General features: G+C 33.4%; 9 protein-coding genes across 12 annotated transcripts; 4 read left to right on the top strand and 5 right to left on the bottom strand.

Annotated features, from left to right (window-relative positions):
- Positions 1 to 9,515: 9,515 nt before the first annotated feature.
- On the bottom strand, positions 9,516 to 22,212 carry LOC108328906 (protein HUA2-LIKE 2). Of its 2 annotated transcripts, XM_017562806.2 has the most exons (11): positions 21,742 to 22,211; positions 20,986 to 21,062; positions 15,296 to 17,272; positions 13,938 to 14,391; positions 12,066 to 12,174; positions 11,806 to 11,918; positions 11,504 to 11,688; positions 10,922 to 11,429; positions 10,373 to 10,808; positions 10,081 to 10,248; positions 9,516 to 9,945 (listed from the first exon to the last, which is right to left on the bottom strand). In XM_017562806.2, exons 1-11 carry the CDS (start codon positions 21,862 to 21,864, stop codon positions 9,920 to 9,922), a joined length of 4,176 nt encoding a protein of 1,391 aa, XP_017418295.1. In that variant the 5' UTR covers positions 21,865 to 22,211; the 3' UTR covers positions 9,516 to 9,919. The 2 variants fall into 2 exon arrangements, with proteins under 2 accessions (XP_017418295.1, XP_052728194.1); XM_052872234.1 differs by lacking the exons at positions 9,516 to 9,945; positions 10,081 to 10,248 and having other exon boundaries at positions 10,434 to 10,523; positions 10,616 to 10,808; positions 21,742 to 22,212.
- Positions 22,213 to 35,841: 13,629 nt separating this feature from the next.
- Positions 35,842 to 45,379, top strand: LOC108327561 (CSC1-like protein At4g02900). The gene is made up of 12 exons (XM_052872233.1): positions 35,842 to 35,947; positions 36,441 to 36,772; positions 36,917 to 37,072; positions 37,368 to 37,503; positions 38,483 to 38,584; positions 39,525 to 39,644; positions 39,800 to 39,880; positions 41,372 to 41,712; positions 43,408 to 43,653; positions 43,724 to 44,048; positions 44,236 to 44,469; positions 44,883 to 45,379. Exons 2-12 carry the CDS (start codon positions 36,462 to 36,464, stop codon positions 45,093 to 45,095), a joined length of 2,265 nt encoding a protein of 754 aa, XP_052728193.1. The 5' UTR covers positions 35,842 to 35,947; positions 36,441 to 36,461; the 3' UTR covers positions 45,096 to 45,379.
- Positions 45,380 to 45,529: 150 nt separating this feature from the next.
- LOC108329135 (mediator of RNA polymerase II transcription subunit 33B) lies at positions 45,530 to 61,739 on the bottom strand. 2 transcript variants are annotated; one of them, XM_017563193.2, is made up of 13 exons: positions 61,352 to 61,739; positions 60,825 to 60,935; positions 59,506 to 59,853; positions 59,073 to 59,392; positions 58,078 to 58,193; positions 57,463 to 57,820; positions 56,841 to 57,051; positions 55,915 to 56,029; positions 55,635 to 55,796; positions 54,754 to 55,402; positions 53,074 to 53,274; positions 50,749 to 51,870; positions 45,530 to 45,835 (listed from the first exon to the last, which is right to left on the bottom strand). In XM_017563193.2, exons 1-12 carry the CDS (start codon positions 61,633 to 61,635, stop codon positions 50,753 to 50,755), a joined length of 3,993 nt encoding a protein of 1,330 aa, XP_017418682.1. In that variant the 5' UTR covers positions 61,636 to 61,739; the 3' UTR covers positions 45,530 to 45,835; positions 50,749 to 50,752. The 2 variants fall into 2 exon arrangements, with proteins under 2 accessions (XP_017418682.1, XP_017418683.1); XM_017563194.2 differs by lacking the exon at positions 45,530 to 45,835 and adding an exon at positions 46,229 to 50,365.
- On the top strand, positions 46,153 to 49,062 carry LOC108329136 (isoamylase 2, chloroplastic). The gene has a single exon (XM_017563195.2). It carries the CDS (start codon positions 46,189 to 46,191, stop codon positions 48,856 to 48,858), a length of 2,670 nt encoding a protein of 889 aa, XP_017418684.1. The 5' UTR covers positions 46,153 to 46,188; the 3' UTR covers positions 48,859 to 49,062.
- Positions 61,740 to 66,785: 5,046 nt separating the features above from the next.
- LOC128193325 (sm-like protein LSM2) lies at positions 66,786 to 69,073 on the bottom strand. The gene is made up of 3 exons (XM_017563060.2): positions 68,947 to 69,073; positions 68,704 to 68,862; positions 66,786 to 67,103 (listed from the first exon to the last, which is right to left on the bottom strand). The coding sequence occupies exons 1-3, from the start codon at positions 68,947 to 68,949 to the stop codon at positions 66,984 to 66,986; spliced, it is 282 nt and encodes a 93-aa protein (XP_017418549.1). The 5' UTR covers positions 68,950 to 69,073; the 3' UTR covers positions 66,786 to 66,983.
- Positions 69,074 to 72,749: 3,676 nt separating this feature from the next.
- LOC108329067 (BTB/POZ and MATH domain-containing protein 2) lies at positions 72,750 to 77,682 on the bottom strand. The gene is made up of 4 exons (XM_017563061.2): positions 76,957 to 77,682; positions 75,226 to 75,574; positions 73,790 to 74,066; positions 72,750 to 73,192 (listed from the first exon to the last, which is right to left on the bottom strand). The coding sequence occupies exons 1-4, from the start codon at positions 77,385 to 77,387 to the stop codon at positions 73,014 to 73,016; spliced, it is 1,236 nt and encodes a 411-aa protein (XP_017418550.2). The 5' UTR covers positions 77,388 to 77,682; the 3' UTR covers positions 72,750 to 73,013.
- A 6,357-nt stretch (positions 77,683 to 84,039) lies between these two features.
- LOC108329721 (uncharacterized) lies at positions 84,040 to 89,932 on the top strand. Of its 2 annotated transcripts, none has more exons than XM_017564069.2 (6): positions 84,040 to 84,158; positions 84,281 to 84,482; positions 85,048 to 85,228; positions 85,934 to 86,348; positions 87,779 to 87,856; positions 89,163 to 89,932. In XM_017564069.2, exons 2-6 carry the CDS (start codon positions 84,390 to 84,392, stop codon positions 89,653 to 89,655), a joined length of 1,260 nt encoding a protein of 419 aa, XP_017419558.1. In that variant the 5' UTR covers positions 84,040 to 84,158; positions 84,281 to 84,389; the 3' UTR covers positions 89,656 to 89,932. The 2 variants fall into 2 exon arrangements, with proteins under 2 accessions (XP_017419558.1, XP_017419557.1); XM_017564068.2 differs by having other exon boundaries at positions 84,065 to 84,158; positions 84,262 to 84,482.
- A 1,427-nt stretch (positions 89,933 to 91,359) lies between these two features.
- Positions 91,360 to 95,905, bottom strand: LOC108326788 (elongation factor Tu, mitochondrial). Its single transcript, XM_017560350.2, has 12 exons — positions 95,518 to 95,905; positions 95,329 to 95,404; positions 95,160 to 95,252; positions 95,000 to 95,074; positions 94,457 to 94,561; positions 94,253 to 94,343; positions 93,928 to 94,133; positions 92,766 to 92,849; positions 92,471 to 92,536; positions 92,319 to 92,381; positions 91,914 to 92,154; positions 91,360 to 91,774 (listed from the first exon to the last, which is right to left on the bottom strand). Exons 1-12 carry the CDS (start codon positions 95,697 to 95,699, stop codon positions 91,704 to 91,706), a joined length of 1,353 nt encoding a protein of 450 aa, XP_017415839.1. The 5' UTR covers positions 95,700 to 95,905; the 3' UTR covers positions 91,360 to 91,703.
- Positions 95,906 to 100,122: 4,217 nt separating this feature from the next.
- Positions 100,123 to 103,054, top strand: LOC108327911 (uncharacterized). Its single transcript, XM_017561643.2, has 7 exons — positions 100,123 to 100,443; positions 100,782 to 100,878; positions 100,952 to 101,067; positions 101,535 to 101,576; positions 101,933 to 101,958; positions 102,144 to 102,279; positions 102,632 to 103,054. The coding sequence occupies exons 1-7, from the start codon at positions 100,128 to 100,130 to the stop codon at positions 102,751 to 102,753; spliced, it is 855 nt and encodes a 284-aa protein (XP_017417132.1). The 5' UTR covers positions 100,123 to 100,127; the 3' UTR covers positions 102,754 to 103,054.
- Positions 103,055 to 109,511: the final 6,457 nt, after the last annotated feature.

Genomic DNA, 109,511 nt, shown 5'->3' with positions numbered 1-109,511 from the left:
GTTCCTTGAATGACCCCTCAAAATCTTTTGCCCTTGTTTTTAGGGGTTCTGACCACAAAAGCAACTGGGTTTTACACCCAACCTGCTCCCATTGGCAGAACTATGTTGAAAGCCCCAACCCGTGCATTTGCAAGAAAAAGAAGAACCAGACATTTCGTCACTTCAACAGTGCTTCCAGAACTCTTCCTAACAAAAACGGAGATGTTAAACACTTTGGAAATCAAGGTTGTTCTAAATATTAAGTTTTAGGGCTAACAACATCACACGTGGCAATCTATTCACACAACACAACATCAATCAAATTTAATAAACAATGTCTCGTCAACTAAAACAAATTACAACTCAGCACAGGCAAACGACGTTACTGATAAATTAACGAAGAGGGCTTAATTGGTTCATTTTAACAAGTTTAAGAACCCGATTGAGACCGAAAAAAAAAACAATGACCCACTTGAGATTGACACACAAATACAAAGAGCAAATCAGGATTTAAACCTTCCTTTAAAAAGAGAACTTACTTAAAAACCGTTCATTTATAGAAGTAAAGTAACATACCACTTTATTCATCATTGTCACTTTTCACAAGATAAACCTCAAACTCAAACCTGTAAAGTGATCTTACATATTGAATTATAACACGACCTTCTAATTCTAGGTGAAGAAGAGGATGAGAGAGATGGAAGGAATAATTTCCATACTCACTTTTATCTGGTAAATGGTTAGTCATAATTACTCTTCTTTAAAGTGTTGTTCAATTCTTAATTTTGAGATGACGTTTAGAAGATAAAGAAACAAAAAAACAAATTTGGATCGTTTGCACTAACAAAGAAAGTAGACAAATTCTACTGAAAAAGTTACATCCAAGCTCTTTTACTACAGTTAAATCATTCCAATGAATTTTAAAATATGATTTTAATAATCTAATCATTAAAATTAATATCTAAGCGTTTATATGGTTGAAAAGACAAATATATATAAAAAAGAAAATGTTTTGTTTGTCACTATCGTAAAAAATATGGTCATGTCTGATTGTTTTCTCTTTGTTCGTTTCTCGTACATAACTTGTACTATTATCATATTCTCTTTTTGGAAAATTGTTAGACTTTAATACCATTTTGGATAAAACTTCTTCGTAAGAGATTGTAATAAGCTTTCTTTTTTTTTACAATACAAGGCTTCCATGGCTTAAATGTTCGCTTTTAGTTCTATGTCAAATATCCGACATATTATTATCTTAAATCTTAAATGGTTCACGAGTCAGAAACTTTTTTATATACAAAATCTTCTACAAAGACGAGTGTAGAGCAAACTTGTATTTATGTAGAGAAGAGATAATGTAAGTTATATATCTCCAACTTTTACAGAAAAGAGAAAATTTAGAAAAAGGATATAGAAAATATATAACAATCAAACTTTTATTCAAGAATCGATGATGATACAAATGGAAAATGTTCCCTTTTATAAAAGAACCCCTACATGTGGACTTCAAACTTCAGACTTAATTATGAACTTTAAACTCCATTAACCCAGACACCAAAACACATTTTATACAATTTGGAATTCAAATAAAATAAAAATAACACCATCATGCCAAAATAAAAAACAAACATGACTAAAAGAAAAACAAAATATGTGAAAGTGATATATTTTAGTAAGACAGTGAGTCTACCACTAATTAGATTCTTTCACTTATTCAAACATTATTTTAGTCAGAGCGAGTGGAGACTGAACATTGCGCTCCCCTGCGAGTCATAATCCCAACTATATCTGCTTGTGAATCATTACTTTCATCCATTAGTTCTTCATTGCAATTATCAATCAAGCCTTCAATCTTTTGGAAGGTTTATGTGACAGACTTGAAATCCCTTATCTGCTAAGTGTTATCTTTTTTTGGGACAATTATATCTAGGGGATAAAAGTTGAGTGGTCTTTGAGAGGAACTGACAAGATTTGGATCAAGGGTTTAGGGTGATAATTATTTACTTAACATAAATGTTGGGCTAGTTGAATCTTGTAACTCTCATTTAATGGATAAGTTTCAAAAGATCCACACATGTATGCTTCATTTTTAGACCATAACAACCCAGCTGGATCCTTGAAATATGGACTGTGGATGATGAATATAGAAACTAAAGAATTAAGAGAAACTTGGGACAATCTTCTCAGTACTTCAAATTCTGTATTTATTTTTAATTATTTTCGCCACCATGATAAAGAAGAAAATCATTCTAACAAGGTCCAGAAATAATAATCATCTTTGTCAGGATCAGTGAAAATGTTGTAAGCCATTTTGGTCTAGAGATAGAATGAGGATAGAATATTGGATAATATTGCATCAAATTAACCAAAGAGTTGGTTCACAAATATCCCATCCGGTGCCATAGAATAATTCAAAGATTCGTCTAAATCATGTTTCTGGAATAAAAATGTTTGTAGGAGAATCTTTGTATTTCATGGTTTCATGGAGGAAAGAAAAAATCATTGTTTTGGCATATTTAAGGATTTCAGCAGGGGAAATTGGTGATAACCTCGGAGGATAGACCATTCCATTTTTGGCTTTTGAAGGTAAATGTTTTACCATGAATATAAGAGGGAAAACACGAGAGACTTAAATATATTGGATAGCTTGGGCAATCTTTTTCAGTTCTTGAATGACTTGGGTTTGAGCAAGTTCCCAAGGAAGAGGATCCTTTTTTTTAACATTACAAGAGACTCGTGTATCTTGCAGCACGAGGTATAAAGCCTTTGATAGATAAAACCTCCTTGTAGGAGATCAAGGTAAGCTTTTTCGTTTGTCACCAGCCATGACTTTACACTGTTTAAGTCATTAGCGGTTTAATATATTTATAAAGCATATATAATGTTACTTTCTATTTAAGCCTACAAAAGTCCCCACTTACTGAGCAACTGGCATAAATGACAGCCAGTCACCTCTTCGTAGGTAACGGATCTCATCTTGTGCAATTCTTAATCTCATCATTCATTCATGCAACATCTCAAATATCAAAATTTAAAGGAATGACTGAGATATAATGCGAGCTTTTTTTAAAACTGCAGAGGATCTTTATTTATTCAATTTTAAAAGCAAATACATATTTCTTCACTTCTAATAAAGCATTTCCAATGTTTAAGAGGGTAACAGCTAGGCATGCCCTCCATGAGACGGTACACTTGCGTATTTGCGTAATTGAAAATAGGTTTAATAGCTTATTTTGTCTCTGGTGAGTTGTGTCAATTAAGTTTCTTCTTTTAAAAAAAAATCTCTTTCGTTAAATACTTACAAACGGTGTTAATTTTTTTTTTCTCTCTCTTATGCTTTTCTGTGGAAAGCTGTTTGTTAGTATTTTTTCCTCTGCACATCTGAATAAAGTGATACAAAATATCATATATTATATATAAGTTGGTGAATTATTTCATTACTTCACCCTTTGGAAAGTATCAATTCATTTACGTAAAAAAGTTACTTTTTCTTCGTCATTTAGCATATGAATATTGAAAAAAAAAATCATTAGTAAATGATTGCTTTATAAACAAGGTCTTTGGTGCTTTTTTTTAATTATATTTTTTTTACCTATTTCACTATGTTATATTACTTATTTTATTGTATATTTTTTATTTTTATCTCTTGTATATGAAAGAAAGTGTTTAATTGATTTTTAATCTCAAAAAATTCGAATGAATTTGATTTTGATTCTCTACTTACAAAATATTTTAGTTTCTTTAACGCTAATATTTTTAATTCGTATGCATTAAATTTTGTAAATAAAATGTTTTTAAACCCATTTTATTATGTTATTTTGAAAACACAAGACGTTCTTCGCAAATCCATCCCCTCCCACCCCTTCCTCTGCTTCCACACCTTTCAATTTCCCTCCCAAGAAGTCGGTGTCACCGACGGCATCGAAAACATCTCCTACGTCACCGACGCTGACCAATTCGTTAAGGTCTTGAACGCCACCATCATGCTCCATCCTTGATAACTACTGAGAGACGAGCTCGGAAGCTACGACCTAATCGTAAACAACGTCGCGGAGCGCGACGAAGAAGAATACATCCGCTACTACGAGAAAACGACGGGGCACAAGGCTTGGCATCTGGGGTGCCTCTCTCATATGCTTTGGGAGCCTTTGTCATTTCCCGAATAAACAGCTTTACGAGATTGCATGCGGGATGAAAGCGTCGGGTCATGGGTTCATATGGGTGGTGCCGGAGAAGAAGGGGAAGAAGGAGAGTGAGGAAGAGAAGGAGAAGTGGATGTCCAAGGGGTTTGAAGAGAGGAATGTAGAGAAGTGGATGGTTATCAGGGGGCAAGAACATTACGTGAATTTGGGGCATGCTTTCGAGCTCTTTGGGAATAGACCAGTTGTTTATGATCTCGGTAACTTTAATTATAAGTCCCTTAATTTTTAAGTAGTTATTGTTTTATCTGCTTTCTTTGTTTATTGGCAGATAATGATGTCTTGTTCAAGTTCTCTTCAAAAAGTTTTGCAGATAATGAATGACAGGGTAAACTTTTGAATTTCTCCCAATTAGCCATACAGTGCTGAAATCTACTGGTATGGACCAATAAGTGTAAGGAACCAAAAAAAAGGTTTGATAGGGTTTAAAAAATTCACCCTAGGGTTTAAAATGTGAAAGTGAAAGAATAAAATGTGATTCTGCATTAGAAGAAAAGGAAAAGGGAGTCCAAAGACACAAAAAAAACCAAGATTAGATTTTTAAATTTAAAATATGTTTAAAAAGTAGAAAAAGTTGTTGTGTTCAGAGGAATTTAGAGGAGCAGAGAAGGAGAAAGAAAAAGCTAACGTCGTTTGTGCGATTTAACAGGAGGGACAATATTGACGCAAAATTTATTAAGTAAGGATCAATTTCACACACTTTTAAAACAAGGGACTTAATTGACATTATTCAACAAAACTGGGGACAGAATAGGCTATTAAACCTTGAAAATAAGACTTATTTTATTATTCTCAAAAAATAAAAAATACATTCTCATATCCTCTATTTGTAATAATCTAATTCTCCTGAAAAGGAAAATAGGGAAACAAAATAAAATAAAAGATTATATATCTATATCTTTTAATTAGGAAGATTCTAAAGATATTTTCTCTAATTACAATACTCCCCCTCAAGTTGGTAAATGAATATCAATCATTCCCAACTTGCCTACAAGATCTTGAAATCTACCCGGAGGAAGCCCTTTTGTAAAAATATCTGCTATTTGAAGTTCTGTAGGAACATGAGTTGTAATCACAAATCCTCTGTCAAGATTATCTTTAATGAAATGTCTGTCAATTTCAATGTGTTTGGTTCTGTCATGTTGTACTGGATTATGGGCTATGCTCATAGCAGACTTATTGTCACAGTGTAGTTGCACCGGGTTCTCCACTTTGACTTTAAGATCATCCAAAATGATTTTCATCCAGAGTCCTTCACACATTCCTTGAGCAAGGGCTCAAAATTCAGCTTCTGCACTAGAACGAGATACTCTATCTTGCTTTTTGCTTCTCCATGTTACCAGCCTATCTCCAAGAAATACACAATACCCAGAAGTAGATTTTCTGTCAGTAATAGAACCTGCATAGTTCGCATCAGTATATATCTTCATAGTCAATGTGTCTTCCCTTTTGAATAATAACCTCTTTCCTGGACTTGACTTCAAGTATTGAAGAATTTCGTCAACTGCTTGCATGTGTCTCTCTCTTGGATCATGCATAAATTGGCTCACTACACTCACAGCATAAGCAATGTCTGATCTTGTGTGTGATAGATAAATCAATTTTCCTACCAATCTCTGATATTGGGCCTTCTCTATAGGAGCACTTTCTTCACTTCCAATTCATTGATTATGTTCTATAGGAACTGTTGAGGTTCTACATCCCAACTTTCCTGTTTCTTTGAGGAGATCAAGTACATATTTCTTTTGGGAGATGAAAATTCCGTTATTGGAGTAGGCAACCTCTATTCCAAGAAAATATTTGAGTTTTCCTAGGTCTTTCATTTCAAACTGAGTTGCCAATTTATCTTTTAATGTCAACTTTTCTGTTTCATCATCTCCTGCAATAATCATATCATCCACATAGACAAGTAATAGAGTGATTTTACCTGTAGAAGAGTGCTTTATGAATAGAGTATGATCTCCTTGGCTTTGTCTATATCCCAAGGAAACCATTGCTTTTGTAAATCTTCCAAACCATGCTCTAGGGGATTGCTTAAGACCATACAATGCTTTCTTCAGGAGGCATACCTTGTTTCTTTCATTTTTCACTTCAAAACCTAGGGTCTCCATGTACACTTCCTCATCTAGATTTCCATGAAGAAAGGCATTCTTCGCATCTAGCTGGTGTAAGTCTCATCCAAAATGGGCAGCCAAAGAGATAATAACTCGAACTGTATTCATCTTTGCCACTGGGGCAAATGTCTCCTCATAGTCAATCCCATATGTTTGGATATATCTTTTTGCCACCAATCTAGCTTTATATCTTTCTATTATCCCATCTGCCTTATGTTTCACTGTGAATATCCATCTACACCCTACTACCTTCTTGTCTCTTGGCTTATCAACAATCTCCCAAGTTGAATTTCTTTCTAATGCATTCATCTCTTCTTTCATGGCTTGATTCCAATGTTCAATTTTCATGGCCTCCTGGATTGAGGTAGGAATTTTTGTGGCATCAATGGCAGCAATAAAACTTTTGTGCTTATCAGAGAGATTGTCAGTGCAAACATACTAAGAAATAGGATATTTAGCACATGATCTTCTTCCCTTTCTCAATGCAATGGGTAAATCCTCAGTAATATTTACCTCCTCCTCATTGATATCTTCAGGGATCCTCACCTCCGGATTAGACAATTTTTCTTGCTCGAGAGTTGAAGTGGGTTGTTTTCTTCTTTCATATTTGTTGCCAAAAAATGTCTCTTCTTCCTCACTGTGGACTATGGTAGCTTCATTGCTCAGGTCTTGGGCATCCTGCAAAGACAAACGTGGTAATGACAAGAAGGAGAGTTCATCCACTTCAAGTGTTTTCTCCCCCTGAAGTGGTGGACTAACATAAAAGGATTGTGTTTCATGAAAGGTGACATTCATGGTGATAAAGACGCGACGACTCTGAGAATGATAACATTTGTACCCTTTTTTATTAGAAGGATACCCAATAAAGACACTTTAAGAGCTCTGGGATCTAATTTACCACGATTAGGATGATGAGAGTGAACAAAAACAACACAACCAAAGACTTGACTAGGTAGACTCGTTAGTATGGGAACAAGAAGGAAGAAAAGACAATACAGACGCTATAGGACTAATGCCATTTAAGATACGAGTGGGTAACCTATTGATGAGATATGTGACAGTTAACACAGCTTCTCCCCAGTAATTTTTTGGAACAGACATTTGAAAAAGAAGAGCTCTAGTTATTTCAAAAAGATGACGATTCTTTCTTTCTGCAACCTCATTTTGTTGAGGGGTGTTAACACAAGTTAGTTCCTGGACAATACCATTATGAGACAAAAAATTGAAAAATTCATGATTCACATATTCAATACCATTATCAGACCTGATTCTTTTGATATTTTTTCCAAATTGATTTTGGACAAGATGAAAAAAATTAACAAAAATTTGAAAAACTTTGGATTTATTTTTCATAAGGTATGTCCACGTGACACAGGTACAATCGTCAATAAAGGTAACGAACCATTTGGCTTAGGAAATAGAATCTATGATAGGACCCCAAACATCAGAGTGAATTAAATCAAATTGAGAAATACACTTTTTGTGACTAATAGGATAAGATGCACGATGATGTTTTGACAATTGACAAATATCACATTTAAAATACTCAACAGACTCTTTGGTAAACAAGTGGGGAAACAAGGACTTGATAAGACTAAATGAAGGATGCTCAAGCCTTTAATGATGTAACCATATTTGAGATTTTGCTCACATCTCAGATGTAGCTTGTTGACTCATGATTTTTGTGTTGCTTTGGTCATTAAACACTAAAAAATACAATTCACTATGTTCCTTAGTAGTTAAAATTGTCTTTCCCATGGCAAGGTCCTGAAAAACACAATGAGTTGGAAAAAATGTTACTAAACAATTTAAATCCTTTGTGAGTTTTTGCACAGAGATAAGACTATTAGCTAATTGAGGAACATGTAAAACATCCATTAATACAATATATGAGTCCAAAATTATATTCTCAGAGCCGCATATAGGTATACCCTGACCATTCGCAACTGTAATAAGTTGTTCTTTATTTCTTTTACCATATGAGTCGAAGGACACACTGAAAGATGTCATATGATCAGTTACACCTGAATCAAGGATCCAAATACCTTGAGACACATGATTGACAGTATTGAGGCAAATCTTACCTTTTATGGACAGAGTACATGATCCAAAGGGTTTACTCATTGATTCATCCATTGCTTTCAAAGGAATAATTTTTATTTCAAACATCCCGTAGAACGCAACCAGGAGTCTCCAAGACGATGACGGCGTATGAGTCACACCGAATAAAAAGGAGCATAACTTAAAACTCATATTTACTCAAATATAAGCCTAACGGGTCGTCACCAACCCTAAAAACAAACTCAGGAGGCTTCGACGACTCTTCTATGGCGACGACGGCGAGTGGGTCACACCAAGAAAAAAGAGCAAAAACTTAAAACTCAAATCTACTCAAATACAGCCAAAACGAGTCGTCACCAACCCTAGGAATAGACTCAGGGGGCTCCGACGACCTTGTCTGTGGCGGTGGCAGCGAGTGGGACTCGCCGGAGGTGGGCGCGTGAGCTACACGCGCCGGCGACAGTGGCAGCTCCTCTCACAGAGCAACTTTCGACGTTGTGATCACCGGTGTTGGGCGCACCTTTCTGCCCTATCAATGACCCCAACCGATGACAGCGACGATGGTCAGACAACGGCGACAATGCCACTTGTTGCAGCAAAATCAAGCCCCAAGATCAAAAGCTCTGATACCAAATTGAAAATAAGACTTATTTTATTATTCTAAAAAAAATGAAAAATGCATTCTCATATTCTCTATTTGTAATAATCTAATTCTCCTAAAAAGAGAAATAGGAAAACTAAAAAAACAAAATAAAATAAAAGATTATATATCTATATCTTTTAATTAGGAAGATTCTAAAAATATTTTCTCTAATTACAACACATGCCCTCCATGAGACGGTACACGGTACACTTGCGTAGTTGCACATACCAACAACCTTAATCAATTCTAACAAGGCATGAAGAGGGTAGAAATGGCCCCACACATTTGAATGTAAGGCCAAGGTTTTATCATTAGACATCAAATTACAGGCTGCACAGTACTCACTCAGGGCATGACAAAAAGAAATTTCTGAGAAATAAATAAATAAAGCCAATACTCAAGTAGAATACAGCTAACTCATCTTAGTTACCGAAGGGGAGTTTTTTCTATATTATGAAAATAATTTCAGGAAACAGCCCTTAAACAAATTTTGTATTTTTGATCACCAACATTAAGAGCTTCCTTGAAATAAATTATATAATCTGCAACAAAAGAATTTGATAAATTGACAGCCTAGAGATAAGCTACAGTTCTCCAACGACTGTACAGAGACTCTTCTTCCTGCTCTGCATTCTGCAGAAGAGGCTGCAATATATATGTTTATATACAAATCTAGCAAATTGTGACCATATTCTGTGCAGTTTCTGCGGAACTCTATAAAGATTTTTTCTTCCATGTACAGAAAGATGGAATAAAGACCACCTCTTCTAAACAAAGGCAGGACCCACGCCAAAATGTGGGTAGTATCTAAACATTCAATGAGTGAATTATAGGTAACAATGGTTACTAATTAGTGAAGGATAACCAAACAAGCCTGCGAATAGACAGAAGCATGCCGACCTCCATTTATTGGTAATTTCTCTTCACCTGGGCTGCCAAATGCTTGGGCCTGAAACATAATTATCTTAAATTAAACCTCAATTCAATATTTTCACATAATATTTAAGAATTCCAATAACATATGTACATCAGATAATAAAGATGTTTTAGAGATTGATGAAAATCTGTCAGATGGGGTATATACCTCGGTTTGCTACTGGAATTGCATCTTCATAGTGAGGTCTAAAAGGCAAGGAGTCCCTGTAATTCAGTGCTGGGGGAGGAAATCTCCATCCATGACCTGGAAAACTGGCTGGTTCATTTGGATGACAACCATAAGGGGCAGTCACACCTCTATCATGATACCACGGACCTGAAAGCAGAAATCCCAAGAAAGATAATTACTAATACATACACAACCAAATAAAACCACGGCATGCCTGCCACCTTCACCTCAAAATTGACAATCCAAAAGCATCATCAGTGATCAGTCTTACCATAAGAAGGAGGAACATTCCATATCTCTTGGTAATCACATGAAGGAGGTTTTAATCTCTCATGATTTTCGTAACCAAATTCTCTCTTCATACTCGGCACAAAGTGGTAATCATTGGAATAGGGAAGGGGTGGCAGAACCTCCCTTTGAGACTTCATACGATGTTCCCCATGAACAAAAGAAAACTGATTAGATGGCACATGGTGAGGTGGTGGTATCGAGTAACATTTATTATGCATAGTACCACCATCAGCGTTCCTGGAAATGTCGGTTGATTGTATAGGGAGAGTGTTGAAAGAGCAAGTAGATGCCTGCATCTGCATTTGCTTGTCTCTACATTCATGGACAGTATACTGCATTGCCTCATTGGCAGGTTGACCGTTTCTTGGTTCAGCAAAGGACTGAGCCATAGGATGCAGTGCATTGGCTTTCACGGTCTGCAAAAAGAACCGAAGTCCATGTATAAAGGAAACGGTTATGACATCAGTTGTCACATGCTGCAACTTGTTACACTGAGTTTAGAAAAAACAAGTAAAAGTGTAAACCATACCAGTGAATCTTCAAAACCTTTTGAATCAACTGCAACATGAAATTGATCAGAGGTAGCTGATGTGAGCTGTGCAGTAGATGGGGTTGCAGGTAGAGGAACAGGAGGAGGAGGAGGAGGAGGAGGAGGAGGAGGACAAGGAGGAGGTGGTGGTGGTGGTGGTGGTGGAGATGAAGGTGGTGGTGGGGAAGACGGTGGAACATCTTGTGGCAAAGGAGGAGCAAATGACATAAGATTCGTCTCAAACTCTGGGACATTTACTCTATCAACATTACAAATTGAATTTAATTCAATATCAACAGAGGGAGCCACATCTTCCATTTCAAGCTCACCATCAACATCTTCCAACACATGCCTGCGTTTTTCAATTGCATGAGCCATTTCTTGCACTTCATGTGTTTCAGAATCATGCTCAGGAGTAACAGCCTCAAACTCCCCTCCATCAGAATCACTTCCTCCATCTTCAAGCATTCGGGGCATGCAAAATCCAGGTAGCTGAAAACTTGAGTTGCTGCAAGACCAAATGCAACTTGAGTTAACACGCTTAAGAAGTAGGAGAAAAGCAGAGTCAATAATGCATCACACCTTCCATATTCATCAAGCATGCCCTCCATGTCTCTGACAGGGTCATCAAAAGGCCTGTCTCTTCTTGATGAACGGCGTGAGAAGACACCTGCATAAGCTGAAGTGCTGTATGAGTCTATTTCCCGCATATGATGCCGAATAATGGATTCAGGAAGGATTTTTCTCTCCAACCACAGCCTTAATACCTACATAATTGAGAGGAAAAATTAACAAGGATAATGACCCAAAAAAATATTTCAAAGGGAAGACTTGAGAATATCTCTGATTAACTTCAGTAAACAGGAAAAAACTCATTAACTTGCCTTAAGACACTGACGACGATTTTCTTTTGCAGCATTTCCAGGAGGTGCAACTGCAGACAATAGACGTGGCAGCACTGCTTTCATGACGGATGGATACACTCCACCAATGTCTCCTGGAAAATAAATATATTTTCAACATTCACAGATACTAAAACCATAAGTTCTGTTATGATTAGAACATCAACAGATACATGTGCACATATTCTATTGGTCGTGCTTGCAAGATTCAAGAAGAAACAACAATTGAAAAAGAAAAATACCTTTCAACCCTCGAGAACATTGAGCAATAGAATCAACAAGAAAAAACAGATCCACCCTCCGATGCAGGCTCGTCTCATTTTCCAGACTACGAACAAGAATTTCAACCACCTAGAATACATCCCCAAAGCCCAGTCCCCCAAAAAATACATATATCATTAAGACAAGGTTTTAATTCCCATCATGGTAAGATTTAAATCTAAACATATTGGTTCAAGAGATGAATGATGCCCAAGAGAAAAAAATGATCAAATAGTTTAGAAGACTGTCCAAAAGAAGAGAGCATTAATCTAAAACCATCAAGCAATTTATTCTTCAATAATTTAGGCAAAGAAACAGGTTTTAGGCAAAGAAACAGGTTTTACAGGCACAAGACCATATTCAAGATCCAAGCATGCCCAATGAAACTGACTCCAATTTTTTGGTTATCACAAAACCAAATGTTTCCTCCTAAAGAAATCCAAATTCCACCAGGAGATTTGTATCCAAAATGTCATAATTATAATCCACGAACAAGAATAAGTTCAATTCAGCCTTCTATTCATCCCTGCTCATAATCACAGCTGAGCAGAATAGGTAGACTTGCCATGGGGAATTGTAAAATTGGAGGAATCAGAGAGCTTTCCAAGTTTTCATGGATCACGTTTCATGTGCCAACTTTCACTAGTGAGTCAACTTCTTTTTTTTTCATTTTGGGCTTTTTGTAATCCCAACCCATAAAACCTAATCCCCAAAACAACTTTTCTGTAACCCCAACACTAATTGATAGGAACCCAGAATTGAAAAGAGACAAAAGAGTAATATTCTTTATTGTATAGACTGTATAGAACACAAAGAATAGGAGAGCACTCTCTCCTCCAAGGGTTTCCCCTTCACAAAGAGCCAAAGCTCAATCTACAAGATTATCAAAAAGTGCCTTGACACAAGAGCTCCCTGCCTTCTTATAAAGGCCCTCCAACCAACTAACCAAAACTCACAACTAATTCCTAAACTGTTTCCTTTTATTCTGCACACATTGCCCATTATAACCTATCACATTATATGCTATCACCTTCACTGACCTGCAATCCCTGCATCTTGTTCAACCCCTAGCACAAAATCTGGTTCTCTCTCACCCAAGCTCCAAAATTGTTGCATGCACCACTGCAACCAGAGCTCTTCTCTGGCATCCTTGAGGTTGTCCAAAGAAATAAAGATCTCTTGAGTGATTATGATTGGATGATCTTTTTTAGAGGTCTATTCTAGGTTTTCTAGTGTAGCGTTTTGCACTAGTAGTCACTTGGTTGGTACTACAACAGTATTTTAAGCAGCTCTGTTTGACGTTTATGACTTGTGAGTTTTGTATGCTGTTTAGTCATTGACTTTCATATGCTTATTAATCTGGGATAATAAATTTAAGTTTAATGAAATATTTGATACATGAATTTTTTTCTTTTATTGTTATGTCATATGCATATATATGAAGATTATACATTGCAGAATATTACACTTCATGCTACAACTCATCGATTTGTGTTTTTGTATCCCCTTTTCCAGTCTATATTGAATCTCGAGTTTAACCACCGTGTTTTTATACATCCTGAACCTCTAAAAAAACATAAACAGAGCAAAGAAAACCAAACTCACATTAAAGAACAAGAAAGCAAAGGCCTTGAAAGGCACACAGACTATGAAAAGTTTTCTTTTGTGTATACAACGGCAGCACCACAGCATCAAGATTTAAACCTATGCCCCTATACAAACTATCCCAACCCTCAACTATTAAGCCCACCTCATTGGGTTCCTTTGACTCAAGTAAAACTAATATAATTAAAAAAGCATATCTCCTATTGACATGGAAGAAAATAAAAATCTACAAAGCACCATCACATTACCTTAGTTGCAATGCCAAACTTTGCACAGTCAATAGCAATGCGTGTTGCTCGACCAATACTTTCCTTTGTCCTTGTCAATGTCCCAAGCATTGCTTCAAAGTACAACAAAGCAGCACCTCCTGCTTCAGTTGACTTGCCCACAGATCTTGATCGTTCATTTGCCACAATCCCATCTTTCCATCCATCAGTAGGACCCGATAAAGTGTTTTTTTGGTGTACATCAGGGCTACAACTTCCATTTTGAAGGATATTACTACTGTCTGATGTAGAAATATTGCAGACTGGTGTTGTGTTTGGAGGTGAACCTGGTGGAAGGCAGACTCTGCCATCAGTCAAAGATGGGCTTGACACAATCCCTAAATTACCCTTTTCACCTGAATAATCATTTGATATTGAAACAGAATTCATATCCTCCTCTTGTCCTTTAAATTTCACTTCTTTAACAATCTCATGCCTGAAAAGAAATAATAGCACAAGATTTAATGAATTGGAAGAAATGCACCATACAATACTTTCATCACACAATTGTTCTCTTTTCATTTACTGACATTACCTTTAACAGATTGATTAAAATATGTTTATCATATAACCCCCCAGTGATTGAATTTCATTGACCCCAATCAAAAGGATGTACAACAGAAGGGTGACAAATTTACCCAATAGCGCTGTTTGTGAAAATGGATAGAAGAACAAGCTGGGGAAGGTGGCAACGAACTAATGGAAAGGGTAAGGTGGAAGATTCACTACACAACACGTGGAAAGTGATGAGGAAAGGGCAAGCATATAGGGAGACATTATGCATGAAAATCAAATGGATTATACTAGATACATGAGGGCTTAAAATTCTTTCATTGAGAGCGGTATTCTCTTTTCTGTTTTTCCTGAGTAAGGAAAATAATTCAACTCATGTTCTTAGTTTCAGTGCTATAGGTAGGCGCTTACTTTCTCTTCTTAATCAGAAGTTGTACCAACTAAAAATTTAGGCTGGAGAACAACTATTTGCACAAGTATGATCAAAACAAGGAATGCAAAGGTTCATCCTGTCAAATTTCATAATGATCAATAATAGCATAACAGAGAAAGGAAAGCATGAAGTTTGTGAATGTTATAGCTTCTTCAACATTTGGTTGAGCAATATTTGAAATTCAATGCTTCAGTGTAGGCTGAAAACAGCTTGTTTAGAGCTTTACTCAGGCTAAAATTCTAGCCTCTCCAAAAAACCATATTTCTTTAAAGAAATAAAAAAGCAAATCTGCATAAATAATTAAACTAAAATGTTTTTAACATAATATTTTCTTTTTTTCTCCCCAAGGATTTGTGATCAGAATCTAGTAATTGTACAAGCTAAAATAACTTACGTGTCATTAATTTTTTTGCTGTCACCAACTACTTGCTTCACATCCTCACAAACAACCACCACATTTTGGGGCACGTTAATTCTGTTTTGAGGTAATAATTTATCACTTTCACTGTCCCCGAACACAGGATCAAGACTTATTCCGCCATGCTCTAATGTATCCGATGCATCTGAATGGTTCAAAGGCCTGATGTTGCCATCACAATTTGGTAACAAGGATGGACCTGGTGAATCTTGATTGCTTCCAACTTGACAACATTTCATATCAGGATTACGAGAAATTTTGCCATGTAAGTGAATTTGAGAAACTATTTTGGAAGGAAAACAAACAACAGAATCACTAAGATCTTCACCAACTTGCTGTCTATCACCAGGGATGGCATCCTTCCCAATTTCATTTTCGTACTTGGCCAACTGCTCATCCACTTCTATAGATGACTCATTCTCTATGGAAATAATTGTATTTGAACGAGCTGAGAAACTACATACACTAACATGAGAAGAATCAATGCCACAAGAATCCAACCTTTGAAGTTCTAAATCGTTACCTCCTTCATTATTATCAGTCATACAAGGACATTTCTTCATAGTAGATATACAGCACCTACCAGTTGATGCCACTATAGAGGATGATGATTCCATGCAAGCTTGACCATCTTCAGCAGCATTGGCAGACATTGCTTCCAAAGCACGATGGATCCGTTTAGATGGAGGCAGAGCAGCTTCATCATTCACAGAAAAGCCAATCATTTGGTCTTTCTTAATTTTACAAATATGAGAACCATTTTCTGAACATGGAGCTTTTAAGTTAGAAGGAGAAACATTAACCAAAGCTTCTTTCAAGACTAATGAGCCTACTTCAGTACGGCTACCATTTTCACAATTTGAGGATGTGGTTAGTTGATGTGGTGAGTCAGTAATATCTTCGTCACCACTCCTCACCTGGACTTCTATAGTGCTATTGAGTTCTGCCTCTGCTGATGATTTATTCATTCTAACTCTGGCTCGTTTCACCAAGGGCAAGTGTTCATCTCCATCTTGGTCAGGGTATCTCTCTTTTGAATTTTCACTCATATTCAGCAAAATTTGACTGGCATTCAGTGCACCAGCATCATTAGTTTCTTTCTTCCTATTTGGTCTTCTTTTCTTCTTGCTGATTATAGTCTTTATTTCTAGATCAAGACCTCTGTTAAAATCATCTTCACCTTCAAGGCACTCAAAAGGCTCAGACTGTTCAAGTTTTAAATTACAATCTATTGTACTTCCGTCATGTAAAGTAAAGGCATCAGAATTTACAGTAATAATTTCAGAACCATTATCCTCCATGCTAAGATTTGAGGCAAATGCAAGTGAATCAGTATCATCGCAACCTAAGATATTAGGAGATTTCCTGGTATGTTTACACCTTCGTATATCCATACTCTGAATTGCATCAGCTAATACATAGTCATCACTATTACAATCACCGATATTTTCACCATCATTAGAAGGTACAACAAAGGCTTGGACCTGTAATGTGCTTCTAATCCTTCGAGCTGGTTCATTTCTCAGGGTAATTGGAAAAGGTGATTTTACAGTTGCAGTCACAGTAGCATTATCAATAGGTTCATCCAATGATGCCTCTACATTATACGACTCATTCCTCAATGCAACAGCATCCTCAGCTGCACAAACTACCTCAGGTCTGCCAATCACACAATTTGAAGATTCCTTTTGTGAATTAATTTCCAAAGGAGCCTCGATCTCATCCTTTGACCATAGGTTTGCAGATGGATCAAGTGGATTTGATAAATTTGCAATGGCAACTTCCCCATCAGAACTAGTGTCATCATCTAGATTATCACTCTTCAATTTTTCATAACTTTCAATAATCTCCTTTACCGCACGTGCGAAATCAGCACCCCTTCCTGGACGTTTGGCAAGAGATTGTTTCTTATCTTCAGTAAATGCTTCTACATCGGTAGGATTACAGAATGCTCTGAAAAACCAATTCACACTCCAAACTAAGACAACTTTCAAGCTGTATATAAGCCTTGTGCAAGGGGAAATAATTAAAGGTTGAGAGAGATTCCACAAAACAACACAGTTATGAAGTCTTACAGTTAGCTTAAAAATAAATTATATTCAAAACAATCCACATTCAGTCAATGGAATCATCAACTAAGAAATAGAAATTAAAATTTCAACACCTGACTTATTATTCTTCCCTTTCAAGTTGGTGTAAGTCACTTCCTTCCCTGATTAAGTATGGATGTAGAATGATTTAATCAATATTAACTCACATCATACCTTATTTAATCATAAGGAATCTAGTTCGTATATTTCCTCAGATCTAATCACTACATAGAAACTTGTCATCTATCAACATGTATGCAGAAATTCAAACCTTATTTCTAGTTATCAATTATCTTTAAGTATAGGAGAGTGCGTATACTCGAATATGGAAAAATTATTACAGCACATTTTATCAGAGCTTTTACAGGGACTCAAGGCACTCAGGTGCAACCGTCCTTCCTTTTTTTCCTTAGCCCAATGCCCCCCATCAGTGCAACAGCCTATTCTCTAGAACCCTTTAAAACAAATAGTCCAATTACAGCCTCGTAAATTTGAGGACAGCTGGACAACTGGATGGCAAAAATTATATAACATTGGACAAGATTGGTGATAACTTTAAATGGGAAGCAGAGGCTTTGCATCTCTGTGACAATCCACCTTAGAGTAACAATGAGAACGTAGAGGATACATTCATCACAACCAGTAGCTGCACTCAGTGCAGATTGGGTTATCTCGGAATTTTATGCAACTTGAGACATCAAAATATGAGACATGTCTAAAAACTTATTTGAAAGCTCAGAATGTGGCTATAATCTGAGTTAAGGCAAGACTTGTTCATACCAAACTAAGTAACCTTTCTGCCACATCCAATTTCATGTAAGAATGGTTTGTGGCAGGAGACAAAGCTGGAATCAGACTTTTAAGTGGGAACAAGAGCTTGAGTTTTGAATTCATATCACTGGTCTAAGCATACAAATATACTGGATCGAATACCTCTGCCTCTCAATCCAACACTGATTCAGCTCCCACTAATGCAGAGAGAAAACAATAAACATGGTATAGACCAAAACCAAGCAAAATCCCTGAACCAAGACAATTTATGGTATAGTTATACCAACAGAACATCAGGGAAATTAAACTGGTTAAAACAGAGACAGAGTAAAGCTAACTCTACAGCAGTCAAGAAAAGGAAGTAACACCTTCAACTTCCTACTTTCAACAGAAAGAAAAGCTACAAAACTGTCTTTAAATTTTAACAGCCGCTTAAGCTCTGTTGTTCATTCTGTTAAGTGTATAATTCAATAATTTACTAGGTTCTCTCAACAAACCTTCTCACATACTGAATTCTCTGCCTCACATGCCACGACCCACAATCACTCTAAAGAAAGTATTGTGCTAATAATGCAAAAGTGACTAGTCATGTAACTTAATACATTTCCAGTAACTATTTAAAGATTAATAATCCAATTCCAATGACATAACACATATATTCAGCTGTAAATAGCGATGGGAAGCGACTCACTCCTCACAAATTTTCAAAATCTACAAGCCCAGTTTTAATAATTACTCCATCTTTGCTGCTGACAAAAAGTCCAATACGGTTAAGGGGGAGATAATAATGAACTATTGTCAACACTTACATTGAAAAATGTCATTCTGATCCAAAAACTATGATTCTAGTGAATTTCAGGAAACATCACCAGATAGGGACAACGACTGGATACATTAATCAACTACATTATCTTGAGAGGGCAAGTCTTTACCGTCACATAGATTGTGTCGAGAGTTCTCAGTTATCCATTATTTTTCCTGTCTATAAAATCTCATATATTAGTGTCAATGAAGTGTGGGTAAAGCATTTTTAGTTCAGTCCAGTTTGAAGAAATCTATGCTTCCTGCTTTGCCTGAGAGTTTGGACTTTTAACACATTGCATTGCGAATCTTGCAATTATGGAAAAGCATCAGAGTGCATTTTTCCTGTTTTCAAAAAAATATCAAGAACCCGCTTTTCTTTTATGCATACAAATGTGTGAAACAATCCTTTTTTGTCTTGGTTTTTTGGTTTCTACTAGAGCTATGGTACACTCATTTTTTGGGTTCCAACAATTACTTCAAAAAAACTTAATGGTAAAAATTATTTATCTTAATGTGCTTGTATTGAACTTTGGTTTCTTGGCTAAGGTTTTGATGATCAACTGGAAAAAAGACAGCAGTGAAATATCATCAAGTGTTGAACAGTGGAAGAAGTTTGACTAGCAATTTTGTGCTTTGTTGTAGCAATCTATTGAACCTAATATATTATGGACCCTCAAAACATGTAAATCATTTTGGAAGAAGGCTTAGAACATCTTCCTGAATGACATTCAGAGACTTCATGATTTTGTACATAAACTGCCATCTCTCAAATAGACAAATCATAAGATGGCATCTTTCATTGTTGAATGTCAATCTACTTTGAGGAGTTAAAGATGTTCTTAAACAGAAGTTGGACAAGTTACATATGGCCATGATTCTCCGTGCCGTGAATCCAAATTTTGATCGTATTCAAGATCAAATCTTAACCGGTCAAGAAGTCCCACCAGTGGAAAGACTAACAACACAACCATGTTGTTTTCCAACTCTTAAAGGTAGAAATCTTAATGATCCTACTGACGTTTTTGCCATGGAATCTACTCAAGGAAGGGGGGAACATGGCAATAGAGGAGATCAAGCATGTCCTCAATGATTTAATTGTAAGAGAATGGGTCATACTTAAGAAAATTGTTACTCTTTCCATGGCTTTCCTAACAAGACAAAAACTATCTTCACATCCAAAACAATTGAACCAAAGTTTCCTAATGAAGAATAGCAAGAATATTTGACGTTAAAATCCAGCAGTCAAGCACAATCTTCCACACATCCCAATTTCTCAAAAATCTATGTCTCACAATCCATAGAAAGTCAAAATCTAAGGATAATTGACTCACACACTTTTGATCATATTTATGCTAATACCTCCTTGTTGTCTTCTAATTCTTCTCCTAAATGTATTCATCTCATAACCTTAGCCAACAAATCCAAAGTTGTTTCTCAAGAAGTTGGTCAAGTTTCCTTTTCTCATTTAAATAATAATTTGTTCTATTTATTCTTGCATCCCCTTTAGCCTTATCCCTTTAAGTCAATTAACTAAGTCATAATTTGTTGTCACATTTGAAATCAATTCATTTGCTTAAACAGGAGCATGTATGGATTGACTGATTGGAAAAGGACATGTGTGTAGAGGATTGTCCTATTTTGGGACCAGATCAATTGTGTCTTGTGTTGCCTGACCTTCTCCTAAATTTTTGCATGCTTGTTTAGGTCATCCACACTTCTCAAAATTAAAACGAAATGGCTTCTAAACATAGTAAACTTAAAGTCTTAAATCAACACAGAAAACATGTCAGATCTTTTTTCTCAAGCAATAAATCAATATGTAAATATGTTTTTCTCTAGTCATTCACTCTGACATTAGTGACCAATATTTTGTTATCTTATACCATTGAAAACAACTTGGTTTGAAATTTCATCATTTATATTCATTCCCTTATCAAACATGAACACCATATGCATACCAATAGCAATTCAATCATGTGAGACATGGATTTGAATACACACATTTGTTGGGTTCCAAAGAAGTAAACAAATACTTTCTTCCGATCAGCAGAGTAACCCCACTTCTGCGGCTCATCCACCTGCCCCAAAAATAAAAGACAACTTAATCAGCAAATAAAATTCTCATAAAATACAAACCAAACTAGGAGGAAAAGTGCCCAACTGTCCATAACAAACGTATAAGCTATACACGAGAACAGAAAATGCAAAAGTAAAGCTCTGAATTGTTTAACAACGGCCCCTGGTCTCTTACCCTCTTCATATTTGTTCCTAACCAAATTCCGGGAGCCTATACGCCCAACTAAGTCATTCATTAAATATTTCCATAAGATAATTATTTGATTAAGCCAGTATCCATGTACTATCAAAATTAGACAAAACAACTAGAAACTTAAGCTAAAGGCATACTACATACATGGGCAGACCCAAAAACTTTTAATAAAATACATAATATACATAAATAAAAACATCCGAATTAATTGAAACAAAAACAGGAAACCACTTACACAAAACTTAAGCTAAGGCAAACTAGATAATCAAGGTCAGACCCCAAAAACTTCAAAAAAATTCAATATACACTTTAAAACAAAACACCACCCAAATTAATCGATTCGCACACTTTCCACTGCACCATAGTTCACCAAAGGAGAACTAACAAAATACGCAATCCAAGGGGGAGTGCTGTGTTATTCTGGACAGAAAAGCACAATCAATCCAAAAACTCAAGCATTTACTTAACAATTAGCAGGAAGCACTCACCGTCGCAGGCCAAACAGGGAATCCCTTAACCTTAGCAAGCACGAGATCGCCGACCTTAAACTGACTGCAAGCGGCGGCAGCCGCCGCCGCCTTTTTTCCGCTCTTTCTCCGACTAGGCGGCATGGCAAGAAGCAGCTCCCGATTTGCTCAGAATCGGAGCGTAAAAGAAAACGGCGAAGGAACTTGGGTGAAGGATCGAAGGAGCTGGCAGAGTTGGGAATTGACAGAGAGAATTAGCAGGCATTGGGAATGGAGAAAACCCTAATCAGGAAGAGATTTTGAAAGAGAGTGAAAAACATGAAATAAGAAAAGAGAAAAGTGTTTGGTTTGGTAAGACTCGGCGAGGAATAGAAGAAGGTGCTGCTTGTACTGGTGCGGTGGTGGCTTAGTTTAGGGTGCGCAAGGTTCTGGGTATATGCATTCACACACTCCGTGAAGTGCGCTAATGTGCACCCGGTGCGCTCACTCTAAAATGAAGTAAATAAACCCTCTTTTCTTTCCTCTGCCACGTCACCGCTCCCTCAAATAAACCTTAATTTAATCTCAGTACTAAAAAAATCCTAATCTCCTTTTTTGTGAAATCAGCGCGACTAATGTAGTATAGACAACTAATCTTGAGTCTAGCACTGTATACTATCGTTAATAAAATTACCTATTTTTTAATTTGTTTAAAAAATCACTTTTACTTTCAAAACTTTATTACTGCTATGAGAAATAAAAGCATTGTTTTAATAATTTTATTACTTAGTATGATAAAAAAAAGCTTAGGATACCGTAGCTACTATTCAGATACACGTTGCTAATGAATCAACTTTGCTAGTCTTTTTTTAATACATCACATTTATTTTTAAATTTTGTTCCACTCAAATAGAATTATTATGAAAAATATATTTTTTTCCTGCAAAAGAAGTTGTTATTATTTAATATAATAAAAAATTATGATGTATAGTGGATGGAATTTAAATACATAATGCTACTGAACATTCTCAATTGTAACTTTTGTATATCTTTCATTTTTATAAGTTTATTTTTTTCTTTCTTCCCTTTGTTACATTTTAATTAATCACTTGACATTGTTATTACATGTTTGGATAAAAATTTTAGTATGTTCAAATATATAAAATCCATTTTGACGATTAGTTAAGAAAAAATTCAACTTAAATTCATACTATTTTTTTTTATATTTGAACACTTTATTTTAGGTCTTTAAATTTTGAGTAATTGGGTTTTTTGAGTTGAAATTTAATTTAGAACAAATAATTACAAGTAAAATAAATAAATTATTTTTTATATAAACTTAAGATGGATAATGTTGATATGAAGATAAATTGATCATAATATCTTGATGTTTATGTTGGTATTATGTTTTCTTTAAACTCAATATAAATATGTGAAATTGGGTCACAACGTTCTTTTAACTTTTTGGTTAATGTATTGTTTTAAAATATATCAAATTTGATGTTTATGTTGTGATGTTGATATAGTGGTTAGATATCCAGGTTATGTAAGAGATCAGAGAAACAAGGAAGAGAAAACTAGAAAGAACAAACTAAAAATGAAATTATGTTGAAAGTTACAGAAAGAACAATAAAACAAAGTATTTATACAGAAAAAAAAAGAAGGAACAACTAAGAAAAGTAAAACATAGACCGAACAGCTTCCTAGACCGATTGTCCTAGAATAGAAACGATCGGTAGTGAGCAGATAACTGAAACTGTCGAACGGAACGACCGATCGTCCGAGAATAGAGACGGTCGACAGTGAGAAGACACCAGGACCTGTCGATCGGTACGATCGATCGTCCGAGAGTAGGGACGATCGACAGTGAGAAGACAACAGGAACAGTAGCGAGAACCTGACGAACGGTACAGTCGATCGTCCAAGAGTCGACCAACCGATCGTCCGACAGTAGAGCCGATCAGTAATGACGAGCGTTAAGGACGATCGGTAATGTAAAAGGTCTCTATCATCCTCCCTCAAGATGAACATGGATATTATGCATGTTTAGCTTGGAAGTAACAATATTAAAAGGAGAAGGATAGAGAGATTTGGTGAAAACATCTGCAACTTGATTGGTAGAAGAAACATGGAGAAGTTTGATAAGACCATCTTGAAGCTTTTGTCGAGTAACGTGACAGTCTATATCAATATGCTTGGTTCGTTCATGAAAAGTGGGATTTTTGGCAATGTGGATAGCAGAATTGTTGTCACAGTAAACAGAATAAGGGGTCGGACACGGTATATGCAGATCTTTTAAAAGATATTGCAACCATTGTAATTCATAAGTTAAGGAAGCTAAAGACCTGTATTCGGCTTCAGAAGAAGACTTGGAAACGGTGGTTTGTTTCTTTGATTTCCAGGAGATAAGAGCAGTTCCAAGAAAAACGCAAAAACCAGAGATGGATCTTCTAGTGGTAGCAGAGGTAGCCCAATCAGAGTCAGAATAGGCATGAATGCGGAAGGAGTTATTTGCGGCATATAAAAGACCAGAACTAGGAACATTCTTTAAGTATCTAAGAATCCTCATGGCTTGTTGCATGTGAGGTTGGCGAGGAGTGGAGATAAACTGACTAAGTTGTTGTACGGCAAAAGTAATGCCAGGCCGTGTATGAGTGAGATAAAGGAGCCGACCAATGAGACGCCGATAAGAGGAAGGATCGGTGAGAAGAGGGCCGTCATCAGCATGAAGTTTGATAGAAGGATCAGCAGGGGTAGAAGCAGGTTTACAGCCTAACATTCCAGCTTCAGAAATTAATTCAAGACAATATTTTCTTTGATTAATACATATCCCAGCTTGAGATCTAGCAATTTCAAAACCTAGAAAAAATTTAAGATCTCCAAGATTTTTAATATGAAACTTGCTGTGTAGATGATCTTTGACAGTGGTAATTTCAGACAGATTATTTCCAGAAAGAAGTATATCGTCAACATATACCAGAATAATAGTAATAGCAGAAGGAGAATGTTTGACAAAAAGAGAGTGGTCGGCAGAGCTTGGTTTAAAACCAAGAGAAAACAACTCAGATGTGAGTTTATGATTCCAGTTTCTGCTAGCTTGTTTTAAACCATAAAGAGACTTTTGAAATTTGCAGACGAGATTAGGAGTAGATGGACAGAGACCAGGAGGAGGCTTCATATATATTTCTTCAGATAAATCACCATGAAGAAAAGCATTGTCGACATCCAATTGATAAAGAAACCATTTATTGATGGCAGCAAGAGCAAGAACGAGCCTAACCGTGGTGATTTTAACGACAGGTGAGAAAGTTTCATAGTAATCCAATCCTTCAGTTTGAGTGAAACCTCTTGCCACTAGACGAGCTTTGTATCTGTCAATAGAGCCATCCGGCTTATGCTTGATGCGATATACCCAACGACAGTTGATAGGTTTCTTACCAGTAGGGAGATTCACCAAAGTCCATGTCTGATTTCTTTCAAGAGCAGCAAGTTCAGAATTCATAGCATGTTGCCAACATTCAAGCTTGCTAGCTTCTTTAAAGGAAAAAGGTTCAACTTGAGCAGAAATATTATGACAAAAAGAAGTGTGGGTAGAGGAACAATTATTATAAGAAGGTTTAATACCTCTTTTGGTCCCTCGAGAGGGGGCAAATGTTCAATTGGGTCCTACCTTTTTTTAGAAGTTCAATGTGGTCCCAAATTTTGTAAAAAGTGTGCAATCAAGTCCTTTTTGGAAATGGCATTGATTTTTTAACGGAGTAGCTGACAGGGTGGACTGAAGTTAGCTACGTGGCTGTGAGAGGGTAATACATGGCTGTGTGAGGGTGATACGTGGCTGTGTGAGGGTGATTCGTGGCTGTGTGAGGGTGATACGTGGCATTCATCTTGTTCTTGTCACCCAAAATGATCACGGCATTCAGGAATCATGTTATTTAGAAGGAATAGAATCTGCTAGCCGAATTCCATACGCAAACATACAGAGATGAATCTATTGTTAGCAAACATAGGATACTTGAATTTTTTTTGCTTGAGTTCCCCTCATTCCAAGACCAAAGATCGCCGCTGAAGGAATAAATCAGAAACTCCGTCCTTCGCCGCCGACGAACCAGGTCAAAGAAGTCGAACCATACCGCGAGGCCAGCCCTCCACCTGCAGAAAACCATAACCAAAAACAAAAACCAAAACCCAGAGATCCAGCGGCCAACCTCGGCGAAGTTTCGTTGATCTCCGCAAACCTGTTGCTCGAGACCCACCGCGCGAACCACCATCGAAACCCCAAGGGTCGCGCCTCTGTCGCTGTGTCGCCACAAGCTCCGCCGCCGCGAACCACCCCAAAGCTGTCGCGAGTTGTCCCAACGTGAGAGAAAGGAAGCTGCCATATGGTTGCAGAGCAGCGTCGAAGGAGAAGAAGAGAAGGGAAAACTATATCTTTCCCTCACATGAGCGTGACGAAGCAGACATAAGAAGAAGAGGGTAGAAAGAAATTGGGATTTCCAATTTAGGGTTCATAATCCTTTCAGATTGGGAGTTTTCCCTCTTAATTCTAATTTTAATTAGGTTCCTAATTTTCAAATTTAGGATTTTTCGAATTAGGAAAACCACGTATTACCCTCACACAGCCACATAACAAACTTCAGTCCACCCTGTCAGCTGCTCCATTAAAAAATTAACGCCATTTCCAAAAAGGACTTAATTGCACACTTTTTACAAAATTTGGGATCACATTGAACTTCTAAAAAAAGGTAGGACCCAATTGAACATTTGCCCCCTTTCGAGGGACCAAAAGAGGTATTAAACCTTATAAGAAAGAAACAAATGCATGGGATACGGGGTAGTATGGGTTGGTTGAATGCTAGAGGTAGTACCACAGTAGTAATGATCTAGATATTTAGGTCGAGTTTTGTTTCTAAGAGAAATTCTTTGTTCAACAGTGGGAATGATGATGCTATCAGAAGTAGGATGAGAGATGTTACTAGGTGAATGATTTGGAGCAGCGGGAATAGGTAGAACAGTAGGAAAATCAAAGAAAATAACATCAGAATTATCATCATGTGTAGGAGAGGAAGGTGAAGTTGAACAATTTTTATAGGGAAAAATATATTCATGAAAAATGACATGGCGTGAAAGGATAGTAGAATGTGAATGCAAATCATACAACACAAACCCTTTGGTTCCAGATTTGTATCCAAGAAAAATGCATTTAGTACTTCTGGAATCAAGTTTTGTACATCCTGCAGTAGCAGAGCTGGAGTATGATAAGCATCCAAAGACTTTCAGATTTGAAAAATCAGGTTTGATAGAATAAACTAATTCATAAGGAGATTTATTGTGAAGAAAGGGTGTTGGAAGTCTATTAATAATGTAAATGGCAAGTTTTATAGCATAAGACCAAAAAATGTTAGGAACTTTAGATTGAAAAAGGAGAGAACGACAAACATTGAGAATATGTTGATGCTTCCTTTCAACAATGTCATTTTGTTGAGGAGTAGCAACACAAGTAGTTTCATGAAAAATACCTTTAGTAGAATAAAAATCATTAAGAAGAAATTCTTTGCCATTGTCAGATCTTAGAATTTTAAGTGTACATGAAAACTGGTTTTCAGTTAAAAGAATAAATTTTGGAAGTAAGGTTTTAACATTAGATTTGTGTTTCAAAAGAAGAATCCATGTGAAACGACTATAATCATCAACAATAGTTAAAAAATATTTGTATCCATCAATAGAAGAAATAGAAAGAGGGCCCCAAATGTCAACATGAATGAGATGAAAGAAACAAGGAGATTTAGTTTTGCTAACAGAGAATTGAAGACGTTTTTGTTTGGCAAAAGCACAAGCATCACAATCATCAATAGATTGAAAGGAAATATCAGTATATTGAGAGGCTAAAGTTTGAAAAACTTTATTTGAAGGATGTCCAAGTTTCATGTGCCACAGATTACAAGAATCACTATAACTATTATGAAAAGCAGAATGAAAAATGTTTAATTCAAATGTAGTTGTTGGATTATTACTAAGAAGATAAAAAATGCCCTTGTATTTCTTAGCTACTCCATTCGTCTGGTAAGTATCCATCTGCACAATGAGACAGCTATTTTGATGAAAAACGATGAGGAAATTATTGGAATGTAACAGTTTAGAAATAGAAATAAGATGAACAAAAAAATTGGGAACAAAAAGAGTATTATGCAAAATCAAATTGCCTAAAATGACAGTACCAGAAAATTTAGCAGTAACAAAACTGTGATTTGGTAAACGTGTCGAAATAGGAGTGATGGGATGTAAAGAATGAAAAAGAAATTTTGAAGAACATATATGATCAGTGGCGCCACTGTCTATAATCCAAGAAGAAGAATTAAGTGAAGAAAAAGAACCTGATGACTGTGGAGTGCATTGATTAACACTAGCCTCCCTGGTAGTAGGAGATTGAGACTGTTTCAATAAACCAATAATGGCGTCATACTGATCTTGAGAAAAGGTGCAAGGAATTTGAGTTTTATCAGCGGAAGAATCAGTGGAGGTGTGTGGAACACCATCAGTCAGGTTGGCAGAAGGATTAGAGGTGGCAAAATTAGGTTTGATGATGGGTTTATAACCTTGAGGAAGACCATATTTGATCCAGCAATTATCAGAAGTATGATTGGTTCGTTTGCAATGATCGCAGTATTTGGAACGACCACCATATTTAGGAATGCGTCCGCATCCACGACCAGAAGAAACACCAGGACGATCGGTCTTATAAGGCTTGTAGTGAGGATCGTGAGAATTGAAATTGGCCATGGAATCTTGTGGAATTTGTGAGGAAGAATTGTGAAATTCGCGTTCTTGTTGAAGAATCAAAGAAAAAGTTTTGGTAAGAGTCGGCATGGGTTCCATTAGCATGATTTGAGAACGTACAGAAGAGAATTCATCGTTTAACCCACGTAGAAACTTGATTACAGAATCATCACTACGCTCTTGTTGAATCTTGATCAATAATCCACAATTGCAAGGAGAATGACAGGTACAAACAAGAATGGTTTGATGCAGAGAAAGCTCTTTCCAAATGATTTGAAGACGAGTATAATACTGAGATACAGTGGAATCACCTTGTTTGCAAGAGTGAAGAGCTTCTTGAAGATCAGCAATATGAAACTTATCACCATGAGAAAAACGTTGAAGGAGATCAGTCCAAATCTCGTAGGCAGACTCCATCCACATAACAGATTGTTTTATGGGAAGCGTCATGGATCGCGTCAGCCATGAAATCACCATCTTGTTGCAGCGTTTCCAGGCTTCGTGAAGGACATCATCAGCAGGAGGGCAAGAAACAGTACCAAGAACGAATTTTTCTTTATTCTTGGTTTCAAGAGCAACTAGCATATTATGCCGCCATTGTTGATAGTTGTTGTCAGAAAGAAGAGGAGTGACAAGAACAAGAGCTGGGTTCTCACCAGGATGGAGAAACAGAGGATTAGCAGGATTAGAAAGATAATCGGTGGTGGGATTGGAGAAAGCCATGAGAATAGAACAGAAAATTATTTGTCTATTGATACCATGTAAGAGATCAGAGAAACAAGGAAGAGAAAACCAGAAAGAACAAACTAAAAATGAAATTGTGTTGAAAGTTACAGAAAGAACAATAAAACAAAGTATTTATACAGAAAAAAAAGAAGGAACAACTAAGAAAAGTAAAACGTAGACCGAACAACTTCCTAGATCGATCGTCCTAGAATAGAGACGATCAGTAGTGAGCAGATAACTGAAACTATCGAACGGAACGACCGATCGTCCGAGAATAGAGACGGTCGACAGTGAGAAGACACCAGGACCTGTCGATCGGTACGACCGATCGTCCGAGAGTAGGGACGATCGACAGTGAGAAGACAATAGGAACAATAGCGAGAACCTGACGAACGGTACAGTCGATCGTCCAAGAGTCGACCGATCGTTCGAGAGTCAACCGATCGTCCGAGAGTCGACCGATCGTCCGAGAGTCCTTACCAATCAAACCGATCGTCTGACAGTAGAGCCGATCAGTAATGACGAGCGTTAAGGACGATCGGTAATGTAAAAGGTCTCTATCAGGTTAGAGTGTAGAATTTCTTAAACTGAGTTTTCAATGTTATCTGTATTAGTAAAGTTAAATTTTTTTTATAGTTTTTCATATATTAGTTTATGAATTTGATGTGAATAGAAATATATATTGTATTTAAATCATTAAAGTTAAATCGAAATTATTGAATGATGATATTTGAATAATTTATGATTCTATTGATCATTAAGAATTTATTTGAAAATTTTATTTGTTAAAGTGATTTCGACAAACTTTTTTAAAACATATTACGTGAAGTTGATTTTTTAATATTTTTTCTAAAATAAAAAAAAAATCACTTAAGTGAAAATATACTTCAAATTCAACCTTTATTTTTTACCATATTTTAGTTTAAACAAAATATTCTTTTCGGCTAAAACAAATAAGATTTTACCTAAAAAATATTTTTTTAACTCTTTAATAGATTGATTGTGAATATGCATGTAAATATAATATTAATTTGTATATTTAACTCAAACTGTTTTGTTTAAATAAATTATGTTATATGAAAAAGGATATTGAAAATATAAACTTAGGGTCATAAATTTGAAATAATATGTAAATCATTATTTGAGTCGTGTATTAAGTAATGATATATGTGTTATAATGATATCTCTTCCGTAAAACACATAGATTAATATATTGGGTGGTGAGAAACTAATGTTGTGTTTGTTTGTGGGTGTGATATTGTTCACAGCGAATGACAAATAAAGATTTACGAGTGAGAGTAACGTGTTAAGTCAAATGTGAGTGTAAAACTTGTAAACCATAATGCACGAAATGAAAGATATGCAAAGACGTGTTCAACGAAATGAAGAAAAATTATCCAATTTGACTCTAAATATAAATCGAGGTACGATATAAGTGAATTTGAATGTCAACTTAATTCTTTATAAATTAGAGAATTAACCGGACTCTACTTGAACAATTGTATCATCATACTCTTTACTTCATTTTAGTAACTTTAATTCTATTTTATTAAATATTACTTCTTAATGCTTTCTTAATGTGGATTCTAGAATAAATGATCACTAGATAAATCAAATGTTTAAAGAAGACGAATGTATGCTATTGTTGACCAGCAACTTATAGCTATTAAACATCAAAATACTATGACTTTCTCTTCAACTTCATCCCCTACAAGATTTATAATGGGATGTCAACACAATATTATTGGAATAAATTACTTACTTTGGTTAATGAAGATGGTTCATTTTGATTTATCATAAAATATATTGTAACTTCTCATCAATGTACTTGTAATATCTTATGTCATATTTCAAGTTGACTTTTATTAATTGTGTGATCATGAAAATATAATATAAATGAACCAATCAATAATCATTGTAATCTTCTATAACTATAATAATAATAAATGAAATTCAAAACTACCATAAAAACTAATATTCTGTGTGATTAAATTATGCAGTAAAAAAACTTATTATCTAAACATAATCTAAACATATAATTTTCAGTGTGTTACCAAAATGTTATATTATTTATTTATTATAAATTTTTTAATTTTATTATTTCAAATCAATTTTACAAAATAATTGTAACTCATAAATATTATTTTATACCACTTTAAACAACAAGAATTTGGTAATCTTGATTTTTTATATATTAAAATATTTTTTTAATTTATCATATCAATCAAATTATTCACAAATTCTATTTCTAAATTCACTCACTCTTCTCAAATCTATTTTCAAAGGTGAACACACCCATAAAATAAGTTTTTGTATACCATAATATGTATATAATGACATGTGTATACGTGCAATCTCATTTTGTAATGAGTTACAATGATTCATTACTATTAAATTTGCTTATTGATATAAGTTTTGATTTTGGTCAAATGTTAATTTTTATACGACATACTTAAAGTATTAGGAAAGGCTTAAATTAATATTTTATTTTTTAATATGCTTTTTTATATAAATGTGTGATTTATATGATTTTTATGTGCTATGTAATTGAATTGTTTGACTATTGTTAATTAAAATGCTTTTATGTTATTCTTTTTCATTAACTTATCCTTATATGTATAAAATAAAATAAAAATTTATTTTAGACCATCTTTCTTATAAGTTTATATTTATATATATTTTGTATATATTTAAATTGTATTTTGAAATATTAAATGGCTTGTACAAGTCCTTTATTAAATTTATATTACAGTAAAGATGATAATTTTGTGAAAGTGTTGTAAAAGCAATAACATGTAAAATTTAGAAGTGTATAAAAAAATTATTTTAAAAAACTTGAAAACAAAATTACGAAAATATATAAGAGTCCATATTGTAATTCAAAAGTTAAAAGAAAACAAAGTCATGAATATATATATATATATATATATATATATATATATATATATATATATATATATATATATTAAAGTACACAAGAAAACACTAGGGTTGAATAGTATTTTTAAAATATTTTCGTAATGCAACGTTTAATGACTTGTGATTAAAGTAAAATGTTATCTAATGTGCATAGATACTAAGTTAGTAAATAAATATTACTTTAAACAAAGTCATAAATATACACAAGAAAATATTAGGAATGAATAGTATTTTTAAAATATTTTCATAATGCAACGTTTAATGACTTGTGATTAAAGTAAAATGTGATCTAATGTGTGTAGATGATGAGTTAGTAAATAAACATTCTTTTAGATGATGACATAGGACAATTAACAATTGTTTTAAAAGAAAGAAACAATAAGACATAATGTCTATACTTTAAGCTACATCCAGTTATTCCTTAAAAACTCTTAAAAAATTCTATTAATCTTATAAAGATTAAATGAATTTAACTCACTATTGATTAAATGTTCTTACATTGCTCACGGTCTCCTAATCAACATAACTAGTACCAACATATTACTCGTGTGATTATTAATTATATTATAAAAACTGTATATTTTATATAGAAAACTTACATGACATTTACTTTTTTTTTTATGCTCGAGATGAATTAAAAGATGTTTTAAAATATTGTGTTAATATAGATACTTTTTTTCAGGGAAAACAAACGAGATAAGAAATTTGTGTTGATCAGAATCTGGCGTTGTTATTGATGTGATTTGCTTTAATTAAAAAAAAACATCAAAATAAAATATAAAAATTGTATGCACTGCGGTTTGAATGCAAACTAATATTCTAAGTAAACCTAATCAATTATTTTCCTGATTTAAATAATTTTTTGTGGTTTATAATTTTTGTAATTTTTCATTGAAAATTCCTTTGGTATTTTCAAAAAAATTATTATAAAAACATTACATAAATAACAATATTCAATTTGTTGCTATGGTCTTCTAATATTATAAATTTACTTGTTGATATAATAAACAAGTACGCAACATAAGTGCACAAAGATAACAAAATATATCAAAATTTGCATCAAATAATGCATTTTTTTATGTAATTTTTTTACTTTTTAAAAAGGAATACATTTGGTTTTGACTTCAAACCAAAACCTCAATACATAAAGTTTTCAAAACAATATAACATTCAACTATTTCAATAAAAAAACAGTATAATTTAACTATAAACAAGATAATAACTTAAAGTACTTTATCATATATGATAGATGAGGAGTGTTTTCATTATTTTCTTAGTTTAATGATATCATGTTGTGATATTGAAGTTTGATCATCGAAGACACTTTAAACATTTAATTTGAAAATATAAGATTGACTTTTAAAGAAAATGTGAGACAGGTTGTAAGTTCAATTCTTCCACCAACACTTGAGAGATATAAGGTTGATTTGATGTCTTTAGAGGGAAGGTGAGAGAAATAATTGATTTAACTTTCTCCACTATCAAATACTAAAATTAACACCACCCATAGAAAAAACTTTAAACATTTTATTTATACAAGTATATGTGAAATATATTATTAAATGAATTGAGCCAAAGATTTATGTATTAGAGAAATTAATTATCTTGAATTAAAGTGTTTTACAATAATTATTAAAGATAAAAACGAGTGTTTTATACAACTAAAAATCAAATAGCTGAGTTGAATAAGGTTTTATGAATTTAAACAAGTGTTTGATTGAGAGTTGAAATATCGTTCAAAGTTGTAAATGATAGTTACATGTATGTTCCATGACATTCAAACAATACAACATATTGTTTAAGTTATAAAGTGAGACTTGCGTGAAAGAGATGTCATACAAATAAATATGAACATAAATATATATGGTGATGTACTCACATTTGTTTGAATAACCTATTTTCTTTTAAATAAAAGAAAAAAAAATTACTTTACCAAAAATTTTCTTGCTTGAACAAAAACTATATATTTGCTTTCTCTTTTTGTGAAAAGTTAAGCATAAAAAAAGATAATTGTTTCATTATAACTTGTTCCTAATCCAAAAGTGGAGAAAATAAAAGTTCAATAATAAAAGTTGTCTACAGTCTACAACTATATATCACAATCCACCTATATTGGTACAATCAAAACTCACATTTTTGTCACCATTTTATTTTTAAAAAACATATCAAAAAATTGAAGGAAATTTTTTTTTTAAAATATTTTTAATTTCGATTCAGAAATAATATGAGATAATATGTGCATCAAAACATTTTTCAATAATAAAATGTTGATGAAATATTACAAATATTAAAAATAAAAATATTTTATAATATAAATGAATTTATCCTAAATAAAATAAATAAAATTATGACGTCAAAATAGTATGTTGGACTTAACTAGTTTTTAGATGATATGAGTTAATGAAATAAAAACCAGCCGATTGAAAACAAAGTTAAAAAATAAGATATAAAAAAGATGATGACGTGAATGAAGAAAAAATTAAAAGAAGATAGAAGAAGAAAAAACAATAAGCCTTAATATAGTATCATACGTATTATTTATATATGATCTATATTATATTTTCTTCCACTTTACAGTCTCTACCCTCGTTTTTACTAAATTGCTTCTCTATTATAAATATATATCTTAAACTTCAATTTTATTATAATCATCCTTAAACTTTATTTCACTGTATAATGTCAATACTCATAGTTGTTTTCTTATTATTTTGTTACAGTTAAATTTTCACATATTAATAATATGAACATAAATATACAATAGAAAGTGATTTTTTTAATGTTTGCAAAATTATTTTGAATAAAAACTAATAAGTTTTTGAGATTTAAAATAATTGTTGAGATTTCCTGAGTTTAACCCAAATTATCGTGCGGCTATACACAAAATGTAATTTTTAAGAATTGATTGAAATAAAGTTGAAATTAAGATATTTATGTAACAAAAAGTTTAAGTATCAAAAGGTAAAACTTTAAATTTTAGGATATTTCTTTGTAAATATAGCAAAATTTAAAGATCAACGATTGGTAGTAATAATTTTATATGTATCTATTTACTGAACAGGGTAAAATTTAAGGGATTTATTTAATAGAGTTTAAGGTTAAATGCTCATTTCTCCAAAAAATTAACGAAAATTCTTATCTTATCATCCAATAGTTTTGTATTATATATCAGGCTTCTCCTTTTTTTTTTTTTTCAAATTTCATAAAGAAACCACTCGTAATATTTTCAAACTTAAAATTTCAAGAAAGTAAGTGAGATATTTTTTAGATAATTAAAATTTATAAATTCAAAAAATTCCTTAACTATCACCAATTTCAATTACGAATTCATAAATTATTTTAAAAAGTCTGCAATTAGAAAGGCATGGATAATACTTTTAAATGATTAAAATAAATAAATAAACTAATCTTAAATATATTTTTTTCTAATTTTTCTACGTGGATGGTAAGTAGCGGCAGTAGTAAGCGGTGAGTCCAGATGATAAAGAAAACGGTAAAAAAGGACGGTAACTATTTGACATGCCTCCGAACGTTTTGGCGCCAACACAATCCCTTTCTCTCTCTGCCCGCGAAGAGCGTAATTCATTCTCTGCAAACCAAAATTCACTTCGCATTTTTCTCTCCGCTGTTTGGACACCGCCAACAAGACAAATTCTGCTCTCTCTCTCTCTCTCTCTCTCTCTCTCTCTCTCTCTCTCTCTCTCTCTCTCTCTCTCGTTTTAAAAATCAGGGATACCACCGCGTCGCCACCGCTTTTATTTCCTATCAACCAAACATGCATTCGCATTCAGGATTCTTCGCCGGATAGAGGCTCTCATTGTTAAATTGTCCAGTAAATTTCCGTTCCAATTCTCAATGTTCTTGTGTCAGGTTTTGACGATTGCTTGTTTTGAAACGTTCTGGAAATTGCAATGGCGCTAATCCTTGCTCTTGCGTGCATGCTATCTTAGACAATAGTATAAGCAAATGAAATTGATGGTTATCTTTGTTTCTCTGGTTCTCTTATCTGATTTTTTTGCTGCTTCACGGAGAACAGTTGAATGCCTGAATACATAGCTATGGCTCGACTTAAGATTGATGCGTGTAACTTGTTGATCGTTGTGCCGCGGAAAGTGGAAGCTAGTTAGAGAATAATAGTTTTTAAATAATAGTTTTAGAATGCAGGATAAAATGCAGTTAATGACCATTTATGTGGTTGAGATTGAGATAATATTTATAATAAATTATGAAGTTATTGATTTAAATGTGGATAAATACATAAGTTATAGTATTTCTTCATAGTTGGAAAATGGAAAGCCAATATGCGATGTTTGTATATGATACAGGAAAAACCTTGAGAAAAGATAATGGCGAGTATTGCGGATATTAGTCTTTCGGCAGCCATCAATCTGTTGTCTGCATTGGCATTCCTGTTAGCCTTTGCAGTATTGCGACTTCAGCCCTTTAATGACCGGGTCTACTTCCCAAAATGGTATCTGAAGGGGATAAGAGGCAGCCCAACAGGTTCCTCAGCGGTAAAGAAATTTGTTAACTTGGACTTTAAGACCTACATCAGGTTTCTGAACTGGATGCCTGCAGCGTTGCATATGCCAGAACCTGAACTCATTGATCATGCAGGCCTTGACTCAGCAGTGTTTATTCGGATATATCTTCTTGGGTGAGTTGTGCACCAAGTATCTCATTGGAATTTACATACGTACACATGGACTGAGTTTAAGAGAGATAGCAATATCTGATATACTTTCTTGTATTTAAATGTTTGTGATATATTCTTTTATCTGATTGGAATACTTGTGTACAGGTTAAAAATATTTGCCCCAATTACCCTGCTTGCTTTTATCGTTTTGGTTCCTGTTAACTGGACAGGGAACACATTAGAAAAACAGGGAGCTAAGAATTTGACATATAGCGATATTGACAAGATTTCAATATCAAACATCCCATTTGGATCAGATAGGTGAGATTTATGACTGTTGTCCCTGCTCTGAGTTTCTTTCTCTTGGTCTCATAATGTGGATTTTTAACAAATGGAAGAGGTGGTTGTGTTGGGAACGTGATTGCAACCTTGATCTTTGCCTTTTTATTAAGAAAATCAGAAAATTTTCACTATTAAATGACTTAACTTCCTCTTCCTCTTCCTCTTCGTTTATTATAATAGGTTACAGACTCTAATTTCGCGTCTTGAATCAAACGTTACGTAATCTGCTTGCTTTGCACTTGATGTTTCGAGATTTCACTTCGTTTTCTTCCAGGTTTTGGGCGCATATTGCAATGTCATATGTCTTCTCATCTTGGACATGCTATAGTCTATACAAGGAGTACAAGAATGTCGCAGCAATGAGATTGCGATTTTTGGCAGCTGAAAGTCGTCGTCCGGACCAATTTACTGTAAGTTGGTCTCATTTTCATTAAGCTTCCTTTGCTGCTTCACTGCCCCTCATTACAAATAAACACCATGGAAAATCGGTACCCGTATTTCTGTACTTATGGTGTTCTAGCTCCTAAAAATCCATTTTCTATACGATGAAAGTGACTACTCATATTTACGGAAGTTGATCTTATCTTAACATCATGTAATTCTGTGTTATTTTGTGGCCGAGTTACCATTGTATTTGTTTGACATGTTATATTCTCGATCAAATGATCCTGGATCAGCGGATCCAACATTTGACTTTAATATTTTTTATAGTAATTCAAAGGGAGGAATTTTGTTAAAACATCAGGTTCTCTTTGCATCCCTGTAAAATTATTAAAAAAACTCGGAACCTAGTGTTAATATTTTATTTCAATGACTGAGTGTGCTCGCATGCCGGCGTATACTGGCGGCCCTGTGCATGCATGGGGATTTATACTCTCCCTATTTTCATGCCCTGCATTTTACAGTTAAACATGATAGTTGTCTTTAAGTTTGAATTTGTTTTATAGGACATTAATAATGATCAGAATGTTAGTATCCGTATTTTACTAATTTTAGCAGACTTGCTAGCAAACTATCTTTTCAGATGCTGGCTCGTTATCTTCTATGTTGAATATTTAATGCAATGCATAGTCTTCTAGCTTGTAATTTGACTGGACATTGATGATCTGAAAGTTAGTATCCGCATTTAGTATTTTTAGGAGACTTCCTAGCAAACTATCCTTTTCAGATGCTTGTCTGTTGTATTCTATGTTGAGTACTGTATGTTTATTCTTGGGTCACTTTCCGAAAGAGTTCTAAGTTGCGGCGTTCATTTATCATTTATATATATGCATGTTTTGCTTTTGTTTCCCATTATTGGAAGGATTGAACTAATAATTGCAGCCCATTTCCACCTGTCCTTTAGCAAGCTGAAAATTGTTTTTGTAATAACCACTCTTTTTTTTACAGGTCCTGGTGAGGAATGTTCCCCCAGATACCGATGAATCAGTCACTGAGCACATCGAGCATTTTTTTTGCGTCAACCATCCTGATCACTATCTAATGCATCAGGTATGTTGCTTAACTGCAAATAGAAATTATCTGTAAAAAATGTAATTTTTTTAGTTGTTTTTGTTTGGGAATTACCACTTCTTCTTCGTGAGCTTACATAAACCCTCACAGAAAGGGTGACCCGAACCTAGGAAAAAAAGATGTATATATGCAAAAACGCATCAAAAACACATAGTAATATAAAAAATACCGCAAACACATCAAGCTTAAACTTTAAAGTGATTCAACATGTCCATATCCTTGAATAACTACTCACCCACCACTATTACAACTTTTTATAAGTTGCAAATCCTCATGCACATTGCTATTACAATTATATCGACAAAGCTATAGACCTTATGTCCATGCAAACTTCTATGGACGAGGTTGCAAACCTTCCTCCAACATTACTCACAATATGCTCTCTCTTGTTCTCACAATCCTACCAATCAATACTAGTACATATTTTACAGTTGTTGAGAAATCCAAAGAAGCGAAACATGGAGAGATTTTCTTCAATGAGCTACGAGTCTAATCAGATGAATTTAATACTACACTCAATTCAAAACTAAAAAACATTAAATTTGTAGTTTTTTTTACTTATGTGTTACTCAACAAATCTTTGTTATAAAAGTACATGATTGCACTTCAACACTTGCACTCTCACGGTAACTAACAATAATTTATTTGATAGATAAACAAAAAGTCTGTATCATGATGCGAACTGTATATCTCACTTATCTTGATATATAGTTACAGTTAAGTGGGAAAAATGACCTAAGAATTTGGGCCAAACCTAACATTTTAATACACCGACCTTCCTCTTAGGAATTATGATTTGTAATTTACTGAAATTTACTTCAACTTAATTAGGATCTTCTATTATGAATCTTAAATATGTATTACTTATGCGATTTTCTGTCGTGTAACAAAAAAATATTTTATTATGAATTATTGATAGGTTGTTTATAATGCGAACAAGCTTGCAGCAATAGTTGCACAGAAGAAGGCATTACAGAACTGGTATATTTATTACCAAAACAAATATGAAAGAAATCCTTCCAGCAGGCCAACTACTCGGGTAGCTTTCTTTTCACGATTTACTATTAAATTACTTTTTCTAATTTCAGCAGAAGAGACCTCCTTTTTTGCATTTCCTTTTTCAAGAGAATAGTCATAATTAAAGTGGCATCCACTAATAACCTCTTGTTTCACGATTTGATTTCTTATATATAGACAGGTTTCATGGGTCTCTTGGGGACTAAAGTCGATGCTATTGATCATTATACTGAATCAATTGAAACACTGAGCAAAGAAGTAAGTACTGATCAAATTATACAATGGATACGTCCATGTCATCCTTCTTATCCCTTTTTGCAATTATAGTTTTTTTTTCACAGATATTTTTATCAGGTCATCTTGCCAACTCTTTTCACTTTTATAATAATTTGAAGAAAATTATGGTAATTGGATCATGCTATAATCAGTGGAGATGATGAGCTACTGTGCTTTTAGAAAATGGATATTGTTCTAGCGAACAACAAAGTAGATCTATTGACCAAAACACGATTGATATTGTTCGTCCCTTTTCCCTTCTCTAGTTCTCCCTTTATATTCTTTACTCAGACCTCTTTGTCTTCTCCTTTTCCCAAGGTTCTTTCTCCTTTAAATCCTGGTTAAAGTTATTTAACTCTCTTTTCATAATATTGCCCTTTTGTCTTCCTCACCTTTTACTAGACCCTTAAGATGACTTATTTAACTATCAGAGAACTTCCTCATACTCCGAGGTATTAGGCCTAAGCCAAAATTAATTGTACTAACCGATAATGAACCTATCACCACATAGTCACTTAACTTCTAGTACCTTGTACTAAAAAGTTACAAACCAATCATAATCATCGGTAATGGACCTATCACCAAATAGTCCCTTTGCTTTTAGTATCTTGTACTAAAAGGCTACAAACCAATCATACTCATCCTTGGGCCTATTACCACATAACTCCTTAGTTTTTAGTATCTTGTATTAGAAAGTTATAAACCAATCACAACCATCGGTAATGAACCTATCACCACATGGTTCCCTTGACTTTTAAAAGTTACAAACTAATCATAACCATCGGTAATGAGTCTTTAACACAAGATATGATTGTTATATTCAAGGAATTGAAAACATCCTGGACATTTCATTTCATTCCCTGCTCTTGTTTCACTTGCTAATTTGGTTGTTCTCGCTTTTGATTATTATCCTCATGTTTATGTCGGCAAATTTCAAGTGGTACATGCACAGGTTGTAAATGGCATGCATGATTTCAGTTTTTCCTTGCAGTTACTCATACACTAAAATATGGCTTGTCAATAATTAGATTATTTTAAAATTAAATTTCAGGAATGACTGCTACTTGAACTTGTAGTTTCCATGCATGATGTAAATTTAATTGAAAAGATTCATCTTGCGCCTGAATGTGTAAGGGGAGGGGAAAAAAGGGAATAAGAAAAAATGGAAATTTAGTCATTAGACACGTTTAGAATATTTTTATTACAAATATTTTTAGAAAAGACAATGAAATTAATATTTTTATTAATCAGTTTATGCATAAGCTAAAAGTAAAAATTTAAGGAAATTAAATAACAAATTTTATCACATGAGCTAATTCTAACTTACTAATAAATTAATTTATTTTTCTTATAAATATTTACGGTTAAATTAGTCAAAGGTGAATGTCAAGTGATACCAGGCTAGATGCAACTTTTACTGCTAACTCAGTTGACATGGGTATTAATTTCTTGGTGTTATATAATTTCAAACAGGAAGCGGAAGCAAGAGAAACCGTTATAAACAATCCGGATGCTATTATGCCTGCAGCTTTTGTTTCATTCAAAACACGATGGGGAGCTGTTGTGTGCGCTCAAACTCAGCAAACCAGTGATCCAACTATTTGGCTCACAGATTGGGCTCCAGAGCCACGGGATGTCTTTTGGGAAAATCTAGCAATTCCATATTTTGAGCTGAACATGAGGAGATTGGTCATGACCGTCGCTTTATTTTTCCTCACATTTTGCTTTATGATTCCAATAGCATTTGTCCAATCGTTGGCCAACATTGAGTCAATTATGAAGGTCTTACCTTTCTTGAAGCCAATAATCCAAGAGTAAGTCTTCTCAATCTCATACCAGTTACTAATTTTATTAGGCTAAATTGCTAATAAATTCCTACTTGATTTTTCTTTTTCTTTTCACAAAAATGAAGTTTAAACATAAGATCGTGTAAACTACTCACATCCCATCTTTTAAAATTCTCAATACATTAAATGTTTTTATTATTCTGTAATCATTTAAGGCTTTTGTTATTGCATTACACTTTTAAATATATTTTTACTTGTAATTAAACTTTTGGTTGGCATTTTCGATCATTTCTCCCGAGTTTGTTAAATTTAAAAATAACGTGTTTTTGAAAAATAAAATTAAAGGAAAAGGGATTGTTACAAAAGCAACAATACAAATGTTTTATGTTTTATTACAGTTATACACACACACACACACACATATATATATATATATATATATATATATATATATATGTATATAAATTTTTCTATCAAATGTTGCCCTATTTGGTTTTGAAAGCCACTTTTACAGTAGTTTATTTTGATAAACCATTCTAAATAAGTTGTTGTTTTTAATTTATTCTTGGCTTCTGTATTTTTAAATATTAAACAAAAATTTAATAAATTTAATAAATATTTTTCTTTAAAAGAAAAACTCAAACAAAGTCACCTTAAATCTTTTCCTATGTAATCAACTACAATAAATTTAAAGATATAATTGGAGAAAATTACGTTTCTTTTACTAATCATTATAAATTAATAGTTTACTACATAGTTACAAAGGATAAAGGTTTATTTTATATACTTAATTTTTTAATAAATAAATAATTTTAAATTTATAAAGTATATTATTATTTAAACTTAAAACAAACAAATATGTGAACAATATTTTGAATTTATATATATAAGTTGGGGCCTACCTATTTTTAAATTGAAACTAGTTTGCAATTCTGAAAATTAAGTACATGTATAAAGATTCAAAGAATCATGTTAGAAATAGTTGAAAGATGTTTTTTTATTAATTAAATTATAATATGTGAAATACACTAATTCTGAAAATTAAGTACATGTATAAAGATTCAAAGAATCATAGTTAGAAATAATTGAAAGATGTTTTCTAAATACACACCAAATTATTTTCTAAAATTAAGAATAAAAATCAGTTCAGTTTACAGATTACAAAATCATCATTTTAATTTTGAAATAATAAAATGTCTGCCACTTTGGTATTTACTTTAAACACTAAATAAAATGTTATTTCTTATGTGATTCAAATATTAAATTAATCAATTATTGTCAGTAAATTTAATACTAATTTAGTGTAAATTTTTTATAAGCATATCTATGCGCACAAAAAGTTTTTTTTTTACACACCATTCTGTTATAGGAAATGTATTATAAATTCGATAACTATTTTAAAAGTAACTCTAACATTAATTTATTTTTACATTGTGTTTTTTTTATACTGTAGTACATAGAATTATTATTTTTATACATTTAGAGGTATTAAATATATGCTTACCATTTTTTTGAGATAAGTATTAAATGCCGTTCCGCAAAGGTGTTTTTTAGTATGGTTTCCTCATATGAGTTTTGCCTTCAATTAAGTCGATGTTGAAAGCTTTTTCGAGTGAATTACTAAAATATTGAAGTGGCTTACTATGGAAATTTTATTGTCTGCAAAAGCGCCATTCCTTTCAGTAATGGGTGTGGCTTCATGCACTGAGTTGCTCGTTGCAGGCCATCTATCAAGTCTCTCATTCAAGGATTTCTTCCAGGGATAGCATTAAAGATATTTCTTGCAGTGCTTCCGAAAATTCTGATGACGATGTCGAAAGTGGAAGGTTTTACTTCCCTTTCAAGTTTGGATCGGAGATCAGCTTCCAAATATTACTTGTTTATTCTCATCAACGTATTCCTTGGGAGTGTAATAACAGGAACAGCATTTCAGCAACTTCAGCAGTTTCTTAATCAGACCTCTACAGAGTAGGTTCTTTAGATATCTTTTATTTGGACACTGAGATTGGCAGCATCTGACATGTATATTAATTTGCAGGTTCACAAAAACAGTTGGCAGTACAATCCCCATGAAAGCCACATTTTTTATCACATACATAATGGTCGATGGTTGGGCTGGAATAGCTGCAGAGGTTCTCAGGTTAGTTCCGTTAATTACTTTCCACCTGAAAAACGCATTCTTGGTGAAGACGGAGCAAGACAGAGAGAGTGCAATGGATCCTGGAAGCTTGGATTTTGCCACATCTGAACCTCGCATCCAGTTATATTTCATGCTGGGGCATGTGTACGCTCCAGTCACACCTTTTCTTCTCCCCTTCATTGTAATCTTCTTTGGTTTTGCCTACTTGATCTTTCGGCACCAGGTGAGTCTGCATAGAGTTTGCAGCAATATTTTATTGTTGCATTTCATGCATATCTAAACAAAATTGTTTTGATTGCTGCTTCAACTACTAACCCTGCATTACACCAATTTTCTTCCATTAAATGTTTGCGTAAAATGATCATGTTCATAGTAATGCTTAATCAGCACTTTTTTTTTCTTGTCCAAAGATTATCAATGTGTATAACCAGCAATACGAGAGTGGAGGAGCGTTTTGGCCAGATGTCCATGGCCGAGTAGTTATGGGCTTGATTATATCTCAAATTCTTCTGATGGGATTGTTAAGTACAAGAGGTACAGAGACGTCGACGCTAGTGCTTATTGCACAACCTATCTTGACATTCTGGTTTCACAGATATTGCAAAGGCCTCTTCGAATCTGCATTTGTAAAATTTCCACTACAGGTTGGTTAAAGCAATTATAAGTATGCCTACGTGTTAAAGTATTATTTTGTATGTTCCAGAGTACAACCATATGTAGAAGGAAACAAGTTGTGCTATGTGGTTTGGAAGATATATCTGCTGCTAACCAAACGATCAATTTGTTTGGAAATGGTTCTTCACAAGTCCATATAGAAGAATGAATACACTTAAAACATTTTTCATAAATTAAAACTATCTTCCTATTCACTGAATTTTTATAAAAACAAAGATACATAAACAAATTTTATTTTAAAGAAAAGTTCAATGCATTTTACTTGATTGTTCTTTAAGTGTCTGTACAGAAGTTTATCCTAACAGAGTCTGAGTAGATATATTTTTGAGAGGGAGATATCAATGATGGTCCTGTATTAGCTGACATATTTGAGATTTGGCAGGAAGCAATGGTGAAGGATACACTTGAACGGGCCGTTGAGCCAAACTTAAACCTGAGAGTTTACCTTCAGAATGCTTACGTACACCCAGTTTTTAAGGACAATGATTTTGAAAAACCAGCAGCCGTTGATGATGAAGAGGAGAATCCACTAATTAAGACAACGAGACATACTCGTAGGGGTAGCAAATCTGAAAGTGAAACCGGCGGTTGCTAAGGTACAGCTGCCATTTGAGATTCCAAGAAAAGTTTATGGATTCAAGTGATTAAGTGAATGAGAATCAGCTATTTTTAGTTAAAGTTTGAGATGCATCAAGCAGGATTCCCAGAACCACTTGCATCGTAACATCCTGTTGCTATCCATTGCCTTCCAAAAATGTTATTTGTTGTGTAAATATCAGTATGTTCTATGCTGTTGTAATTAATGTAGAAAAGACTATGTTCAATATGTACAATAACAGAAACAAACATCTGGGATGAAAATAACTGTTTCTTTTGTGATACATTTTTTTAAAGGAGTTTGATCATTATTTACGCATCAAAAAGAAATTTATCTTTACAGAAGATTTTTACACTACGTTTTTTCTCAAAATTTTCACCACTTCTTATATACATTTATTGCATAGTGATTGGTTCATTCGACGGTGTGTATACAGTCTTGCAGATGGAGAAGCCCAAGAACGACAAAACTTTTCAATGGAAAGAATGAATGATGCACTGAAAAATAATTAAGAGATGTTTGTTTGTAATGATAGTTACAAGGAAAAAGTAATTTTTGATAAGGAAGGCAACGGTGAGGAGTGAGTGAGAAAGTTGAGAGAAGACAGGAAATAGTTGTCCTTTCTTTCTTCAAAAACGCAAACAGCAGGCGCAATGCGGTCCCTTGAAGGATTATTTGACACAACACACATTCTCTGATTCTCTTATCTCATTCATTATCGATGAACAATAGTTTACCTGTAAAAATAAGTACCTATTTTTAATGGTTTATTTGGTTGGAGAAATAAAAAGTGAATGAAAGGAGGTGAAAAATAAAATAAAAGTTACAGGTATTTGATTGAAAACAATAATATAAAAATAAAGAAATAAATAAATAAAATTTGGTGAATCCCATTGCTTTTCAAACATGTCTACTATAAGATTTTTAATCGATTATTTCTACATATTGTAATTTTTTTCTATTCATGTTGCTCACGATGTAAACAATGGTTAAATAAAAGAAAAAATAAAGTTAAAAGGAAAACTCCACGAAATTTAGGGAGTCATATATTCTACGAAAATGGGGGAGCGTAAAATATATCTTCACTCACATGCATAACAACCTTACTGTAATCTCTATTAGTCCAACCTCATGCAATGCTCAATTAACAACAACTGAATTTCCTTCCCCAGATTCAACTATGGCAAGTTTTATGTCACTCTTCTCCTTGTCACTGATTCCTTTCAATCAACACAAATTCCAAGCCAAAAGTTTTTGTTTTCACAAGCCCTTGATCCAAAGGAAGCACCACCAATTTGGATCGCAAAACCTCTTTTTCCCCTTTTTCCGAAACCCATCTTCGAAATTGTGTGCCACTTCACGATTGTCCATTGAGGAGACGGAGCAACAAGTCGGAACCTCGACCCGACCGGAAGACCTGAAAGGGGCGTTGGCTTATCTGTTTAGGACGGAAACTGGTGGAGGTTTGGTGAAAGTTTATGTCACAAAGAAAAAAGATAGGTATTTTGTTTACGTTGAGATTTCTTCGTTGGATGTGAATCATTGTGGTGAAAGTGAAACATTGGTGTTGTGTTGGGGTGTGTATAGGGGTGATGCATCTTGTTTTGTGGATATGGATTCGACGGGGTTGAGTGGGATTGCGGCAAAGCGGATGAATGTTAGTCCTTTGGTGCAAACTTCTGTTGGCAAGTTTGGAGTTGAGTTGGAATTTGATGCCAAATATGTTCCTTTGTACTTGTCATTTTTCTTGATGTCATCTTTGAATGCAGGGTTGGAGATTAGAAGCCATAGGAGAACGAATTTTTGCGTGCCGGTTGGGTTGCTTCCGGGTTACCCGAGTCCTTTGGGGCTCTCTTATTCTCCTGATGGCTCTGTGAATTTTTCTATTTTCTCGAGACATGCTGAGAGTGTGGTTTTGTGCTTGTATGATGAGAAGGGTGTGGAGAAGCCTGCTTTGGAGGTTGATTTGGATCCCTATGTGAATAGGTCAGGTGACATGTGGCATGTCTCGCTTGAGAATGTCAAGAGTTTCGTGAGCTATGGTTTTCGCTGCAGAGGAGGTGTTCATAAGCAGAACAGAGGTGATAGTTCTGCTGAGCATGTTGTTTTGGACCCGTATGCTAAGATTGTCGCTAATTCTTGTCCTGGTGGTCTTGGACTAGTGCAGAATCTTGGATGGTTGAGAAAGGAACCTGCTTTTGACTGGGGTGATGATTTTCACCCAGATTTGTCCATGGAGGAACTGGTGGTTTACAGGTTGAATGTCAAGCGCTTCACACAGCATGAGTCAAGCCAACTTCCAAGTGGTTCAGCTGGAACCTTTACTGGTTTGGCTGAGAAGGTTCAGCATTTTAAAGATATAGGTGTGAATGCTGTTCTGCTGGAGCCGGTTTTCACATTTGATGAAAAAAAAGGACCATATTTTCCTTGCAATTTTTTCTCCCTGATGCACATTTATGGACCATCTGGTGGTCCTGAATCTACTATGGCCTCTATGAAAGAGATGGTTAAAATTATGCATGCCAATGGGATAGAAGTTCTTATGGAAGTAGTTTTCTCAAATACTGCTCAGATTGGTGCTCTACAGGGAATTGATGACTCATCCTACTATTTAGCAAATGGAGTTGGTGATTTGAAGATACGGAGTGCTTTGAACTGTAACTATCCTATAGTGCACAATTTGGTTCTGGACAGTCTGCGGCATTGGGTGACTGAGTTTCACATTGACGGCTTCTCTTTCATAAATGCTTCACACCTGCTGAGGGGATTTCATGGGGAGTACTTGTCTAGACCTCCATTAGTTGAAGCAATTGCTTTTGACCCAGTGCTCTCCAAGACTAAAATCATTGCAGATTGCTGGGATCCTCATGACATGGTAGCGAAGGAAATTCACTTTCCTCATTGGATGAGATGGGCTGAAATGAATGCAAAATTTTGTAATGATGTGAGGAACTTTTTAAGGGGTGAAAGTCTTCTTAGCGACCTTGCAACAAGACTCTGTGGGAGTGGAGACATGTTTTCTGACGGACGAGGCCCAACATTCTCTTTTAATTACATTGCCAAGAATTTAGGATTTTCTCTTGTAGACTTGGTTAGCTTCAACAGTGATGATGAATTGAGTTGGAATTGTGGAGAAGAAGGAGCCACTAACAACACCACTGTCCTTGAAACGCGACTCAAACAAATCCGTAATTTCCTCTTTGTCTTGTTTGTGTCATTAGGAGTACCTGTTCTGAACATGGGAGATGAATGTGCCCACTCCTCTGGTGGTTCTCTTGCACACGATGACATAAAGCCCATCACTTGGAATACTTTGACAACAGGCTTTGGTAAACAAATCTCACAATTCATTTTCTTTATGAGTTCACTGAGAAAGAGGAGGAGTGATCTTCTTCAGAGAAGGAGCTTCTTAAAAGAAGAAAACATAGAATGGTATGGAAGTGATGGGGCTCCACCAAGATGGGAAGATCCATCATGCAAGTTCCTGGCCATGACTTTGAAGGCTGAAGTAGCAAAGTTCCCAGAGAGCTCTGGGGATCTATTTATTGCTTTTAATGCAGCTGATCACCCAGAAACTACAGTTTTACCCTTGCCTCCAGAAGGGATGTCATGGTACCGCTTAGTTGACACAGCTCTTCCATTTCCCAGCTTTTTCTCAACCAGTGGTGAAATAGTCCCTGAGATGAGAGCAGGTCTCTTTACTTATAAAATGAAGTCTCACAGCTGCGTTTTGTTTGAGGCGTGTAATTATACCATTTAAAAGGACTACATTCCCTCGAAGTTTCCAAATTTTGTCATTCAGTTATAGGTTTGAAGATTAATTACTACGAGGTAATAATAAGTTGGTGAGAAGGCATAGGAGCAATGTATGCTTGAATACCGTGTAAAAAGTAGTTTCATGGTATTGATTTCACATTGTCTTTATTTTTTGATAAATAAAGGAGTATTTAATTTAGAATTGTTAGTGTCAATATCCAAATCGGTTTGTTAAGGCTCTAATCGAAAACAGTATCTTTCTATAAGCAAGAAAAATGCTACATACATATAGTATGGTGGTACCTTAAATTTAGGAATCGGACATGTTTTGCTGGCTTCTATCCCCACTGGAGAATTCTAGGTATTTCATTTTTCACTTCAGTTTGGTCTTCAAAGTGTTACACCCACACTGCTTGTAAATTATATAAGGGTAGTTATTTAAAGATTGTAACTTTTATTCAAAATCATTTCTTGTTTAAGTAAGTCAAGGTCATCATATTTCTCTGTACAACTCTTACAAAAATACAATGCTAACGAAGTGAGAACTTAGGGTGAAGAAGCTGAGAGAAATCTCTGTTCTTAGTTTTTAGATCAGTTTCAGAATAAACCTATAACTAATTTGTAAAAATCCTGACAAATCTTTATGTTCCCAAAGCATTATAAATGTGTGCTCAATACATTGAACAAGTTTATAGTGTAGTCAAGTTGAAACTGATGGCACCTTTAGTCCTCTTGTTCAACGATAATGATGATCCCAAAAGAGAAAAGAGCAAAAAAAACCAATGTATAACAGATGTCACAGAACCAATAAATTATGTTAACATTGTTTTTGAGTAGTTGATGTTATAACAAATAATGATTATTGCTGGATCCTTCGTTTTCGCGTTTCCTCTCCTGCTGTTTCAATTTTGCAGGCACTTCCAATTTACCTTGAATTTTTTTTTCATCCGTTTGTAGCAGTACTGTTATCTGTGACTTTTGTTCTTGCTTTTGGGGAGATACAATATTTTTTCAATTCAGTTTTCTGGCATCATGCACAAGGATTTAAGCAGAGCATTACACTGACTGTTGTTACAATGCCACTTTGGCATAGGATATCCCACAAGCTAGGCCTATGCTTGTCTAAATTCTAATTTTAATTGCAGAAATTATATGCTAATCATATCATTCTCCAAGTCCCAATATACTGTAAAGGTGATACACAACTCCACCCACCCAATACCTTGTGGTTTCTATCTCTCTAATTTTTTTGGTTGGAATAGAAAGATGACAATTTTGGACTATTTGTACTAAGTTTGGTAGAACTTTGAAAGAATTAATATTTTTTAAATAACGTAAAAAATGGCTTTGCATTTGGAAATGGTATTTTAAAAGTATTTTGTTCTACGTTTTAACGGTACACACGTCACCGCATCTCCTTAGAATCATAGTCTAAAAATTTATATTCTTTATTTCTTTTTTATTGCAAGTTCAGCATTTGATTGCCTTTTGCCACTGTTGAATGTCCTCCTCTGCTAAAATAAAAAAATGGATTAATCTTAATTATATATTTTTAACAGCTGAAATCTTATTCGAGTCAAACTATAAAATCTTAAGAGAATAATTACCTGAAAATTATTTGCGAAACGTCTCTTAAATAATTAAAATTTTCAAAGTCTAACAATATAATAATAATCTTGAAATCTTCTCCGTTTGTAGATTAATTACTATGAGGTAATAATAAATTGGTGAGAAGGCATAATGGCTAATGTATGCTCGAATACTGTGTAAAAAGTAGTTTCATGGAAGTAACTTTTGCACAATTTCAATGTGAAGAATAGCATACCAATACCCTTTATACTGAAGAAAAAGCCCTTATCTAAGGAATCAAAGAATAAATGAGTATAGTATTTACCCGTTCAGATACGTTTAAATTCAATTATCATTTCAGCTGCAGCGCCCATCACACGTATCCCTCCAATTTCCAACAGGCGAAGAGCCAACTCGTGTTCATCCATACATCTTAGTCCCCTGCTCAGTCTCTTGAGCAAATCCTCGTCAGCTTCCTGAATCCACGACGGAGCTCGGCTCACCATCAAGCTGACAAACCATGAAACATAGGCCTCCCAAGTAGCACTATGACAACGCATTGATGTAGTCCTGTTCAGGGCACTCTCAAGAAATTCCATATGCAACCCAATAACCTTCGCCAGTCGTTTGGGTGGATGCGAGTTGTCAATACCCCAGGAAAATTCTATGCTAAGGAAGACAAAAAATGCCAGTGCATAACCTTTGAGCATGGCAACCATAACTCCAGATTCTCCACCACCGTCCTCCAACATGGAAGCTGATAAAAACCAGGAAGGCAGAGTTTCACTTATCAAATATTGAACAAACTTTGGTCCACCTGATATCCAAACCAATGAAGCGCCGAGTAGAGCCGCATGCTCCACACGTGCCATGGATCTGGCCAGAGAAACTTGGCCATATTTGATCCCAAACTTGGTTTTCTTTGGTTTCCTTATAACCCCCTTGGTCAAATCACTCGCTATGTCTCTAACCGAAAGCATTAGAATAGGCACAATTTCTTCAATCAATAACGCGATATCTCCAATAGACCGATACACTCTTAGGTAAAGAATTCCTGGAGCAACTGGAGAGATCCCATCGGATATTTGGGGAACTAAGCCGTGACCAAGAAGGGCACCGACACCGCCATTATCATAAATGCAGGCAGAGCCAAGGCCAAGGGTGGATGTGAAGCAACTTTTTAGTAGTTGAACTACAGAATCCCTGTTGTGGTGGAAAACAGTGCTGGAAGCAGAGAGCACAAAGTAGTTACTCCAACGCTTCACCTTCTGGATCCACAAAGACGTCACAATGGGCAAGGAGGGCCAGGGGCAAGCAGAAGCAAGGGCAGTCACGGTAGGGGCAATCAGGGCAAGGAATCGTTCAGTGGCCTTGTCAAGTTTATATGTTATCGTAAGGCTTACAAAAGCTGCCAAAGGCAAAGGAAGTGTGGGTGGAGACTTTCCATCTACAATTTTTTTTGAAAAAAAAAAACACTGTCAATATAATGAACATTTTCTTTTTCCACATAGAATGATAATGCAGGTAAAGGTAACAGGTGGATGTTCATTGGTCAACCATTCAGTCAGTTGTAGATATAATTCCTCCTGCGCTCTTGAAAGAATATGCATCTTTGTTATAATGTCAATTAAGGATTTCCTGCTGCAAATAAGTAATATGATAAATGTTTTTCTTTTACACTAGTTACTTTTTACTTTTGTTCCTTAAGACCACTTGTTGGAATTCTTCTCCTTTATGTTTTAAAGAAAACACATAATAAAAATATAGAGTGTAGATTAACATTGTGTTTGGATCTATTCAAACACTATTTATACTTGAAAAGAGATGAAAGTAAGAAATTTTGGATCTATTCAAATACTATTTACACAGATTGAAAAGAGATGAAAGTGTGAAAATCAATGTATAAAGAAAATGTAAAAAAACGAGGTAAATTTATAATTTTAACTTTCGACCCTATTCAGAGTCTATTTGCAAAGAAAATATATACATATATGATTACCTAGAAATCCTGTGTATAAATGTTTTATTATCATTTAACTTTAACCTATTATTATTGTTTTAATAATCAAATTATTAATATTTATTTGTATAAGTTTTTACATTATAATAAAAAATAATTTAAATGATTAATTAAAATAATAATATTTATTAATAAATGTTCTTACATTATAAAAATACAAAATTAAAAAAAATTAAAACAATAAATTAAAATTAAATAATTTAATATTTTACTAAATTTATATGTTTTCATATTGTAATAAAATAATAATTGAAATAAAAATATTAAAATAATGATCAAAACGAAATTAATCAATTTAAAATTTTATACTCTATAATATAATTTATTTAAGCTTTACAATTATTTTAAACATATCTCTTTTATTTACTTAGATTTGATAATATTTTTTAATTTAAATTTTATTTTAAATTTAACTTATATTTTAAAAATTCTTTTATATCAAATCACTTTTAAAAAATACTTTTTAAATATATAAAAAAAAGTATTCTATCACATCAATCATATCTAATACAAATTTTTTCATACAATTTTTATTTTCTTCCTACCAATCTAAAAAAATCTCAATTTTCAATTTTTTCTTTTATTTTTCCACTTGCAAATCGATCTAAACAAAGCATAAGAGAACTTCACCTATATCAAGGCTTGGGACATTGAAATCTACTAAGATGTTCTTTATTTCTTGTTGAACAAGGGATAAATTTGAGGCAGGGCTGGGCCAGTCAGTTCCATTCATTAAAGCTGGCTTCCATACGCCTCTCGTAACTTCAGCAGAAAAATAGCTTGCAATGGTAACCAAAGAAGCCGGAAGGAAATCGGCTAGATCTTTGAGACCTGAGAAAAAGCATGTGAAAATCAAATTACATAGCAAACGAAATAAAAGTTTCAAAAATCAGCATTGCAATACAATCCGGTGCAAATTTCTGAAATATAGGATTCACGTTCGATATCAAGATTTTTTCCGCCGCATCCGCTACTTAAGAGAATGCAAAATCCTTAAAAGTGATCTTTCTTCATCCACCTCCATGTTTTCTCCATGCCATGGATGTTAGGACAGCATTTACTCAGATTTTCTAACTAATGATCCGAAATAATTATCACGATGCTGTAATTTAAAAATATATATTATAATAATACCTCTTATTATACAATTTAAAATATACTTTTCATTAAAAAAATATAAGTATTTCAGATTAATAAATATATTTTCATTATTCAATAAAAAAAATTCCAAATTTAAAAATATATCTTAAATTATATATTTTTAATATAATTTAAAATATATTTTAAATTCTGAATTATATACCACAGTTCTAAATTACATAATTTACCATGTATTTCTGAATTTTGAATTAAACATAACAACATGCATTTCAGAATTATCAAATCTAAAATATTTATCATTCATGAATAATTAAATTTTTTTCTATATCTACGAACATTTAGGAAGAAATTATAATATTTTTAATTTATGAATAATATAGAAATTTTTTATGTCCATACACATCGATGTTACAATCTTGACTCGTGTGCTACACCATCACCGTTGCAAGCGTCATTTTTATTGTTTGTGACTATCATAACACCACCAGTTTTGTTACCTTCATTCCTACTCTCACCTCCTCCACTTGTACCACTGTCTCTAATATATATTACCACAACACCATCTTTATTATTATTATTATTATATCATCCTTATTACCATCATAAGATATATTAAACCATATTAGCACAATAGTCACGTAATTTTCATATTGCCAATGCCTAATTCAGCATTTTCAAGTAGTGGCTGCACTTGGAAGAGCTAGCTGGTGTCATCATGTATAGATTTTTAAAATGATTTTCTTAAGGTAAAGCTACTTGTTTATTTAATCAATTTTAAAAATTAATCTACCTTATATTTGCATTCAACAAGCTTGGATATTTGTTCCAAGTTTCTAATGCAAGATACATTTTCTATGTGTATAAAAGAAAGAAATTAGGTGAGGTTTTGATACAAGAAATGCTTTAACATTTCTCATATTCAGTGGAAGAAAAACAAAAAATTTCTTAGAATAAAGATATAATTTATGAACAAGTTTATTATTAGAACAAGCATTAAATGGTTGGCTTTAGGATTGGGTTCGGTTATTTATTTATTTACTTTGCTTATTTAAGTTATTTTAGGACTCATTAAGTTTAGACATAATCTCCAGGCTATGACATTATTACATTATGTAGTCTCAGTCCTCGTTGTAATCTTGTCCAGACTCAATATGATTCGTGCTAAGTTGAAGTTAAAAATTATGGAGACAAATAGAGAACAAGGCATACCTGTAGCTAGGTCACGGGTAGAGAGTTTCCCATAAGCGCAGGATGTCAGCGAAGCATCCAGGACAAAGGGAATAGCTTCGAGGATATCCCAGGCAGGCACTTTTAAAGCATCATCCAATGCAAGCCCAGATGAACTGTTGTTTCCTGAAGTCGAAGGTTCGGCTCCATTACTTACCTTCGAAAACATCATGCTTAGTAGGGCATCGACGATCCGATTAACAGGCCCTCCAGGCACAAGACCCGAGCGGGTAGAAGCAATGCTTTCTTGATGTTTTCGGTACCAATAGTTTAATTTTGGGAAGAAATCCATAAATACAGGGTCTGCAGGAAAGCTTAAAATGTTTGACCATCTTTTGAGCATTTTCTGATCCTTTGCTGTTCTTCCAAGCGACGCCAATTTACTGTTTCGAACTAATAAAAGGCATTCAGGACTAAGTAGTGATCCAAACGGTGGCGCTGTTGCATCGCTTCTCACTTGTTCAACAGGTAGACGATCAAACCGCCAAAATCTCAGCAAAAGAGTAAATGCATTAGAGAATACCTCCCAATGAGTAAGTTTTTCTCCGGCTGCAACAGTCCCCGAGGCATCTGGAACACGTGATCCAAAAACCTCACTTATTAGCATTAGTCCTGCCGCAAGTAATGGAACCTGCAGTAAATGGCATAAATACAAGATATGAACGAAGAATGTACATGCAACATATACTAGTTCTCTATAACATTCCATCCTCCTTTAGCTTTAATGAAAACTGAGAACATAATTTATGATAGAGCCTTCCTATACTACAAAAAGACTTAATAAAAACTTCCCTTAAAAAGAAAAAGGGTAGTTCGCAATTTAACATGTCTGTTAAACTACAAGGATAAAAAACAGAGCTTACCAAACCATGTAGGGAGAATATATGAACACAGTCTACAGATGAGATTCCCAAAAGTAGAACGTTTAAAAAGGCAGCTTGGCTGATCAAATGGCTCTCAGCCCCAGAGTAATTGGGAGGATCTATAGGCGAAAGCAATTTTGTGATAAAAGGAAGGGTAAGCTCCTGCAAACAAAGATAATGAACAAATAACTGACAAAATTAAAGGGACAGAAGACACATTGAACAAGCTAAAAACTAAGAATAGAAGCCTCTGGTAAAATTGGAATGCTAAAAACAGTACCTGTATATTCCACCCACGTCCCAGAGATGCCCCACACATAATGGTAGCAGCAGATATCTTGTCTTCATCTGAACCATTGATTGCAATTTCATATATTTTCTCAATCTCTGCTAAGCTTACATCAAAATCCAAGAAATTCAGTTGCTTTTAAATTTTCAAAAGAGGGCATCTAATATTGGCTTCATGAAAAGAAGGATGCACGGCATGCTGTACTGTAGAGGAGCTATTATGCAATACTATCCTTGATCAGATAACCACCACTTTCACTTACACACGAAGACTCCGTAAATGTGTATTGCGTATTTAGTGTCTTTGAATTATAAATCTATATTTGATCTAAAAGACAAGAATCTCAATGTATTTTCCAGATCAATAAGTCCCTTTATCGAGGAACTATGGGAGCAATAAAGCCTATACTAAAGAAAAGTATTTTATAGCAACCCTTAATACTGTATAGTATATATATGTTGTTTCCGTTATTTCATATCTATCTGTTGTATATTATGCGATTTGCATCCCACGTCAATAGTATAGAATAAAGTTTTGAAGATTCTTTTACACATTACAATAATATCCACATATTTAAATTACATTAAAGCACAAAATGCAACCACTACTGAAGTATGAACAGTATTCTACGTCAGTAGCATGAATGATGAGAGCCAAGACTTTTCATGAATTTTCTGATCAAATGAATGAACACAACGTCACAAATTCAAAGTACAAACTGTATTCTACCCCTAAACCACCACCAAGAGACAAAAATAAGTAGCAAAAGCATCATTTTGGAAAGATTAAAATTCTTGAAAAACCCCATCTAATTTACATAAGTCAACCACTTCCTCGAATTTTTCCGTTCTGAAACCAAATTTAAGAGGGGATTGAAAGGGTCACAAAACATATGAACTATGAATGATGCAGCTTACCTGCAAGCTGGAGTTGCAACTAAGACATTAACCAATTCAGGAGTTAGCTGTGACCCCTCCATCAAAGAAGACCAGCCAGGGACATGATTAGAAATGCTACAAGGAATTTGATTGCTGCATTCACTCACATAGCCAGGCCATAGATAAGCTGATGCATCAAGTAGGTTTCTGGCAATACATGCCTCAACAATTAGATGGCGTAAGTTGCCAGCTGCATGGAAAAACATACAAGAAAAACAGCGTCACTATACACCAAAGGCATAAAAGGTAAGGGATCCAGAAAAAAATATGAACAGACTTTTATGAAACGAAAAAGAAAATTACAGAGGCAAAAAGAGCATTGTCAGATGACCAGATTACAAAAATGTGATTGAATATCACAGGTCAAGGTGCCAGCGCCATCAATAAAACTATGGACAACTATAATTGTTATATGTGTGAGATAGAGTGAGACAGAAAAAAATTAAATTGATAAGCAATGTTTACTGTATGTTCACAGGGAGACCCATTTGGGGAAGCAACAGAATCATAGAAGGATACATATCAGTTAGAAGTACAAAGTCTACCACCAAAAACAAATCTTTACAGATTCCTCATTACCACAATAAAAGAAATTACTCACAATATTTTATCGGCAAGCCATTCGTATATTCCATGTATCCACTACCAACAGGGTTTCCTGATAAGAACAAAATAGCTTTGGCAGCAGCCTGATTGGCTTCCACAAGAACGGGCTGAGGTGGAGTGAGTAAGGACTCATAATCACCCAATAGCTGTAAACTGGTAATCAATTCCCCACGACACTTCCCCAGAGCTGGTTTTTCTGTCCCTTTGCTTGTTGTAGGGCTATGCTCAGCTTCTTCAATCAGTTGACCTTCTTCTTCTTCAATAATACAAGTAACCACGAGGGTTGTAATGCTCAGTAGCATACACATGCAGGTATCAAGACGAGGTATAGGACCTTCTTTTGAATCTCTCTCCTAAAATAACAGGGTGAATAATATAATACTAGATTTGTTGTTGTGAATATTAAGTAAAGTACAATTGCATGCAAATTTCCAGTGTCTCTAGATCTTTTATGTAGGACCAATGAATCAAATTAAACACAAAGGAGTCATGCGCCAACACAGAAAAAGTAAAATGTAAATGACATGCAGCACAGTCTTTCGCTTTTAATGATCATACACATGAAGAAATTTATCAAGCAATATTTCCGGGAGTATCATCGGCACCATACCCTTTTTGTTGGAACAGTTCCAACCCTTTGAACCAAACGCAGTGCTGCAACCCATAGCCCCAAAAATGTGCTGTGCCACATAGTGCCATTAACAACGTGTAAAGTCTTAACCAAACCTGCAATTACAAATTCAAATCAATAACATGACACAGATTTGGAAATAAAAATACGAGAAAGTTTGTCATTTAAATCAAGTATTCAGTTCAACTCCCACCCAAAAGATTCCATTTGGATTGTTTTTCCATGTCACAATCCTCTCATGGAAAAACTTGAGATCAGTATTCACATTTAACAACTTTTTTTTATAGAAATAGCAGCAGTTCTATTTGTTACAAGGCAGATTTTATTCTGTGATATCCACTTTCTCACTCAGCATTTTGCAATTTCTATAGATCCTTTTCTGGCTGCTTTCTAATCCTTTCTGTCTGCCAAAAAGAGAGGCTGTCACTTGTGTATTTTGGCATGATTCTGGCATGTCTTAGAATTTGGGCTTAGAGCCTAACCCAAACCCATAAAAGTAGCTTGTAATTTGAGGATTGCCAAAGTTTTATAAGTTCTACATAAGTCATATTTCTAGGTAGTTTGAGGCTAAACACACTCCTCGAGGTTTCAATTAAGGCCCAGAAGAGGACACAATTAAGACAACTTTCCAACAAGATGAAGCTGGAAGGTGTCAATGTTTCATAGGCTGGGGTATAACATTTTCTAGTTTCTCCTCTCTCTTTGACTTGAATCAGAAGGTTTAGTAAGATTTGTTTTAATTTTGTTGGGTAAAACCATAATGTGGTCCTTGAAATTATATGAACCACATTAACTTCTGAAGGAAGCCAAAAAAACGAACCTGGAAAGACTCAAAATATCTGCACGTATGGAAAGAAGAAAAGGAACCATAATAACGATGAACCCAAAGCAGTTAATGTCTAGACTCCTTCATCGAGTTACTTTTCTTCCTTGTATAATTATTTTCCCAACATTTTCACTTTAAAAAATATTACCTGTAATAATCTCAATAGCACTAAAAGCTGCCACTTGCCCTCCATCCAAAGCATCTTCAAGAATAAGATCAATAGGAAGCCAGAGTGCAGACCAACTATCCCCAGAAGACTGCGCAGCAAAAGACATGGGCGAACCACCACATATGACTTCTTCAGTCCTCACCTTAGATTTTATTTTGAACTCATGAGAAACAACCGCATGGATATTTTGCGTCAAACTCATAAGACTGTCTGCGGTATTATTTCTCAAATTCCTTAAAATTGGAGAGTTTGACACAAGCAGCTGTGTTTGGTGAACGAAAGATTTCCAATATGATGGCCTACAGAGATAACTTCCCTTCAATAAAAGGTTCTAAAGCCTTAATTGAGATTCACTCAAATGAGTATTTAGCTGGTTTACCTAATGTAATGCATATCATAATTAAGTTCTTACATGTTCCAATGAACTAAGGAAAGGATCCTTGAAGTCATTTTGTGTTGCAAAAATTCTGCAATAATCTCTATAGCCATTGCTGTATTTTTCTTCTGAAACCCCTCAACATCCTTAGTTTTCTTTTCGCCTACACTGTCATGTCCATCAATATCCATGTCATGTGACCTGCATAGCCATATAGGCTTATTCTCTGTAGTGTGATCTAGTAAGCCTTCGTCATGTAATGATGCTTCAAGTAACTGCCATACGACTGAAAAGACAAATTCAACTAGAACAATTCCAGGCTCCCACAACTTTTGACCGTATACTTGAGAAAGCTGAAGAACGTGATCAATTGATTTCATAATCCTAAAGAATCATTGGTTTGAAATGTCATTATTAGTATTCAGAAATAAACAACGAACCTTCCCATACCCTGAAAAGAGAAAGAGAAAAACACACAAAAAACTACTTGAGCAGACTTATGTTTCCTTTTTATCTAAAAGATAATATAAATATCTACTTGCATATGATGAAATGTAGCCTTAGGAGATAACATTGAAATTTGAAGAGAGGTCAAATCTACTTTTGACAGCATAAAGCCTAATAGTAAGACTTTCAAGTACCACAAAAACCTAACAAAGAAGAATTTTACTTTTGTGGATTGAAAAAATGGTCAGAACCTAACCATAGTCATTAAGTGTAAATAATATGTTAAAACTTCAAATAGCAAATTGGATAGCAGATGCTTTTGCCCAGTTATCTCAATACTTTTTAAATATGATTCATCATTATCAAGGGAAATTGTCAATCATACATTCTAATTCCTTTGCATGAAATTTTAAATATTTTTAGCACATTAGCATGCTATTCAAAAACCTTCAAACAATATTATAACTACAAATTGTTAACATTACATTTTAGCTATTGTAGTGGTCTTTCGTAAGTTAGGCTACTAAGGTGAGTCTTTAGCCAATAAGATCGACATTAGGCATTAACATATACACATCAACCTCGTAACAAAGCAAATTTCTACAATAATAGATTTACCATGACATGAGCAGTGTGTTTGCATTGACGCCTGCATGGCACGTATTCCCAAATTTTCACATCAAATCAAAGAAAAACACAAAAAACGAGTACAAACGAAGACCAAATAACACTGGCTAGATTTCGCTTTAGTTGTATCAGACAGGATTTATTCAGTTTGAATTGAACAGGAGCAATGATAAGTTCACATTCAAACCAACGTAGTAATAGAATATCCAAAATGCTAAACATATTCAGAAGCTAACACAAACAATTCTTGTCCAGCAAGTTCAATTGGAGTTGGACCTCACTTTTCATAGTTTGGAGAACTGACATCATGTTCAAGCATATCTCGAAGTTGCTTAAGGAGTTCCATATAAAGTCTGTAAGCAGTGGGGTAGAGTTTTCTGCGTGGTACAACCCTGCAGTAGCATACACATAGAAGAAAACAAGTAAATCAGTGTCGCGGTTGCAGTTCCATGCAATGTTCCAATAAAAATAAATAAATAAATAATAGAAAAAGAAATCAGAGGTTAGTATAGTCAAACTTTCATTTTCTAGTAAACCAAAAATAGTTCCCCTTTCTCTCTATCTTAACCATCAACCACGATGAAACAATTCCGATAACGAACGGAGCAAAACCAACGTTACAGTACGAATTCCTTCATCTAGTGATTCTACATCTTCAGATACATATTATATAAATGGAACATTAAGCAGGCCCATGAAAATGCACTTTCCAGAAACAAAATCAGTAGTTAAATTAATTAGAACGTAAATGTATCAGAGGAAGTGAAAAAGAGAAAACGGAAAAGGGAAAGGAGAGAGGTGAGTTTACGCGGCAGATAGAAGTGCGACGAGGAGGGAGGGAGGGATGATGTCGAGGGATAGGGAGGTGTGTAGAAGCTTCCATGCGGCGGCGGAGTAGTTGTCCCAAAAGAAGTGAGAGACCAAGCGATGAGCGAGTTCGGTGGAAGGGATGGCAATGGCCGAGGAGTGAAGCGTCGACCTGATGTCGAAGGCCCACGCGTAAGGATCGGTGTTGCTCTCAACGGCCAACTTCGTTTGGCGTAGGACTGCGTCCCACGCATCAGCCTCGCTGGTTTGCGCGGGAACTGCCATAGTTAGGGAATTGAGATAAATAGAATTTGAAAGAGGGAAGAGAGAAGAGAATGCCAATGTGAGAAGAGATGCGACAAGAGTTATTATGCATGGAAAACAAACCCCATTCCAGTTTCACTCCAAGAACTGTAACATTCCTTCCCATCTCCTTATTTTCGTAAATTTAACTAAGATTCTAATATAATTTTTAACATAAATATGAAGAAATAAATTTTATTATGCACTGTACCAAAGAATTGCATAACTGGATTGTAAGAAAAAATAGTTCCTTTTAGTATAAGTCTAATACAATCTTCCATAGTAATAGATATAATTATTCAGTTTTTTAAAACATATTATCATGTTATGCTTATTACCAACGAAATTTTATATTTTTTTCATTATTGATTAATAAAATACATTCATATTCATAATATTTAATTCAAGTAAACGAAAGAAATAAAATTAGGAAACTTTACATCCATCTTTTTCTGTTTTTTTAACAATCAGTTCACAATCTCTTTTAATAATAGAATATTATATCTAAATTGATAATATATATATATATATATATATATATATATATATATATATATATATATATATATATAAAATTTCTCAAACCATACTGATAAAAGAAGTTTTTATTTGTTAGGAATTAAAAGTGAGTTGTCTTAAAATAATTTATATATAAGTAAAAGAACTTATAAATTAATTGTCTTAATTTTTTATATTTATAGTTTATAATTAATTAGTATCAGATATTTCACTATCTAAATAGAAGGATTCTTAAATTTATTGTCTCAACGTTTTTATTATAAATGATGTCGATCCCTTCATAGACTAATCATTATTTTATTCTGAATTATTTATAAAAATTTTACTTTTTTTCCTTAATTTATTTATAACATATTTAAAGAAAATTTTATAAGTATACAAAAGTTTGATATTAATGTGATTTCATAAAATTTTAAATTAATATGCATAATTAATATAATTTTTTTATTAAAGAGCCACCATACAAATACAATTACAACGTCTTATGTGAATTCAATATAAATAAATTAGAGATACTGAATTTAATGATTTGAAAATTATTTCTTTAATATAAATAAATTATAGATACTGAATTTAATGATTTGAAAATTATTTCTACATGTTGCTTTTACACTCATCAGAGTTAAACTTTATTGAATTTTTTCTTGTAGTACATTTTATACTCCAATTTTGTGTAAACATATCCTTCTATTATAGTTTGTCTTCAATTATTAGGTGGATGCAATCAAACCTTTAAAGTGAAACATGTAAAATAATTTTTTAGTATCTCTCACACCCATGGAGTCCTATTTACACCTTTGTGTTAATCCTAGGTACAATTTTCTCTTATAGTACTCCTTCTAGACTCATGTGAATGCAACCACAACTTTGTGAATGAAGGTATAATTTAGTTTGTGCAATGTATTGCTTCCAACATCAATTGGGTGCGATAAAAAAACACAAAAAGGAAAAGGTTAAATTTTATTTTAAACTATTGAGAATTATTTGCAAATATCACTTGAATATGTGTAGTCGGACAATGAGTTTTAATAGTCAGATGAAATGATTACGATTTTTACAATTTGAGTTATAAAAGTTCTCCTTAAGTTAGTGTAATAATTATAATATGTAATATAACTAGATAAAAAGGAAAGAAATTAGTCCAGATGTTCTTATACTAGTTCATCTAATAACATATATTACATATATTTCTAAATCAACTTATTAAGTTTCACTATATAAATTATTAATGTAAAATACAAATGAATATTCTTCTACTTATAGTCACTCCTGTCTAATATAAATATTGTTCAACAACAAGTTACTATTGACTAACACAAATATTCATACAACAATAAGTCATTATTGGCTTATTTGAATATTCTTTCGATAACAAATCACTTATGGCTTAAAACAAAATTAAATTTTGGATTGTGATCAAAATACCATAAGGGTTGTTTTAAGGGTTGTATCTTTCAATGCTTACAAGGTTAAACATTCTCTTATAGTTTTTTAAAAGAATATAATAGTGTTTTTTTCTCACAACTATAAGGCTTTAAAGCTTTAGATTTTGCACATATTCTTGTGTTAAGACTTTTGTTTGTTTTTTCATAACTCCTTATTTACTGAGAGTTTTTATAGAAAAAAGTTAAAAAAAAAGTCATTGTACATTTTTTATAGTCATTGTAAGGATAAACTTCTATTATTGCTTCTTCTTGTGTTTGGTCAAATGCAACTATTGAATGTGTGTAGCTTCTTTGGTAACACCTTTGCAACAAAACGAAGTTTAATAAGCATGAATAGGTGACTTTTTTTCCATTTTTGAACAAAGTGTAGACCTAATTCAACTACTTCGCAATGTTGACTTCTTATCTATTCTAGAGAGGCAATTACATGAAACAACTTTCAACACATCTTTTCAGAGTGATATTTGATGTTGATAAAGTGTTGAGATATTTTCTTTAAAGATTGAAGAAGCTCGTCATTCTTACAAGCATAAACCAAACATTCTTAAATGTTTAATATGATTTATGAAAATTTTAAGCCTTGCATTTATTATACGAAGTATACTTAGTGTCTTCTTTGAATAAAAACCTATTTGAGTATGTATACTTGTTTATATTTGTATAAGTAACAACTTATCAAACTACACATATATCAAATATAGCTTATGTACAATTTGTGTTTAATAGGTAGATTAGAATCTTTATTATCCAAACCAGGAAATTGCTACAGTGACACATTTTATTTATTTTATAACATTCACAACTTATTCAATTAAAATTTTACCAAATTAAAATATATTAATTTTCTTAAAATGTCATTTTCATACAACTAACTTAACAATATTAACAATATGAATGATTATATCATAATTATATATTTCATACTAAATTACCAAAGAAAGTAATATCATAATTTACTAATTTTCCTTACTTAAAAAATAGTTTTTCTCAAAACTATTATGTTTCGAATTTCATAATAAAAATGAATTTATCAACTTAATAACCACGTAATGTAAAGTTCGTCTCCCATATCCATGTTCGTCTCAGAACCACATTTTTTGTAGGCTACCCTATAATAAAATTTCCTCTTCTAGCATGTCTCTCGCATTGATGTGATCAAATCTTCAATTTGATTAAATATTTTTTGTTTACATTACACATTTTATTTTATTTTCCTAATTCTGTGCTTTTTTATTTTAAAAGATGTAAATTTTGGGTAACACTCTTTGAGATCAACTTATGTCTAAAAAATTACTAATTTGTCTATCATTGGATTTTTTTTACCTTTATGATATGACCCTTACACATTTTGTGGCTTAAATTCACCCCTTAAAAGAGTATTTAATGTAACTCGGCAATACCTTAAATATTTTTAAATCAAATTTGTTTTTACATCTTTAATTTATCTCACACCTTGTGCATATTTATCTCATCTCCACAACTCGACTCTAGACTTTGAGTTACTTAACTTCTTGTCGTAAGCATATTTTTTAATGACTTAAAATTCAATATTTATATTAATTTTAATTTTATATGTTTATTTTAAAAATTATGTATTGTTTTTTATATATTTAATGTATACTCTATAATTTAAATGAAAAGTATGTAAGAGAAATAATATAATTACATAATTTCAAGAAAAGGAAGGAAAACAAAAAACTATATTGTGAATTAATAATGTATACATATTTTGAGTGGATGAATATGTTTTTGTCTCTTCTGTTTTTCTTTTATTTATCCTTGTTGTATATTTAACATAATCATAAATTCAAGGTTTAAAATTTTAAAACATAATTAAAAACAAAATAAAAAACTTAAAACGGGTAAACAAAATGACATTCATTATGTAATGTTATTGATGTAGCCCAAACACTAGTTTAAATAATATATTGACTATATAGTAAATGGAAAACTTTTATTAGCTTACAAAAAAATTGTTTGGTCAAAGACACTCTAATTACATGAATAACCCTTGATAACTCAACTAACATTTTATAAAAAAATGTTAAATAAAAATTTATGCATTAAAATTTTGGAAGCACAACATTTATTTATTTCTCAATTACAAAATAAATCGATAAATAATAAACAATAAAAAATCGTTTTTTTATTTTTCCATAAATTCAAAGTAGATCCAATTTTGGTTTTAATAATTTTTGTAAAACATTTGTCCCATAATTTTTTTTAAAAAGTGTAATAATTAGTTAAAACACTAAATTTGGAAAACAGAAATAATTGTTTACCTTTAATTTCTAAATAGTAAATCTGCTATATTTTTTTAAAATTTTGGAAAACAAAAAAATCTTGCAATTTTGGAGATCAATACTAGCAAAACACACCTATATGTATTTACATTTTTATTACATTAAAACATATATAATTTTATATTAACATTTTGTACAATTTCAATAATTTTATGTGTTTGTGTATGAATGATTTTATAAAAATAATATTAAAGAAATCATGTTAAAAAGGTAAAAGATTATTTAGTTATTTAAAAATAATAAGAAAGTATTCAATTACTTCTCTTTTTAAATAAATAAATAAAATATTTTTTACTTTATTAAAAGATAAAATTGTCCAACTAACATATGACACTAAAAATGTTATCAAATAATATATATATATATATATATATATATATATATATATATATATATATATATATATATATATATATATATATATATATATATATATATATATATATATACACACACACACACACACACTTGACACAGCATAAGAATAAAACTACAACAACCGTATATTACGCGCGTTTATTTAAATTTAAAATAAACATTTTTATGCAAATAACATTTTAAAAAACCATTTATTCAAGAAGCACATAAAACTTTTTTTTATTAAGAAAAGTAACAAACTACTTTCTTTATAAACATGCAAATTAAATAAACATAAAAAATTTTAAAAAATATTTACATTATTAAGACATTTTTAACGAGAACAAACACAAACAAATCAGAGCCACCAATTCAGCATGCAAACACAGCATTAAACTCATTTTTAAAGCCATAGTCTGAGTCCCCAATTGAGATATCTGACGCAGTGAGCCGTGTGTGTGTATAGATTATAGATGGCGAGATTTCTCGGAACTGAGAACACCTTGGGGAAGGAAAAAAGCAATGCAGTTACACTAGTTTCATTTTGTCACATTAAAACTGGACAAAGCTTCCAAAAGAAATAAAAGGAAAAGGCAATACAGTTACGTAGCATTAACATCTTAAAGGAGTTTCCTTCTGTGGTAGGATTAACAATATAGAAGCCTACGAAATTTTCATTCAAGAGATACATCACAAGGTGACGACGCTAACCGCTCCTAGCCTCTCTCCTAGTGGCATCGTGCAACAATTCAATGTCCACCCCTTCTGGAGGTAATTGCACGTATCTCACTACCGAACCTCTGATGAAGCAGTTTCTTACTGAAAGCTGACATCAAACACCCACACGTTATCAACTAGAATACCAAAAGAATAAAAAATCTAATCATCGTTATAGGTATTCAAGTCGGATACACCAAATTAAGGGAGCTAAATAAAATAATTAACCGGAGAAAAAACTTGGCGACATATATTTCTTTTTTCTTTTTAATTCAATAGGAGATTTGACCACTTGGTATAAATCTTCCTTGATTCTAAGGTTTCCTCGTATGCACATCAGTATTCAGCACTCTGTTTAGCAATGATATCCTAAAAGTGAGTATCTTATTCTATTTTGGCACCATACTTTCCTATATCTTTTACCATCAAACTCACTATACTCATTTTCTTAATGGCATACCAACATAACTTTAATTCAATAGAGCATCCACTTTAAAAACAGCAAGTACCAAACATATATAAGTTCCAAAATCTCAATTCACATACTTTCGAATTTCCAATAATCTACGAGATACAATTTATAACAACTTCAATCTCTCCATATTCATAAAACATAAGAGAAAATTTGAAGTAGGAAAGCTGACCATTAACAGCCTCATTCGGATCCTTAAACTTTTTTCCCACTATTGCTAGAAGAATACCAATTAATTGATTGTCCTACTCTTAGAAAGTGTAGATGAAGTAAAACGTCACCTATAATAAATCCGTTATGCCTTGACATTTAGATTTGATGTGCCAAAAGCAACTTATCAGATGCAAACATAGGCAAACACTTTCAATAAAAGACCATTTCGTAGAAACACATGAACAGGCATATAGAAGAGTGTAAAGTATCAAGGGCATGCATTTTTCTCTTTATCTTTTAATTTTAAATCCTTGCAGAGTGTAGGAACCACTGCTCCAGTCACTAATAACTTTATTATTTTAGATAATAGTAGATACAAACAACACTTATAAGGATTCCTATCGAAACCAAGAAATATAGGCCTGCCTGCCATCCACACCAGACCAGATGAAGTTTTCCGGAAAAAAAAAACTACTGGAGGAGGGAGACCACTTATTGATTTAAGAAGAAACTTGAAACCACTCTCAATCGCATATAAACATAAAACTAATGGAGAACGTACGCTAAATGCTAAATATAAAAGACAGGTTCCCTTTTACTTGCTTTCAAATGAAGTTTTCTACCAGAACTACCAATTCACATATACTGATGTACAATTAAAAATCATAATCAACAACAACGATTCAAAATTAACCAATAAAAAAGGCACATCAATACTCAATTCAAATCCCAGATACAGAAAATCCCATTATTTAACATGGGTCCAATGCTTATTAAACATACTTAATTGAAACAAACTTTAAATTAAAGAGTACTAAACTGGAGTTGTTATGATCTAGATAAGAGGAAGGGGGAAAGGTCAGGTGTGAGTTCAAAGTTCAAAAACCCAATATCCACATCAGACACCGAGAGCCTAAGAGAATGTTACGACTCAAAAATCCGATTTTATTCCAAAGGACAGAAAGAAACCCTACGAACAAAGGTTATCAGTGGCTCCTCGACAACAGGGAAATCCATTTAATCGTAAACTCTACATCCAAGTAAACTCAATTAAACCCTAGAACGAGAGAGAGAAATGGGATACCATGTGGGGGTACTTGTCTTGATCAACGACGCGAGTGTTTTCGAGCTTGATGTTGAGGTACTGATCAACGGAATGCAATGTCCCTCTGATGGCCAAATCGTTCTTCAGCTCTACGGTTACTTCTCTTCCCACCAAATCCTTGAAGTACGAGAAGAACAACTATAACACAACCCAATTCATCACTGATAAAAAAACCAGAACGAAGAAAACAGAAAACAGAAAAGAAAAGAAAGAAATCTGTACCATGTTTGCACGGAGGGAGAGAAAACGAGGCTGCGGTGGAGGGAAACCAAAAGCTGCTACTGCGATTATGTAACCTTGTTCTCGCTCTATTCTATATATTCAGTAGTAATTAAAACCTCGATTATAAGATTTCATTTTTCAATAAAAATAAAATGTTAGAAGCAAGGCAAAATAATATTAAAAATACTTGAAATTTAATACAAATATTAAAATAAAAGCATATAATGCTAAAAAGATGGAGATTAATAAAAATTATTACACAAATTAAGAGAAAATAAACATAAAATATACATTATTTAATTTCATTATATGGATAATAAAAGAAGTCATTTTATTCATACTATGGTTCTTTCGTAATATAGAAGATGATCTTAATAATAAAAATAAAATTTTAGTTAATATCAATTATTTTTAAATATAATTTTCAATTAAATAAATTGTTTTTTTTTTTCAATTTTAAATACATATATATTTAAAATATATTTGTAAACCTTTTAAACATATATGTGGAAATTTATTTCTATTCTTGACCAAATTTTATTTTCAAAAAATAGAAAGTTATAAATATAAATATATTATTAAAAATATATTAAAATTTTAATAATATTATGAGTAATTTATTACATATGTATATTAATATATATATTATTTTATGTAAAAGAATAATAAACAAGATAAAATAAATAAACAACCCAAAATTTAACATCAACATGAAAACAAAACAAAACAAGTTATATTTTTCTCATGACACATTTAATATAATCATGTTATCATAGTCATCCTAGTAAATAACTTATATTATGGTGCGTAAGCAAAAACAGAAGAAAATATAGTTAATTAGAATTAAAATAGAAACCTAACTAACTAATATAATATAAATATATTGTTTTTTTCTACTAAATTATCTATTTATCTAGACATTCTATATAAAATGTAAAAAGACTTTAAGGAAATCATTTAATAAATTTTACTTTGACCTACATTTTCTATCAATATTAACCTTTAAACAAATGTGTTATTTTTTTTTAATGGTCGATGGACTAATTCTAACTTATCCTTCATTAAGTTCTTTTTTAAGGAATTCCAAATGAGGGAGTTAAAAACAAGCTTCAACCCCGAAGCTTTATCTTAATTGAGTTAGGGTCAAGGTTAATGTGAATTTCACTCCACTAAAATACTTTCACTATTAACTCTTAACAGTAATACTTTAAGTATAAGTCAAAGATAAAGTTGAGTCGTCTTAGGCCTGCTCAGACCAAAATTTGAGATGAATCGACCCCAGTCAGACAGGTTGACCCAAAGGTTGAAACAGGGCAACCTAGGTTGAAGGACAACAAGGGTTGAGTTGGGTGAAGGTCGAGACAGGTCGGCCTAGGATGGTCGTCAAGACAAGTTGACATTGATAGATGACAATGATAGGATGGCCCACGCCGACGATCGAGACGGGTCAACATAGGCTGAAGGTTAAGATAGGCAGGTCTAGGCTAAAGGTTGAGACACATCAACCCTATGTTAGATTGTTAGATTTTGAAATCGAGGATCACAATTTCTTGAGGGAAAACTCAATCACTGGGAGTGGAAGGACTATTCAGTCTAAGAAAATCTCTCCTAAGAAAGATAGCTATAGTGGCTTATGAGGTTGCTTTACCTCCTTAATTGTCAAGGTTATAACATGTGTTTCACGTCTCTCAGTTACGAAAATTTGTACTAAATCCTACACATGTTTTGGAAGTAGATAAAGTCCAAGTTAAGGAGAATTTATTAGTTGATATTATCTGGTAAGAATATAGGAACATCGAATCAGACAACTAAAAAGAAAGGAGGTTAATCTAGTTAAAGTATTATGAAATATTAAGTCAGATAATGTCACGTGGGACTTAGAGGAAGAAATGAGAAATTCATAGCCTTATCCTAAGTTAATATTTTAGGACGAAAGTTTTTGTTTAGTTAGGGACTATATGAGAACCTTAAAACTCAAAACAAAAAATGCACACACTCAAAAACGCTTCTCCTTTTCTCTCACAAACCCTTCCTCTAAGATGTTTGCTTATTCTCTACAAAATCTGACTTTTCTTCTCTTTTAACTCAAGAATCAAGATACCAATATCATATTCACATAAAAAACAACAAATTTCACATATGAGTTCCTCTCTAGGGTGAGTCTCGATTTTTTTTTGTTGTCCTAAGTGTTTTTGGGAATGGTTAGATGTAACATGCAAGTAAATTTCTAGTTGCATGTGGTTATGAGTTTGATTTTTATTTTCCTTAATCTATTGGAATTTTAGGAGTATGCTTAGATAATCAATCTAAGCTCCTTTCGGGTTTAGGCGTTTTTTTTTTGGAGGTTTTGGGTACAAGGACAGTTGAACAGAACACACATCTAAAGGTAAGGGAAGATGACTATGATATCTTTTATATTTAAATAATGATTGAAAATATGTTAAATGATTTAATTGAAGTATATATGTTTGACTTAGGATAAAATTGATATGAAAGTGTGAAAATTTTAGTGGGTAACCTTTTGTTTGGTTAAGTTTGGATGAATTAAATTGTTATTGTTTGTTTGTAAAATCTGAAATGTGTAACTTATTGGTTTGAATTTTGCATCTCGTAGTCAAATTCACAGTTTATGGAAGAATCCACGTATTACTGGTGTGAATTCTACATCCTGGAGCCAAATACACAAGTTGTGAGAAATTCCACAGGTTGTTTGTGGAACATTATGTTTGTTTTCTTCGCTTTTGACATTAACTCGAGTCATTTCTTTGTTATGTGTTGCATTGTGCTCTTTGTGCTTCATGAATTTTGACAGGTTGTTCTTGAACTTTGGTATGTTAAATGCTTATACATATAATTGTGATCCTCAAGGTAGTGTTTCTAAAGTGGAATGCTATTGTATCTTGTTATTTGTAAGGTGTATTTGTGATAAGTACAGAGGTGAGATTGTTCTAACTCTTCTAGTAATTTGAGTCACATAGACAAAAAAATTTAGTAGTGAGAGTCAAAATTTACCTTATATTGCTCAATAGATTGGAAAAAGTTGTCTATATAAAACATAGTTATAACTGTTGAACACAAGAAAAATTGAACAAACACAAGTGCAAAATTTTATAGCACTAACCAATACACCGGTCCTCCAAAGGTAGAGTCTATTGAGTGATGATGTATGATTGTTTGGAGTAGATTGACATAAAGAATATCTTACAATCTAGACTATATTATTATAAATCAATGTTCATGATACTTTTCTCTTATTTAAAACTTATAAATTTTAAATTATATCTAGCTTACCATGTTTGTGTTTGGTATTGTTCTTTTGCTATGACTGGATTTTCTACGAGAGTAGAGGAGAATGTAGAATTTGGAAAAGAACAATGTTGAAAGTTTAGTAGGGATGATGAAGTACAAAAGTAGTTTGTTCTTTTGAACATCCATGAGCTATGATGTTACGTATCAATTACTCCATATTATCTATGATGTTTTGGAATACTTTAGTCGTCTATAATGAAGCACATTATAGTTTGTGCACGAAATGGAATATTTTATAAATGTGAAAGCAAATTTTTAGGAAGTATCAGAATTGAAAGATGTTGACGCCATAATGAATAATGAATGGCACGATCCAGAAGGTACGGTTCTGAGGAGCAAACCCAGAAATAATGCGAATGCTACGGTGGCTTAACTAGTTTGTGCATTAGCATAATCGGTAGAGAAACAAAGAGATGCTAGATGAAGACTGTGAAATGTTAAAGAGTACTAACACGCTGCTAAATTGAATAAAAATACAAAAACAAACGGGGAAGTAGCGATCAAATCAACAATTTCCAGACATGTTTTCCAGTAAAAAGGAATCCTTAAGATATTACAGAAGAAACCTACGTCAAACAGAACGGTAACAGCAACAACACAAATTACATTTACATCTCTTACACAAGAATAAGCTAAGAAATTTAAAATTTGCCTCTGATCCTATAAAAGATTATATATATTTTCCCATCAACTACACACTCGATCTTTTAAAACGGAGAGTAGAAGAGGGTTGTACAGAAAGCTGTTCAGTGTTGAAACTAGAGCCTTTGCTTCACCCGCCTCCCATTTATGTCACTGCCATCAAGTAGTGCTTCATTCCTATGCTTGCACATGAAGTCCGAATGCTCAGTAAATCTGGCCACGTACTCCAATAGCTCAGTCAGAACAGATGGGCAACTTTCCTTCAAGTACTCAAATCCGTCAGTTTGCATCACAGCTGAAGAATCAAAAGATGAAATACAATGGTTAATAATAAGAACTTTATGGATGCGGGATTAAGAAAGTTATCAACAATTTCATTCCAGATGGCCAGTGTTAACAATAGTAAACTCTTGTAATAACCATCTATAATAAACGTGTTTTACATGAGTACCAAGTATTTCAACCATTAAACAAAATCCTGGAAGAAGTTTACTGATTGTTCCATGATCTAGGCACCTTTTTGTCTTCTATTTCAATGAAAAATTACATGAGAAAATGAAGCAGAAAGCAAACTTAAACATTTACAAAGAGAAAAACTATTCGTAAAGGTTCTGGTATAAATTAATGGTGACACAAGTCTTTGAGGTCAACTTGGGACAACCAGAAGCTTTAGCATGGGTTAATAATTAGTTACATAGAAAACATCACTTTAAAGTAAAACCATATGATCCCTTTAAAGCTTAACAATTTTTTCATGCAAATACAAACAGGAAGACAATTGACAGCATCACTACTGATATTCAGTAACAACTCTAACTTGCAGACAACTGTAACAGACCCCCTCAAATACTGCACACTTCTTCTGGTAATTATTCAGATGGGAAAAACAAACCTCTAAGATTTTCAGAAGTAGCGATAAACTTGAGACAAACAGCTTTCAGTTGGAAACAATGGTGCTGCTCTGCCAAGGCTAAAGTTGTAGCCACAGTATTAATTGCTACATCTTCACAAAGACTTGCTTCACACGTCAGCCTAAGCCTCTCTAGGCCGTACCGATCAGCTGCTGCTAGAAGATGCTGAGCCATCAAGGTTGATGCCCACTTTGAGTTCAACCCAGTAAGCTCATGCATATCTGGTAGTGAGTCCCAGTATATAAAATGAAGCAATGCCTGAAAAATAAAGACACGACACAACTGACAAAACATTCTACATGCATATTGCTCACTGCAATTTATCAAGTTAAACAAAGACAGACACATTCACATTAGAGTTAGACCCAAGCCTTGCATAGTTGCAACTTGAAGATGTACGGAACCAGAGTCACCATGTACACCCATAATGCAATTACAAAACTAAAAGCTTGGAATTTTCTCTGCAAATTAAAAATATTAAAGAAACTATTTGTTATATTGTGCCAACAGCCAATTACATTCATTAACCAAGCACTTTGTTTGGATGGAGCGATGGAAAGTGAGAAAGTGGAAAATCCGAAAGAGAAAGAGGAAAAATGAGTAGAAATGCAAGTGACTTGAAAATGGATTAGTGTGTCTTATTCAGTAAGATTGATTTTACAACTATCACTATTATATGGTCATAAGCAGCCAGTACAACTTCAGAAACGAGAACCTAGACACTAAGGACATGCTTAGTTTTGTTTGAGAAAAAATTTCCCTCCTCCACTTTAATTTAGGAGTTTGTAAGGGAAACATGAAAAAGAAAATAACAAAAGGTTTTTCCCCTTTTTCTATATAAACTTTTGAAAACAACAAACAAAATAAAAACAAGATGGCATTTTTCAAAGTTAAAAATGGAAACAGCAAAAACATTTTCTCAAGCCAAACAAACTCTGAGGATCTACAAGCTCATAATGGTTAATTTAAATGAGAAAGGTCCGCGTGTTCTCTGTGAGCTACCAGCAACTGAGTCATCCAACAGCAAATGATACTACCATCTGGGCATACCACAAAATTTTCAACTTATCTGATAGCCATGCATATAAAGAAAAAAGTAATACAATGAAATGTGTGCATTTTCAAAAGTGGAGAAGCACGAAAAGAGAACAGATTGAAACCACATTAAAATGAGTTTTTGCAAACCTATTGGAATACAGTAAGACTAATTAACACAGGTACCAGAGCTGAGCGGGTATAAAGAGATACAAATTCCTAATAATGGAACTATGAAAGAAAGGTCAAGGGAAAAATGTACACAATCATGAAGTACTCGCGGTTAGGATGAGAGCAAAATAGAAACCAAAACCACACTAGGTGACCACATTACAAACAAAAACAAATAAAATATGGGAAGCACAAAGAGCATTTAACAAACCTTGAAAACTGGAGCCTCCATGTCCTCAACTTTAATACACTGGGTATTCTGATCTTTCATAGGACCAAAAAGCTGTGCTCTAAAAACAGGTGACCGAGCTGCTAATACCAATTTATGAGCAGAAAAAATTTCTCCGTTCACTTCAAAATTCACATCACTTCCTTTACGACTTTCAAGTAGATGCCCAAACTGATGGCCAATGCTAGAAGGTGGTATTGCAATCGTATAGATTTTAGGACCTTCCGTACGTGACCTCACAACACCAACACTACAATTCACAGAGAGACAATCATCTTTAAGGTAGTCCGATGTTTCTAGAGCTGTTCTCTTAAAAAATCTTTTGTAACCCCTGAAACACCCAAAACATCAAATAATCAGTAAATACAAAATACAACAAAAAATCAGTAAAAGGATATGAAGCCACGTACAAAGTTCAAGGATAAGAAGGGGGCAGGGGGGGTAAAGATAACTTGAGAAATGAAAAAGATCTACATGGATCATAAATTCCTTCCTAAAATGCAAAACTATATTTATACATACATGCATATACATAAAAAAAATAGCATAGATAAGAAAAATAAACAATAAATCATAAATAACTAAGAACAGAAAATAAGAGGTCCAAACATAACAACATTCAACAGACCCAAACACACTAAATAGGCCAAACTGAACAGAACCAAAATAGGCCAACACATACCAATCAGCTGTCACGAAACCCTACAACACCTACATACAACAAACAAAGGATGGTTCCAACCAGTACAACTATGCCAACATCTGGAAATGGTAATACCCGACAATGATGGTGTCAAAGACCAATAGTGAACTGCATATTGGAAAAGAGCATCTTTGTTCTAAGAGAAGAGGATAGAGGCATATCAACAATGAAACTCGCAATCCGCATAGCTAGTGTGACCTCTGTACGAGTTAGGAAGTGGACCCTAATCGTCCAAAAGAAAACTCATAGTATCAGGAGATAGCAACTTTACTTGTGATTTTTTACAAGACATTTCTCCCATTTTATTTCTCCAGATTGATACTTCTCTATCACCTTTCCACAGCATTTGTGGGCGGAGCAACTCCCAAGGGATGAAAGATCTCACCACTTAAAACACTAACTAAAATCCACTTCATTAGACAAGTAGGACAAACAAATTGAAAAGAAAATCCCTACGAGACTTACCTCAGAAAAGAAAATGAACACACAATTTGGTATACAACAGCTCAAGTACTTGACATGAAAATGCAAACAGTAGAACCTTAAACCATTAAATAATTTTGGAGGGGGGTACTCGTTAAGGAAAACCTAACCCGACCAATTAAAAAAAATCAATTACTTTAAAAAACACATGTAAATGTTTCCCTTCTCAATAAATACTTTCCATTTTTGTTTTCTTAACTGCTTCCTCGAAAGCACATGTTAGCATACGTTATGTAAACCTGTCACCTTCCAACAGTATTATAAGTTAAGAAACATACTAGTTTTTTTTTTTTTGGTAAAAGACCCGAGGTATCCTTCTCAGACACGATCTTGCTCGACTCAGTAAGACAAATATGAGCGACAACATTCAAGGACTCAAAAGAGACACTACTAGTTAAACTGGAATTCAGGTTCTCGGAGACAACTTAACAAATATGTCTTTTAGACAACACAAATTAAAGTGCAAGGCAGGGACGAAAATGAAAAACAAGATCAATATCAAAATTGATTTTTAAATCTCAACCCACCACATACTACCGCGGTATTTTAACGTGTAAGGCCCGCTTTCGAGTGTCCTCTCGAAATGGCTATGCACCTTGTGCCTCTCCTTGCCACTCTGATCCAAAAGGGTTAACTCGAAAAGCGCCCTAACGTCGGTGCCGTCGCTGGCCAGAGCGATGAAGAGCGACACGTAGGTCGCATTGTCCTCCACGCTCTTCCCATCGGGGTAGAAATAAATCGCCCAATCGTACCCTCCAACGGAAAACACGTCGGAGGCCATGTACTTTCCAATCCCGATCCCCTTCGAGAGCGAGTAGCCCGTGATCTTGAACTGGTGCGAGCCTCTCACCGTCTCCGTCACCGACGTGGAAGACGTGGTGGCGGGCGCCGCAGAAGAGGGGGACGCCGATGAAGAATTCGCCGACGGCTTGGCGGTTTCTCGGAGAATCTTACCCATGCGCTAGCCACCGTAGCGGAATCGGCGATTCTAAGATTGTGGCGTTGGAAGGTGCGAATTGGGGGAATTGGGGCAGTGAGGTCGATGCGGGGAATTGGGATGGGGATTTGAGTATCGGATTTGGATAACTGAGGTTTGATGAGAGAATATAGGTTCCGTCAGGTAGAGGTGTCAGATTGTGGAAGACGATGGATTTCTAGGGTTTCGATTCAGAGAGAGAGAGAGAGAAGACGAGAAGCGAGGAAAAGAAAAGATTGCGAAACGAAATGACAGATAAAGGCTCGCAAAATAGAATGGCTATGGCATTAAATAATTATAATTTTTTGGAGAACGAAAATTGGAATATTTATTATTTGATGAGTCGCGCAACTACCTGTCTCGATCCGCTCGCGTTCCTTCCCAAACACGTGTGCCTAATACTGTAACATAAAAGTTACCACACAAACACTCAGCCAGTTACTGCTCAGTGTGTTGTTACGTGGGATCATCACGTTAGCTTTTAGTAAAAGTATTTAAGTATTTTTATTTTATTTTATTTTTATATTTATTGTTGATTTATTTGAGTATAAATTTTGTTAATTATTGATGATTTGATCTTTTTATGTTAAATTAGTACTAACATTGTTTTTAAAATACGTCACGTTTTATTTGGGTAGATATTTGTGCAATGAGAGACTAGTCTTTCTCCTTACTTCTGAAATTGGTTAAACTGCTCGCTTTCAGTTTGGACCGTTCGCTTGTCAATTACTCCATTCGGTCGTTGTCTACTCCTCTTGGCTATACTCTTGACCGAACGGGGAGCTACCTCCAAAAAGCACTCTGACGCTCAAGTTAGGAACGATGTAATGAACTATTTAACACAGTTGAGTATTTGAATCTCGTAGAGTGTGAGTTGAACATATCTGGCTTTTGACCCTGTCATTGTATTTATAAGTGTTTCATAGACCAAATAAAAACAAACTTACCTTGAGATTCGGTTAGATACTCCTAAACGGCTTACCAATAGTTTTAATCAGAGATATCTTTGATTATTTTACCATCGGTTGGACTTTTGTCCCAATAATGATTTAAACAATAATAACTTAAACATTGGCTCAATTATGGCTCAACATTGATGTAACGAATGTACCGAATGGTCTTGAGTGTCTAACCGTTCGATAACATTGATGTAGCAGATGGATCGAACGGTCTTGAATGTTTAATCATTCGGTTCATACTATATACCATACACATTTCAATTAAAAATAATTTATATATATATATTTTTTTGTAAAGGTCTTTATACAACATGCTCTTATTATTTAATTGAAGAGCTTATGCCTCAATTGAGTACAAAATAAATGTAAGTATCAAAATCAATAAAAAAAGATATCAAAATATTCATTAAGTCTTTTATAAATAGTTATTTTATAGTTTCTTTTGTGTGTTTTGAAAATGTGGTGAATTGTGTGTTTGTTTAAGTCAAAATATATATTATACTTTAGAAATATAACAATTCAGAGTTCTTTTGAAATATAAAGACTAATGAAATATATTGAATTATGCTAGATAACTTCCAATGTTCTTATACATAAGTTGGTGTAGAAATATGGTAAAGTTATATTTAAGGAAAAAATACAGGAGAAATGTATTAATGAATAATTTATTCATCGATGAATGATTTTTTTTGTAGAGTTTGAAGAAATAAATATATTTTTTTTGAAACTGTAATCGTATGTCACTTTTTAGTTATCTTAGTATCGGATAAGGTATTTTCTAGAAAACTCTCATGAGAATGTTTATTTATATTTTACGGAATAATTGTTTTTTTCTTTGAAAACTTTATGAATGAATTAGATTGATTGATGTAATTTGTGGTGATTTCACATTCAACTTTGATATAAATGTTGATACAGTGAATGAAAACCAAATGTATATAATCAAATTTAAAGGTGTAAATAATCATTTTGTAAAATGTACATATCTAATCAAGTTTACAAGTTAACATTATGACAATAAACTCGTCTGTGAGCTATAACCAACTTTAATTATTCTTATAAAATTTGTTATTTTATAGAATTGTCTAATATTTTTGCAATGTCTCATTATTCACTAAATTAAACTTCAACAACTATATTTGATTAAAATATTTTTCATACAAAATATTATATATAAAACAAAATTAAGGGGTTTAGAGAAACATTAACTAAAAGGACTTTAGAAACTTTAATGTAAAAAAATGATTTCTTAGAAAAAAAGTAATATAACATCTTAATTGAGGTAGATTTTCTCTTGTTTTAAGAATTCAAGGATAAATGAGTTTGTGAAACGAAGAGTAAGTCCACTGACTATTTTTGGCAGATAAAATTTAGTAAATAGAAAAAATCATGTGCATATATCATGATTATTTTTTATGATATTTTTTTTCTGAATAAGTTTTTTTAAAGGAAAAAGTCAATAAGACAAGATCTAAACAATACTATTTAAAACGTTATCAAGTTGTTACATATTTTCCTTGGTAAGAGTCAAACTCTAATATTAAAATAATTATATTAATCCATGATACTAATCAACCAAAACTCTCTTAATGCTCATCACTTATTTTTACTAAAAGAACAATAAGAGAAAAATTTATTATTAGTGTTTAGTAACTTGATAATATTTTTTTGCTAATTAATAAATAGATTAGTTTCTTTTTTATTCAAACAAAAGATACAAACAATGCTTGCTAGGTGAAAATAAAGGCACAAGGTGTAACATCCCAAAATATAGTAATTACTGTAATCAGAATTAATTACATTAACCAATAAAACAGTGCAGTCTTTACAATACTCAGAACGAACGTTAAAAGCCGAACGGCTGAACATACAGAAATAACGAACGCTAGAAAGACATGAGTTCGGAGACGAACGACCTTACAAAACTATGACCGAACGTCCAAAAATAAAACTAATAAACTAACAATATACAATACGCGAGCGCTCTAAGGCTCGGCTTTAACTTCCACATCTACCAGATTTACGTCTTCCAAATTTTCTTCTTCTAGCACTTCTTCAAGTGACGCTCCTCCATCTGCTCACATCCACACGGATGATCATTGCATTGACAAGACGAACGTACATAGACAATACGACAACACAAGGAAAAACGAAAGGGTAAGCTTAAGTAATTTAATTCATATGTCAACACATGTATTAACATTTCAGATCATTCAAACACATAACTCAACATATACATCATCCCACATACATTTATATTTATATATATATATATATATATATATATATATATAGATACTAGACCGACCGTCCGGACATGTATGAATCTGTGTAGTTACAAGCGTCCTTGCACCCGAGTGATGTAGTAACTGGGATACACCAAACAGCTGCCACTCGAGGTCAGTCCGTTCTTACGTTGCCCATGTTAACTTATGGACTAAGGACCTCCTGCCGTTCCCACACATGACATACTTCCTCTACATGAAGATAGTACTCACGGAACATCAGGATGGACAGCGAGTCTTAACTTATCCACAGTCATACTTTACCAAATTTAATATTCAATATATATGAGAGTCGTTCCTCCATGGAACGCTCGTTCAAATACCACAATCATAATTTCCATTCTTATAGTGTTCGCACATCTTAATACTTCCTTTTATTTACATTTTCATTCTATGTTCCACTTCCATAAAAAGACGAGCGTTCAATCCTCTACACAACGAGGACGAACGTCAAGAGTGAGACCGAAAGGTCTTCTTTTCAAAAGAATAAAGCTGACACATTTTACATGACGAACGTGACCACTACTAGAATCAGTTGAATGAACCGACTCTTAGAGATATAACATAATGTTCAAAAAATAATTGAGGTTCAAAGACTTTAGACCAATTTAAATGGATAGAGATATCAAAAGAAGATTATCTAGTTATAACGAGGACAATTTGTTCAACAGGATCGACTGTCAGTCAATGACCGAAAGTGAATATTCATTTACTGATAATTTGAGACGAACGCTATTTACGTACGTTCTGCAATTCAAAGGTATGGACGAGCGTTCGGTATAAGACCGTACACTTCTGAGGACGAACGCTAGATATAAGATCGAGCGCTATTTAGGACGAACGCTTAGTGTAAGACCGAGCGCTACTTAAGACGAACGCTTGGTATAAGACCGAGCACTACTATTTTATAAATATAAGGGATAATGACTTAAATTTAATTTACAAGATTGCCACTAGGCTGAGCCGATCGCTCAACATAGTGTTTCATGGGACGCTCGTTCAATTTCAAAACTCTTTTCAAATAAAAGAATTCCTTTTTAAGCAATTGACTAGAAACCGAACGGTATAAGACCGTACGATGACGAACGTATTTTATCATATGATAGAATCATTATATTCAGATTTTCATCTTCATCTAAACTTAACATTTCTCATATGATTCATAATCTTATAATTTCCGATTCATCATTTAATTCACATACTATATAGAATTCATATTAATAAATCATACTATGCAATAATCATCCATTATCCAATTCATACGTATCAACCAACACATACCATATTCATTCATACATAACAGCGATCGTTCAGACATACTCAAACACAACATACATCTCATACATTCTATTTCTATCATGCTTGCACACAATCATCTACGTATAAACTAAATTATTAAGTTTCCCTTACCTGGATAGCAGTGTACTCCCAACAAGCAAGGTTTTAGTGCGACCTCTAACAACGTCCTACCCTCAGGTTTCGCTCAACAACTTGCACTCAATCTAAATACCAGAAATAATAAACAACTCAGACCTATAACCCATGCATGCAACCAGAACTAGGGTTCGCATGAAACCAAAAGAACGAACGGTTAGCGACGAGGACTTACCAGTTCCGATCCAAATTCTGTTCGGTCCAGAATGACGCTCACGTCTCCAGGTACGGTTCTGAAACGTGATCGGAGAAGGAGATGATGAGTTACAGTAGAGAGAAGGTGAACTGGTTCTAGAGAGAAGTTAGAGAAAATGAAGGGTTTTGGTTCTGAGGAAGAAGAAGAGTGCGTGCAGGTGAGAGAGCGTTTTTCGAAACTCAGTTTTGTTAATTTTCACGCCCAAACGAACGAGCGTCTCCTCTGCTGACACCTGCACTCCCACTTCTGACTTCCGAAGCTTCTAACGTGACACATGGCGCTCGTGCATGCAGTGCAAAGTGCGTTTTTAATGCACTAGACGTGTGGCGCGGTGCATTTAAGGAAGCAACCAGGTGACTCAGCAGTGCATTAATGACAGATTAGACAGTATAATCATGGGTTAATTTTCCGAGATCTCACACAAGGAATAAATGGAAAAAGGTTATTAAAGTTTTAAAGGAGAAGAAATAAGGTCAAAATAATTTTTAAAACGGTGCAATTCACTTATATATTTATCACATATTTCATTAATGTCTTTCTCTCTTTTCGCATTGAATTTTATTTTTCTTTGTCAAAATGCCTTTAATTGCTATTTTATTTGTCGACTGTGTTTTACTTTTTCTTACTTTCATTACGGTAGTAAAGACTAACTTTTCTAACATGTTCAACATTTTGAAATGATTTAAACATGGTTGTAATGCAAAAGAATACATGTTTATGTTATCTTTAATGTAAAGTTTTAGGAAAGTATTTTAATAATGTAGATTAAGACAATTATAAAGTCACAACAATGATGATACAGCATTGGTAGGGAACACATAAATATGCGTTAACATATAAGAAAATTTTCTATTTTTATACATTCTTTAGTTTAATTTAATGCTGTAAGTTGCTCAAAAAATCAAATTCTTTTTTACTTTTTTTTATGATGGAAGAATAATTAATTTTTAGAAAAATATTTAACGAACTCTTAGGACCTGTTCTTTTGAGTGGATTTGAGGGAGTGGATTTGAGAGGATTTGAAGATAATTTTTTTTGTCGTTTTTTTGAGCGAATTTGGAGATAAATGAGAGTGAATTTGAAAATAAAATTTGTGAGAATTAATATAGAATTGTATTGACGTGACAAATTAAAAAAAAATATTTTCAAATTCATTTTCATTTACCTCCAAATTCGCTAAAAAAAAGGACAAAAAAAATTATCTTCAAATCCTCTCAAATTCCCTCAACTCCACTTAAAAGAACAAGGCCTTACATTTAATTTTAATATAGAAAAACTATGTTGCTTTAGGACTATTTATGAGCTGAAAAACTTAAATGTTAGCCTTCATTTGTAGTATACCATAAAAAATATCATTGTCATACGAAACATTCTGAATTTTGATATTGCATTCATTTTAATGTACTAAAATATTTTACAGTATTATTAAAAAGTAAAAATATTTATACATAACTTTACAAGTAATATTATAAAAAAAATTAATATTCTGACTTTTGAATTAGTCATAATTAGATTCAAAATGCTATTGTTAGTACATTCTAATTAAGCTATACTATTTTCTTATACTCTTAAAATCTGATGTATTTGTTATAATTTTTAACCACAGAATCTGTCAAAAGTTAATGTATTTATTATGTTTTGACATTGATATTGATATCTTCTCAGCCAAGTGTTGTGTCCACTTCAACACACAAAATGTGAGTATTTTATTTATAAAATAAAGTATTTATTTAATAATATTTTTCTGGTCCCAGCAAATGCTATGCTACAAGCCATTTTTCACTAATAAAGTAATAAACGTAGTATTAATGTCCTTATACAGTATGAAGCCAACCGCAAACCGTCTTTCATGGAAATTCAAACGTTGACTATCAAGCCGGTGCGTACCATTAGTTTTTCCGTTTTGGAAGTTTCTGGATCCGGGAAGTTTGTTTTTTTTTTTGTTGAGCTGATGGATCACAATAAAAACCTAAATTTTTTAGGTTTGTGGAAAATATTCAGGATTTGAGGTGCGGGAAGAGATAAGGGCATGAGGGCATGACTGAGTGCACGAAAGGAGGGAGCATTTGGCTACAGAAAATTGTTTATTAAGACCGGGTTTCTTTCAAAAATGGTGCAGAGTCTCTGTTTGATGGCATCTCATGGTTACCCAACTGGCCTTGTCTTACACCCACAACTGGGTTTGGCGGGCACCAACATGAAGGTAACATCAAAAAGTTGTGGTTTTTATGTTTTTTCGCAGTATTAACGAGTGTAATGGTGTTTTACTGTAAATTGGGTATGTTGATTAAAGTTTTCAATGAGGGATTGTGCCTATCTGACCTTGGTATGATCACGCAAGGCCATGTTTGGCAATGGGGATGAATTTTTCGTTTTAGGTAATTTATAAATGTTATAGATTATTCTGTAATTTTTATGATGAAAGGAATAGAATAAGAGATTATCTTACCTTTTAATCATTCGTATTCGTAATTCATTAGGCCTATCTGTGGAGGAGGGAGGGTGCGTTTTTCATTTATAAATTTAAGTATAAGCTATTTTAGTAAAAGAATTATGATGATTTGAAGGTTACACGATAATCTCGCATTTCATTTGTCTGATTTTGTAAATTTCTTAAACTGTGAATTGTTCCCCTATGATAACAAAGTTTCCCCATAACCAAAACTCATAATATCATCTTCCACGGGTTCTAATACTGAAATTATTTTGACAGTGTTGTGCATGCTTAATTTAGTTTCTTATATTTTTTAGTTTGTTTTTCAAGACAGGGCTACCAAATATCCTTTCCTTCTCCAGTAGCGAAAGTCGACCTAATTAGATACGAGTCTCCTTATCTCAAGCAAAGCCCATGTGGAGAGTCAAGGAAATTCCAAAATGAATGGGTTGATTACAATGAGGTTATTAATGTTGACTTCTCAGTTCAACGTCCCGTGCTTACTGATGAAAAAGGTCCTTTTTGTGGTTAACTTTATTTATGACGTTAGATTACTGTTTGATCGTTCCCATGCATGTTGGTAGTAGTGTTTAATGTTTGAAAACTTCAAGTAACAGTACACCTACCGACCTTGTACTGCATGTTCATCAGTGATTCTATCTCCCCTCATAAACTAATCATGTGGAAATATCACATTTAGCTAGCTACTCTACTTAAATTCTAGTTGATGTAAATACCTTTTGAATTTCAATGTTCTCTGATTGCTTTATGTGTCTTCATGCAAAATTCCATCGAGTCTCATTGTAGTAAGGAGGATGGCACCTTTTTTGTCTTTGTTTATTGATTATGCATCTTTCTTTCCCATGTTAATTTAGTGGTGATTAGAACCTTGGAAGAACCACACCAAAAGATGCCAGCTATGGTTGTTGTAGAGCCGAAAGCCCTATTATCCCCCACTAGAATCCCATACTTCTAATGAGGGTCTCAAGTCCCTTATTGGATCCTAAAAGGTGACAAGATATTGAATCTGATGACCAACGATTTAGAGTAACCATTGAAGGTTGGCTTGTTCTCTAAGATGTTATGTAGTACAAACTTGCCTAAGATATGTGGTTGCATCTTTTCTTATTTTTGAGATGAATACCTGAGATGATTTATGGTAGTAAATCTTTTTGTGCTTATTCTGACTTCTGAATATCGTTATCTGTCTTTGGTTGCAGCAAACTGCTCAAGTGCAGTCCTTTTTGGCTTTGGAATTGTTGCACAATGCACTAAGCGTGATAACATTATAAATTTGCTAATGTCTGAGACTGCTGAAGCAGGGAAAGATGGAGCAAATTTATCTTTGTTATCGAAGTTGATGAAATTGCAGTTGTCAGGCAATGGTGAATCTCGGCAACCATTGTCATCCCTTATCTATCCAAGTAATCAATTAATCATTCAGAAGCCTTTACTGCATTTTGTTCAAGCTTCAGCCCTTTCTTCAAAGATCACGGTTCATCCAGATGGTCAAATCACATTTATGGGTACTGCAATTGAGTTGAAAGATCTTGTCTCTGTAGTTGCTGAGTCATACTTATCAAAAAGCTCACAAAAGGGTGAAAAGCAATTTATACTTGTTCCACTCTTCAATTGGTATAAATATTTTGACCATATTGACTTGTTTAAACAGATTCTGATTGTCCAGTCATCTGAACGACTATTTTATTTGCTTAAGAATTCACTTTTCTAAAAGTAATAATATAACTTTCTTTGTAAATTATGTTGATCTTTGGATTAGCATCAACCACTCTGCATTATTTAGATATTCAACATCTAAATAACAGTTTTACCAAAGCAAAGCATGTTTTCAAATAATGTGTCTCTTTTCTATCCGTTTAGGTTTTATGTACCCACCAGACCGGAGTCTTTGCACATCTTATAAATGTGTCTCCTTTGTATTATTATTATGTTTATCACAAGAAGTTAAAAGTTGAGTTCATGATTGAGCAAATTTTACATGTAAAATTGCCCATAATCACTACTATTTAGATTAAATTTAAGTGTACATTTGTCTCGGCATACATGTGTTTTTCTTTTCAATTTGACCCCTCTACGTGAGTTTTCAATTTAGTTCCTATGTGTGGAAATTTTTTTTATTTGTTCTTTGCGGGCTATTGCTATTATAATGCTGTTAGTTGAAGTAATAACATTTTGAAGTATAGGTGTCAAATTATAAGTGTTGTATGTAGGAACCAAAAATATTCTATCACTGGTTCCTATATGTGACAATCATTTCTAATTTGATTCTTGCAGTCTATTGCTATTATAATACTGTTGATCAAAGTTTCATTACGTAGTGGAGTATGGTCATCAAATTAAAAATGTGTCATCAGGGACTGGGAATATTATATCTTTGACCCTCATTAACAACCATTTTGAATTTGGTCTCTCTATACAGTGATGGTCATGGCAATATCACACTGTTACAAATAACAGACAACAGGAACGATATTGAAAATAATTGTCCATATAGATATTAAATTGAGAACCTTTTTGTATGGGGACCAAGTTGACAAGAAGTCTTGTGTCACTAACATATACCTTTACCCTTTTCTTGTGATATCTAGAAAGTTGATTATTGTGTCAATGAACCTCCATTTATCACTCCAAATATGTTGACTTTATTTCTTTATATGTGTGTATGTATGTATTATCATTGCAATAAATTTATGAAGTGTCATACAAATGCATGTAATAGGGTCAAAGTTCAAATCTTGAAGAAGGCATTTGTTTGTAGGCCATCCTAGCGTGTACTTTAATTTGTTGAGTTGTGCCCACTGTCAATTCCTAGCACTTTACCTCACAGCCAATGGCTGGAGGGAATTCACTGTCTTTGGTCCCGGACAATATGAATACTTGTATGGGAGTTAACTTGATTTAGTTTAAGTCAATTGTTTAACCTGTGTTTCCTTGCTTCAATTGATTTTTCAATTATGGTGTTATCAGTTCTTCTGTAATAGAAAGAACCTATATATTTCAAGACACAATTTAACGGTATATTTGGTGATATTCCATATGGACAGGGTGAGTATCAATGAATTAGAGAGAAGTCATCCCTCTACATTGAAGAAACAATCCACCTTGACTGCTCCTTTAAAGAGGTATGCAGAATATACTTTTCTTGATCTTGTTGACATGTTTTCCTGCTGGGATATTGATAGGATATAATGTGTATGATAGGAGGAAACAGATTAAAGAGTAGTTGTTAGTTAGGTTGTTAGGGTGAGTGAGGTTTCCTTTATATAGTTGGGGGTCCTGGTATACTAGGCACTTTTGGATAATTTTGTAGATTGAGCTTTAGCTCTTTGTGAAAGGGAAACCCTTGGAGGAGAGAGTGTTCTCCTATTTTTGTGTTCTTTTTATACAATAAAGAATATTACACTTCTTTCTCTTTTCAATTCTGGGTTTGTATAAGATATGCTCTAACGTTTAATTGTAAAAATAGCCTGTATTCATCTTCCAGCACCCTTGTTTAGCTTTTAAATAGCTGAGCATTGGACTATTTCTATATTGTGAATTATGTAAACTTGAGATTCAAACAGAGAGAATATATGTTTAGAGGGCTTAAAGGACCTTTCTCATGTTCTTCTATTTATATTAATGAAAAGTTGATACAATAGGATGATGAAAGATCAAGGGACTGTCCTAGACTGTAACGCACAAAACTAGGTAAAGTAGAGATAACCCCAACACACTACTCCCTACTTTAGTCTACTGATTTCACTAACATAAGTAGATTAAATAATTATTTCAACACTCCCCCTTAAGCTGGAGCATACAAATTGTATGTACCAAGCTTGAAATAGATAAACTCAATCTGAGGTTCCCTTAAGGACTTGGTCAACACATCTACAAGTTGGTTATTTGATCTAACAAACTCAATACTTATTTTTTTTGTCAACAACTTTTCACGAACAAAATAACAATCAATTTTTATATGTTTAGCTTTCTAGTGAAACATTGTATTTAATGCAATGTGGAGAGTAATTTGATTATCACATTTCTGGATGTCAGAAGTTAAACTCTTGAAGAAACTGCTTAACCCATAAAGTTCACACGTTAGTGATATCATTTTCCTATATTCAGCTTCAGTTGTTGATCACTGTTTCTTACTTTTTGTAATGGCTTTTCGTCCAACGAGGGACTAAACATATGCATCACTGCTTTCCCTATTTATTTTTCAACTTTAAAGAATATCAGAACAATCCATCTGATCGATTTTTTTTAATAATTGCCTGATGAGAAAAAGTTATCATCTATAGTTTCTTTTGATATTGACTTTATACATGGTTGTGGATAAATTTGATCATGTTCAATTGTTGGACTGCATACTAAATAATACAATGCCTGTATTGTAGTTTCTTGCTCAAGAAGTATTTAACATTAATGCTTTTCTCTTATCTACAGCCCTGAGAAAGTGAAACCCAAGCCATCTCCAAGAAAGAGCAAGAAAGTAGGCATGGACAGGGATCGCTACAGAAACTATTCATATGCATGCGAGACCCTTCTGACCCTGATTGTGGACAAGAAGCAGCGTGGCAGGACAGCAATTCTCTCCCTGAAGAAATTTAGCTCTGAGCTTTTTGATCTTCTGATACAGTTTACTGCCAGTATTGGTGGAACCGGCGTTGCTTTTCTGCTATTTGTAGTGCGTAACCTAGTTGGTGGAAAGGCTACCTTCTGTGCTTCTAACTTTTTCAACACTGGGTTTGGATTGGGGTTGCTTTGTCTTTCTGGGGCAGTAAATAAGCTCAGGGTCACAATTTCGAGCATCGGCGAGAGCTCAGGAGAGTTTGGTTTGAAAGAAGAGAAAATGATGCAGAAGCTGGATGAGAGCATAAGAGATATTTACTATACTGCTGCGGCATTGCTAGCAGTGGTGATGCTGAGCTTTGCTTGAGTGGCATCTCCGAAGACTAGTTTGATGAAGTGAATAATGCTCAGTTATTTCTGGTTGGTTGGATGTCTACAGTGATGGCATTGGTGAAGCAAAGCAGACTGTTAAAGAACAAATGTTCCAATTAGTTTTACAATGAGATCTTCAAGGTACAATGCTGATCAACAATCCGCTGTTATTTTCCTACTTGCAATTAACTCGAGTATTCCTTAGTATTGTAGCTTGTATAGAAATTTGCAATGGAATCAATAAAATGACTGCTCTATTTTCATCGTTAAAATTAGTATGATGTTCAACTGAATACTTTGGTTAAAAATAAAATTTAATAATTGTTCTTATACCCCCACTGAAAGGTCTTCACCACCATCTACATTCATCAAAATGGGGTGCTGCGACTAGTACCTATGCAGTCTGTAAATGAATAAACAGAGTCTATAAGGAAAAAGGTGGTCAGACCATTTGATACTTATGTATCAGTCATGTAAATTTTTGTATTTGTAAAAGAAAAAGAAAAAGTAAAAAATAATGAAAGATACTATTAAATGGCAGTAAAAATATTGAGTGTCAAATTATCACTGTTGGTTTTAGGTCAGTAAGAGTTGTTAGCAGGCATGAAGAGTGGAAGAGAAAAATTAACTCTTTTTCTGCATGGAGATTATGTTATTTACAAACAAGTCGACATATTTTTATTGAGTTATTTTTCTCTTATTTTATTTATCATGAGAAGAGAAAAGGAGCAGTCAAAGTAAAAAAAATAGAAATAAAAGAATTTGTTATGGGTCATAATCTTCAGTTTTTGTCACCATCCAAGGTTGAAGAGCTTTAAGCGGAAAAAAGATATATATTAGGAAAACAGTTGAATTATGTTTTCATCTTTGCGTATTGTCAAGCTACCCAAACAATTTTTTATTCGAAAAAGGTCTTTTTTTTTATAAAAAATAAATATAAATCTAATTGTAATTTTGTAAATAAAATTGTTGACAATTTTTTTTTCATTTTCAATTAAAAACTCGTTTCAAATACATCAAGACACTCATATAGGTAGAAATAGATTTAGTTTTAGCTATGCTTTGCCAGAGTCCGAGTTAACATGTCTAATAATCTCATGACTCAAGTTTGACTTATTAATAGTATGTCATAGTTTCTTTATTAGACAGTCTGTGTTATTCTATAACCAGCAGGGTAACAAGCTTTCGAGTTAGTAGATCCTTTCACAGAAAAGACTAAAAATCAGACTAAACAGGATTAAAACCATTAAAAAATATCACGTTTTAACACATTAAACTAGCTAAAGTAAAAAGCAGTCTTTAATTGTGAAAATGTCTGACCTTAAATAAAAGTTTACAGTCTGACTTTAAATAAAAAGCTTATTATAGTTTAAGTCTCGTCTAGCCTCAAACAAGTAAAATCAAACTCTACGAATTTATATTACAAACTATGTGTACGTCAAACGAAGGTGGTTTTAGATAGAATAATTTGACCTTAATCATTAAAAATTAATGTAATATAATATTACCATTGTTTAAACTGCTAGTATTTATTATTCAATTATTACGTTTCAGCCACTCAGTTACTTTTATAACAAGTGGAAATAAACAAATAATATAGATGATAAACATATACCTAATTCCCAAAATGTATCATTACAGCTAACAAATCATATTGCAACCTTTTCATTTTTCTCAAATCAATGTATGCCATCAACGATAGAGGTTCAAACAATATGAAAATCGTTATTAAAAACAAAAGATTTGTAAAATCCAATATCAATGGCTCGGACTGTTGCAACACAAGATACACATTATTTTTCATAAAGCAGAAAAAGTCTGCGGTGATCAAAGGCATGTTGAAAATTATGCACTACAAAAATGAACATTGAAGATTAATTTCTCTAAATTTTACTCAATTTACTGAACTTCATCCAACACAACCGCTAAATGATAATTACTTGGCACATGGTTTGTATTTTTCAGGATAAATAGTCAGGTCTCAGGGCTTCCAATCCCTTTTAGCAAATGTGTAGACTAAAACTTGAGTCACAGAGAACGGTACTAGCTCAGTACTTTTGACACCACACCTGCACCAACTGTTCTGCCGCCTTCTCTCAAGGCAAATCTTTGTCCTGTAAAATCAATTGCAAACAGTAAAGCAAAATTTCTAGTTTCCAGCATGAAGTGTACAAGAATATTCAACATACGGATAAATACATTTAGGTATATACACTGAAATAATATTTAGTTCACTAATGTAGTACTACTGACCCGCTTCAAGTGGAACTGCTGAAATCAATTCAAACACAGCTGTAACGTTGTCTCCGGGCATAACCATCTTAACATTTTCAGGCAACTCTACTTTTCCAGTGATATCAGCTGTCCTCAAGTAAAACTGAGGTCTATAGTTAGAGAAGAATGCGGTGTGTCGGCCACCCTCATCCTTTGTGAGTACATATATCTCTGCCTCAAACCTCTTGTATGTTTTTATAGAACCTGGCTTTGCAATCACCTTCCAATAGAAGGCAGCACAAGGAAAGCGGTAGCAAAAATTTAGAAATTTGAATTCAAAACTCAACAATTTTACTAAAACAGACACAGATGATATATGTTGTTCTCTTGCATGCAACTACAATTTCTAACAAAAAAAGGAAAAACTTGATCTCTGCAACTAACCTGACCACGTTGAATATCTTCACGCTTCAGACCACGGAGAAGAAGACCAACATTGTCACCCGCCTAATAATACATAAACAATCCATTTTAGTTTAACATATGCTCCACGTCAATAGCCATAGCCCTTTTGCATGAAGATAACAGTCACTTACTTGTCCTTGATCCAAAATCTTCTTGAACATCTCAACTCCAGTTACTGTTGTTTTCAGAGGACCACCCTACCAAGGAAAACTCGGTTTTAGGACTACCATTATAAAGGAATTAACCAAAGCTCTGATAGAGAAATGAACTAATGCTCATCAAGAACAAACCACTAATCATCAGTCATTAGTGGCAAATGAAAATTATATAGCAGCAAAAGAAAGCAACAAGTGGACATTAATAGAAAGTAACGATGAGGATCAGAGGGCAGTTATATAGAGGAAATGACTAAATGAACATACATACCTGCATTAGACCCAACACCTCCACTTCTTCACCTACTTTAATGACGCCTTGTTCAACACGGCCAGTGGCAACTGTTCCTCGCCCCTTCATCACAAGTGAAAAATATAAAGCAGCTGATATGATGGAAACCATTGCCCGCATACATATTTCCATCCAATCCAATATATGCAATGAAACAAATGCAGATAGAGAGAACTAAGCAGTGTTGAAAATAAAAATTTTGATATTCTTACAAGGGAAAACAAAACACTTAAATGAGACAACAGTGTTTAAAGCATCATGTTAAGATTTAAATTACACCACTGCGTCATATTATTACAAATAGCAAGGCCGTAACAAATACTACCTCCTTTCCTTTTTTATTCTTGAAAAACCTATACAAAATTATTAAGAATTTGAAATTTTATCCTTCACCTAACTGGATTTAGAAGAGCAAGAAAGAAATTGTTCAAGTGACCACAGTTACACGGATGACCCAGTATTATAAACCACTATTCCACATATGCTCCGGTGTTCATAATCCCATCTGCTTATGATGTTAAGTACATCAATAATTGCTGTAGTTTGAGTAAACTGAAGGAGAATACTAAGAATTTAAAACAATTTTAATATAAAAAATAGTAATAAATAGTGTTTGGATAAACTTAAATTTTAGGAGTTTATTGGTAATTTTGTTTGAGTCTTATTTTATTAGTTTGAATCTAGTAATATTTATTTTGATTTTGATAGAGATAAAATAGGATAAGTAGTTTTGATTTTCTATTTATTTAAGTATAGTATTATTTTGTTTTGTTTATATAAGATAGAGAATAAATTAAGTAGTTATTTTTATTTTGAGTGAGTTATTTTTAGTTTTTATTTGGCCTAAGACCCTATTTGCACCTATTTAAAGCATGCCAAGATTTAATGAAAATAACCACAGTGAATTAAAGAGTCCAATTATTTTTGTGTGTCACATTTTATTTTAACAAATAATACTTCTTAAACAGTATAGTAACCTAAGCGGTGTTTATACTGGAACAGATGGAAGGTGATAGAACGTGATAAAAACATAAGACTTACATTACATACTGTAAGAATTTTATAACTGAGACGATCTTTACTTCAATGAATCTGATTTCTCCAAAAATTAACCCAGAAAATAAAGTTCAAGTCCTTTTACCTGAATTGAGAACACATCTTCAATTGGCATTAAGAAAGGCTTGTCAAGTTGGCGAACAGGGTCAGGAATGTATTCGTCTACAGCATCCATTAATTTTAGAATCGCTTGTCTTCCAATCTCGTCATTTGTACCTTGTAAAGCAGACAAGGCTGAACCTCTGATGATCGGGATTTCATCCCCAGGGAACTTGTAGAAGCTCAGAAGCTCTGCCAAACACATTAACATAAAAACACATTTTAGCAAACACGGACAACAGACACTTAAGCAGTCTTATTCATTTTCTGAGCATTAACAAGAGAAGGGAAGCCTTGGAGAAACAACCTACCACGTAGCTCCATCTCTACAAGCTCTAACAACTCTGGATCATCAACAGCGTCAACTTTATTTAGAAAGCAAACAAGAGATGGCACACCAACCTGCATAATACATTTAAAGATAAAATGTCAATCTAGAAGTAAGGAGGAAGGTCTAGACATTCTAGGTATATATATATATATATATATACAAACCACATCAGTAGAATACCTACTTGGCGAGCAAGAAGAATGTGCTCCTTTGTTTGAGGCATTGGTCCATCAGGTGCAGATACAACAAGTATACCACCATCCATTTGGGCAGCTCCCGTAATCATATTCTGAAAAGCAGACAATTATAAAGCATATCGTCAACAAGAATTATTTTGTTATTCAAACTAAATAAAACCATTAGATAAAACATCTAGTAAGTACATAAAGGCAAGCTGGAATGCTAAACCCACCAGCATTCATGGAGAATATAAATCTGACAGATGCAACTGTTGCCAATATACAGTGTAATAAATAACTATAAAATGTATTTTGTTACAAACTAATCTACTTCCAAATTCCTAGCATACATTTTGCATCTCGTTTTGAAAAGAAGATCAGGCTACACCAGCACCAAAATATGCTAAATTCCACAATTAACTATTATACATGGTAAAAATCCTTAAATTTGTCCGCCACAGCTTAGCCACCCAGCTTCTGTTAGGCAATTGATAACTCCAATCAACCAAACCATTCTTGGAGAAATTAAACCAAATTAGAAAGCTTACTTTAACATAATCCGCGTGTCCAGGGCAGTCCACATGCGCATAATGTCGTTTGGCAGTCTCATACTCCACATGAGCCTGAAAACCGAAATATTGAGCAAGTATACATCTCAGCAGAAAACAACACAGTTGATTGCAAGAACAAAAAGGTACGATTCCAAACCGTCGCAATGGTGATTCCTCTCTTCTTTTCTTCAGGAGCCTTGTCAATTTCATCAAAGGCCACAGCCTTGGCCTTCCCTTCATCCGCAAGCACCTGATCAAACCTAATTGAGTAATAAACACCAAAACATCCACCTCAACACACATTTAAAGAAAGAGTGAATCAAGACCTTGGTGATTGCCGCCGTTAGCGTGGTCTTCCCGTGATCCACGTGTCCAATAGTTCCGACATTAACGTGAGGCTTCCTGCAACATCAAACAATAAGATGAACAAAATAAGTAAAACACGTATTAATAACGATTACTGTTACTTACATATTGTAAATTTTGTGACAAAAAAGAGAAAGAGAGAGCGTTACGTTCTGGTGAAAGTTGCCATGGATCTCCACCATGGATGGGAATTGAAAGAATAGGAGGAGGAGGTGGTGGAGTCATTGGGAGTAGAGAGAGGAGAACGAGATACGGAAGAGTGGATTTGAGAGGCTAAGGGGAAGAGGCGGCGAGAAGTGGAAGAGGAGTGTCTGAGAAGAAGAGTGGCCATTGAAGAAGTGATGAGAAGAAAGAAAAGCCCTAACTATGGAATGCAGAGGCGAGGGTTTTAGGAGAGGGAAGACAAAAGCCAAGTGCAGTGAGTGCGAAGAACGAGGGTTTTAGAATGGGCGCCCGACACCGACCCGTCATATTCGTGCGGCCCAATTCGAGCACTCTCATAATGTTTCGGAACACAACGCCGAAACAAGTATCTGAACTAACCACGTCTTTTTTCTCTTACAAATGTTTTTTTCCTTCTTGCTTCTAATCACGTCAACCAAAAGTATTATAACTAAGAAAAACTTTCTTGCTCCGACAGAAATTATTTGAAGTGATTTTTATCTTTTAAAGATTATAATTGAATTAATTTAAATTTTTAGATAAATGACTCAATTCGTGATTGGTTTAACTTATTTAGTTAAATGGTATTTTTGTTGTTGTAAATTTTAAGTATACTTTATGAGAAATAATTCTGTTGGAGGTAGAAAAAAATATTATATATTAGGATAGGTTATTCTAGGAAAGATATTTTTTCATTACGTAGAAGTTAAATTGAAGACCTTATGTTGAAAAATTAATTCATATTCCTTGGACTAATTATACGTGTTATTCATTTACTAACTTTTTAAAAGTGATTTTCGAAAACTGACAAATTTTTCTTTATTCTTTTTAAAATGAATAAATACATTAAAAGATAATTTGTGTAATTAAGAACTATTATTTATATTCAATGTAATACAGGTTTTAGTATAGATGCTTTATATTCAACTTGAGTCAATTCTATTTTTCTTTTTGGAATTTTCACACGAATGTATATATTAGGAGTTTTATCATTTTAGTCCCTATTTTTATTAAAAAAAATACGGACAAAATTTTATTTTTTTCTTTAATTTTTTTCAATATTTTTGTGTTATTTTTTAATTTTTTGAAGTGTTATTTTTCAAAGTCTTTTTTTTGGTAATGAAATCACTATCTTATTAGTTGTAATGAATCCATTGTTTATTTTATTTTTCAAGTTGAAATTATCTTCTACTTTATCATTTTCTCAAATCTCTAAATCATTGAATGTGTTTCACCTAATTGTTCAATTAATGTTGACATGATCATCTTCGTTGATGTTGTAGAAGTTTATCCTCACCATTAACCACTAGATTCACATCATTTCTGACAAGTTCATTGTTGTGTCTTGTACATGTTGAGGACATGCTCCAACACAACTAGATTATGTCTAAAAGATGAGTTTTACATACTAATCAAATTCAATAACAAATCATCGAGCCTTACTTACCATAATGGTGAGTTTGACAAAGAACATGTTATTTGAGTCAAAGGACAAAAAGAAAGACAAAATGAAAAATGAAGAAGATGAGAAGCAAATTTCATTTACCGTCATTAATTATTATAATTGCTACGTTTGAAGTCCAAAAAAACATGGCGTGACATCTTTTGTAGCATTGACACTAACAAACTCATCTAATCCTCAATAACCAAATGGACAACATTGAGTGACACCTTTCGAGACATTATCATTGACGTTCTATTATGTTTTGGTCCACAACGAAATGTCTTGTATATAATTTTTTTTTACAAAATTTTAGACAAAGTTCTATGTTTATCAACTTTTTCTCTTTCTTTCATCAAGAAATTTCTTACAGGATATTTATTGGAGGTATCCATGTTATTTTTTATTTTGGAAAATTTGTTTGTTTGCTTTAAGTGATTTTCTTTTGTTGATGAAATCATATATAATAGTTAGATATTGTTGCTTTTTTATATCCTTATGTAAATGAAAGCTTCCTGACAATGTAAGCAATAAAATATTTTCAATTAGATTTGTTTTTTTTAAATACTTTAAAATGATAATGTTCTCTTTGCATCTTTTACTCCATATCAATCTTTATTAGTATACTTTAACTTCAATGGAAGGTAACTCAAGAGTTGATTGGATGAGTCAATTTCTATTTTAAACTCTCCATTGGTTGATGGAAATGTCACGATGAAAGAAAAAAAAATATTCTAATGATGTGAAGTTGCTTGATTATGTGAAAAAAAATCCAAGTACTTTTAAGATTTAAACATGTTCCTTATAAAACTTAAGTGCGCATATTTTTGTATTGTTCTTTATGTAGACTCCATGGTTAATAACTTAAGATATTTTTGTTGATGTTGGTTTTTATTACATATTTCATTATCATGCATATAAGGTTACATGAATGTTATTGTTCATATAATAATTTTCCAGAATATATTTCATGTTTAAGGATGATACAAAAGTTTGTGCTCACAAATATTTATGGATAAAATTTTAGGATAGAAAGGAAATACTTATGATGAGTACCCATAAGTAACAAGTACAGTCAAATTTACCACTTGTTCAATAATAAGGTATGGAATGTATCATGTTATTTGCTTCATGGGCACATTACGAGTTAAAAGAAGATTGCATTATATACAGCACGTTCTCTGTCGACCTTTGAGTCCTATCATATTATTAATTTATTTACCTTTTTTCTTTTAGTGTGAAAAGTGATTTGTAGTGATAATACTGCTACATTGTTAAAAGTCAAGCTATGTAACCTAATATGCATGATTTTGTGGTAATAATACTACTACATTAACATTTACTATTAAAAGTCAAGCTATGTAAGTTTGAGAGAAAATTACATGGTGCCCAACAAGGGATACATTATTGTTTTGGGTATAAGGTCAATGTCAATGGTTTGGGTTATGTTGTATCGATTGAAGTCCAAATGTTGTTCAAAAGTCTAAAAGCTAGGTTGAATCGTTCTTCCAAACCATTCCGAGGATAGGAACAAAAGGCAAAGTTAGTTGAATGTTTGACATTTAACAATTAATGCAGTATTAAATACACATGACCTACTTTATTACTACAAAACTCTATTTATAAGTTTTATGGTGAGCTTTTGATTAAGATTGACCTAATTATGGCCTAATTGCGGGTAATCATACTTTACAAGTTGATCAACATTAAGATTACTGTATTATAATATGACCGATCGATTTGCTTGGTAGTAGATCATGTGACTCGTTATATAATTTGAGTTGTGAGTTAACTGACTAGACAATCATACAATACAACTACTAAAAGTAAAGGCTCAAGAATGGATGAAAAAGAATAATTTATCATGGTGAAAGGTTGACCTAACAATCACTACCAAATCCAAATTCATAAAAAATTAATGTAGAATTGAAAGCTAAACAAGCTCCTTGTAAGTTACAAAGTGGAAAAATGACTTATCTGCAACAACAATTGTTGGCTTAAGAACCTCTAGCTAAAAGCATTAGAGATTGAGAATATCACCTAAGCAACAAACAACAAAGAATTGAAAAACAAATATTATTAAAATAAAGTTTATGAAGAATTAGAATGACATCGATCAAAATATAATATTGTACGATTTATGAGTAATAGATCACTTTAATATAATTCTTTATTATCACTAAATAAGTTTGAGTCATAAGTAAGTTTTGATTTAATTTAATAATTTTAGGCTGTTTACTCTTCTTATAAGAGCATTTCTATTGAAAGATAGAGTTGCTTAAAAAAACTTTACTTTTAAAAAGGGTTAACATAACGATGAAATTTGCATAAAAAATTATAGTTGTCTATTTCAAGTAATTCTTATTCACAAATAAAAATTATTATTTTCACGCTTTTTATTATATATCATAACTAAGTTTAAATAATAAAAGAAAACATGTTATATAACGATATGTTTATAATTTCTTCTATTAAAATAGAATTGAATTAATTGCTTGATTATGATATTGTATTTTAAGTCCTAAATTGCTTTAATGGAATATGATCTAATTTTAGTTACGCATGAAAAATACTCTATCTAATTATCACTGTATTTTGAGTTATTCCCTTCTTGTTTTCAAAGACAAACATTCTTCCTAGTTCATGAACTTGATACATGATAAGTTTACCATTATTCTAGATTTTTAGTTTTGACTTATCAATGCTTCCTTATTTAATTGTTGCTTTTCCTAAACTGTTTTTAAAATTTTAAAATTAAAAAATATTTAATACATTGAAATGATACTTTTCTTTCAAAATAAAAGACCCTAAATTAAACAAGTTAAACATAAAATAAGTTATTTACAAAATTTGATTAAAAGAAAAATGAAACATATTTTATTAAAACTAGTTTGATTTGGTTTGGAGTGATTTCTCTTGTCAAATTCTTGAAACTTATGTAAGGTTATGACAACTTTGATAAAAAAGTATAATATATGTCACTTAGGACATGTTAACTTTGTAGTTAAATAATCCAAATCTAATGTAATTTTTTTTATGTAATTAACAATTTTGAATTGAATTGAAAGGATAAAAAAAATGTAAATAACAAATGTGAACATACTACGCATGCACCAAAAGAAAAGGGAAAACGGAAACCGTCACAATAATACAAATATGAAACCAGCGTTTCGAAATGTGGCTTTGTACTGCCACGTTTTTTCTCGTTCCTTAAACCCTAACCCTCTCCTTCTCGTATCCCCGTTTCGGAGACCCGAAACGTTTCACCTTTCGGCCCCCGTTTCGTGCTTCTCCTCCTCAATGGCGGAGCCTCAGTCGTCGCTAGAGAAGCAGTTCGACGCGTTCAGGGTTCATCTGGAGCAATCTGGAACGCTCCGCGACCGAATTCGAAGCGTCGTTTCGGAGATTGAGTCCTCCACTAGGCTCATATATGCCACTCTTCTTCTCGTTCATCAGTCTCGCCCCACTCCCGGTACCACCGAACACTTATGCTCTTCTTCTTTCCTTAACCATAACTACATTAGTATCCCCATCTCTCTTTTTGCCTTTAGGGGTTTATCTTTCATGGACTTGCAAATGGGTTTGTTTTTTATGGCTCGAGTGTTAAATAGAAAGCGTCAAGACTTAAACATTTATTCCGCATTTTCTGGTTTGATATAACCAGACTTTTTTGTTATCCATTGCAAGTTTGAGATGAATTTTGAGGGTTGAAGTGTGTTAAGTTTATTTTGTTTATGGTTTAGTTTATTGTAGCAAGGCAATGCATTCTGTCATTATCTCATGGATATTTGATTTTTTGGGTTCGAACAGGGCTTTTAGAGAAGGCCAAGTCTCAGGTCAATGTGTTAAAGGAGCAGTATAAGGAACTTGCTGAAGTTCTTGGAGGAAGCTCTGGGCAATACTATAGGTGATTAAATTCAGAGGAACTTTTCATCTTTTATTTATGTTTTAATTTTTTGTGTTTTTATTGTGAAATGTAGGTATCATGGTGATTGGAAGTCTGAAACTCAGACTGTAGTTTCAATGCTTACGTTCATGCACTGGCTAGAAACAGGAAGCCTTCTCGAGCACAAAGAGGCTGAGGAAAAACTTGGGTGTATGTCTTAATACTCTTTAAAATTTTAAGTATGCCCTACATATGTTAGAAGCACCAAATGCTTGCATTCAATCGAAGGTTTTATAGTCTCAAATACCATTAAATTCTTGGTTTTATATCTAAGTGTCTTGCCTTGTGCATCAGCACAGGGTTTTAACATCTAAATCAGAGAGCTAAGCATCGTTTGGACAGCTAAATTTCTGAACCTTTTGCAACGCTGTTTTAAATTCTAAGAGGCATTTAACTTATAGGATTGCGCTAATCTTGTATGGTTGATAGTTTATGGCAATTTATCTACTTATCTTCTGTATGCACCATACCGCAACCGTCTTTTGTCACTCAGAATAAGTGGATGCAAATTGTGTTATGTTTTCCTCCCTGTTTTCTTTGCCATGATGTCAACTACTTACCACTCATTCCTAGTCACTGAGATTTATAAATTCTGTATGCTAATTGTTGTTTTGCAGTGGGTTCAGACTTTGGTCTAGACGTTGAAGACTACTTAATAGGTGAGTCTTTTAAAATATGTACTTAGCTATCATTAATTGTGTAATAATCGTTTCTGGAGATAAATATGGTCCTATTGCGCATTTTCTTGGGCTAGCTTCCTTCAGGGAGCGTGGTCAATTTAAATATGGTTATATTTTCAAAAACATGGGTATGACGGTTAGAATAAGTGGGATTTCCGGGACAAGGGAGCTTAATAACCAAATGTGTATGTTAGTGTTATATTTAGTCGTTGCTCTAAATTAGTCAACCAAAATCTTCCAACTCCATCTTTAGATTTGAGCTATAGCTGTAGTTTTTGCCGATTATGATTTCATAGTTTTGTTGTATGTGTATTGATTCATTTTTTACCATGCAGGTGTCTGTTTTATGTCTAATGAATTGGTAAGAACTCATTTCCTCTGAACTGCGACGTATCATCTTACACAAAATAGTGGAGATATTCACTATACACTATGTTTTTAACCGTATGCACCTACACATACACAATAGATTATTAAACTTCTGTATGTTTAAGGAAAAAATATCATGACTACTGCAACCTAATTTACAATTCATTTGCGTTGCAGCCAAGGTATGTGGTGAATCAAGTGACAGCTGGGAACTACGATTGTCCAAAGAAGGTCTTAAAGTTCTTGACAGACCTCCATGCTGCATTTCGTATGCTTAATCTTCGCAATGATTTTTTGCGAAAGAAATTTGATGGTATGTTATTACTTGTACCTTGTCCATGCATTCTTTCTTTTCTTTTCTATTGCCATCACACTACCTAATGATAGTACTGTCATTGCATTCTCAATGTTGACACAAATATGTATCATCTTAAAGCAAGATTAGTCTACTAACTGCAATGAGAACGGCATTACCATAACGAATTTACCTAGAAACTGGCAATAATTAAAAGAACATATATATACCAGCTATGGCTCACTCTCCCTCCTCAAATGTCGTGCACCAAAGATACTTGCACTGTTAGCATATATTAATTTTTCATAGAGGAGTTGTGTTAACTCATACCGTCCGTTTGGATGATATCTTTCAACCTTTGACATGGTAGGCATGAAGTATGACCTTAGAAAAGTAGAAGAAGTTTATTATGACGTTAAAATTCGGGGTTTGACACCGAATGGTGAGCCAATTGGAGACCTGGAGATCAAGAAACCAAAGGACAATCTTTAGTTGTAATAGCTGTTGAGCCAAAGCGAGAGAACTTTACTACATGGAGCTTTACTGACTGCTCATCAATTATGTACCTTAAATACTTAGGCTGCTGGCCTTTTTATTAGCTGTAACTGTAGTTTTATTTGCAATGGTTGATGAAGGCAAGTTAAAATTCATTAGCAAGAACACAGTTGTCTGTATGTGGTGCTGACTCTCAAACCCATTGCGAGGACTAGCAATTATGTTTTCACAATGTCCTAAATGGGAACCCTGTTTTGACAATGTTCTAAATGGAAAATATGGTACGTTGAAGAATTAATACCCGTGTTCCGTAGAACAGGGGTCTTCAGTTCAATTCACCGATGATTCAAGTTTTTTTTAATCTATCACCTTGGTCATCAATGAATTAAATGAAGTAATTTCGTGCTATAAATTGATATTAATTAAGGAATGGTATTATCATATTTGTAAATGTTTGTTTAAATATTAATTCATAATTGTTAATAAGCTATTACTTAGAAAAGTATGGATTAAATATGTTTTTAACTATTGAATTTTGATAAAAATTGAAATTCATTAATATTTAAAATTGACATATTTTAATCTTTAAACTTTAAAAATAAATGAATATATTTTTTTTAATTCAATTATGATAATTTGTGTCAAAAGTATATTTTAACAAACATTAAAATGATATGTGTTAAATTGTGGAAACAATTAAATATGTTATCACAATGTATTTTTTAACAAACATTAAAATGAGGATGTATTAAATTGTGTAAACAATTAAATATGTTAACACAAAGATGTGTTAAATTGTATAAATAATTAATTGTTGTGGTTACTATAAAATTGAATAAAGTTACTAGTTAACTTGGAAGGAAGACGTTGATAGGAGGTAAAAAAGGTGAAAAGTATAGAAAATATGAACTTGGTGTGCAATCTAATACATATGACACCTGAAAATTTAAGTGTCTTTTCTAGTTAAGGGGTAAGTCATCTTCTAATAGCGATGAGTGAGTATTGCAAGTCATATGTGGATACCATAACCACGATTTGGCATAAATTTCAATGGATCATATTTTTGCTGGTAGGTTAAATCCTACTGAACAACAATACTTGTTGATATGACTAAAACCCAACTAACACCTGTAAATATTTTGTCGATTCGTAAAGAAAATAATGATAGTAACTAATGTCACTACAATAAAATAAGTTTACAATGCAAGATATACATATAAACGAATTGAGAGGGTCGAGAATTGCAACAATTGATGATAACGTTGGATCGTGACAACTACATTCATTTGAGTATATGTGTGGATGAATTTGAGATTGTCAGTGACCTCTTATGCACACATCCTAATACAATCAAATTATTGAAGACATTTAATATTGTTTTGTTGATAGATTGAACTTACAAAACAAATAAATATATGGACTATCGTTGTTAGAGATTGTTGATGTGATACCTGCCGGGTTAACCTACTCAGCGGCATTTGCATTCTTATAAAGTGAACGATAAAATAATTTCACTTGGGTGACTGAGACGTTTATTTCTGACATTTGAGGACAATCTACAAATCATAGTTAGCGACAAAGACTTGTCTTTGATGAATTTTATGTGTTTCCTGAGCCATATTAATTGTTATGTCGCTTTTATATTGTCAAAAATATCAAAGTGAAGTACAAAATGTTAATTGATTCTGTCGAAGCATGAGATGTAGTACTAGTTTTTGACACGTTAAATGGATATTATTAACTTTATTGTTGTAAAAAAAGTATTACTATTAATGATGACAAATTTTAAAATAATGAAACGATGATACACGTTTATATTTATTTGACAGACAATATAAAAATAAAATGATTAAAAAAATTATATTTCTTTTAATAAAAGAATAAAAAGTAAAAAATAATTATATCAAATGAATATAAAAAATTTGTGTGTTTCATAATATTTTTCAAATTCAAAACCATGTTACCATTCTGTAAAAGCACATATAGGTTCTTACATGTGATTGATAGGTCTAAAGTAGTTTCGAACCTCACTGTAGTCAAAATTCTCTCTTATAACACCCATCCCACCGTAAAAAATCACTTACGGGAATCATAAAAGTTGGTCCAGGATTTTGAATTTGAGTCAAAATAACTGGTTCTAGAGTTGTCAAGGTTGGTACATAATAGTTTGTTTCTAAAAGATGGTGGTAGTGACAAAAATCAGCGGTGGAAGGGAAGAGTAAATGGTATAAGTCATTTACGTAATAAAATCACAATACACAGCAAATTCTAGACGAGAATCATTGTTTTTATTCTCGTGTTGCACTTATAATTTTCTTGCCATATTCAAGAGAAAAAACAAAATCTATAAACTGAAGTAGTTTTCATATACATATTTATCAAATGTATTACGTTAAACTAGCTATGTTCATTTAACCAGCAACGTTAGATTGAGATAAATTTAACTGCTGTTGATACACTACCATGAATGCAAAAATAAAATTCCAGAAACATATTCGTTTTAATGTTTGGTATGGTAGGAGCCACTATTACATTCTTGCTCTCTGATTGTAATTTAAAATTCAACAAGTGCGATGAGTTGTTTAATTTCCACATAAAGACACACGAATAATAATTACCCATAACCACATAAGCATCTTATATGTATGGGAATGACGTGATTCTTGCAAACTGCAACAGAACTTTTGTTTATTTCGCCAATTCTGAAGAAGGGTCCTCTTGGAATCTGATACCATCTAGAAATCTTTCACGTCGCCATGTTTTCAGTCTGATTTGTGAGGGTGAGAGAGGAAGATACTGATTTGTGATGAAAGAGAACAATTAAGGAACACTTATATAAAATGTATTAGGAATGCACATTTTTCTTTTTTCCTTTTTATTATGATAATAACAGATAATTAAAACAACATACTAAGAATAAAATTATTAAGTACTTAAGAAAATCTCTTTTCTTATTCTTTTCTTCTCTTCCTTTTCTTTTATTTCCTTGAGAAGATTAGGACTAAGCCGTCAACTTTGGCCATGAATAAGCCATGATGTGATGATAATAATATATAGTAGTAAATCAGTACTTGGTTGTTTTCGAGTTTGACACCATTATATTCCGTGGAAAATTAGAAAAAGCTCTTCTTAATCGCTGTTCGGAATCTTAACTGGATAGCTCCTACAAACACAATTACTCCTCATACATATACCTATTCAAACGTGTCAATATTTCTTTCTTATTTTAGTTTATAATCTTTTCATTTACACCCCGATAACACACTATAAAACAAGCCTCTTCTTGCAAATTACACTCAAATCAACTTATAATCATTTGAGCTTAACCAAGATTGTTGAGAAACCATATACCCTGCATCAAACACTTTTCAAACCAACCTGCATCATGGGGAATAGGAACTCGTCAAGTTCAAAGGTCCATGGAAAGGCAACAAGAGTTGCTTCAACTGAAGCTGGATATGATCCAAGGATGAGGTGGCGTGTTGCTAATCCAGAAGTAGAGACCACACGCGCTTGGAAGGGACAACATGGTAGTGCGGCGTACTCAGATAACACCCCACTTGATAACGATGAAACTTTCAACAGTTTCATTCGACGTGGCAAGGGTAAAATTAGAACCGTGTCCCACATCGGTCGGGAGCAGAGCAACGTTGCACCTGCACCACTACCAAATCATGACGAGGCTAATGCTAGGGACAACCTAAACGACCAGTTTTCAAATTTTATAAAGAGTTCGAAGAAAAAGTTGAGAAGTACATCAAGCATGAGAAAGCATGGTTCCTTCAACAGGAAGTGACCATCGATAAACCAGGGAGCCTCAAAGAGAGTGGCTTTATGATGATTTGACATGTGGGTCCGTCCAATATTCTGTTATATACTGCATGAAAATAAGGCCCTAAGCCATGCAAGCATTTTACTTTATATTTTTCTATTTCGAGCATAATAAATGTGAAATGTTTATTTGGAGAGAATAATTTGTATTGGTTGATTGTTTATTTGTAAGATATATGCATTGATGTTGGTCTTTAATGAAAGGTTTTTAATTAATCTGCAGTGTTTTTATTGAAAGAATAATATCAGTTTAAATTTAGAACATCACAACAAAACAAGGTTGTCCTAAACTAATTCGGTATACATGAACGTACACTCAACATTATACTTTTCCTTAAACGATTTCATTTGTGCAATTACCTAATTTGAGATGTTCAGAGCCCCCAGATTGGATAGTTAAATTAATATATATTCAGTGTCACACAATCTCATTACAATCGAAAGTTTACTCTGAGGCCAAATGTTGTCCTCAAATTTAGCCCACGTACGTTTTGTCCTCTTTGTGGGCGACATATAGAGCAGGTAGAACATTCCATCATTAAGCATTCAGCAGGCATTGAATCTTGAATCTTACCTTAACCCAGCTCTTTCAATGATGATATATGATTTTAGTGATTATACCGAACTCCCTCGTTTGTTTGTTTTCATTGGCTTGCCCTTACGTGCATTTCTTTAAAAGAAACATGATTTGTCTGCCTATTGATGCATTCGGCATCTCAAGTAGTAATTATTTAATATACAAAGGTTTCATTTTCCAAAAGCAAGTTGTTTTAAATTTTTACATCGATAACTGTCGCTGTCCAGATTATAATATTGAATCCATGCAGTTTTCTGTGAAACTCTGACTCAATTTTCATGTGCATGATGTTCTTATAGCATACAATGGATTTAATTGAAATCACTACGTAGGGTACGTATGTTTCTCAGAGAAAAATATAGCTTTAAGGGTTCATCCAGCTTGAATTGTCTTCTATAATTAAATTTATACTAAATTTTCAGTTAGTTTCTTTTTAAAATTATTAAAGTGTAATGCAAATTCTAGAAGAATGTAAAAGCTCCTTAGATAGAAGAATTGACATGTAATACAAGTTCTAGAATATTATAGAAAAACCTAAGATAGGAAGAAAAATCAAGAATATTCTACATAGGTAAAAATCTAGAACATTCCACATAAGTTGTGGCTAGTATGTTCTAGAATAATCTATGAGTCTATAAATACCCATGAACTCTACCATTTGATGTATGTAGCCAACATCTATCATTTGTATGAACCAACATCTACTACAACTAAAGACAACTACAACACTTCTTCCAACTACTACTTCTACATTCAACTATCTCTACATTTTCTCTATCCCATCAACTACTCCTTTCACAACCTTAAAATACTAACAGTGGTACCAGAGCTACGTTCGGTCATCTACTGGGCGTAGATAAAATTTTCAACTACCTCAAACAAAACTATAACTCATTCTACTACTCCCAAATATATTCTCAACAATGGGTACTACTAATCAAACATCATCAATTCCAGTACCTATTTTCAAAGGAGAAAGTTATGATTTTTGGAGTGTCAAAATGAAGACATTCTTCCGCTCTCAAGATTTATGGGATATCATAGAAGAGGGATTCACTATTCTAGAAGACACCTCTACTCTTACTGCAGCTCAAAAGAAGGAGTTGAAAGAAAACAAGCAGAAGGATTCAAGGGCTTTATTTGTTCTTCAACAAGCAGTTGATGACACAATTTTTCCAAGGCTAATTGGTGCCACAAGTGCAAAACAAGCTTGGAACACAATACAAGAGGAGTTTCAAGGAAGTGACGAGGTACGCAATATTAAACTTCATTCTCTAAGACGAGAGTTTGAATTATTAAGAATGAAAGAATCTAAGACCATTAAAGACTACTATTCTAGAATAAAAGAAATAGTTAGTCAGATGAGAGCCTATGGGGAAAATATTCTTGACAAAAAGATCGTTGAGAAAATTTTAATTTCTATTCCCCAAAAGTATGATGCAATCGCAACCGCGATTGAACAAACAAAAGATTTGGCTACATTGTCAATCACACAACTAATGGGCTCTCTTGAAGCTTATGAACAAAGATTGAAAAGGCATGAAGAAGACTCGGTTGAAAATGCCTTTCAATCAAAACTAAAATTACGGTCTCAGAATAAAGAATATGAAGGAAATAAAAGTAGAGAAGAAATTTCTAGAAATAAAGAAAATCCTAGAAGCTTCTCTATGACTCGTCAAGAAAAATATCCTCCATGTGACATATGTAAAAAGACAAGTCACTTGGAAAAAGATTGTTGGCATCATGGAAAACCTCAATGCCACTATTGCAAGAAATTTGGTCACATAGAAAAGTATTGTCATAGCAAAAATAAGCATCAAGCAAACTTTGCGGAAGAAGATAATCAAGAGAAACTCATATTCTACGCCAATCAAGAATCTCCTAGTAGAGAAGGAAGTTGGTACTTGGATAGTGGATGCAGCAATCACATGGCGAAAGATCAAAGCATCTTCAAAGACATTGATAAATCTGTCAATGTCAAAGTTCGGCTAGGAAATGGCACCACAGTGGAGTCTCGAGGCAAAGGAACTGTCATGGTGGAGACAAAGAAAGGTACTAAATTCATCAAAGACGTTTTACTAGTTCCAAATCTTAAAGAAAATCTTTTAAGTATTGGCCAAATGATGGAGAATGGATATTCTCTTCATTTTGAGAAAGATACATGCAAAATTTATGACAATAAAATGATAGAAATTGGCCAAGTAAAAATGGAGAAGAGAAATAGAAGCTTTCCTATAAGCTTCAAACTTGGAACTAATATTGCCATGAAGGTAGAAGTTGATGACTCATGGCTTTGGCATAGGAGATTTGGCCACTTCAACACACATGCCTTAAAGCTTCTATATAC

The sequence above is a fragment of the Vigna angularis genome, chromosome 2, assembly GCF_016808095.1.
Source record: "Vigna angularis cultivar LongXiaoDou No.4 chromosome 2, ASM1680809v1, whole genome shotgun sequence".
In the NCBI taxonomy this organism is placed as follows: Eukaryota; Viridiplantae; Streptophyta; class Magnoliopsida; order Fabales; family Fabaceae; genus Vigna; species Vigna angularis.
This window is presented reverse-complemented; position numbering and strand designations above follow the sequence as displayed.

Bases quoted from the DNA above. Each gene is read 5' to 3' on its own strand.
- LOC108329135 (XM_017563193.2), bottom strand. From the start codon at position 61,635: ATGGCAGTTCCCGCGCAAACCAGCGAGGCTGATGCGTGGGACGCAGTC. The intron at 53,275-54,753 runs GTATGCCTTGTT...GCTTTTTCTCAG, and splicing joins TACCCGTGACCTAGCTACAG to GTCTCAAAGATCTAGCCGAT. The intron at 51,871-53,073 runs GTGAAGTTCTCT...AAAAAATTGTAG, and splicing joins TGTCCCAAGCCTTGATATAG to ATGGAAAGTCTCCACCCACA.
- LOC108328906 (XM_017562806.2), bottom strand. From the start codon at position 21,864: ATGCCGCCTAGTCGGAGAAAGAGCGGAAAAAAGGCGGCGGCGGCTGCC. The intron at 17,273-20,985 runs GTGTGTATTCAA...TTGGTTTTTCAG, and splicing joins TTCTTTGGAACCCAACAAAT to AGCATTCTGTAATCCTACCG. The intron at 10,249-10,372 runs GTAAGACTGATC...TTCTGCTTTCAG, and splicing joins GAATGTTCCTCCTTCTTATG to GTCCGTGGTATCATGATAGA.
- LOC108329721 (XM_017564069.2), top strand. From the start codon at position 84,390: ATGGTGCAGAGTCTCTGTTTGATGGCATCTCATGGTTACCCAACTGGC. The intron at 84,483-85,047 runs GTAACATCAAAA...TTTTCAAGACAG, and splicing joins TGGCGGGCACCAACATGAAG to GGCTACCAAATATCCTTTCC. The intron at 87,857-89,162 runs GTATGCAGAATA...TCTTATCTACAG, and splicing joins TTGACTGCTCCTTTAAAGAG to CCCTGAGAAAGTGAAACCCA.
- LOC108329067 (XM_017563061.2), bottom strand. From the start codon at position 77,387: ATGGGTAAGATTCTCCGAGAAACCGCCAAGCCGTCGGCGAATTCTTCA. The intron at 75,575-76,956 runs GTGGGTTGAGAT...TGGGTGTTTCAG, and splicing joins AAATACCGCGGTAGTATGTG to GGGTTACAAAAGATTTTTTA. The intron at 74,067-75,225 runs GTTTGTTAAATG...TTTATTTTTCAG, and splicing joins TGGAGGCTCCAGTTTTCAAG to GCATTGCTTCATTTTATATA.
- LOC108326788 (XM_017560350.2), bottom strand. From the start codon at position 95,699: ATGGCCACTCTTCTTCTCAGACACTCCTCTTCCACTTCTCGCCGCCTC. The intron at 95,253-95,328 runs GTCTTGATTCAC...AGGTTTGATCAG, and splicing joins TAACGGCGGCAATCACCAAG to GTGCTTGCGGATGAAGGGAA. The intron at 92,382-92,470 runs GTAAGTGACTGT...ATGTATTATTAG, and splicing joins AGATTTTGGATCAAGGACAA to GCGGGTGACAATGTTGGTCT.
- LOC108327911 (XM_017561643.2), top strand. From the start codon at position 100,128: ATGAAACCAGCGTTTCGAAATGTGGCTTTGTACTGCCACGTTTTTTCT. The intron at 101,577-101,932 runs GTGAGTCTTTTA...TTTACCATGCAG, and splicing joins CGTTGAAGACTACTTAATAG to GTGTCTGTTTTATGTCTAAT. The intron at 101,959-102,143 runs GTAAGAACTCAT...TTTGCGTTGCAG, and splicing joins GTTTTATGTCTAATGAATTG to CCAAGGTATGTGGTGAATCA.
- LOC108327561 (XM_052872233.1), top strand. From the start codon at position 36,462: ATGGCGAGTATTGCGGATATTAGTCTTTCGGCAGCCATCAATCTGTTG. The intron at 36,773-36,916 runs GTGAGTTGTGCA...ACTTGTGTACAG, and splicing joins ATTCGGATATATCTTCTTGG to GTTAAAAATATTTGCCCCAA. The intron at 41,713-43,407 runs GTAAGTCTTCTC...TGCTCGTTGCAG, and splicing joins TTGAAGCCAATAATCCAAGA to GCCATCTATCAAGTCTCTCA.
- LOC128193325 (XM_017563060.2), bottom strand. The intron at 67,104-68,703 runs GTATCCCATTTC...GTTTGATGTCAG, and splicing joins AAGACAAGTACCCCCACATG to CTTTCAGTAAGAAACTGCTT.
- LOC108329136 (XM_017563195.2), top strand. From the start codon at position 46,189: ATGCATAACAACCTTACTGTAATCTCTATTAGTCCAACCTCATGCAAT.